General features: G+C 40.0%; 9 protein-coding genes across 18 annotated transcripts; 5 read left to right on the forward strand and 4 right to left on the reverse strand.

Moving 5' to 3' along the window:
- The first annotated feature begins 1,599 nt into the window (after nt 1-1,599).
- LOC120556258 (EGF-like repeat and discoidin I-like domain-containing protein 3) lies at nt 1,600-15,193 on the forward strand. Of its 2 annotated transcripts, none has more exons than XM_039795726.1 (10): nt 1,600-1,852; nt 4,905-5,030; nt 5,116-5,247; nt 10,456-10,569; nt 10,993-11,174; nt 11,261-11,416; nt 11,543-11,687; nt 12,470-12,654; nt 12,747-12,902; nt 14,158-15,193. In XM_039795726.1, the coding sequence occupies exons 1-10, from the start codon at nt 1,777-1,779 to the stop codon at nt 14,299-14,301; spliced, it is 1,416 nt and encodes a 471-aa protein (XP_039651660.1). In that variant the 5' UTR covers nt 1,600-1,776; the 3' UTR covers nt 14,302-15,193. The 2 variants fall into 2 exon arrangements, with proteins under 2 accessions (XP_039651660.1, XP_039651659.1); XM_039795725.1 differs by having other exon boundaries at nt 1,602-1,852; nt 12,452-12,654; nt 14,158-15,192.
- A 1,569-nt stretch (nt 15,194-16,762) lies between these two features.
- On the forward strand, nt 16,763-22,974 carry LOC120556259 (hyaluronan and proteoglycan link protein 3-like). Of its 2 annotated transcripts, none has more exons than XM_039795728.1 (7): nt 16,763-17,038; nt 17,651-17,847; nt 17,953-18,178; nt 18,286-18,431; nt 18,701-19,003; nt 20,496-20,770; nt 22,751-22,974. In XM_039795728.1, the coding sequence occupies exons 2-7, from the start codon at nt 17,736-17,738 to the stop codon at nt 22,772-22,774; spliced, it is 1,086 nt and encodes a 361-aa protein (XP_039651662.1). In that variant the 5' UTR covers nt 16,763-17,038; nt 17,651-17,735; the 3' UTR covers nt 22,775-22,974. The 2 variants fall into 2 exon arrangements, with proteins under 2 accessions (XP_039651662.1, XP_039651661.1); XM_039795727.1 differs by lacking the exon at nt 22,751-22,974 and adding an exon at nt 21,067-21,538.
- Nucleotides 22,975-30,503: 7,529 nt separating this feature from the next.
- Nucleotides 30,504-32,980, forward strand: mibp2 (muscle-specific beta 1 integrin binding protein 2). 2 transcript variants are annotated; one of them, XM_039795729.1, is made up of 8 exons: nt 30,504-30,763; nt 31,388-31,478; nt 31,663-31,711; nt 31,909-32,098; nt 32,198-32,269; nt 32,368-32,474; nt 32,553-32,647; nt 32,727-32,980. In XM_039795729.1, exons 1-7 carry the CDS (start codon nt 30,738-30,740, stop codon nt 32,636-32,638), a joined length of 621 nt encoding a protein of 206 aa, XP_039651663.1. In that variant the 5' UTR covers nt 30,504-30,737; the 3' UTR covers nt 32,639-32,647; nt 32,727-32,980. The 2 variants fall into 2 exon arrangements, with proteins under 2 accessions (XP_039651663.1, XP_039651664.1); XM_039795730.1 differs by lacking the exons at nt 30,504-30,763; nt 31,663-31,711.
- Nucleotides 32,981-42,210: 9,230 nt separating this feature from the next.
- bloc1s6 (biogenesis of lysosomal organelles complex-1, subunit 6, pallidin) lies at nt 42,211-46,093 on the reverse strand. 2 transcript variants are annotated; one of them, XM_039795737.1, is made up of 7 exons: nt 45,977-46,093; nt 45,671-45,771; nt 44,369-44,528; nt 43,946-44,033; nt 43,761-43,847; nt 43,492-43,620; nt 42,211-43,341 (listed from the first exon to the last, which is right to left on the reverse strand). In XM_039795737.1, exons 2-6 carry the CDS (start codon nt 45,732-45,734, stop codon nt 43,501-43,503), a joined length of 519 nt encoding a protein of 172 aa, XP_039651671.1. In that variant the 5' UTR covers nt 45,735-45,771; nt 45,977-46,093; the 3' UTR covers nt 42,211-43,341; nt 43,492-43,500. The 2 variants fall into 2 exon arrangements, with proteins under 2 accessions (XP_039651671.1, XP_039651670.1); XM_039795736.1 differs by having other exon boundaries at nt 42,211-43,620.
- slc30a4 (solute carrier family 30 member 4) lies at nt 46,088-61,934 on the forward strand. Of its 4 annotated transcripts, XM_039795731.1 has the most exons (8): nt 46,098-46,282; nt 47,438-47,951; nt 53,006-53,152; nt 54,688-54,841; nt 55,950-56,184; nt 57,212-57,317; nt 57,415-57,549; nt 60,702-61,934. In XM_039795731.1, exons 2-8 carry the CDS (start codon nt 47,552-47,554, stop codon nt 60,854-60,856), a joined length of 1,332 nt encoding a protein of 443 aa, XP_039651665.1. In that variant the 5' UTR covers nt 46,098-46,282; nt 47,438-47,551; the 3' UTR covers nt 60,857-61,934. The 4 variants fall into 4 exon arrangements, with proteins under 4 accessions (XP_039651668.1, XP_039651667.1, XP_039651669.1 ...); XM_039795733.1 differs by lacking the exons at nt 57,212-57,317; nt 57,415-57,549; nt 60,702-61,934 and adding an exon at nt 55,199-55,256 and having other exon boundaries at nt 46,089-46,282; nt 55,950-56,083; XM_039795734.1 differs by lacking the exons at nt 54,688-54,841; nt 55,950-56,184; nt 57,212-57,317; nt 57,415-57,549; nt 60,702-61,934 and adding an exon at nt 53,633-54,421 and having other exon boundaries at nt 46,088-46,282.
- A 4,588-nt stretch (nt 61,935-66,522) lies between these two features.
- c3h15orf48 (chromosome 3 C15orf48 homolog) lies at nt 66,523-68,163 on the reverse strand. The gene is made up of 5 exons (XM_039795740.1): nt 68,028-68,163; nt 67,865-67,923; nt 67,634-67,722; nt 67,373-67,433; nt 66,523-67,066 (listed from the first exon to the last, which is right to left on the reverse strand). The coding sequence occupies exons 2-5, from the start codon at nt 67,901-67,903 to the stop codon at nt 66,998-67,000; spliced, it is 258 nt and encodes an 85-aa protein (XP_039651674.1). The 5' UTR covers nt 67,904-67,923; nt 68,028-68,163; the 3' UTR covers nt 66,523-66,997.
- A 721-nt stretch (nt 68,164-68,884) lies between these two features.
- spata5l1 (spermatogenesis associated 5-like 1) lies at nt 68,885-75,155 on the reverse strand. 2 transcript variants are annotated; one of them, XM_039795739.1, is made up of 12 exons: nt 75,020-75,155; nt 74,438-74,841; nt 74,226-74,350; nt 73,944-74,129; nt 73,229-73,513; nt 72,940-73,125; nt 70,401-70,559; nt 70,078-70,287; nt 69,745-69,972; nt 69,511-69,645; nt 69,227-69,352; nt 68,885-69,109 (listed from the first exon to the last, which is right to left on the reverse strand). In XM_039795739.1, exons 2-12 carry the CDS (start codon nt 74,814-74,816, stop codon nt 68,972-68,974), a joined length of 2,157 nt encoding a protein of 718 aa, XP_039651673.1. In that variant the 5' UTR covers nt 74,817-74,841; nt 75,020-75,155; the 3' UTR covers nt 68,885-68,971. The 2 variants fall into 2 exon arrangements, with proteins under 2 accessions (XP_039651673.1, XP_039651672.1); XM_039795738.1 differs by having other exon boundaries at nt 74,226-74,841.
- A 1,078-nt stretch (nt 75,156-76,233) lies between these two features.
- LOC120555872 (NAD(P) transhydrogenase, mitochondrial-like) lies at nt 76,234-91,305 on the forward strand. Of its 2 annotated transcripts, XM_039795021.1 has the most exons (22): nt 76,234-76,422; nt 77,303-77,452; nt 78,233-78,462; nt 78,566-78,765; nt 78,847-78,934; nt 79,055-79,143; nt 79,242-79,429; nt 80,076-80,209; nt 80,340-80,531; nt 81,067-81,217; nt 82,084-82,245; nt 82,355-82,465; nt 82,578-82,723; nt 83,608-83,803; nt 84,661-84,894; nt 85,487-85,647; nt 86,261-86,440; nt 86,537-86,696; nt 88,787-88,868; nt 90,197-90,315; nt 90,678-90,793; nt 90,900-91,046. In XM_039795021.1, the coding sequence occupies exons 2-22, from the start codon at nt 77,323-77,325 to the stop codon at nt 91,044-91,046; spliced, it is 3,216 nt and encodes a 1,071-aa protein (XP_039650955.1). In that variant the 5' UTR covers nt 76,234-76,422; nt 77,303-77,322. The 2 variants fall into 2 exon arrangements, with proteins under 2 accessions (XP_039650955.1, XP_039650957.1); XM_039795023.1 differs by lacking the exon at nt 76,234-76,422 and having other exon boundaries at nt 77,086-77,452; nt 90,900-91,305.
- Nucleotides 91,306-91,615: 310 nt separating this feature from the next.
- On the reverse strand, nt 91,616-95,412 carry dtwd1 (DTW domain containing 1). The gene is made up of 5 exons (XM_039795024.1): nt 95,170-95,412; nt 93,923-94,239; nt 93,584-93,721; nt 92,230-92,518; nt 91,616-92,077 (listed from the first exon to the last, which is right to left on the reverse strand). Exons 2-5 carry the CDS (start codon nt 94,178-94,180, stop codon nt 91,848-91,850), a joined length of 915 nt encoding a protein of 304 aa, XP_039650958.1. The 5' UTR covers nt 94,181-94,239; nt 95,170-95,412; the 3' UTR covers nt 91,616-91,847.
- Nucleotides 95,413-111,455: the final 16,043 nt, after the last annotated feature.

Consider the following 111,455-nt stretch of genomic DNA (forward strand, 5'->3'; position numbering starts at 1 on the left):
GTGCTTTACAATGGCAGAAAATAGACAGAATAAACAAAAAAACATACGCTGTTTCTTTCTTAACTAAATGAATAGCTTTTTTTTATAATTGTACAATAGCACAAACAGTCAAGGTACAATGTGTTTTTACATTTGTCAAAAAAGTATTGACAGCTTTGAGGTAGAGAGAATATGTAGGCCTACAACAAAACATAACAAATAAAGTAAAATAAAGATACTGGGGGTCTCACTAGTCAAGTAAGTCCAACAAATAAAAGAGTCTCTAGGCGTTTTCCTTTGTCATGCATTGAAGAGATTTAGCAAACAACTTAAGCTTATTTTTTCCAACCGTTGATTTGGGGTTTGACCTTTAAATACTTACACCTATGAATAAAATGTTTACAATGTTCAATCAAGTTATCAAGAACTCTAATTTTTTTCCCTTTACAAATGTTCCAGCTTTAATTGACAACCAGAGGAAATAGTGGCCTAAAGACTGGAGTTGGCTGGGTGCTGTACCTGCTGTGTTGCTAAATAGTTGGTCAAATACAGTATTCCCACGGGGATTAATTCAAAGTAGGCTACCAATTGTATATTGGGAGTGGAACCTCACAAATAAAGCCTGTAAGTGAAACATGACAATTATTTAATGAATGGGTGTTTAAATGTCATTCCCGAGCAGCAAATATTTTCATATTCACCTTGCTTGGATGGGTGAGAAAAAAGATCCTCAAAATCCGTGTGGCTAATTCAAATCCCGCCTTCCCTGTCATGGGGGTAATGGTGCCTTCAAATGCTCAGAATAAAACAGGTTATTTATTATAAAGGGTTGTTTGTCGTGCATTAAAGGTCCCATGGCATGAACATTTCACTTTATGAGGTTTATGAAAGCTCAGATGGGCCAATCTGGAATCTTGCTCCTTATGAGCTCATAAGGAGCAAGGTTACCTCCCCTTTCTCTGCTTTGCCCCCCCAGAGAATTTGGCCCACCCATGAAAAAGAGAGAGACATCATGGCTTTCGAAATGGCACATCCTAAGGAAAGCTCATTGTGGGACTATCTCTAGTGGCTGTAATTCTGCACCAAGACTGGATTTCAGGGAAGAGACTTCAGATACAGTATTAGGGGACGACTAATGCCTATATAAAAGCATCCAAAAACCAGCATGTCATGGGACCTTTAAGATCAGGAATGACAACTAGCCATGGACTGTAAAAAAAGAATATTAACAGTCTATGCAACTAGCCTATCAGACTGTGTCATGGATTGCAATGGCTTCATCTAGATCTTTAGGTAGGCTACCAGAGCTTATTTATGTTAAAGAGATAATAATTAAGTCCATGAAGCCTGTAGCTGTTAATATAGCCTAATAGTCTTCACAGGCTATTGTTTAACCTTTGTGCACTTCTTTATTTTTGCTCTTTGATTAATTTAGAGTTGTCTAGCTTGTTTGGTCATACAACTTGAAACAAAAGCTGCAAATTTAATTTCTTTTTTTTAAAGGCTGTTTCTTTTTTTTTAGCCTACTTAGCCTTTAGCCTATATTTAGGCTACCGTGAATTACTATGTTAGAAAACGTCACTGTCTGTGTTTACTGACGGCTCCGAGCTCTCCGCCCATACAACGTCACACGCCTTTAACTCGGGTATTATCGAAAAATCCCATGTCCCTCATTCATCACTTCGTCCTTCCTTAATAGTCGGAATTCCGTTTTTTTTCCCGACAGCACTTTAAGGCATCATTAGACGTCTAGCGGCACGAACAAACAATCCTGCGGAACAAACAAAGTAAACAAATATGAAAGGTCCCGGAAATGTTATAACAGCGACTTTAGCAACGTTTACTCTTCTACTTTGCCTGTGTTCAGTCAGAGGTAAGTCCTTTTTTGTAACCACCGACATCAATCTGTATAATCGCTTTCATACAGAACTCCTGTTGCCTGTTTATGTTGTTGACTTGTCTCATAGGTTTCTACTTCTAACACCAGACTTCATTTATTTTTTTTCCATATAATCCACAAGAGGACTTTGGCACAGATTTTAGCCACCTAGTCTTATTTTCCATGCCATGTTTCCTGTTTCCCATTACTATAGTTCACCCTTCAGTTCAGAGAACCTTTTACTTTTAGGCTAGGCTACTGACTCATGAAGATCCAGTCTGGTTTTCTCTAGTGTGTGTCAAGGTCTCTTGGTGATGGGGAAACTGGGGCCTATAATGAATGATAAAAAGGGAGATGTGCAACCGGTTGGTCCTGTCTCTTAAACTACTGGAGTTGCTATGTATGCCAAATGTATTTTATTTTTAGTTTAAACAAAATATTTACAATAGTTTCTTATTTAGCCTATGATCATTTCCCATCACCAAACTACACATGACTTGAGGTTAGTCATTAATATGCAGTTTTTCCTAAAAGCACTCAATACGTTGCCTAACTTAAGTTCCATCCCAACATGCCATCTTATTATTTTCATGGAGTAGGCTAAAATAAATGTGAGACTACTCTGTTATTACATGTGAGGCTTATTTCACACACTGATTCTATTTTAAGAGGCAGGTTTATAAAATAGATGTTACTTGCAGTAGTGAAATGTAATGATGTACATCACCAGGGGGGCTTCCAGCAACCAAGGTAATTAACACCATACAAATTCTCCTATATGTGCTCCATCTCTATATGTGGAGCCAATGTGAACCAGCTGTCCTCTCGCCTAACTTTAGTTTAACCTGGAAATTCAGTGGCAACCAGGATCACCTAAAGTTGTTTTTTACTGTCTTTACTGTATGTGGCTGTCGTTCTTCTGCTGCCATGATGTTTGTGTACATTCAGGGCCTATTTTGCTTTGCTCATTACCCACCTGTCAGTCAGGTGTGCTGGGTGTCCTGAGCCACGTGTGAGCGGCTGCACTGTAACGTTGTGTAACTGCTCATTCCGGAAAGAGCTGCATGCATCTTTGCAACCTGGCTAATCCTGCAAGGTCTTAATACCGCACGTGCTGTAGACACATTCTGTCGGCAGCATAAAAACGTTTTATTTGTTGACACCTTTTAGATTTTTCCATTGAAATCAATAGGTTGCCAAATATTATTTTCAGTATCTACTGTATGCAATGGGAAACACTAACTGTTCTCACGGTTTGTTGTCATGCTCATAAAGACAACATTCCTCAAATATATGGCTGAAAAAGACATTCCAATATTTATTCATAGGGCACTTTTTTTAAGATTTTGTTTACACATTAAACTCCATTGTAACCATTTTTATTTACCACATAAAACTTATTTATAACTCTTTTTTGCTGGATAAATTGTTCCCTCTGGTATATATATAAATAGTCAGATTTGTTCTCAGGAAATTGAAAACACGTCAATTGTGTAGTAAACAGTTCTGTTTATTTTAACCATATCATCCATATGATATTTCTATGCCACATTGTTGAGGCTGCAGTCTGCAGCATTTACACATGTCCTACAAGTTTTTTTTAACTCACAGACGCCAAAGAAAATTACAACCAAGTCCAGTAGTTCCACCTGGTGTTGCTCAGAGCTTGAATGTTGACTCTGACGTGGCATCTAGTGACTCAAAAAATAAAAGGTTTTGTAATTTTGACAGCTCCAGTCCAGTGTGACTCATAAATCTGTGTGCTGCCGCTCCCACTAGAGGTCAATACCATAATTTTCCTAATCCAGCCAGGATCTGTGACTCAGCACTTTGGGCATCACAGCCAAAGCTGCAGCTCCACTGTTGTTACAGACGCTCAGGCCAGACAATAAAAAGGAAACACAGAAGTTCCCTCTTTCTCCCCTCCCAGTACAGGGACAACTGCATCCCAAAGTCGTCATGTTATTTTACCATTATCACTTTGATATTGAAGGTTTAGTAGGTACCTTAATAAAAAAACAACAACCTGAAACTGTCACTAAATCCTGACAGTAGCACATAAAACAGATAATCTGTAAAAAAAAAAAAAAAAAGAGCCCCCAATGGGATCTGCACGTTTCCAGTGTCAATGACTGCTCGGCAACTGCGGTCAAACTGTAAAACTAGGCAGTGCTGATCAGGCTCAATATTCTGTTACTACATTGCCTATTTCTTTCCTCAAATGTTTTCAGATCATATTTTAATGTACTGTTTAGCTGTAAAATGAAAAATGTTTGTGACAAAGTCAAGCCAAAACCAAGCACCGCTCAGCTCTGATTGGCTGTTTTCCTTATGGCAGGAGCACCAGGAGGAGGCAGAGGAATGTGATTTTTTTTTTTTTTTTTTTTTTCACAGATTATCTGATTTATATAGTACTGTCAGAATATAGTGACAGTTTGTGCAAATATGACAAGTTATGTTTTTATAAAAGTTACCAACTGTAGCTTAAAAGGGGCACTCAACCAATTTTACACATCATTGTACCAGATGTTGCAAACATTTTGGTTTCATATAATTCCAAGCCCGCTATAGCCTCGGAAAGACAGTTATTTCGGCCTAAAAGATTTGGGGCTTTTGAGAAAACATTTGGAACCCCTTTGTTTCACCTCAATCTTCTTAAAATAACATACTGAATTAATTCATTTTACCAGAATGACTTTTGACAACCTCCAGAGAATGAGTGGCAGCTTGTTCAGTTCAGCTATGGCTTAAACCTGTGGTTTGAAAGAACAACAGCGATAGCATAACAAGGTCAGGAGGTGTTGTAGCAGCTCTTCACTGTTTAGTTTATTGTAGCTACTGGCAGTGGAGAAGTAGGTGTCTTTAGTATCCATAGTAACATGTTAAATATACCACCATTGTACACACAAAACCTATTGTATGGGTCAAATGTGAATAGCATTGGTAGTAGGTGTGTTAAAGTCTTGTCGGATGGATTTTTAATAGTGGTGGATGTGATTTTATAACTTCAACTCCCTGTTTTTTTTTTTTTTTGCCATTTACTCAGGTGACTACTGTGAGGTGAATGTTTGCCGTAATGGAGGAACGTGTGTGACAGGGATAGGAGACGATCCATTCATCTGCATTTGTGCGGATGGCTTTGGTGGAGACACCTGCAACCTGACAGAGATAGGTACGGAAAAGTGGAACCTTTTTGCAGGAAAAGCATGGTTAATCACACACTTTAAACTAATCTCTTTACTTCTTCCTTCTCTCAGGACCCTGCAGTCCTAACCCCTGTCAGAACGATGGGGCGTGTGAGATCATCACTCCAACCAGAAGAGGAGACGTTTTCAACGAGTACATCTGCAAGTGCCAGCCAGGCTTCGAGGGAGTGCATTGCCAGATCAGTAAGCTACTTCCGGATGTGATTCACGAGTCTGAGCTGCTTCTCTTGCCCTGTGCACACATCTACCTAACATTAATATGTTGTAGTGGAAGTTTCTTTTGCAGCAGGAGTAAAGTTTTACAAGTTTAGTAAAGTGAAACAAATAAGACAGTCGAAGACTGAACCAAGTTAGGTTTTTGTATTTTATTAAAAATATATTTGCAAATATAGGAAGAACATAAATTTCACAAAAGACAGCAGCCCAATGTGGAAAAGTTTCTTCAATGAGTGAACAGGAACACTGAGCTTAAATACATCTTCAGAGTGACCGCACACACGCACTTGGCTTATCATGACTCTGCATTTCTCACAGGCAATCTGATATACATGAAGACAATCTAAAAACACAGGAGACATCTCGGAGCCATTTCGCCTCCTCCTTCCTGTATGACTTTCACCCCCCCAGTTACATCTCAACTGGCATGGGACAAATAGAGATAGTTTTAGGGTGACCTTAAGAGCCCCTATCTGTTCAGACAAACAGTGCTCACATTATGTTCCAGACTTTGTGATTCTCACTTAGTTAGAATCAGAATCTACATGTGGAAATGAGATAAACTCCCTTTCAGCATTGTGTGAGAAACTTAAAGAGAAATAAGACAAAAATATAGAGAATCATGCTTAAATGTAAATTTGCCATTACACTCCACTATTTTGATTACAATCTAATCACAATGAACAAATTACTTTTATAAGAATATATTGCAAATAGCGTCTTCCATGTTCTATTGTCAGAGGTTCTTCCACTAGCACTTAACAAATCGTAGGAGACAAGTCTTTACCACTGTCTCGTGTGTGTGTTTGTGTGTGTGTGTGTGTGTGTGTGTGTGTGTGTGTGTGTGTGTGTGTGTGTGTGTGTGTGTGTGTGTGTGTGTGTGTGTGTGTGTGTGTGTGTGTGTGAAGTCCCTTTCTCGGCTGTTCCGAGCCTCTGTAAGAAAGGAGCATTTAAACACACTGCTTTTCTAAGTCTGATCTATGTCACCATTGATTCAAAAATATTGCTACATTAGGGTTAGTCAATTAAACAAGGTTCATACAGATAGTTATAGTGGACAAAGTAAGTACTGATTCCAAACTGTAAACATTTTCTGTTACCAGCAATATTCCATTAAAATATTACCTAAGTAAGAAAAGTATCATAAAAATATGTACTTAAGGTACAAAAAAGCAACAATATAGATTTTTGAAAACTGGAAACGATCAAAGCTGTTTTCTGTCAATCAACTAATTGATTTAAGCAACTAATCATTTCAGCTGGACTTGTAGGCCTATATATTTGTCGGGCAGTTTGATGACAATAAAACATTATATTTCATAAACATATGTTTTGTGTACAAAAATCCTAATTCTTCTTAACCCAAATATGTCAGATTACAATAGTATCTGTAAGCATTTGACAAAGCTTTGCTACTAAGTCTTTTGTCTTTGAAATCCAAATTAGTTATTCCTAAAAATGACATAATTTGTCTTTGAAATCAAAAATCAACTGTTGTCCAACAGGCAGTGTAATAGAAATGGCACAGTAGTCTCCACTTTCAGCAGATTTCTCTGTAAGTGTGAACACATGAGGTTTTTCCATCTTGTCACAGCATCAGCGAAGATATGTGCAGTCAGCTCAGCAGTTCCATGAAAGGGCCTCATTCAGCAGGTACTGCGGTCATTCTCTTTGGCTAATTAGTAAAAAGACCACTCCAGGTCTCTTAGCATGCAGACGCCTTCCCTTCAGGTTCAACACTGCATCTGTGTGTGCTTAAGCTTGACCAAATCAGATCAGAAGAATTTGAGACTATTGAATTCCATCATATCCTCTTAATATAATGACTTGGTATTATTGCTGAAGTTTGGGTTTATCAGTGGAAGAATGACTTGAAGGAATGAGAAAAGGAAGGATTATTTTCTTCAAGCGTGAATGTGATTATCAAAATCCTCTGGAGTAAAAGAAGTGTTTGAAACAACTATAGGCTTTGTGTGAATGACTGCTGTAAGCACAACTCACAGGAATGAAAAAGATGAATAGAGATAGAGAAGAGAATTATAGTCTGAATTAAAGTAACTCTCAGGACTTCAATTCATGCTATTACTGAAGAGGCATGTTTCTCTCCCTCCCAAAGCCCACAGCCTGACCACCAATTGTAGTCTTTCTGCAGTCTGGTCGTCTACTCCCAAACATTTTCTAAATTGGTTCAGTCAAACGGCTGGACTCGTGTTGGAATGGGGTGGAATCTGTCCCATATATTATGTACAGTAAATGCACAGACATACATTTATAGTTTAAACTAGTAGTACAATAGTATTTCAGAGGTTAACAAGTCAAAGTTACTTTGTCAGATGGCAATAGTTGCATTTCATTGGCAAGTAACACTAGAAACAATGGACAAATGACATGCAGGGCATGAATGTCATGCCAACAGTATTGCCAAAACATGTGAAGAATAATCCCAGATCAAATCCGTGAGGCTATTTCACGACCCTTCTCTCGGTAGGATCACCTGTTTTCAGTGTTATTAGCTGTGTTGTGCCAGTGTTGTCACAGCCATACAGGCATGTGTTGTGACCAATCCTCTTAGTGTTAACGGGAACAAGAATTAAACTGACCCATGTGGCATCACGTCAACCTGTCATCTGCTTTAGGCCTATAGTCTGGTAGAGTTTATAAGGGTTAGTAGGAGACTTGAAATAAGGCTGGACAAAAGTTACATTTAATTTATCATTTTATAGTGGAATCTTATTTTGTAGTGTGTAGCGAGTGTTAAAGAATTAGATCTTGATTCCTAATCATCAGATAAATACCCCGTTTACACGTACGTGGTTATTTTGAAAAATTGAGACCTTTCCCTTCGTTTGTGCCCTTCGTTTACACGCAAATGGAGAATTAGCCTCTGAAAACGATTCTTTGTAAAAACTCCGGCCAGAGTGGAGATTTTGGAAAACTTTGTTTGCACGTAAACTGAGAAAAACGGAGGTTTCATCTTTGTTCAAAAGAGAAAGAGGAAGTGATTCGTTGCTGTTGTTGCTATTTTCGGGATTCTGATTGGCTAACGTGGGCTTGAGCTTCTCGTTACACTGCCACCTACAGTTTTGGCGTGCTCTTGACGGCATATATACACATGTAAACGAACACTTTTCTGGACAGGTGTGCACTTTGTTATTTTTGAAAACGGAGAGGCTGAAATGTCCGTTTATGAAAATAGCCGGGCACGTGTAAACGTAGCCTCGGACGTTTTCTTCTGTATCAAAAGTAATCCAGGTGATTGTTGTCTGTACAATATGAAAAGGAACTGCTAGAAGCCAAAGCAGCGGGACTTTTCATGGTACAGATAAGCCAGAATGTAAACAAAAAGGCTAAAAACACAGAGGGCTTAAGTTAAATACTCAGACATTCAGCGGAGGATAAATTCAGTGCATTGGTGACATTCAGTACAGCATAAAGCTAACTGATGTTCCACAGGTAGAATATTTACCTCATGATCAGATATTGAAGCAAGGCTCTGGAAAATGAGGGGCTGAAGTTAGGTTAGGGGCGATCTCGAAGGTGCATGCTTATGTTTTACTGTGTTTAGCCGTGGGTTTGAAGTGAATCCACTTGGAGCAAGCAACAGGGTGTGGAGCTGCACTCAGACCTGTTCTGACTGTCTCACTGCATATGTTAGGGAAACATCGTACAAAATACATTAAGATGCAAGAGCAACTGTTTTTGACCAGACCATAATGTATGTATACAAAGACCATCATTACCAAGGGATCTTAATACAAGTCTTCCAGTAACACAACACTGCTGGTTTTCTCTCTCGTCATCAGCTGGTTATCTGCAGTCACCTGTCGTCCCCCAGAGACTTAGCTGCATACAGAAAAAAGTATTATATTGTTTGGCCGAACGTCTGAATAGTGTTTGAATTATCATTTCTCTCAACATTTGGTTTAGATAGGGGTCCTAATACTGTAGCTTCCCTAATGATGTGCAAAGGACTTTATTTCTGTTACATTGATGGTTAGGAAAAGAAAGGAAAAATTGTGTATATGATGTGATTATATATATTTTGTACATTTTTCAATAAAACATTGATCACAAAAAACATTTGGTTTAGCATCCCCTTGTGAAAATGTTTGGGTCCTTTTGTTAAGATGAATGTAAAGAGTAAAATGTGCTGTGTGTACTGCTCTAGATAAACCTTGTAGACATGCTGTGCAAGCATTCCACCCTGTGGCGATTGGTGAGCATTACATGTGCAGCGTTCAAAGGGGGATACTAGGAAGTAGTCTGGCTCAACAGATGTACATTACTGGGATAAAGCCTGATGCGCCAGATGTCCCTCCCCTTCCGCTATCTCCGCTATCTATTTTTGCAAGGGCACCATTGCTGCATCCGGGACTTAGTGCCGCCCAGGACGGTTGTGATTGGTTTAAAGAAATCCAAACAAGCCAGAGTGTTTATTTCCTCTATCCCAGAATAGATACACTGTGTAGCCAGACCATACCTGTAGTCCAGCGCTGACACAGCGCTGTGAAGAAGAAGAAGAAGGCAGTGCGAGCATGTACAAGAAGTGACCACAGACTTGCTTTGTTGCCCTGGCTACTGTGGCGGAAAGCAAGGCTTTTATCTGTTAAACAGAATCTAAAGTAAATAGAGAAAAGACTGGGAAACCTCACATATGACATTTATTGACTAATTTCACTATCAGCTGAAATACGAACTGTATTCCAAAAAGCCCAGTTTATACTTTCTCCATTTGTGGATATTGGAGCTGTTATTATTATTCCATACACAGTTAGTTTGTGGGCTAACTGATGGTGACACGACATGTAAATTCCCTACTAAAATCTCCTGTGTCTGGTCACATTCATTGTGCTATGACACAAAATAGAATTATCAACCGTGACCTTTAACCCCTAACCTGCTGTGCCCGTTAAACTGGTTGCCACGACTGTCTTCTCAGTGTTGCCCTCGGGGGCATTTCTTTCATCGTGTTCGATTTAAGAGAACGTAATTGTATCATCTGTATGTTGGAGACACAGTGAGGCTATTGTAGCCCTCCACCTGCCTCAACCTCCCTCTGCTTTTTGTGGGCAGGTGTGCACCACGTCTCGAACAATCATCTTTTTTGTGATTCCTGACTAAAGTTAGTTTAAGGAGTTAAAAAAAAAATGCAACAAGTTGTTGTCTTTTTTTCAGACGTGAACGACTGTGCCAACCAGCCCTGTAAGAATGGAGGGATATGTCGAGATCTTGATGGAGACTACACCTGCCAGTGCCCTTCACCGAATGTTGGAAAGCAGTGCCAGCTGCGTACGTTCACCAACTACCATGTCATTTAATTTCACACACTTTTCTCAGATATGTGTAGCCTAATGTCACTTGATTTTCCTAAAAAAAACTTTTTTCAAAAAATGTAAAAGGAAATCAAGGACTGTGTTTATGGAATTGGCCAAATGAATGTGTGTATTAAATGTAATAATTACCATTGTAAAGAGTGGCATACTATCCTGAACAAGTAATTTAGTTTACACAAGCATGAGTAAAAGTAAAAAATATCTTCTTTCTTTTTGTGTTCTTTTAAGTGGAAAGCTTGGAAAATACACCATATTTTTTAAGCACCACAGTTACACTTTCAATGGACAATCGGCAAAAAAGTTGCACTGTAATTAATGTGATTTAAACTGTGTAGTAAATGTAATTACTCTCTTCCACCCTTGATAATATATGTCCCAGGTTGCATTTCTCTGCTGGGTATGGAGGGAGGAGCAATTGTGGAGTCCCAGATTTCAGCTTCCTCTGTGCACTATGGCATTCTGGGTCTTCAGCGCTGGGGCCCGGACTTGGCTCGACTCAACAACCAAGGCATCGTCAATGCCTGGACGTCAGCCGCTCATGACAAGAACCCCTGGATCGAGGTGAGAGAAGTGAACACTTTAAAATCATGAGGCTGATGAATGAGAGCTGTGAAGCTGACTAACACTTGTTAACTTGTTGACAACAGATTAATATGCAGAAGAAGATGCGTCTGACGGGCATCATCACTCAGGGTGCAAGTCGCATGGGCACGTCTGAGTACGTCAAGGCCTTCAAGGTGGCGAGCAGCTTTGATGGAAACGCTTATACCACTTACAGAGTGGATGGCCAACGGAGGGACAAGGTAAGAGCACTTTCCTTGTTATAAATACATGTTACTTACCATGTTTTCCAGCAGAAAGCTTCTCTTTCTTCAGCTTACTTACGATACTTGCCTTATGGCCTGTGTCTGTGTGTCTGTGTGCTGCAGGTTTTCGTGGGCAACACAGATAACGACAGCACAAAGACCAACCTTTTTGACCCTCCTATCGTGGCCCAGTACATCCGCATCATCCCTGTGGTTTGCCGCAGGGCCTGCACACTGCGCATGGAACTGGTGGGCTGTGAACTTAATGGTAAACACACAGAAAACATCCGGTTACAATTATATTAATAACCTGCACAGCAAACTTGGCATGGTGGATAGAAAAACTAATTTGATGTCAATGAAAAAGGACAGATGGCCTACAGTAAGTTCAAGTTAAGGCAACTTATAGTAGCCTCTGAGAACGTTCCATTTTGAACAAAGGATTTAGAAAAAGACATGTATAGTTCCCTGTCTCTTTCCTTCTGTCTCTTGTTTTACTGTGTTGATTTCTTCTTGCTGTGGTTACACTGACAAGTATAATGACAGTCAAAGAGTTTATTTCAACTACATAACAGGGCCTCCATGCATTAGTGGTTAGATAGAAAATGTATAGTATAAACAGTATTCTGTGGGTGGACCTCACTGTGCAACAATAAAAAAGCAGCAATTCCAAGCACACACAGAGATAGAAACCATCTACATCATTTTGTCCTTTGTCTTATTTAAACAAAACGGCTAAGACATTTACAGAGAAACATGGTGAATGTTTACACACTGCATACGTAGCTTTATACACTTTATTGCATGCATTCTTCTGTGCGCCTCTTTGTTTTCCTTCCTCTTGGTCATTTGTGGGTGTAAAAATGATTTTAATCGATCCCATTCATCCGAAAATTTCAAATTTTCTTCAAATGGAAGGAAAGATGAAGTTAATTTCTTTGGGTGTGTTCTTTCTTTTTTCCTTTCCTCTTTTTTCTTTCTGTCGCTTTGGTTACCTCTCCCTCCGTCTCTCCGTCTGCTTTTGATTCACAGTTTATTCAAACACGGCAGGTTGCTCAGAGCCTCTGGGAATGAAGTCTCGCCTCGTCTCAGATGGGCAGCTTTCAGCCTCCAGCTCGTTCCGCACATGGGGTATTGATACCTTCACGTGGCACCCTCAGTTTGCCCGACTGGATAAGCAGGGAAAAACAAACGCCTGGTCCCCTGCACACAATAACCGCTCAGAGTGGATCCAGGTGAGGGGGAAACCTACGCGGTAAAATGTCATTAAAAAAAAAAAGCCAGCAGATGTTGCAGAGTATGACTGTTCTCTTTGTTCTTTCACCAGGTCGACCTAGAGAAGACAAAGCGCCTCACAGGCATCATCACTCAGGGGGCCAAGGACTTTGGGGTGGTGCAGTTTGTGTCACTGTTTAAAGTTGCTTACAGTAACGATGGAGAGTCATGGAGTATGGTGAAGGAGGATAACACCAGCAATGATAAGGTCAGATATACTGTATTTAGATCCCTAAAATGTATTTCCCTAATACAGTTTAATACTGTATATGTATGTCTTTGTAAATTAGTCTCATTTCAATGCAGAACTTTTTAAAAAGGCTTTTAGTGTTAAATAATTTAAAACCTCTTTTCTAAAGTGTTTTTTAATAAACCAGAGTCCTTAAAGGTCCAGTGTGTAACGTGTTTAGTTGTTCATTAACAAAATCTGTGTTGCCCGTTCACAAACTTGTCCTTTTTCATGAATATTTACCACCAACATCAATTCCAAGTATTCCTTTTGGCTTGAAATTTTACATTTGCATTCGCATGAACTGGGGTAGACGCTACATATTAATGCGCCATCTTGAAATACGTTAGCCAGTAAGGGACATACAGGACATACTGCTCCGCCTTTCGCGTTTTTTGCTGTCACATGATAAACTCACAGGTGCTGCTAATGCTGCTAAGGGGTATCGTAGCTTCCCGGCCCCGGCAAGTTTGAAGAAGGAAAAATGGAGGACCACACGTATTCAAAATCCAAATTTCAGGAACAGGAGTCTTCTTCTTCGCCCAGAAAAAGAAAAAGGATATTGAAAAGAGCAAGCTTTTTGAAGCGTGAAGGCTACCATAGCTGTAATACGAACTTTGAACTGCATGGCGCGAGAGATTTGATTGCGATATATGGTCTCGATGCTAGATATTCCTACACATTGGACCTTTAAAAAGCAATACAGTTTGTAAAAAGAAGTCTAAAATATCAGCTTCCCTTTCTGTTCTCTCTTTCCCTTCATGATGAGATTAATTTGATGTCTCTTGCTGGAGGAATGGAACACTAGCCCTCTTTCTCTGAGAGAACTAGGACAGTTTTAGCCACAATGGCTGGACCCAGATGATCCAATAAAACTGTAAAACAAGCTTTGATGTTTTTACTGAACACAGAGCTCTAGTAGGCTCATGACATAATGATGCTGCCCCAGGGGCTTTGTCTGAAAGCTCTGAACGTCTGGGTGGGACTGTTAGGCTCTGGGTCAGAAGGCTGTCAGAGGGCAGCACAGCTCAGTTTGATTAACAACCCCCGATGACAACTGGTCAATAAGACATTTGGTGGATGTTTTTACCACGTGTACATCTCCTCCCTCCTTATCGCCTGTTTCTTCTTACAACAGAATTGTTGCTCTCAGGAAAATTGAACATGCTCTATATACAATAACTTCTTCTCAATTAATAATTATTTTTACTTTAACCGTAACATTTATTTGCAGCTTTTCCAAGGCAACATTGACAACAACACCCACAGGAAGAATCTATTCGAGCCTCCGTTCTACGCCCGATACATCCGAGTCGTCCCCTGGGAGTGGCACGAGCGCATCACTCTACGCATGGAGCTGCTGGGCTGCGATGATTAGAAACTCATCAGTCACTAATCTAACAGTGCTCCATCTTAATCCGGTCGCTCCATTTCCTTAAACCCCGGCAGAGAAATGGATCTGGGACAGAGTCATCGGTTCTGTACCCCTATTTGTTTCTCTGGATAAAGATTCTGTTGGTTGCTGGGACTGTAACACTCGTAGCACTTTCTGACGAATGACCTTTTTATGTTTTTGTTAATAACATTGTTTGACATTGCTCACGGAGAATCTTCTATGAAGTATCAATTATTTTAATGTTAGTACCTTTGGATATAAACTAAATTTGCATAGATTTGCTCTTAGTCCTTATTATTAGCTCCCTCTAAGAATCAACATTTTTTTCAGGTTCCCTTGATAATAGTGTCCTTCACCTATTCCAGTTGAACTCCAAGCTAAGTTTTCAACTTTTCTGTCCTTCCTTTGCAGTCCCACACCAGTTAACAACCCATATCTTTTAGTTTTAGCAGTGTGCAGAGGACAGATGACCAACATCCTCCCCAGCATACTCGCCGTATCTCACCATAGCAAGCTGCTTAGTTTAGTTACTCGAGCACAAACTATAACGACGCAGGGCCTGTGCAATATGGAGTATATTTTGGCATTTCCAACTATCCTGGGAGAGATAACATTTTCCGAGAGTAGAACATTTACAACCTTCCAGTTTGAACTGCAGCACACTGATCTGTCAATCAAATGACGGACTGACAAACTGTAGGGCTTTTTCATGTGAAGTCATTCATGTTTTTTTACACATTTTATCCGCTTATTCCGCTTTCTTACAAATAATATCATTCTAATTTAATCCTTTTTACAACACATGAAATATGTAGAAATATGTGTAGAAAATATTGTTTTACATTCTTTTTTTATTATTATTAATTGTTGGTCTTGAACTGAAATTGTTTATTAAATGTTAAAATAAATCTTTGTGTGTGTTTCTTTTCAATCAAGCGACTCAAAACATGCTGTAGTATGAGCTGATTAAACAAATGGCACCAGTTATATAACAGTTTATTTCCCACTGCTGGCTATAAGAGTCCCATTTGTTTAGACAATGTCCATGCCAGAGTGGGTGTTGGTGGCTGATTTCTGCATGAACAGACAGGTCAGTGAGGACACATAGAGGGGACACAAAGGGAGCAGCATGAAGGAGAAGATACTAGCCATTTTAGGAGGCATCTCTGCATTGTTCAGATGTTGATATCATCCAAAAAGTACTCCTCCTTTTGTAACATATCACTGCCCAAAGCTAACATGTAAGGACGATACAGTAGCACTTTGTATTTGACTTGCTGCTCTCAGATAAAATAGAATTAAACTCAGAAGAACCTGCTGTCAGTTGCATTCTGCTTTCTTGCGTAAAGCACAAACTCTCCCTGTCACACTAAGATGTTGGGAGTTGTCTCCATGCTGGACTACCAGGCTTTGGCCTGCTGTTTACAAGAGTAATTACACCCTGTTAGATAGTCATCTCCCTGCTAAGCTCACAGTCCTGGTATGTTTGGCCCCTGGCAACAGCTTTCATCTCTATGAAATGATTGCGGTGGAGGACGGAGCATCTCTAACACATCTGTCCTCACTGTGTACCTCTATGCTTACTGTATGTGTGTGTGTGTGTGTGTGTGTGTGTGTGTGTGTGTGTGTGTGTGTGTGTGTGTGTGTGTGTGTGTGTTTTATTACACATAAACATAGCAGGGTTTCCTATAAAAGATCACAGTGCTTCCAGGGGGAAATAACACAGCTACCAGCTGGAGTGATGTGGGAAACCTCTGCAACAAATAACTGCTTTCAGAGAGTTTAGGAGGGATGTAAAGTTTTCTCCCAAGATATTCCTCCACAAACAGCTGTACAACATGAGCCTATTTCTTATAGTTGGTCCTACTGCAATTAATAAACTAGTGACTCTGTAACTTGTGTTTGTGGGAGCAGGACCACAACAACTCATCTGTTCTTTAAGGCAGTAATTGACCCAGTGCACTTAAACTGTATTGCAGTATAAAATGTTTTTAAATTACCTTTGATCAAATCATATTTATACTTGTACTATAAAGCGGTCAAAACTGTCTCCTTAAAAACACAAAGGTTTGGTAGCATAAATAATATTGTGTTGAGTTTGAGATTTAAATGGATAGAGGTTTTTTGCAGTAAATTAATTTGAATATTTGGGAGTTTTGCAGACAAGGATGAGAAACTGCAAACAAGAACATAGAAAGAAAATCTAATATTACAAATCTATACTAGACTGTTAAATATTTTTTTAAAAAAAGCATTTTTTCCTCTCATTCCTAACATAGTTCTACTTTAACTACTTGAATGTACAATACTGATTAATTAAATTGGGGACCTCGCCATAACTGACAGACAGACAGACAGACAGGCGCGCACGCGCACGCACACACACACACACACACACACGCGCACGCACACACACACACACACACACACACAGGTAAGTTCCCAGTGCATCAGCTGATAGCGGCAGAGCAGCACCACAGCCGTGCTACTCTTTTAGTGAAAAGTTAGGATACACTACTGAGTTGTACCTGTTTTATCATCGACAAAAAGTGGAGGAGACTAAACCTATTATTGATGGTTTTTGTTCTTTGACCAGAAACCCTCCTTTTGGAGAAAGTGATTTATTCGCAGCAGACTTCTGACTTCTGCTCCTCGGCGTCACAGCTTTTCTCTCCTCGAGGATTTATACCACGCAGGCACAGTATCAAGGTGTTTCACGGTAAGTGAAGAAAATAAATATCAACAAAATGACGTCAAATATGACGTGGAGCTCTTTACAACAAAAATCACTCACTAGTCAAATGAGCTTCTGACTTTTTAAAAAAAAATGTGTTAGTCCTTTAGTTTTTGCACTTTGACTTTTATTTTTATTTTTATTATCACCTGGCGTCTGTTGCTGTTCCTAAATTGTCAAAATTGCCATAGGTGTTGTTCTTATCAAATGTCGAGTATACCAGAGATAGCCAACACATTATGCTCTTAATCGACATTGTTGTAGCCTACCTGCAATGTAGGAAAAACTGAAACTACAATGCAAGTCATCAACATTTACATCTTTTGAATCGGTAATTTTAAGCTGCAGTTTTGTGGTGTCAAAATGCAGAAGCATTATTTTCATTAACTTATAAAGTGCAGAAAAGTTATCGAAGTGGCAAAATTACATTTTCATATAAAATAGACAGATCTCACTAACATGGTATCATGCTGCCCTCTACTGGCACTGTCCTGTCACAACATCCGATGGTAAAAATACAGCAGGGTGTATGTTAATTGAAAATTCTTGCAAAAATAACGTAGTCATACAAAAATAATTATTCCACTGTGCTTTTAGGGACTACTCCAATCACATTTCTCTCTGCGGGCTTTGGGGATTGCACAGAGGGCATTAAGGATCCGGATTTGTCCTCACAGCCAGGATGATGATCTGTTGCCTCCAAACTCTGCTGTTGTTGGGGGCTCAGCTGGTTTTGTCAATCCCAAACAGCTTCTTCTACCATGACTTCCTCAATGGAAATGGCAACAAAGAAAGTATGCACACGATCAATAAAATATATGTTTATGTAAATAGCTGCAATATGTGTTCTTCTAGTCCATATTTTCAAGCTCCAGATGTAAAGTCAATATTTCCTGCAGTTCATTTCAGTGGCGTAAAGCTCCATGTGGACTCTGCTCAGCCATCAGTGTTTGCAGTCACAGGGGGTAATGCCACCATGCCATGCAGTTTTTGGTATGAGCCTGAGTTGAGCTCGCCAAGGGACATACGGGTCAAGTGGTCCTGGCTCCCGACTGCTGCTGGGGGACAGGAGACAGACGTGCTGGTGGCTATCGGCTCCCGCAGTCGAACTTTTGGGGACTTCAGGTTGTTGAAATGATACATAATTATAATAATCAGGATTACTCTTTTCTGTTTTTTCATGGCTGTATGAGCTTGTGTGTCCTTTAACTCCCAGTATGTCTGTTGGCCAGGGGTCGTGTGCAGCTCAGACGGGATTTCCCAGGAGATGCTGCACTTGTGATGACTAAACTCCTGTTGAATGATGCAGGCCGTTACCACTGCGAGGTGGTGGACGGACTGGAGGACAAGAGCACTTCAGTTTATCTGGAGTTACAAGGTACAATACACTGAAACCATGAGCTCCATTATCAGAGGCAAGCGGAGTCAAAACATTTCACATAGCCTTCTTGTTGATTTTAGTTGTAAGTTGTAAGTATTAGTTGTACTGAATGTGTTGATAGTAAAAGGCCTTTTTCACAGCAGACATTTTGACTTGTCATAGACAAAAGCACATACTGTAGGCTCTGTTCTATTCAAGTGTCCATTGAATAACCTTTTAAGCCCATATACTTTGTGCAATAGCGTCTAACTTATTCCTCCACCCAGGTGTGGTGTTCCCCTACCAGCACCCTCGTGGTCATTACCATCTCAGCTTCCTGGGAGCCCAGCAGGCCTGTGAGGAGCAGGGCTCGATCCTGGCCACCTTCACACAGCTCTTCCAGTCCTGGAAGGAGGGCCTGAACTGGTGCAATGCAGGCTGGCTGGCTGACGGGACAGTCCAGTACCCCATCACCCAGCCCAGAGTGCCCTGCGGGGGGCATGGCCTCGCCCCGGGTGTCCGGAGCTACGGCAGACGACACCTTCACCTTCATCGCTACGATGTCTTCTGCTTCTCCTCTTCACTCCGAGGTGAGGTGGTGTGAGACCAACAATGGCAGGTTCACAATCTGTAGAAAAGGCCTTCTTCACTGCAGAGTTTGACTTGTCATCAAAGGAAACACACAGGTGTGACAAATACCATTAACAATGGCTCTGTTCACGTGTCCCAGTAAGCCATGACAGTGTGACAGTGAGCCTGCATGCACATACATGCGCATAGTTGTATAATCCAAAGCAAAATTCCTCATATGTGTCCTCATACCTGGCAAATAAAGCTGATTCTGAATACCAGGACCCTGAAACTGAAGCAGCTGAATGGAATTTAGCAGCCATTAATGCCATTATTTACACCTGTGCTTGTCCTACTGTGGCATGTCAAAATGTCCTCTGTGAAAATGAGCCATGCCACGCCATGCTCAAGTACCACACTGGAAACTATATTTGCCCAGAAGCACTTCTTTATGCTCTCTGACGCCTCTCATTAGAAGGCGCTGTCACTGTTAAAGGTCCCATGACATGGTGCTCTTTGGATGCTTTTCTATAGACCTTAGTGGTCCCCTAATACTGTATCTGAAGTCTCTTTCACAAAATTCAGCCTTGGCGCAGAATTACAGCCACTAGAGCCAGTTCCACAATGAGCTGTACTTAGTATGTGCCGTTTCTGGGGGTGTGGCCTTGACCAACTACCACTTTGCTTGTTTGAAAGCCATGATGTCTATCTCTTTCTCATGGGTGGGCCAAATTCTCTGGGCAGGCAAAGCAGAGAAAGGGGAGGTAACCTTGCTCCTTATGACCTCATAAGGAGCAAGATTCCAGATCGGCCCATCTGAGCTTTCATTTTCTCAAAGGCAGAGCAGGATACCCAGGGCTCGGTTTACACCTATCACCATTTCTAGCTACTGGGGGACCATAGGCAGGCTGGGGGAACGCATATTAATGTTAAAAAACCTCATAAAGTGACATTTTCATGCCATGGGACCTTTAATAGTGTGCAGCAGCCAACATGAAGTCTGCATTGATCTTAGCTCAACAGCTCAACAATGAATTATGAGCTTACATAGGCCTTAAGACATCTAACACAAAGAAATGTAATTAGTAATTCATAGTCTAATCACTGGAAACTTTCTTAAATGCTATAAACATCACAAGGGCATTGAGTTAACTGTTAGACACATCGACTACAATTCAAGATTTGAACCTTCAAAGCTCATCTCTAAAAGATTACTTTTGCTGTATGTCACTAGTTTGCCCCAGCTTTCATCCTTATTGTTTTCAAGCAAAGGTTTCCCACCTTACAAGCTAAATAAGCCAGCATCCCATATTTCTGACTTGAATATTTTCTTTATGTGCATGAGTTAAAAGTAAATTAACATAATAAGAGTTTACACAAGTCTCTGGGACAAACTCTAGTCAAATGGGTGTCTGTTGTCAAATGTTGGAGGTCTGAAACACAGAAATGTTTAAAGAACCTTATCCAGCCTGCAGAAGTTAAATGTAACACTGAATGTGTTTTCTTCAAAAGGGAAAGTCTACTATCTTAAGCCCTCTCACAAGATGAACCTGACTGAGGCTCAGCAGGCGTGTCGGGAGGACGGAGCAGAGGTCGCCAAGGTGGGACAGCTCTACGCCGCCTGGAAACTCACAGGGCTGGACAGCTGTGACGCTGGCTGGCTGGCTGATGGAAGTGTTCGGTATCCCATCACAAGGCCACGAAGAAACTGTGGCCCCTCGGAGCCCGGGGTGCGCAGCTTTGGCTTCCCACCTCCCCAGCACAAGCATGGAGTCTACTGCTACAAGGCAGGTGATGAATGAATGAATGTAGATCCCCCTCTTCTCTGGGGTCAGAAATGTAAAGTTGGCACGGGTTTCTTGAAAATATGTTTCTTTATGAGCAAGCTGCTTCATTAGTACTGTGTGAACCAATAGAGATCTGAGGGGTCCTGAGATGATTAACAGAAGAGGAAAGCAGCCAAAAAAGTGTTTACACTGACAAAATGATATTTACTTTTTCAGGCATTCCTCTATTTTTTTCTTGTGATGTACTGGATCATTTTATATACTCATGCCTCTACTTTTGCCTCTAAACTTTTCAGGTAACATGGAGAAAAAACTCTTTTTCACTCAGTCTTTGTTTAAACGGGTTAGAGTGTGTTGATGGGTCACGGGTAGATATGGCTTACAAGTAACAAGTGAAAAAGGTTGGGAACCACTGGTGTAAAACCTTAGTTTAGTTTTATCTACATCCCACTGTAATTTTTCTGTGATTTTCTATTTTTGTACATGTGAGCAAAGCCTTTACTTTACTATGATGTCTCAGTTAATGCTATCAAGCATTAATAATATTAAAGCTATTCAAATTATTCTATTCGCCGATGAAGGCCAAGACATGTGATTCAGAAAAAGTTGGACATTGAGTTAAGATTTGCTTCTCAGTTCTACTGTATAACCATGTAACTCAGCTGATTTTCACATCACTTAATTTTTACATCATTGGAATTAAATTATTTTAATAACAAATTTTTGTATAACAAATGCTTTTCCTAACCATTAAAATTGTACAGAAGATTCCTGTCTGTCTCTCCACACAGTAATTGAACGTCCACATACACACAACTTGTAGGAGCTTTATTTGCATATATAACCATTAATAATATATTTCAGGCTTGACAAAACATCAGCTGTTTGTTTTTTTTACATTTGAAAAACACTAGCCCAAGTATTAGTACTGTCCAGCTGTGAGACTCCCGCTGCATCTGTCTTGAGATAGGCTGAGCTGTCTTCACTGCATAAATAATAGATTTTTCATTATTAACCATACAGTGCAACTCTCTATCTTAGTGTCAGAAGTATAGGTCTTAACGCAGTGTGTCACCTATTTGAAGGTTTAAAGAAATACAAACAAGCCCAAGCATTCTTTCCCCAATCCCAAAATAGATAGGCTATGTAGCCAGACCATACTGGCAAGACCGCATAGAGATAGGTCTGGCTAGAGCTAGGTCTGGCAATGGAAGACCATAACTACTATAAAACATGATGGCCGGTTTCATACAGATTAGTGCTCCATGAAAGGAAATACAGCATACACTGTGATTGTAGGTACTGGTATACTGAGTCAAGGAAAAGCAGCTGTTAAAGAAATAATATTCAAAATATCCTGAGTTGTCTATCCTTTTTATTCTCTTCTTTCTTGTTGAAACTTCTGACATCCTGACATATAATTTAAACAAACCAGAGGACTGCTTCACAAAGGCGATTTGCGAGCACTGTTTACAAGCTAATCTCAAATGGTAGCAGCATCATGTTTTACAAATGATTGTTGCTAGCAAATAGCAGGTGCATTTGAGTGCTATTCGTTTTTTGCGTGCTAATGTATGGGTCACAAGTATGACATTTGTTTTGATTATTAAAAAACTCCAAAATGAATGTGAGAGGAAATGTATATCATGTGGCAAATTGCTGCTTTCATGTTGTAAATTTAGTGAAACAGGATGGATCATCTCAGAGTATTAACAACACTTCACCAGACCTTGTAACAATCAAGTTTTTCACCTCCACCGAAGATGCAGTGAGCTAACACAAAGATACTATCGATTATTCCTAATCAAACAGCTTCAAAGAGAAATCTCTTGATTTTCATCCTGACCTCTGCCTTTTTCTGAGGGGACAACTTTTTAAACATTTTCGCAAGGCTCATGAAGTAGTACTCATCACATTCTTGTGGTTTTTCACTGTTTGTCTGTACAGTTGGATGATATTTATTCTTCGTCATCCACACAGTGTCACATTCAACGATGGGAGTGACTAGCTGGCTGCTGCTGCTCACTCCTTGGCTGTTTTGGTCGTCTGAATCTGTGATGACGGACGGTTACGTCTTTGCGTTCCTGTGGGGACAACACAAACAATTTGTGAGATAAGACAGCGTCCAAAGCTTGCTTAAACTGAAACTTTTCTGGAGTTTTGTCCGTCCACATTTAAATTTGCAATAAAAATGGCTCTTTGTAGATGTTTGCAAAGCAGTTATTTATTCATGTACCAAGTATTGTACAATAAGAGGGAGTTTTTCTCCAGATATCTTTGAAATGGTGCCTGATGATTCACATACAGGATATTGTTCTATTGATTACACCCAATCACATGCAACTTATGATTCCGAAAAAGAAGTTACATCCTCCAAAGATGCTGCAGCCTGCAGCCTGCAGACATCGTCACAAGATCACAATCACAAAATGTGACATTCTTGTGCACAAGTTACAGCCGGTTGTAGAGTCAGCAGGCGTAACAAGCAACCGTTTAACAGGCGCAAGGAGCACTATGAAGAAAAAAAGGAGGAGCAAGTCCCTGAAGGTGCAGCTACTTTTTCTTTGTATGACACAATATTACATGCAACATGATAAACTTAAATGTTAAGACACATGTTTAGGAGACAATGCACATGTGACATGACAAAAAGCAATACAATATAGCATGCTTACCATATCATCATATAACTACTTAATAGTTAGCTCAATTAAAAAAACAAAGCGTGTTGCCTGCACTTGTTATGAGGGAAATGCAGCTCATTTAAAATGTGAGTTAATTACTGGTGTAGGGAATTTTGGGAATAAATGGAAGGCCCAGAGGCCAGAAAAATCTGACTCCAATAATCTCTCTAAATTCTAATTCCCCCGCATATTCGTTGATGACCTATATAACCAGAATACCATAAATGAAGTGTGGAGACGACAGAATAAAGTCAAGTACTTTTACTGAACAGTATTTTAAGCATTACAAAACGCATGCGGGTTCACAATGAGACTAAATTTCCCTAGCATCCAGACAAAAAGTACGGAGCTCAGTCCATGAAGCCTCCCAGTTTGTGAGCCCCCTCTAACACCGTCCCTATCTATTTATCTCCTCTTGGGGTGCTGACTGCTGACTCTCCATTGCCAGGCAAAAGTGTGTGTGTGTGTGTGTGTGTCTTGCAAACATCAGCTGGTTCCACTTCCTCTTCTTGCTCTTCATGACCTTTTCACCACACACATACATCAACCTAACGGCTATTTCCTATTATCTCGGTCTGGTACAAAAAACAGTCTCTGACACACATTCATCTCTCTTATCAATAATAAACTATAATTTAAGTTTTAAGCTAAACCATCCTGTGCAACTGAGTCATTCTTCCATGTACAAAGGAAGCAAGTGTGCTCCCTCTGGAAATTGTAACCATCTTTCTCATAGTATGCACACAACTCCACAATGAGCACAAATGATCTCTTTAGCAATAAAAGAGCACTTCTATAAAATTAAAATATCTCTACTCTGGAAACAGGAATGTGATGTGAATGTGTGCATAAGGACAAGAGGATCTAGCTACTACTTAAACTATGATCATTTAACACAGCTAATGTAAAGACAGATGAACACAGTAATGCACGGATGGGTTTTATATTTGCATCTTCAGTCTTCATTGAGTTTGAATCTGATTTTAATAGGATTTTGGCCCTTTAGATTCTGCCGAATAGCTTCTTAACGGCTATTAGTCAACATGCCTGCTTCTCTGTTGAAATGTTTCTAACGTGAAAATGCTTAACTAAAGTTAAAGGTATTTCTTTGGATCTCCCTAATGACGGTTCAGTGCTTTTAGAGTAAAGTCAACTCTAAAAAATACACATTAATATGATTAGCGTAAATGTTTGCCAGCTGGCTAACGTTACCTGCAAGATAACAGGAACATCAGAGGAAGACATTGTACTACTATATTTACCTGACAGAGAACGCTGCAGATTCAGAATGTAATCACAAAATATCACAATGAAAATGTGGAGTAATCAGACAGTCGCCTCATGACTCATGGCAGTGTGCTACCCACCCGGCCCGTTAGGAGAGCTATCAGCACGTGTGTGTGTGTGTGTGTGTGTGTGTGTGTGTGTGTGTGCATGCACGCAGAGAGAGAGAGAGAGAGAGAGAGAGAGAGAGAGAGAGAGAGAGAGAGACGTTTCATATGATCGTTAACGAATTTAACACTTCAGCAGAGGTGTTCATTTCCATACAGGTTCAGTGGCTTGACGGTTAACGGTGAAGTATGGATTTGATTCGCGGTGGTATTTTGGCGACGGTAATGTTATTAGTGTTGTAAAGTTAGCAGTAGACTTAATTAACCCGGGGTGAGTCTGATGAAAACTGATGTGTCTGCCCGGTTCAGCTCTGAGGACACTGGACATTTTTGTTGGTCTGAGGTGTATGTCACATTTTAGCTGCCAAATCTCCGCTGCTCTCTGTCTCTGGTCCTCAGTGTGAGAGGGGGAGTGGCCAGTGGCTAGAGCAGCAAAAGCCAATGTGTGCTTCTTTTACCTCTATATAATTAACGATATCTTTTGCATTTCTAATCCAAACAATGTCAAACTTGGCACTACACTTTCTCGTGCATGTAGCAAGACACCTGTCACGTTTGAAATCCATCGGACTAACGGTTCGAGAGATATGCGCATAACACACAGACAGACAGATGTTCCTGCAATTTTAGATAGATAAAGAGTTCATCATTGTCGTTTGTTACTGTATTTGCTTACCTTTAGCTGTGGATCACTGTTCATCTTGCCACAGAAAAGAACTTCTACCAAGTGTTTTTTTCATAGACAGTAAAAACAAATTCAGTTTTCTCTTTTTCTTCTTCTATCTCCTCCTCCTCCTCCTATTCTTTTTCTGATTCATTGGCGGTTGGCAAGCCAGTGTACAGGTGCATTACTGTCGCCTACTGGACATGACAGGAATTCATACGTTTGAAGCACTGAGGGACTTGTTAAATTATTGTTTAGATTTTTAACCTAGGTTACATAAACTTAATTGTCTTTGCTAAATAATTATAGGTAATGATGTGGCTTTTCTGCTGCCTGAAGGCCAAAATGTCTTTTTATCTGACTGTAAAGAAAAATGGAAATACATTCCTAAGCTACTTCAGACTCTATAAATTCATGATTGTCTAAATACACTATGCAGGTTTGGTTTTACTCTACAGCGGCAGTTTTACAATAATTTTACAGTTTTAGCAAGAAGAACAAACAAAGACCCCATTCATGCCTGTTATTATCATGTAATCTGTATCCGCTTAAAAGGATGTTAAAGCAAAGATGTTAAAGCATATTGAGTAGAATGTATAAATTAAAGGATCTCTGTCTATTGAGAACAAAATACAGGCAGAGCAGGTTGAAACATTTCCAGTTTCCAGTTTCAGAGCCAAGAGTGCAGCAAGCACTTTCACTGAGTACAAAGTAGATCCACAGAAACAATGCAAACTCCAACCTCACAATCTTTTTCACAACAGAAACAGGAAGCAGCCACAGTTTTAACTTGTTTAAAACTTGTCTATTATTTTCTGTCTAATATTATTTATTTAACCATTGATCATAACATTTTCTTTTCAAAGAAACTACAGTTTTACTTCAGAAAATAGAAAAAGGAGTTACACTTGCAAATGCAGTACCTTCAATATTTCTTATTTGTGTGGTTATTTTGTTTTTTTAACTTAAAAAGTTCTCGAAAACAGAGAACCACCTACTTGGCTTCAGGGTAATCAAATCCCTTCCTCGGATGACTAAACTTTGAGCTGTTTCCAAGTATTTTCTTTACTGTCATTCCACTCACATGCTGTCCTTTGTTAATGCATGTGACAAAAAAAAAACGTTATCAATGCATCTATCCCTACTGGAGTGACTCAAAGAGGGGGAAAGCTTCAGATATAGTGTAATGTTTTAATTCCTATACTTTTGCTATTAGCAAACCTAAAGTCATCTTTACTTTCCATCTTCAAATCTTAACCAATCTCTTTTAGATTATCCATGCACACTATACTGTTCATACTGTATATATCTAGTGTCATCTGCCCCAGTCAGAAATCACCACCAGTACAGTACATGGGAATGAAAACAGCACCCTAAAATTACAGGTTGAAATTACATTTGAAATTTTTATACTCATTATTCTCTTAATTTTTTATTATTCCTGTTCAGAAATTTTACATATCATTGTAATCAAGTATCCATCGTTTTTGCGCTAAAATCCAATAAAAAGGTATTACTGTAAATTGAAAAATATTGCAACATCCGATAACAATAGAGCACCAGCCACCCCACTCATGTTCTGTTCTCGCTCCTTCCATCTTAAAAAATAAAATAAATAAAAAACGTTATCGGAGCATCAAATCACACACCACTTGCCTCAGTAACCATTTCTTTCCTCAGGCAGTCCGTTTGCTGAACAGCTGACGCACATATGCATGTCACTTGTTGTGTTATTGTGTACCCTATGTATATTAATCATTGTTCAAATACAGGTCTGTAGTGTGTGTCCCTCGTGTTAGGACAGAGAGAGGCAAAGCACAAGAATTCCATTGTATTTCTAATACACATGACCATAAAGTTGAACTTTAACTTAAATGGGGATTTCCTTAAAAAAATGTTTCATTATGTTTCGATGAGAATTCAAGCTCAAGACAGAAAGAAGCATACAAAAAAACAGTGTAAGTGCACGTGCACATGTACGTGTGTCTACCTGACCATTGATCTAAGACACCTGACAGAGAGAATGTACCAAAACTGAGCAGAACAAAATGTGCAGTAACTATTAAACTTTATCAACTCTCTCAGTTATATCACAAATACACAACCTTTAGAAAAACTTCAGGTTGTATATCCTAATCAGCACTTATTCATTCACTGAACAAATCTTCTGTCATGGAGAAAATCCGACATCAATGGAAATACAATCAGATTAAATGTAAAAAAAATAAAATAAAAAAATGCAGAATGACACAAATGTGACTGCTGAAAACCTGAGGTGACATGATGACCAAACAGTGAGGGAGGGGAGCAGAGGAGAACAAAGTGTACAGTCACAGAAGTATGTTGGCAGACCCTGCAGGATCTCTCAGGTGGATGATACAGTCTCATGTGGGACAGTGAAATATTTGCTGTGCAGCTGATTCAGCATCTCAAGTGTCATGTGAACTATTAACGCAACATTTTGTTATTATGTAAGAATGCACATGAACAAGACTGTACAAAGGAGCCACGACAACTGAAATTGGTCGAAAGGAAGCAGATTCATGCTCTGACCTCCACATCCATGGCTAAGAGTGGATGACACATGTGTGAGTGGACACAATAAAGACACTTATTATTAAAACTCACTTACCACAGGAAAAAGATGTTACATGGAAAAAGAAAAGAGCACACTGCGTCATTTTACAGCTACATACAGTAGACGTGTTTAAATGCCATCAAATCCAATAAAACTGGAACAAAATAAAAGCCTGCCATAAAATGTCAGCAAATATCAACCAAAATCCACAAAATAAATGACAAGTTTTGGTAAGTTTTAGAACATATAAAGCACTTTTAGCTCCATCTTGCATAATGTTGTTCAGTGTCTTATTATTATTTCAAAAAACAAAAGCATTGTGTTGATTTCTTTTCACTCTGAGTATAATTATTAGTTTTGTTCTTGCATGTTAGGGCCAGTGGTAGAATAAATGTATTTCCATGTTACACTACCATTTACTTGCTCACACTGTACTGTCTAGTAATATCTGCCCCAGTTAAAAATTACCACCACTACAGTACAATAAAAGGCAACGTGATGAAGTACATGGGAATGAAAGCCACACCCTGACTATGATGCCCAGAGGAGCAACATAGAACATTAACCAAATAAACTTAAGAATATGAAAATAACTATGCAAGGTGCAGTCACAAAACTTTCCAGGTGTGTAGGTTAGATCAAAATGAAGGCCTAGTTCGAAGATGGGTGTAGTCCAAGCAAGGGCGTCGGAATAGGGGGTAGGAAATAGGGAAGCCCCCCACACACACACACACACATACACACTTCACTCCCATGGCAAGAGTGGATTGTATCTCTCGCCAATTATAGCCTACAGCTGCTGAATAACACAACATTAAAACTTTCATTTGATATTCTAGATATTCATTTAGCTATCATCACCTTCAGACACATTTAATACATTTATACAAATGTGCTAAACTAAAACTGCTTTGTTCAAACTTAAAAGACGCATGATAGTCTGATGCACGCAGGTTAACTAGTAACTGAAATATTGTATGAGGTGATATGGGGTATTAGAGTTGCAAGTGTAAAGCAGACAATACATGTGTGTAAAATAAATCATGAGTCACAGGAATTAAAAATAAGAATTGATAAAACGGTCTAAAAATGTGATGGGTTTCAGTTGATTGAGTTCAGTTGAGTGATAAGCATTCAGTTCCAAGAATCTCTGAGGCACATTTTGAAAGGGGATAGTATTGTCATTGTATCACAAAGTATCTAAATGAGAAGGCAACAGTTTGGTGGACAATGTTAATCTGTCTTGTAAACCTGACTGACAGCATCCTATTAGTATCAGTAGAATGTATTTCTCTCCACTTGACCCCCTTGAAACAATATACCATTCTAATCCATTAAAACCAAAAAGCTTTATATTTTACGTTTTACGTTTATATTGCTGTAAACATCAAGAAATTTAAGAAAATCTCCTCCAAATTGGCAGACTGAAGCTGAGTCACACTATGAATAGAAATCCTACAAATTCCACTTCACTTGGCGACTTCCTCCTCATAGCTGAGGTTCTCGAGGGTGTAACCCCCAACATAAGTAATATTTTGGGACAACCTCAGGAAACTGTGTCATGGATTTGGTTTGGAAGTTTCTAAACACAGAGAGAGGTCAGCTGCAGGCTGGTGAAATAAACACCACAGCAATGTGAGTGTGTCAAGACGTGTTATCCTTTGCTTTTGTTTGTGTCCCTGATTCAATATGAGCTCTTTTCTATGGCAGTACTGGCAGCCTTATCTTGTAGATTATGTGTGTATTGGTGTGTGTTATGGTTAAGCGAGTAGCTGATAATACTGCTGAATGCAACTAAACTAACATCGGAAATAATAAGGGGGGAAACCCTGACAGGTCATCTACATCATACCCACAATTCAAAGTTGCCCCATAATTAGTCTCTGTTAAGGTCCTAGTGGTCAAAAGAGGCCTTTTCTTTCTATTACTTAGGGTAAATGTTACCAACAATGAACTGCAAATATCTATTCTCTTTGATGTTTTTGCAATGTTAACCTGATCTATATTTTGCTACAGAATGTATTTGTATGAAAATTAAGAGTGGCTTTGAAGAGTGGTCCCTTTCACAGGCTTATTATGTGTTAATGTAAGCAGTGTTTTGTAATAGCCTACTGTAGGTCCATGTGGAGCTGTAGTCTAACTACTTTAAACTCAAATGCTTGGCGATTTGCAATGCAGCAATACATAATTTCTTATAAACTTATAGTAGGCCATGTTTCGCATTTTAAACCTATTATATTCCACCACTGCTTGTACCTTTTTTTTCTTGAATTACAAATTAAGATTACGTCATAGAAGGTGTAGAGTGGGCGGAGTGAGGAAGGGCGATGGAGCTGCGGTAACATTCGTTCCTGATTGGCTGTTGTGGGTTTACTGTGTAGCCCGATGTGTTTAAATAGCCAATCACGTCGCTTATCCTCAGTATGTGTAGAAGCTGCAGTGAGCAAACGGCCCTCTCTCGGTGATACACCGCGTCCGAGTGACACCTCCTTCTCTGCTCTCACCGTACCCACTTAACTCAAGTGCCATGGAGGAATTAAGTAGTTGACGTTTCCTGTTGCAACCTTCTCTTTTTAAGCTTTCTTCCCGTTCGGTTTACTGACGTTTTGAACTATCGGCGACTTTCTACGACCTGTAACCATCCTAAACCATGAAGTACATCATCGGCATCGGCGGGTGAGTTCCGACAGATATGACCGGTAGCTAAACCAAGCTAACTGGCTAACCTAAACTGCTAGGCCTCAAAAGCCCGGCACACGTGGAGAGAGGGCGGTTGTAACAACCGCGAAATTGTTGCTTCCTTTTTGTTGTACTACTGTTTTGTTTGAAAATTGTCGGGGTTTCTTTTAGCACTATCGTTAAGTTCCTCTGGTAATTTCCGTCAATAAACCGAGCTAAAGCTAACGTTTACAAGCATGTAGCTAGCTAGTAGAGATAAAAGTAAACCCACCACATGTCCAGTTGACACACCCTTTTTTATTTTTACATGTTTGTATATAAATGCTTTTAAGTCCACTAAATGTGTGTACTTGTGTTAACGTGCAACAAACTGCTCTGAAGATCTATGGTCAAAAACCTGTGTTAAAATCCGTGAAGATTAAACGGATGTAACGATAATGGATAATTATATTTAACATTACCTGACGGACATTTTTTATTTTATTTATGTATAACTGCTCTATCAAATGTTTCAGGTACAATATCTTAAGTGATGGTCTGATCGTTTATCTGTTTACCACTCTTTATGTGGGTTGCATCATCCACCATTCATTTCCGTTTTTTATTTCTTTGTCCCTTCAGTGTAACAAATGGAGGGAAAACCACCCTCACCAACAGACTGATCAAGAACCTGCCCAACTGTTGTGTGGTACATCAGGATGACTTCTTCAAGGTGAGCCACATGCACACACATGTCTTTTGAATTTTGGATATAGCCAACCAAAGGTATTGCTCTGAGTAACAAGTTTGTTACTACATACTGTTTGACTTTAGTTAAACACTATCAGAGCCTTCCATATAGCAGAGTGTAGCTCTAGTGGAATGTACCTGGGTACATCTTATCATGTATGTTTCAGCCCCAAGATCAGATTGAAGTTGGTGAAGATGGCTTTAAGCAGTATGATGGTAAGCCTGGGTTTTTATGAAAGTGTTTGAGTGTGTGTATGTGCATTTTGTGTGTTGTGTGTTTGATCCTGTTGTAACATTGTTTAATTTTTAAACTGCATGCAGTAAAGACAAACTTGAACATGTGTTTCTTACATGCATTTTGCAATTTTCTATTCGCTTCTCCTCCATCCTTTCTCTCCCACTTTTCTCTTCAGTCCTTACTGCTCTGGACATGGACGCCATGATGAGTACTATCTATGCATGGTTGGACAACCCAGTGAAGTTTGAGAAGTCTCATGGCGTCAATAACACCCTGGATACTGAGATCGTCCCAAAGTCTGACCAAAAGGAAGAGGAGGAGACTCACATCCTTATTGTGGAGGGCTTTCTGCTTTACACCTACGGGTAAGAATTTATGCTAATTACATTTCTGTTCATAGGTGGTTCTGTCACTAAAAAGAAATGGGACCAATAGGCCTTGACATTATGTCTCTTACCTTGCAGACCATTGATCGACGTGCTGAACCAACGTTACTTTATTTCCATCCCATATGAAGAATGCAAAAAGAGGAGGTGGTAAGTTCTTCAGTGTTGAGACGCTGTTCTTAACTCGTGTTTATACTCCAGTCTGCTTATTTTTTTTACTTTAATTATTAATTGGTGTCACTCTGCAGCTCTAGGAACTACGCGGTGCCAGACCCCCCCGGCCTATTTGACGGCCACGTCTGGCCCATGTATTTGAAACACAAGAACATCATGGAGTCAACAGATGTTGATGTCTGTAAGTGTGGGCATTGTGTCACTTATGTTTTAATGATTTAAAAGTTTCTCCTTTTGACTTAAATGTTTGCTTTTACAGTGCAGCTAGATGGAACCAAGTCAAAGGAACAACTGTTCAACTTTGTCTACGGCGACATCCTGAATAATATCCAGAAATCTCTTTAACAAACAAAGGTAAACAAATCCTTTGACTGTCCAGTTATCAAATCTTTGTATCCAAATGTGAGTTTCTGATTGTTTTTCTGTATTGCAGGTCATACGATCGGCTAAAAGGAGCATATACTCAGCATGCAAGCAGACCACCGCCTTGCCTTAAGTTTCTACCTGGCAGCTCATTTAGCGGACTGCTATGATTTTTTTGTAACTGTTTCAACTGATGGCATCAATGCTGGCGTGTTTTTATATCTACCATATTTATTGCTTTGTTACAGCCTACACTCCAAAAAGTGTTGATGGATATGTTCAGAGGATGGTTGCACTTATGTCAATAAATGTTCATCCTGCCAACTTTTGTGCTTTACTGATTTTTATTTGTAAGAGTGACCAGCTCTTACACTGAAGGTATTACAAACCCTTCAAAATGTATTCTGAGTAGTCTTTGCATGTGTGACGCATACATCTTAAAATATAGTTGTTTTTTTTTTTTTGGGTAGCTAGTTGAGCACAGTGAGCAGGCGACTTTCACTATCTCGTTCCCAGGCAGCAGTTGGTGTAAGTGATAAGTGGAATCACATGGTTCAACCTCGTGGCCTCAGTTCTAGAGCACAACCCTTATCTAAATTCAGACACACTTGGGCTTTTCCCTGGAAGTGTTACCTTCAGAATAAACTACAAAGGTCCCTTGTTTAACACCATAGTATTATAATGCAGATCAGGTCACTTAATGGAAGAAAATGCATTTATATAAAGTCCTATGCAGGAAAATAATCAGTGGTCCAAGAGAAATATAGTATTCCACAAACTGGTACCTTGTGTACCGGGTTGATGTAAATAAGCCAAACTGAGCAGCATTTCTGGACAGGAAAGTAGCATCGCTAGATGTAAGTGGGGGAAAATATAGCGGACATACCAATTTCAATCCAACACCAACCTTTTTGAGAGTGGTTTTTAGAGCAGTGGTTTAATCCCATAAGCAAAGACATTAATTCTAAGAGATGCTTTCCTCCAGTTGCAATAAATAACTTTAACCATGTTGGCAGATTCTCCATAAAGCTGTGGCAATCTTAGATGCAAACACTGCTTAATGTGTTTGTTTTTTTATTGCAGACACACTATTAAATCTGTATATTCCTATGGTTGTATGTGTATATACACAATCTGTAATAAATGTAATACAATATGTTAATGTAATTAAAAGCAAAAGACAAATTTTCATCTTTGCTTTCATAAGTAGAACAAGTTTCTAACAAGTTAGTGTAATTATGCAATGCCATAATTTATTATTGTGCATGTGTGTAGTATGGCATTTGTTTTCCTGTAATGGAAAAATACAGCTCATAAAAAATTAAATATCCACAGTAGTCAAGGGTGTGTCACTCCCCTCTGAGGGAACTAACTGGCCTTTCTTCACACTACTGTAAAAAGCACACGTTATGTAATGTTACTATAGACATGTATGGAAGTAGGTCAGAGCTGTACATTTGGAAGATAGAAGAAGTCATTTTTCCCCCTTTGTAGTTCTGCAAGAGGGTTCTTGCTGATGTGTGTTAAATATTTTACAGCTTAAAAGATCAGTTTCATTATGTTATGTATTCATTTTAGTATATATAAAATTTTATTGTGTTTTTTTTCAACTAGTCATTGAACAAACCCCATGATATTTTTAGCTATTGCCTCTTTTCATTTAACAGTCACCGTTTCCCCACTGCAGTCATTCTGGAATAAAAATAATCCTCAAATGTTGATATTAGGCTACACTGCATGCAGGACAAACGGAGTTCTGACAAAGAGAGCACGTGTTGTATTACTCACAGAGCACAAAGTAGCTCTTAGTTTCCTCTAGTTCCAGACTGACAGCATGATTAGTGACACCAGTGTCTCTGTAGCAACTGCTCGGACATACACACAGGCAGACGGCAGACATCTGTCCTAAAAAGCATGTTTTTTCAATGCACTTTTCAGTTTTGAGTTATTTAGTTCATACTTGAGGTTTTAGCTTTTTTCCTAGAGCTATTTCCCTTTTGAATAGCTGATCAGGTCCCCCCTCCCCCCCAACTTTACTATTTTATCTTTGGACTATTTTATTATTGATTGTTTTTAAGCATGTCCATGCAGCTATGTGCATATACTGTTTGTCAAGCTCTGTGTTACTGATTGCCATGTCAAATTCCTGTGTGTCTGCTGATGCATTTGGCGAATAAAGTGATTCTTATTCTGATTCTGATAGTGTCATATTTATGCATTTCTTGCCTTAAATGACTTGTCAGTATCTAGTCCACCCATGTCCTCTCTGGTACCTTTACATTACAACATACCTGCTGGGTAGGGTGACCAGATGAGAATGGGTCAAATTCGGGATGAGACCGGGGGGTGGGGGCGCTGCCTGCACTTAACATTAATTTCAAAGCGCCGCACCAAAATTATTTATTATTTTTATCTGTCTTGTCTTGTAAACCCGAAAATACAAATAAAAAATCATTAAAATCATGAACTCAAGTAGTGACGGGAGCTGCAGCTGCAGGACGACTCAATTAAAAACCACCATGGACAGTTTTTAATGTTCAATCGGACTATAACTATACTCCAGAGTCTGCTCTTGAGACTTTGCTCTAATTTTCGGGACAGTTAGGCCAGGATTCGGGATTCGGGACAACTGCTTGGATTTCGGGACTGTCCCGAATTTAAATTTGCTATGAACTTCCAGCTCCTCCGGTGTAGCCTGTATTTATTTTTTTTACCAGAGGTTTCAATATATATATATATTCATGCATCAGCTCTAAAACACAAGCTAAAAAAAAACAATATATGCCATTTAAACTCCAGAATATTCTTTGCTTGCTACCATTCAAGCTCAGGATGTAAATTCAGGTCATGGTATGTTGTATGGAGGATTGATTTTAAGTAGTTCAGGCCACACCAGTATGTCCAAATGTATCAAGGGAGAGAGATAGTGAGTGGGAGATCCTATTACAATCATGTTAGGAATTTCCTGCAGCCTACTTTAGTTTTGAGCTCAACAAACACTAAAATGCTTTATCCCATTTGCTAACAATGCAATTAATTAGCTTGGATCAAATATTTTAAGGTGGAAAGTTTAACTTTGTGCTACTTTTTGCAAAGTCACAAACAGATATATCAATTTTTCAGTGTTCAAAAGCAGGTATTCTGTGTGACGACATCCTCATGTGGCTCAACATTTTACTAGCAACTCACAATATTTGAACCTGTACATCAGAAATCTTTTGGCGATGGTGTTATTTTCCTCAAAGGGTTGCTAACTCATTTTAAAAAGGGCGTTTCTTTACAACGTGTGAAAGCTGGTCAGTCTGGACTTGAATGGGAGAGATAAGCAGTTATATAAGCTTGACTGCTGTTGGTATGACCTCCCTTGAAAAAAAAGATCATGGCTGCATATGTTTTACTGACCTCTCCTTATTTAATATTTTACCTTTCTGTGTCTTGTCTTTACACAGCAGTGTAATGGACAGGGACAACTCAAAATGTTTAGAAAGATTTAAAAACAGTAAGTTGTTTTTTTTTAACCTAAAATTGTATTCTTTCAGTACAGTGGGTCTTAGCTTGCATGAACTAGGTTACTGTGAACTCATTGTCCTCAAATTACAATATTTCATGGATGAATAGCACCGTGGCGATATGACATCGTCTTCTGACACCCGTACTGCCTCCAGACTACAACAAACCTGTTTTCTAAACCGCACCAACCACCACACTGTTATGAGAATTGCAGTACTGGCTCTTACTGGATCTTGTTTGTGTATGTGAGCACGTGTGTGTGTGTGTGTGTGTGTTTGTCTGTCTGTCTGGGTGTACGTGTGTCTGTGCTGTGCCCGTCTCTTGCTCCGTCTCCCCCTATGCACCTCTCCGCAGTGCATCCAAAAAGCAGAGGAAGCAACAGTCTGCTGTGGTTGACTCAAATAGACCATATAAACAACACTATAAATCCTCCCTTCAGACCTCTAACTCCATACAGTTAAGGTTTGGATTATCACATCTCCACCTCACACATGGCAGACAGGACACGGCCGTGCAACCACTAACCATCCTGGCGGCAGAGGTGACTGAGACTCTGTGGCCGCTTGTCTGAAAACAATTTCTTTGTCTTGCTCACAGCTTTGCAATGCGTCCTTTAAGATGTTTCCTCCAGTGTGTTTTTTTCCTTCTGTTAACCGACCAAAGAAAACAACAAGTACAGGGCACATTCATTTGGGCCTAATCGACTCATCCTTTTCCCTACACCACAACCCTCTGCTCTTCAAAGCCTTTTCAGCCTACGGGTTGTTTCTATATTTACTGCTTTTACTACAGTTTAAGAGGAGCCCACGAAACCAGCCACTGGTGCCATAAAATCTTTTGTGACGATTAGAGATGCTGCGAGGACTTGTTTATGAAAACAAAACCCTCTGAAGACGACATGGCAGTGAGCTGAGCAGGGTTAACACCGCACCTGTGGGGCTGATGGGAGGACAGCTTTGGTTCAACCACTCTGTCTGTGTTTACACTGGGTGGAACTGGCCTGACCACAGTGCAGACACAACAAGACACTGTAACCCATACATGGCATTAGACACTTAAATTGTACACAATTCACGGCTGTGGCTGTGGCTGCAGCACAGAGGTGGTGGAAGAAGTATTTAGCCCCTTTACTTAAAAAAGAAAAGAAAAAAGAAATCAGTTACAAGTTAGAGTGCATTCGAGGTTTTTGACTGAAATAAAGTTAAATAAGTTTGTTTTCCTTTTAATGCTAGAGCATTATAAGGTCAACACACTAAGGTGTTAAAAGTGGCACATTTTGTATTTACATAGGTTATTTTCTATTTTTGGATTATTGCTACTAAACTATTAACATATAAAAAGCAATTTAGAACTCCAAGCGTTATTGCTTTGTACTGATTTAATTGAAAGTGTGTTTGAAAATGCATCACTAAAGCACAATATTTAAAGCATGACAGCACTGACGTGATAAGAGCTTAAAGGTAGGTCCTACTTTAATACATACTTTTTACAATTTAATCTATTTTGGTATTGTACAAATAAATACACAAAGACACAATAAACAAACTTGACGCCCTCCTTGGAGAGGGGCCCTTTGTCAAAATCACATTTCAAGACCTTTATTATTTCATTTGTTTTGTGCTTTTATCAGTGGTGGAAAGCAAGTACATTTACCCAAGTAGGCTACTGTTCTTAGGTAGGCCTACTTTACCTGTGTATTTCCATGTTCTGTCATAAACTTGAGAATAAAATATTGTACTTTTCACTCGACTACATTTATTTGACAGCTGCAGTTAATAATTGTTTTCCAGATTAAGATTTGACATTAAAAAAGGTACATTGAGTAGGATTTTTTTGAAGTTACAAGTTAGAAGTGTGTGGCGGTGTCTGTATCTGCAGAGACCCTGCATCTTCCTGTATTTATTTTTTATTTTGCTGTGATCTGGACATTTCTGGGCATCAACCTCTATAACAAAGTAGGAACAAGGTGCCAGATTGTCATAGACAGTATATAAACTGGACCAACAGATCCCATTGCTCTGGACGGAGACCAGTGAAGGATATTAGAAGCACTTTTCCGGTGAGCGCTGAGCGTTACTGAGCAGCCTCCAGCTGAGAGACGACGGAAATGTGACGTGAGCAACCTGTCTGAAAGTTGTCTGAAAGTTGTCTGCAAGTCCTCTGGTAGTAAGGTCATTAGAAATTAATCTCCAAATCTGGCAGGGGGGGTATAGTGTAAGGATATAAGAGGGCTAATTTGTAATCACTAACATGCTAGTTATTAGTAAATTAAAACTTAAACCAGCAAATGAAATTGTCACGTGCTTCTCAAACTCCTGCCTGCAGTAATTAGTGGTAATGTCCGACATAATCGTTGCCTTTTATTTTACAAAAAATGTCTGCTAAAGCAGAGCATACAACGTTGGAGCTACGGTTATATTGGTGCGTTTCTTTAACATACAGTTTTATGTTTCTTTAGAGATAAATAATAAAGTCTTAATGTTGTCAAAGGAGCTCAAAATGAATGGCAGTCAATGGAACGCTAACGGCGAGTGAGCGTTTGGTAGCATCAAAATGGCGCCATAGGAAGTTGAAGTTCTGAAGAGAGGCTTACCCCCTTGCAGATTGTAAGCACGCATTCCAAGAGGAAGCTATGAAAATGGTGGACACAGCGCGGAAAAAAAACGCAAATATAGTGAGGTGAAATGCCAAGCGGACAAAGCTTGTTGGCTTTCCCCGTTGGCGAGCACCGTAACCCTTGTTGAGCAACTTTGAATGTTTGTTCTACTTATTCCACCTTTAAGGTGGGACCAGTGGTTCTATAGTTTGCAGTTTCCAGGGTTCATATGCATTTTAACCAATACTTTTCCATGACTTTTTGGCAAATTTCCATGACTATGTGTTCCTGAAAATGTCAGTTGGCATTATACAATAAGAATAAAAATCTGTGTTAAAGTTTACCCTCAGTAACTATAAAATGAATGACAATTTATGTGGTTCATAGTGGGATTCATAATATCGCTCCCCGAATAGAACGTTGAGGTTAAGACGACGTGAAAATACATTTATTAATGACATATTAATATGCTGTGTTAAAAAACAATCCATGACTTTTCCAAAACTTTCTGGGTCTTTTTATGTTTCCAAAACCTTTCCAGGCCTGGAATTTGCATTTTTCAAATTCCATAACTTTTCCAGGTTATTTCAAAACGTATGAACCCTGAGTTTCACCAAAGAGATATTTCCCTTTTAAACGTCTCAGATGGTTTTATGTAAATACCGGTAACTCTTTGAAGTTCAAAGAGGTACAATTGTCATATAACTATATTTCACAAAAATGCAAAGATTAGGAAAAAGTAAAAAAAAAAAAAGAGAAGAAAATGAATGATGAAGCTATTTTAACTACTTTATATATTGTCAAGTTGTTTAATTCTATATGCCTATGTGTATGAAATCTTTATCTGCAAAGGAATGAACTGTCAGATAAATGTTGTGTACTGTAGTCAGATGTAGAATCTCCCTCTAAAATTTAGTGGAGTGGAAGTACCATAGAATACAAACACTGAAGCAAAACACACTTTAAACTGTCAAAACTGTGCTTGGGTTAATATGTTTAGTTACTTCCATCAACGTATTCGATCTAAACAAATGTTTTGTTTGGGAAAGATGTGGTGGTTACATAGTAAACTCGTATGCTTAAATATCTACTCTGTACCATCTGTTGAGTCAGAGAAACCTAATTACTAATGTCTCCATGCCCACTTATCCAGACTTGCGTATGTAGAGTTATATAAGAACTGGTTGAGAAGGGAAAGTAACCTCATTCACTGTCACTTTGGTCAGAAACGCCACACAGAGATATGTTTTCCAGAACTTTCAACCCAGATCTTCACATGGTACACAGCGTGCATGGATACTGCTACACGCCAACAAAATGGTAAAAACCGAGGGAAATAATAACATGATGCAACCATCCTCAGCGTGGGCCCGAGGACCATATCCTGTTATGGTTGGTCTGGGTGAGGCCTGGTGCTACCAGTCTGAAGCAGACCACAGCCTCCCACTCCTCAACCGTCTGATTTACTGTTTACTTAGACAGGAAGGCCGTCAACTATACAACATCATCATCGGCTGCTCCGTGTCTATGGCTCGCTTGTGGTTTTGGCGAAGGGGGGGGGGGTGGAGGGGGGTCTGTGTTTTCCCCGATGGCCAAGTTTCTAAAAGCAGAGACAAGTTAAAACCAAATGCTTGGAGAAGTAGAGCCTAGCCTCGGAAACCACTGCTTCTCTGAGCTGTTTACCTTTGAAGCCTCATACTGTACGCCCCCACCTCCTGGAAAAAAACAGAGCCCTATTCAATCACAGTATTAACTGATTAAGAGCAGATCATGATTCAGTAAAACGTCACTGGGTAAAAATTCAGAAAACAGAGTCAAAACAAAGTCATTTTAAAGTGAATGAATACAATGAAGATTTATAATGTGGCTGGAAGTTCAGGAAAACATTTTTTAAGTAAAGTTTGTTTTTTGTCAGATTTTTGTATTTTTCCCCATAGTTGGAGACCCAAGGGCCTTCAGAGCCTTTTTGGGGGCCCTATAAGCAGAACTTTATTTGCTCCCACACTTCATTCACAAATTTGAATGACCTAAAATCGCTAAAATACAGCAATGAAAGGGGATCTGCTCATTTCACGCTGGTTTCGAGAAATAGAATACATTAAAAGTGCCGTATTTTACTTAAAAAAAGACAGATTTTCTTTTCTGATTGAATAATAATACATCTGCAAGATTTCTCTTTTTGTTTGCCCCTGCCTCGCCAGACCCGAGCAAAATATTGTTTTGGCCTTCACGTTACAGTGACCCAGTTTTAGAAAAACAGCAATCAGTGTTGCAAAATGCATTCATATATGGAGCCACTGTATTTAGGCACACGCAGATTTAAAAAAAAAAAAAACTAAACCCAAAGTCAAGGTACTGAAAACTATATTCAAAGTGTGGTTTCCACTGCACCGCCTGACATTCATCAGCAGAGAATCAGGTTGCCCCCTCCCTGAGTCTGGACCCCTCCATGGCCACACTGTGGTGCAGTTTCCGCTCCAAGAAGGACTGGGCGGGGGTGGACCAGGCCATGTTGGTTTTGACTGAGTTTCCTGCTGTAGTAGTAAGTATAAATTTAGAGTTTTATGTGAATAGGAGTGGGTGAGACAGACACATGGTGGTGTTGGGATAGAGAGGAATGTAACCTACTTTTCTGTCAACAAATGCCTCTTTGGATGGATGAAAACATCTAGTGTTTACCAATTCAGTGACAATTAAAGGTTTGTGGGGGAAAGTTTAAGCTGAATCAGGAACCAACTAGGGCAAGAGTCAGTAAACCAAGCTCGGTCCTTGTGCTCCGTCTACCAGCTTGTTAATTACAGTCAACTACATTGACAACTACATCACACAAAGTGATCAGGTAATCTGGCCATGATTAGATAGGCCTACTACATGTAAGAAAAAAATAGCAGAGAAGGTTTGTGAAGTAACCTTACTAGTTTACACCCTAAATGTGTGTGCGTGTGTGATGCATGGAAAACAGACTTTTCATAAAAAAAGATTAATGACAGGATGAACTAACATCAGATCGTCCTCTCTGATTGAAGGTGTGCTAATCAGTAACGTCCGCTGGTGCAGAAATGTTGAAGCAAATTTCTTTATTTTTTTTTTTAAAACTGGCAGAAACTCTGTGGAGCACATTTGCCCATAAAAGCTCAAGCTCTGTCGAAATTCGTTCTGATCTCTGCTGACACCTGGTGGACTGACATCCTTAATACAGTCTATACAGACAATCATTGTGAATGTGGGACTGAAAAGAGGAAGTTTACACCATGTTGCGCACACACACACACACACACACACACACACACACACACACACACACACACACACACACACACACACACACACACACACACACACACACACACACACACACACACACACACACACACACACACACACACACACACACACACACACAGTACTAATGCCAGTAGATTAAAAATGTAAGTCACTTTACAACAAACCAGTTTGAGTTGCTTTTATTACTAACTGTACAAACAGTGGAGTTTCAGGTCTAACTAGTGCATAGAAGCCTCTTGAAAGGTCTGTTAAACAAATTTACAGATGTTGTGTTTGGCGGGGGCAAAGTTTGGTACATATTAACATCCATTATCATATCATCTGAACCCCAGAAATACTGTCAGTTAAGTTTAGTGCAGACCTATTGAAACAACATACCTTTTTTATAACATTCAACACTAACAGGGCATGAGGCCCAGGAACAACATATATTAACACTTTATCTTTAGCAAAAGACAGCATACACATTGATTCTCCTGGTGGGAAGTACCAGCATTTGATGATTTAGTCCATGTCTTTGGTTTGTGGTGAACTTGGCAATGTCCGACCTAAAGGATCATACCACACCTTTTGTACGTTTTAGCCCATTTACTAACAATCACATATACTGTCTATTATAAATGAACCATTTCCCAAAGCAGAGTACAGTCTCGTAGTTTTTGAATGAAGTTCTCCCTATCCATTTCTTTCAATAAAGACGGTTTCACACTTTCAAATTAAACAATTCTCATTTCCTACTGCAGTGTAGGTATAAAGATGGGTGTGTGTCATCATACAAGTGAGGGGACAACGGGAGTCAAGTTACCAGATAACAATTCATGTCTCTGAAGTCAAACATCACATTACAGTCTTTTCTATAATATTGTCGGAAACAAAGACAATCCAAATGTTTAAAGCCAATCTCAGTCCTAGTTTAACAACTTCATACAATTTCTAAGCATAAATTGTCCCCCAGAATAAAAACAAAAGTATTTTAGTAGGTGGTAAACAGATGGGACTGAAGTTGATTTCTAACACCACAATTCCAATTAAAATGGTCTGTACTTTAAAAAACCCACTGAGACAAGAAACCTGCTTGAGATAGGCAATAAAGCACTGTAAAAATCATGTCTACTACATAATATTCAGCGTGATAAATTACGTGTATTAGGCACGTTTTAAGTAGATTGTAATACAATACCAAAATGAATGGCTGCCTGGATCTGGTTGGAAATCTTAGCTGTATCTCATCTCTCCTTCCTTTGCCCTCACTTTGATTCTCTCCTGTATTTAAAAATAAATAAATAATAAAGGCCTAAAAAAGGCCAAGAAATAATCTTTATTAAAAAAAATCTAAAATATTTGCACTTTGGAAAATGGTCAGCAGTAATTTTAACGAATAGTTGATATGTAATAAATAGGCTAAAGCACCTGCATGGTCCATTAATATAGCAGACAGACATACTTGGGGATCCTACGTTCTTTTCGCAGGTTTGGCAATAAGCTGCCTCTCTCTCTCAAGCTCCTTCTCACGTTGCTGCTCCTTCTCCAGCGCTTCCTTCTGCTTCTGTTGCTGCAGCTTCAAAGCTCTTTTCTGAGAGAAAAACAGCAGTCAACATGTATTCAGTGTATGAATTGTGTTACTTGCATCCATCCACCAAATGTAGCTACTTATCTTTGACTATACTATGTCAGCAAAACACTCATGTCAAATCTGACTGAGACGAGAGATACCTTCAGTTTAGTTGTTTTTTCGTGAAGCATAATCATCTCTTTCCTAATGTTCACCAGTTTATTGTGGTAAACCTTGGCCTCTGTAAACTAAAGACAACAAACTGGATTAGAAATCATTCCTGCTGGCTGGTGTAGAGAGTAACAAACAAGAGAACAAATGAGATTATAATTCAGTCCAAACATACCAGTGAATTGAGGTCCAGTAAGGCATTGCATTCCCTGAACTTGGTGACTTCTTGGTCCATTGTGTCTAACAATATCAGCTGATTTTGTCTGTTTGAGACAAAATTTAAGAGGAAGAAATCAAGCACACTTTTCCCTAAATCAATAGGTATAAAAATGTAAATATTCTAATCACTGAGACAATGACAGGATGTTTAGAAGTGTCCCACAGAATTGAACATGTGTGTGAAAGACAGTTCAGGTTGTTTTACATGACTTAACTCATGATCGAACGCCAGCATGTTGATAGTGATACTTTACCAGAGTGGATGAGTGCTTATTAACAATTTGTGGTGAAATAATACTGGTAAAAAAAAAAGTATTATAAAATATTGCAGCACCTCAAGTGTTGTGCGTCATGAAACACTAAGCAAGGAAATACTCACGTGAGCTCTTGGAGGGCCCGTTTAGAGTTCTGTAGATCTGGTAGGTAGTGTGAGAGTAATCCCTCTGTGAGTTTATCCACAGCTTTCTTATCCACAAACACGTTCTCTGCAGGGGCTAAGCTCTCCAGATGCAGTGATTCCTGCTGTTCCAACTGGAGATCTGTCAAATATTTAAGAAAAGATTTAAATATTTAGTATTGTGTCACCCAAGTCTCTTCAATCTTCAAGATTTTCTCGACTTGGGCTTTATTTTTAACTAAAAGCCTGAGTTACAAAATAGGGATATGAAGTTTGAAACATGAGGGTCTAATGATGCTTTCATGTCATATAGGAGAGATGAGAAGATGAGAAAGCTTGGCATGTTTATGACTTGTGAGTGTTCATGTTGATTTTTGTATTTTAGGGTGCCTGTTAAGACCTTGCTAGGGACAACAGATGGAAACTAGAGCTTGTAGCTAACTCTGGCTTGTTTACAGCAAGTAATTTGTCTGTTGATCAATGAGCATTGTCCCTATCAAATAAATAAATAAAATAAAAATGTGATTAGACAACTCAAGATATGACTGCAGAGTTGGTTGAATTAGGGTTAAAAAAAAAAACGATATACAAATACTATATTAAATGTAGGTTTCATTACCTTGAAAAACACTTCGGCTAATGCGAGGGATCCATGCACTTCTTTATTACTAAGTGCCAAGTCGAATATATCAGAGCTTTCAGAGTATTTCATTCACACAGGAGTTTACAAAAATAGCAAAAATAGGCTTTACCAAAAGCTTATTTCATATAGACTATTTATTGAATTAAGAGAAACCATGTTATATATCGTGATAAGATATGATCGTTATCAACATATGCAATGACCTACATCGGGATAGAAGATTATTTTGGCCTTGAACCTCTGCTGCTGCTTTGATTTTGAAAATCTGTCACTTAGATTTGAATGCCCAGCCAAAAACAATTATTTAGCTCATTACGTTTTGCAAGTAAACTTATTTTCTCTTGTGTTCTTTATGAAAAAATAAAGTTTAAATAGGAAAAAGTATTATGGCAAATTTCACAGTTGTATGTGTTTTTTTTTTTTACGGTTGATTTATCTAACTTTTTCCACAGTTTTTTTTAAGTTCAATAATAGCAACATGTTTCCAGAAGTCAACGAGTAATCGTGTTAAATTATCGTGATTTCAATACTGACCGAAATAATCGTGATTATATTTTGTTCCATAATCGAGCAGCATAAAATAAACTGCATGCACACGCACACGCACACACACACACACACACACACAAACACACACACACCTTCACTGTGTGGAGGTTCACTCTGGGTCGAAGGTCCTTCATCTTCCATCTCCTCTACCTCCATATGCAACGACTCTGTTGGCCCAGACTGCTTTTATAACCTGAAAAACGGCGATACGAAATCAGACTGATTTTTTTCAGATGGAAATTATGAGTCTAACGTTAGCTTAGCACTGCATCGAGCATCTAACCGTTGAGGAAGTATTTTAACTAGCTAGCTTACTGAGCTGCTTCATAACGTTACACATTGACACATTAGCAACCAGACAATCTGTAAATATCTCACTTCAGTCAACACCGTCTTACCTATTTCACTGTCAATTTAACAGAAACTGTAGGCGTGATAGGTTGAGTTATTTCAACCAAAAGCAGGAGAGACAACGTCAAAGATTTTTTTTTTTTTGGATTGTTGTTGGAAAAAAAAAAAGGTCATGTGTCTCCTACGTCATCACGTGACTGCGGGAGAAACCAAACTTGCTAGTGTTGCTTCTTGATGCGGAGGTAGCAGTAGCTAGTGTTCCGACCGACTCTGATGTTTACACCACTATTACCATGACAGCCTTTAATTCAACGGTGAACTAAGTTACCACATTCGTAAAGTACATCTGTTAGGTAAGTCCCGGTCATATTTCTTTCCAAGTACCACACTGTAAGGGTTGTTTATGTCGCAAATTGACACGAAAAGGTAGCTTACATTTACTAGCTAGCTTGTTACTGTTTAGCCAAAGCTGTTTTTAAGAGCACTATATCAGTTTATTATCAGCTCATGTGGGGAATATGAGAGACTCAAGGACGTATCTTTGTAGTCACCAACTTGCCATGATGAATATGTCTGTTGGGATCTTGAGTTGTTGAAATTGCTGAACTGTAACGTTAACGTAGAGGGCCGTGTCCACACCAACATCGATAGCCTAGATAGTTTTAAAAATCGTTGTAAGTGATAGTGGAGTCGATTTGATGAACAATATAAACACTGACAGCCAATCACAATACATCTGAATTGACACCATGGCACAGCAGATGACACTGCGGAGAGACGTGTAACCTTATTTGTTACACACAGGTACCATATATTTTTTCTTAAAATGTACCCGATTTTCAGATATACAGATATTCCTGTAATCTTACATTGCAACGTCTGCTGCCTTAGTGTATTATTATCAGCTGTGTGTGTGTGTGTGTGTGTGTGTGTGTGTGTGTGTGTGTGTGTGTGTGTGTGTCACTCACTGTTGACATCACTGTTTACAGAACGTTGGGTAACACTTTACTTGAAGGTATGTACATAAGAGTTACATGACCAGGGGCGTAGTACAAAATTCTGGGCCCTGTAGAAAGGCATTTTCTATGGGCCCCTCCACGCATCCACAGCTATTCATTATAGCATCTTTTTGGGCCTTCCTCACATGAGGGTCCTGGGTACTCAGTCCCCTTTTCCCCCCCAGTCCATTGCCCCTGGATATGACACTGTCATGAACACATGAACCCTAACTGTAACTCTAACCCTATAGCCCTAACTTGTCATGACAAAAACCGAATGACACTTAATGACAGAGGTGTTATTTCATAAACGTTTATGACTTGTTTATAATGTTTATGACACGTTCATGACAGTGTCATGTCACTCTTATGTAGATACCTTCAAGTAAAGTGTAACCGAACTTTGTTGTTCAACTGTGTGGATGCTCACATAATTTTAGTTATCGTTCTTGGTGTGGACTGCCCTTTACAGTCTCTCTGGTGTCCCTTTCATTTCGTTGTCTTCTCCAGGTGCTTGCATGCAGTAGAAATGCAAGATTTCAACCTACAAAGATGTGAATGATTACCTAGGAGGACAGTTACTTACAGTCACAGAGCCCACCCGGATATACCTAGTCGTTAAAGATGTCAGGTGGGAACCTGTTGAGCAAGGTGCGGTCAGCCTTTAGGAGAGAGCGGAGCGACTGGGACCTGAGCGACACGGCGCCCTTTGACTTCTCCGACGAGCTGGTGGACGATGACACGCCCAAATTCAACAAGCTGAAGGTTGTGGTCTCCGGAGAGATGTCTGACTACTCTGCTGGAGCTCCGTCCAACGGGGTGGCGGTGAACACGCTGGTGATGGCAGATGATGATGACTCCCTGCTGGACTCTTCTTCCAGCCTGGGCAGCCCGGCTGGGTTAAACATGGACCCCTGTGACAGCTGCACCAAGAAGAGGGAGAGGATCAAACACAAGAGAGTGATGAAAAGGCTCATCATTGCAGCTTTGCTATATTTCCTTTTCATGACAGGTGAAATCATAGGTAAGCACGTGCAGAATGAACCTACATCATTATTTATTAGTCCTTGACTTGTCACCACAGGAAACGTGTCCAACTTGTCACAGATAGGTGGAGGACAAACTGGTTAACCCCTGTAAGGCTTTGAAGATGTGTTTGCCTGAACAAGGCTGGGAACAGGAAATTCTCTATATTTAATAATTATCTATTGTTTATCGTCTAATGTATTGTTACTTTTTCAAGGCATTGAGCACCACAAATCACATTCTTTTCACCTCCATTGTATTGTGGTGGAGCGAGAAATCTTAAGAGACAGATATAGCTAAACCTGGGCGTACCAACCAAAAAAAAAACATTTGCATGCCTTAATATCTCGAGAGAAAAGCGATAATATTTTTTATTGTAATTTGGCGTAATTGAGCCCAGGATGTTAACATAAAATCCAATAATCACACACTATTGCCTCAGAAGTGATCATAGTTGAATGATCACCTTTATGACGCAAAACAACAACATTTAAAAAGTAAGCTTTGTAGTATTTGTTTCAGGGTTGTTGTATATGATTGAATTAGGGACTTCATATGTGTTCATAATATCAAAGTAGGGATCGACCGATATGGATCTTTTAGTGCCGATACCGATACCGGAGGGGGCATTGCATGGTCTGCATGTGAACTGCAGCGTCTCCAGCAACACAGAGACGCCTGTCTGTAAATAATGCCGGGAAAAAACTATTGGCGAATGCAGTAGCCGCGTATCGGCCGATGCCGATAAACATAAAAATATCGGCCCGATATCTCGGCCAGCCAATAAAATCGGTCTATCACTATATCAAAGCCATTGCCTGTATCTACCAGCTCAACATCAAGATTATAGTTGCTGCAGTTTCTGTCAGCCTGGGTGGAAAGCAGCCAGAGGCCCCTTTTTTTTTTTTTATTTTTTTTTTTTTTTATTGAATTTTGAGTTTAACAAGTACAACAACAACAAAAAAGGTATATATACACTTTACACATATATATACACACAAAAACATACAACAAAAAAATCCCACCCAAAGCGAACAACAGATGCTGCATTGTCTTATAACTGAGATCAAAGAAGTATGAAAGAGAAGAGAAGAAATAAAAAATAAAATAAAAAACAACCAGTACTGTACAAGAGGTAAATAACTGAGTAAATACAGATTAAACCAGACACAGTGAGGTCAGAGTCTCTCCAGGAAGGAATGCAATGGTCTCCAAAGTCTCCAAAATCTGTCAGGGTTATGATTGAGGTCATAAGTTAGTTTTTCTAAAGGGAGAAGAGAACGATATCTGTGACAACCACATACCGACCGTTGGAACTTGTGGGGCGGCCGCCCACCTCAGTAAGATACATTTTTTAGCTAGAAATGAAAATAATTATCAACAGATATTTGGTGTCCGTGTCAAGGTTTTTGTCCAAAGTATGGTTTAACAGATAAAATGATGGGGATAATGTAAACTGTTTACCCATGACCTCCCTGAACCACAGAATGAACCTCTTTCCAAAATGTCTGAGATAAAGCCCCATGCCCAGAACAGATGAATAAATGTACCCTTATGTGTCCTGCACTTATAACAAAGATCTGAACTGTGGGGAAACATTTTCTGGAGGTGAACAGGTGTAAAATAAGTCCTATGAAAAAACTTAAAATTCTGTTCATGTATAGAAGTCGAAATACATTTTGGGAAGATTCCATTGCAAATCTTGGTCCAATCCGCAGAGCTAAATGTGACCTCCAGATCACGCTCCCACAGGGGCTTCAGTGAGTCATAGGCTGAAGAGACAGAATACAGCAATAGAGAATGAATCTTTGAAATCAGTCCCTTAAAAGATTTGGCCGAAAGCATAGCACTTTCCAACTCTGATAGCTCCAAGCGTATCTCATTCTTCCTAACCAGAGATTCCACAAAGTGGCGAAATTTGGAGATTTTGAAAAAGTCCTTACATGGAATGTCAAAATCCTTTCTAATTTGCTCAAAAGGTTTTACAGAGTTGGAAGTCAGTAGGCCTGAGACTTCAGGTAGGCCCTTGGATGCCCACTCCAGCAAACCAATACTCCTGATCTGCACCGGGAGGTCCGGGTTCAATGCTAGGGGGGAGCGAGCAGAAATAGCTGAGGGAATATTTAAGTATTTTCTCACATCCCTCCAGACCTGTAGTGTGTTATAGATAATGATATTTTTTTTGAGAGAGTTCAACTGGTCTATATCATTAATAAAGGGGAGGGATTCAAGCCTTCTAGGGTGACATGCCAGGGACTCAAGACTAATCCACAAAGAGTCCCTCTTCTTTATAAACCAGTTCGTCATCATTTTGAGTTGGGCCGACCAATAATAAAGTTGTAGGTTGGGGAGGGATAAACCTCCCAATTCCTTTGGTTTGGTAAGTTTCGAAAATCGAACCCTCTGATGTTTATTATTCCAAATGTATTGAGAAATATAGGAGTTTAGTGAATTAAAAAGCGCTGGGGTCAAGTAGCATGGGAGATTTTGAAATAAGTAGTTTAACCGTGGAAGGATGTTCATTTTTATAGTGTTTATTCTCCCAAAGAAGGAGGTCGGAAGGGAGGTCCATTTTTTCAAATCATTTCTGAGTTTTTGAATCAGAGGTGAATAATTAGTCTCAAATAGATTGTTCAAGTCAGGAGTGAGAAAAATACCTAGATATTTTAAGCCAATCTTCGATACCCGAAATGGAGATTGTATGGTCGTATTCTGGGGAATATTGAAGGCCAGCGCGACAGATTTTCCTAGGTTAATTTTATAACCTGAAAGGGCACTGAACAAGGTTATAGAGTCCAGAACTGCTGGAACTGATTTCTCAGGATCACTTAAATACAGGAGGACATCATCAGCAAATAATGAAATAACATGGTTCTTTTCACCCGCAGTAATACCGGTTATGTCCAGGTTAGTCCTGATGACCTCAGCCAAGGGCTCAATAAAGAGTGTGAACAGTAAAGGTGACAGGGGGCACCCCTGTCTACAACCTCTACGCACTGCGAAACCCTCCGACATCAGTCCATTTGTATTAACACTTGCTATTGGATCAGAGTAGAGAGTCTTAATCACATTGATAAAACTGGAACCTAAATCAAATTTTTCTAAGACTGAAAACAAAAAAGGCCACTCCACGCGGTCGAATGCCTTTTCGGCATCCAATGAAATTATAAACCCTGGGTTTTTATGGGTATTAAGGTAATGAATAACATTAAGTGCTCGACGTACATTGTCTGTGCCATGTCTAGATTTCACAAATCCTGCCTGATCAGAGTTAATAATATTAGGAAGAACCTTTTCAAGTCTGCGGGCCAGAACTTTTGCTACTATTTTATAGTCTACATTAAGTAGACTGATAGGTCTGTATGATGAACAGTCCAAGGGGTTTTTGTCTTTTTTTAAAAGTAGGCTAACTGAGGCGTATCTCCAAGAGGGAGGAATATCACCCTTCAGAATGTTATTAATAGCAGGCATAAGAATTGGGTGGATTTCTGGCCAAAATTTCTTATAACATTCTAGTGGAAACCCATCCGGCCCCGGACATTTCCCATTTGGCATGGCCTGGATTGCGGACCAGACTTCCTCAGGTGTAAATGCTGCATTTAAGGTCGAGCGTTCCTCCTCCGCAACAGTAGGCAATGAAATATTGTTTAAATACGAGGTAATATCGGAGTTGGTCGTCTCTGAACTGTAAAGGGATTTATAAAAATCTCTAAATGTACTATTGATAGTGAATGGGTCACAGGAATCATCACCGCAGGGAGTTCTAATCCACGATGGAGTTTGACGGTCATTGTTCTGATTCTTCAGTTGGTGGGCAAGTAAACGGCTGCACTTATTACCAAATTCATAATACTTCTGCTTTGTGAAAAGCAATAGCTTCTGAACGTGGCGAGTGTGGTCGATATTGAGTGTGGTCTTTGCAGACACAAGCGCTTTTAGATTCACAACCGTGGGTGATCGTTTGTGTATTTGTTCTAACCTAGTAACTTCCTTCTCAAGATTCTTCCGATTACTCTCTAGGACCTTCTTTTGATGGGAAGTGTAGGAGATAACATGCCCGCGTAAAGTGGCTTTAGCCGCGTCCCAGATCATAGCAGGGGACACCTGGGGATTTTTATTATCAATCCAAAATTGCGATAGACTGTTCCGGACGAAAGTACAGAAAGGGTCACTGTTCAGAAGCGACGTATTGAATCTCCAGATTGGAGTTCTTGGAATGGTAAGTGCTGGGTCAATATGCAAAAGCACTGGGGCGTGGTCCGAAAGGACGATAGAATCTATACGGCAAGCCTGGACTGCATGTAAAAATTGTTTGGGAATAAAAAAGTAGTCAAGTCTGGAGTATGACTTGTGTGGATGTGAATAGAACGTATAATCTCCAGAGGCCCCTTTTTAATTGATCTGTATCCAACCATCATTTCATCCTCTGGTGTAGGAACTTGTGCTGGAGCTCGTGCTGAATAATCTCCTAGATTAATATAAAATTTATCTTAATTGGTGTTGTTATTTTGATAATCTTTGGATCATACATTTTCTGGTTGATCATTATTATACCAAAAAGAAAACCATGGCACAAAATGACAATGTTGTGACCAAGTTGCATACTGACCATTTTAAAAACTATTAGGTTGACATGTGCTTGACATTTTCATTTCTGTTTTTTTTTCTTTGTGTCAGTGTTTCTAATAAAAAAAAAAAAGTGGTTTCAGGAACATGGCCTTTTTATTATGTTTTTTCTGATAGTTTGTGACCACCTTTTGTTTATTAGATTTCATTCTCTCTGGGGCAGATCATATACCATTTTATGCCACTGTTTTCAAAATTAAATTATCTATCAAGTAAAAAATCCAAACAAATGTACCTGTGGCTCCAAAGAGCATTTGTCACAGCATACCTAGAAATCTAACCATGTACTTTGCTGTCGATGTATATCTGCATGGAGCCAACAGCTGTCTAAACTTGTGTGTTGCATCTCAAAATCTGTGCATGCACAAATAGCTTAGATATATCTCAGCAGATGCCATTTTAATTGTCTTTCCCTTTTACTTTCAGGTGGTTACTTGTCAAACAGCTTAGCCATTATGACTGATGCTGTGCACATGCTAACCGATGTGGTGGGCATTTTGTTTTCTCTGCTGGCTCTCTGGCTCTCCACCAAACCTCCCACAAGAAGATTCACCTTCGGACTGCACCGCCTTGGTAAGTCTCTGATCTCAGAAGCCTTACCACTTCCTCTTACCATTTCCCCTTTTTAAATTCAGTTAGAAGTGTAAATATAACCTGAACAGACACAGTCATTAATACAACAGAATAACAGACAATAAACAAGATATGGGTTCAATTAAAGCAGTTACTGCCAGGTACTGTAGAGGACATTTATTGAATAGTCTTGAAGATACAGGGAGCTATAAGTTTTTTCATTTTTAGATGACATTGCAGATTATTCCACGAGGCTGCTGCACTAACAGTAAAAGCAGTCTTTGCTAGATCACGCTGTTCCTGAAGCTTCGACCAGTGACTGTAGTAGGGTTAAGAATGTGCCACAGTAGCAAATATAAGGTTAACGATGGCAACTGTCCAACAAGGGCTTTCAAAATAACTAAATACCTCCGGCCAACTAACTTTGTCATATAAAATGAGTGAGTGAGTTTGCTAATTATCACCTTTCATGATCTTAAGGACAGCGTGGTGAATGGAATCTAGGGGCCTCAGAGTGGAGGCAACATCTCAAACACAGGAAGTGAAAGAGAAACGGCTTCACAATCCTCTTTCTCCACGTCAGAGGGAAGCTGGCTCTGTTGTAGTTGTAGTTTCCCGTTAGGGTTTTCTGTGTGATACTGTATTTAAACGTAATGATGCCAGATGCTAAGATATTTGTATTCCAGTACCCAGTTTCAATATTAAACCCAGTCAGAGTTAAGATGTGCTTTGTAAATTACTGTAATCTATATTTCTGGATCTGGTGAATATCATGAATTGTGTTTCATTTTCATAATGGACTAACGTGGGATTAAAAGGGGAATCTTTCAGTGTTAAAGCTGAGAGTTGAGTTTGACAGTCACATGAAAGGATACAATATGATTTAAATAAATAGAGAACAGGATCCCTGTAGGCACCATTAATACCAAATATATTTGATCAGAAACTGCATGTAGCATAGAGACTGAGATGCATTGCTATATTGCTTAAAGCTAAACATGGATCGTGATAAATATTACATTTTAACAGATTGGGTAATTAAAATTGTTAAATCTGCCACACCAACATATTGGGCATTTTGGTATTGTTTCTTACACCAGTAGATATTTGTAAGCAGTTTTGGCCCCATACTGTTAAGCTACCCAGTATTGTTCATCCCTAGTTATTTAGGCACGGCTGTTGTAGGGCTGGGCAATATATCGATATGAGGCTAGATGTCTTCCTGGTTTTAAAGGCTGCATTACAGTAGAGTGATGTCATTTTCTGAACACACCAGACTGTTCTAGCTGTTCCATTACTAACCCTAACCCACATAGTTATTATATCAACATAACTGATGATTATTTATCAAAAATCTCATTGTGTGCATATTTTGTGAAAGCACCAATTGTCAAGCCTACAATATCGATATAGAGGTATTTGGTCAAAAATATCGGGATATTTGATTTTCTCCATATCGCCCAGCTCTAGGCTGTTGTTGTTTATCGTTAGGAATATGCTTTGAATATACAACTGATTGTGATTTCCTGACCTAGAGGTGGTATCGGCAGTCCTCAGTGTGGTGCTCATCTACATTCTGACGGCCATACTGCTCTATGAGGCGGTTCAGAGGACAGTACACCAAGAATTCGACATAGATGGAGATGTCATGCTCATTACTGCAGCTGTGGGGGTGGCTGTCAACCTCATGTAAGTAAATATGTATGTAATGTATGTCATATGTAAATGTCTGTTTAGAGAAAACTGTGAGGCTTTTACAAAACAAAAACTCAAGTGCAGCTGCGTAACACCGCTGAATAGAGTTTAGATTGTCTGTCTGCCCGAACCAGACCCGACCCGACCCGGGCTGATTTTTTTTACGCCACTATGATCAGGCCGGGCCCTTGATCAAGCATTTGTGTTTTTTTTTAATCATTACTTTATTAGCCTTATTCGGTGGGGAGTAATCTATGCTTCTCCAGCTTCTCCCGTAGCTGTGGGTGTATGTCCTGCACTGACTTGAGTGTGAGGTAAACTGTGCTGATATTGTGTCTCCCCCCTCTGCAGCACTGTTGTCGGCCAGTGTGTCAGCATGCAGACCCTGGCGAAGGATTGTATTAATTAGGTAATCAAGACAAGAAAGTCTCCTATATGGTTCCAGGACTTTGATTATGTCGCTGCCTTGATCTGTTACCCACACTATTCGGCTGAGAGCGAGGGTCGAGGTTTTATTATTATTTTTTTTTACGTTTCTTCATTCACATCTATTTGCGATCCATTCCATTCTGAATAAACAAACAGCGCAGTTTACTTGCTTCGTCCTTGTTGCATTACCGGTATTTATTAAGATAATTCTAAACAGATTTCTGTAGTTGAAACAACTCTGAATCGTAGTTGAGAACGTCAGTTATAACGGACCATGTATTTAAAAAAAAAAAGTCGGGTTTAAATCGGGCTCGGGCTCATAATTCCGGTTAATGTGTCGGGCCGGGCCGGGCTCGGACACAACGTGCACGGGCTCAGGTAGGGTCGGGCTTGATTTTATTTTGGGCCCGATCTAAGCTCCTACCGCTGAATGCATCCCTGTGACTGTGAGTGTCAGCAAAAACAGTTCAGTCCAAAGTGCTGTCTAAAAATGCACTTCATAGCTTCAAGTTGCCGGTCCTCAGTGTGTAATGTTTGACCATAGTCAGTAGGTAAATAAATAAAGACTCGCTGACTGCAGTTTCTAAGTCAGTCAAGCCATGATTGGGTAAAATATATGTAACGTCAATGCCTAAAATAAATCCCTCTTTCTTTGTTTTCTTGTGTCTTACAGAATGGGTTTCTTGTTAAACCAAGATGGTCACCTCCACTCTCACGGCCATGGTCACTCTCACGGCCATGGTCACTCTCACGGCTCTGCAGCTGCCTCAAGTTTACAGTCAGCTGGGTCAGGTCAGCAGCAGAGGCAGCACGGCAGCCTGGCTGTAAGAGCTGCCTTCATCCACGCTTTGGGAGACCTCGTCCAGAGTGTCGGGGTGCTCATAGCCGCCTACATTGTCCGCTTCAAGGTACCCTGCCTTATTAAAGAATGGTTTGCCATGAACGTTAACAATTACCACAGTTTACCAATTTGTCTTGGGCACTTAACCCATGCCGGAGCCATAGTAAAAACAAATAAACACAAACAGCATGTACAAACAACAGATAATGTACAACAGGCCATACTACGGTCCTGATGGTGTATAGAAAACCCAATATGGTGTCATGCAACTTGTAATGTTACTTCACACAACCGTTGTTCAGAAGCCTTTAAAATCTCTTTCATCTGATATAGCTTAACATTTTCTTCGGTAGCTAGATTTTCTTTCTATGAATATAGAGGATTATTTGCAGCTGAATTGTGCATAACATAGTAATGTTGTTGTGTGTACAAAAATTATTACTTACTAAAACTGTAAGCAACAAGAAGGTTCCGGGTTCGAATCCAGGTCGTTCCGGGCCTTTCTGTGTGGCGTTTGTATGTTCTCCCCATGTTTGCGTGGGTTTCCTTCGGGTGCTCCGGTTTCCCCCAAACATGTACTAGGTTCTCCAGGCTCAGATCTGGAGTTGGTCCCCGGGCGCTGTAAATGGCTGCCCACTGCTCCCTTGAGGGATTGGTTAAATGCAGAGACAGGCTACATGTGTATTTGACAATAAAGTACCATACTGGTAATTTAGAGAGTGGTTGAAAATGTTGTTGTACGAGATCATGCCAGAGCACAGTGTGAACCATTTAGTTGTATAATCATGCTCAGTAACAAGGTAAATGCCAGTGTTAGTTGAGCTGACTGATCCATGTCTAAAGGCCGATTCCAATTTTCTTTGAGTTAGGCCAGCCGATACCGATTTTAGTACCAACAATACCTTATTGAACTCATGGAATTGTACCATGCAGACATTCATTTTCCAGTGATGTATTTCTGTGTAATTGTTGACTTCTAATTGGTGGTCCCTAGTTTTAAATAAAGGGATGGCTGAGCATGCAATAAGCGTCACAACAAATCCATGCATTCATTTGAAACTTTGACTTTAATTGATCAACCTCTGACTTCACAGCCAGAGTTTAAGTTGGCAGACCCCATCTGTACCTACATCTTCTCTGTTCTGGTTCTCTTCACCACATTCCGCATCATACGAGACACAATAGTCATCGTGCTGGAGGGTAAGTCTTTGGCCTTAATCCCAGAGTCCTGTCAGATTATGTTGAGTATTCAGAGTGGTGTGGGTTCATTATGGTGTTTTTTATCCTGCTGTGTCAGGTGTTCCCAGGCATCTGGACACCCGTAGAATCAAAGAGGACCTTCTGAAGCTGGAGGACGTCCAATCAGTGGATGAGCTGAATGTCTGGGCGCTGACAGCTGACAAGACTGCAGCACTGGTGCACCTGCAGCTCAGTGAGTAGCTACATAACATCAGTACACCCAATACGGGAAAGCGGGATTTAAAGGAATATGTTTCTAAATACAGTACTATTATGTGAATTATAGTCAACTATGGAATTTATTATTCAGACACGATAGTAATAGTTGCCCATATTTACATTTACTTTAAAAACGGATGTTCAATAATTACTGATTTATTAGGATTTGTTTATTAACCGTCTACATGATAAATATCTTATTGTAGGTTTTTAAGTTACATTAAGGTAGATGTGTATATAAAGGGGCATCAGAACATATTCAGTGTGGCCGGGTTGGATCAGTGGGTAGAGCAGGCACACATAAACATAGAGGTTTATGCCTCGACGCAGTGGTCCAGGGTTCGAATCCGACCTGTGCCGATTTCCTGCATGTCTTCCCCCTCTCTCTCCCCTTTCTCCCCTAGCTGTCCTATCAATTAAAGGTGGAAAAGCTCCAAAAAATAATCTAAAAAGCACTTGTGATGTTTTATACAGATTTTTCTGGTGTTTCAGCCCTAATTTGGAAATAATAAAATTTTAGTTTTCTTGTTCTATTTTTTGTCCTATCCTAAGATTAATAAATCAATTTATTGTTTGGTCTATAAAATGTCAGAAAATTCACATCACAAGTCACTAAAGCCCAAAGTGACGTCATCATCAAGCTTGTTTTGTTGAACACAAGATATTTAGTTTGCTGTCCCATCAGACAAAGAAAAGCAGCAAATCCTCAAGCAGTTTGAACTAGTGAAGATTTGGCATTTATACTTGACTGAAAAATTAATGAAATGATTCATCAAAATAGTAATCAATGAATTGTTTCAGCTTAAATAAAATGAATCGCATAGTTACTGAAAAGTGAACGAAGAAATATAATTTAGATAAATATTCAACAACCAGCCATGTCAACACGTGTTATAAATACCATTGGCAGTAATTGCAGCTTGACGTATTGTTGGATATGATTGTTAGCTTAGTGTGTCCTGATTTTGGCACGTCATTTGTTTAAGATTTTCTCAAACTCAGTCATGTAAGATAAAGAGTGTCCAGGCACATCTACCTTCAAGTCTTGCCACAGATTATCAGTGTTGTCAGTGTTCTGGCTTAGCTGCTTTTGGCTTGACCACTTTGATTTAGAGGTTTTCAGTGTTGTTTTGGCAGTGTGTTAAATGTCTTTATCCCTCTATAGCAAGGTCTGCTCTGGAATTTGCTTTGTTTTGGTGATGCTGCCACCATTAGGCTTCACGGTAGTGATGATGTTTGATGAATGATGTGCTGAGACTTGTTTTTGCCAAATGTAGCACGTTGCAGTATCGCTCAAGACTTCAGTTTTCATTTCATGAGGCGCCAGTTCTTCCCTTTGATATCCCCCTTTATTCTTGCACTGCTCATGTTTTAAAAAAAAAAAAAAAAAAAAGATCACTATGTGTAGATTAGGGACAAAATTTCAATCATTTTTGATCCAGTTTGAATTCAAGCTGTTGTATCACAAAATGTAAAACAAAAGGGGTGTAAACCTTTACTGAAGACATTTAAAATAATGTTGGTCTTTGGTATTTGCTTCTGAGTCTCTTTACCTGTATTGATTATTTGGTTTACTCATATTTCTGTTTGGCAGGCTCCAGATTCTTCACAAGAGGGAGCTGTTTGGTCATTTTACAGTAATAGCAGCTCAGACCTGCAGATGTAGACATGTCAATCTGACCTGCTGCCGTGACTTCTCTGCAGCTCTGTCTGATTGATGCTATAGATTTGAAGTCCGAGTCACAGAAAGTACAAATCTAATTGTGACTTTACATGTGGGATTAGAGTTGTGAAACAAAGTGCTCCGACCTTTGATCTCCTGTCTTAAAGGGGTGATAGAATGCAAAACTGATTTTACCCTGTCATAGTTGAATAACGACAGTTCAGTGGGTAAATAGGACATACATAGAAGCTCAAAATCCTATTGACACCCCTTTACTATGAAAATCTCATATTAAACTGCCGCTGAAAATGGGCGAATCTCAACAAAGCTGGAAGTTGACGTCAACCTCCCAAGACCTGTAACTTTGTCACGCCCATTGGTGTATTAAGAGAACGGTCACGCCCCAACATTTACATAGGCTACACAACTGACCTGAGATCAGGTAGTCTTCTGAATCTAGGTTGCGCACATCTCTGCTATTCCATTACAAAATTCACTTCTGAAATTTTTTTATGCGAGAAATCAACTATGTAAAGCTCAAATATGGGCCGCTTTACGAAAATGGATGGCTAATTGCAAATTTTGTCCAACTGTGTGTCGGAGTTCAGCGGCCGGTGCTGCCTGGGTTGTTGCCTCGCCGCCCGGCCTGCCTTCCTTCACAGACCCCGGCCTGCTATGAGGTACTTGGAGCTCCGTCACAGCTGGCAGCCCACAGCACTCCATACCCGCGCAAAGTCACCGTCTGTTGGGCTAATGGACAACCAAACGCTGCTGCTCTGACAGAGCTCCAGGGCCTGCAACTCCTCTCTTCCTGCTAGCTAAATGCCCGGTGTATGTGAGTGAGAGCGCGGTCAGCGAGCTTGTTACGCCAGCAATCTCTTACCACAGTTCCAGTTAATCTTTTAATGTGTGTAATTATAATGTGTTGAGTTATTTAAACAAACTATTGGGGAAATAAACGCTGCTTGTCCATCTCATCGATAGAGCCTGTGGCTGGATGTAGCTCTATCAATGAGAGCTAGCCAGCCTCCTCTTAGAATTCCTCTGAAAATCACAAATATTCATTAAATTGAAATTGGACACCGTTGTTAGCTTTATAAGACATTTAGCTAGATGTTGTATATGTGGCGTGACGAAATTCAAACTGTAAATATACTCGAATTACGCCGAAAATGAAGCTAACTATCCGTGATTTGTAGCTACACAGGTAGTTAGGATTGAAGAGACAGTTGCAGCTAACGAAAGCCGTAATCTTCACAAATATTCATTAATTTGAAATCGGACACCGTTGTTAGCTTTATAAGACATTTAGCTAGATGTTGTATATGAATGCAGCTGGTATTCATTTGATTCATTATACCTGGGATTTTTCCTGCTATTACATGTGAAAAAAAGATCTGTTGGGACACACGTTGTCAAGACCTGTCAATACATTATATTCAAGTGCATTTTTGTGTTCACAGCGCCCTCTAGCGCCAGCAACTGGGAGGACGTGCAGGCGAAGGCTCGCCACCTGCTGCTTCACACCTACGGTCTCACCAGGTGCACAGTGCAGGTCCAGACACACAGGCTGAGGCCGGTACGCAGTTGTACACACTGCCAGCAGCCCAGCGCCTAAAGAGAGAGACTCGTGTCTACATTGACTTCCACAGTGCATTTCGTGGAGCCAGACGGCAGAGAGTACAGTACAGAGGGCCTAGATGTCGCACCACTGTCACCAGCGCCATAGCAGGTGCCAATAAACGGTATGTAAATGCAAAAAAAAAAGACTGGTGCCAAAGGACACGAAAAACAGAAGATGCACATTTCCAATTAAAAGATCACTACAGCCTCCAGGGACCTTATGCTCGCAAAGCTTAGAGTCTCAGCCGAAAAGAATGAAAAAAAAGAAATATGCTCTTAATTCACCATTAAAGCCTATTTTAACAAGTAACTTTTTTTGTATTTGACTGTTTGATTTATCACAACTTATGTTTTGTCATCAAATGTAAATTTTTTTACTAGGTGTAAGGACGGTATACTAGGATTTGATTATTTTACTGAGGAAGGCAGCACATGAAAAAAACCTTGTTATTTGATAAAAACAGTTTTCACAGTGCAAATACTGTAAGCTGTCCTCACCACAGGCAAAAGTGAGGCACTTAATCATTGTGTCCTTTAGTAGACATGACATCTCATTAAACACACTTAATCATTATTTTCTTCAGCCAAAGTCTGTTGTAAGGCAGATTTTTAAAAAGACAACAACCTTAGATCTTAAAGCTGTCTGCACCGACCAACACTTAAAATACCAACACTTTTATCGCTGACATTTTATTTCTAGCATGTCTCTTAATTAATTGTGGGGAGCACGCAACTGACAATCAAAGTGTGACTGACTTTTTTACAGTGGTTGGACCGACTTCACTATGGTTTTAGCTTCACATTCTATACTCCTCTTTTGTTTGTATCATTAACGGACCGTATGAAAATGCAGTCGGGTTTGTGGAATCTTCAGTATTTCAGAGTTGCTGTGTTTTCAGGGAGGGAGGTATGAGTTGAAATTAGCCGGTAATGGTGTTTAAAGTATTTCTCTGTCAAGTGTTGAGAGGCTGTGGGGGTTTATGGTCAACTTTTCCACATCTCTAACATTAATCAAGGGAAATAGGGAACTGGATCACTGTTTGTTTGTAATAAAGTATTTCATCTTTAGTGTGGCTCTTTGTATCTTGTTTTTTTTGGACAACTTCATGTTAGGAAATTGAAACTTTTATTCTACACAATTTATCCACAGATGTTTTTTTACAATCGAACTGAAAGTTTCTACTCAAATCTGGATAGCTATTTCCCACTGAATCAGTAACTGTTGCAGACGGTTGACCGATCTTTGGCCACATATGTGTTATTTAAAATTCCAATCAAAGGAGTACTTATTAATATCGATTTGAGACGGTTAGTAGCTGACTGCATACTGTATAAAGTGTTGGATATGTTCCTGTCACTTTTCAACACTAGGTGGTGTACTTTTACAATAGCGGAGAATTTTGTTTTCATGACATGGTCCTTTTGATAAGATAACATGCATAAATATAGTTTGCATTACATTCTATTTAACCCCTTAAATGATGCACACATGGGCTGAACTGTAGCGTAAAACACAAACTTCTGTTCTTGTTCTATTCATGAAGAAACTGCTTTAAAAACTAGTTTTTGCATTACTGGTTGCACAGGTTCATTTTTTGTACAAAAAATGTATGTGGAAGAACCAGTTCATAAATATACGGCTGAAAATTGGTGAATTGGTCCTTTTTAAAAATGTCAAAGCTGAGGAATGTTTGAATATATTATCCAGTTATTTATTTAAATTGGTGAAAACAACTAACTACTATTGTATGTATTCACAACATTTGAAACAAAGAAACAACTAATTTGAGGCTTTTTACACAAAGGTTACAAGGTTAATAATTAAAATGTAGACATATCAAGGTTTAATTATTGACAACATGAGTAAAGTGGGAGCGTCTCTGTTTCCAGGCAATTCCTTTGTTTGTATTGCAGTAGAGCCAGTATAACAGCATCCACCTGACTGTCCTGCCTTACATGAAAACACCATAAACTGCCTAATAAGCCCTTCATTGGTCACTGGTGAACTGTGGAGGTCGGTCTGTCAATGCGAGACTACTAGTGAACAAACCATTTAAAGAAACGATGTGCAGGTCAAAAGAGTTCACTTTCTAAAAGTGTTTTCATAGTTAAAGTATTGAATCCAATCCAATCCGATCCATTTTATTCATATAGCACATTTAAAAAACAAAGGTTTACAAAGTGCTGGACAAGAAATAAAATATAAAAAAACACATATAAACACAGAACACGTAAAACAACATAAGACCACGCAGTTCTCATGAAGTAAACTACTAGATTGTTATCTAGGATGGGGAATTCCATCTCTCACTTCTCATGCAGCTTACCAGTTAGCACTACCTGCTTTACATACTGGTCACGTGTTCTGTGGTGTCATGATGTCTGTGACCGAGTCACGTACGCAAGTTCCAGCACCGCTGTATCCTTCCTCTTCTGTCATTGTTTCCCTAAATAACCTTTCAGTTGCACAGGCTCGATAGGTTAAAATAAGTTCTCTCTCGCTCTCTCTCTCTCTCTCTCTCTCTCTCTCTCTCTCTCTCTCTCTCTCTCTCTCTCTCTCTCTCTCTCTCTCTCTCTCTCTCTCTCTCTCTCTCTCCCTCCCCTTCCAGTATATTTGACTAAATGATACTGATAGATAGCGTGATAGATATATTAAAAAAGTAAAAGTGCAAGAATGATTACTAATACTAAATATAAATTGAAGATAAATATATGAACACATAACCTACAGTCCAACAAAAGGGGATTAAAAAGTAATTAGTGCAAGAATGATTACTGTGGAAAATATAACAAATAGAGGGTAAATATATAAACAAATACAAATGGTGCTGACTGACAGTCCAGCCGCCTAATGAAAGAATGCAGGGGAGCAACAAATGCCACAGTCCCAACTGTTTACATTCTCTAAAGCTATGAAATGTGACTGGGAATTGTTTTAAAGCAGATTTAACACATGTCACAGTCACAATAAAGAGAAAGTAAATGTTTAAAAAATGTGTAACACCCTTTCTGACATAGTCATGTATAGCCCAACGTGCACGTACAGTAACACCAAATAGGATAAGAGTTTCCTGATAAAAAAAGCAACTCCCAACAGACCAGGAAACAATACCTAAGCCTCTTTTCTCTCTCTCTCTCTCTCTCTATCTATCTCTCTCTCTCTTTCTCTCAATTCATACCCTTTGCTTAATAATTCATTAAAGAGTTTCAGAGTCAACAGTCCAATGGGCTGTGTATTCCAGATCTTGCCATAGTCAGACACTGTAGGAGGGAGGGTTTTCTGATGTTTTTGATCTCTTCTGAGATATGAGAGGGACGTTAAGAGGATCGTCTGGTATTATGAAACACAATGAATGCCCATCCAGCCATAAACTAAGCAGATGAGTGCATATTGCCCATTGCTTTCATGGCAGTAATTACTTTACGGCTGCCCTAGCTGGCAACAATTGACCATTTTCTTGTCTGCAAACAACATTCAAACAAATACTGACTGCATCTTTTAGATAAAATGTGGAGATTGAAGAATGAAAAAGTGAAGTTTTACTTGGTGGAGTTTGAAAGGTCATTATTGACCTTATTAACTCACCTTGTAGGAGGAATATAATGCTTTTAGGCTTTATTGTGTCTTACTCCTCGATTGTTGTTGTATATGATCTTCAGGATTGTAACTAACTTGGGAAACTCGATCTGCTGTTGAAGATCATGTGGGACTTTGAGGTGAGATTGTTCTGTAAAATTAAATATTGGAATTTTAACCTACTCATATAAAGCATCCGACCCTTTTCCAAGACAGACATTTTGACTTGTCATAGCAGGAAAATAACATTAAGAATGCCCTTTCCAATGAACTGGTTTTGTGCATGTTGGCTTCCTGGCAAGTTTCACTGGGACACCTAAATGGAGAGGAGCCATCCTTACAATTATTAGTTACAACCATGGGTGTCACACTGGGGGTGAAAAGGGGACTGAGTACCCAGGGCCCTCATGTGAGGAGGGCTCAAAAAGATGCTAGAATGAATTGCTGTGGATGTGGGGAGGGGCCCGTAGTGAATGCCTTTCTACAGGGCCTAGAATTTTGTGCTACGCCCCTGGTTACAACTGTGCTCTTTGTGCTGAGTCAAACTGTCTGCTGTGAAAAACATCTATTTAATGTTTTTACTGAACATAATCACAACTTGAAAGCATAGGCTGGCATTAATCTTTCTTAATGTCAACAAATCCTAGGACAAGACTAAAATCAACAATACATTAGTCAATTTTTGAATACATTCTGACTTCCCCAGCCTGTCTGAGACACTCAGCCACAATGCCCATTTGTTCCTACTTAACACATACATCTTTAAAGGAATAGTTCGACATTTCGGGGAATACGCTTGTTGGCTTTCTTGCTGAGAATCAAATGATAAGATCGTTTGTCATGTTTGCACGCTAAATAGCTATGAAGTTAAAGCCAGCAGACTGTTAGCTTAGCTTAGCATAAACTGAAAGACTGAAAAAGCCCTTTTCTGTCCAAAGGTAACATAATCCAACTACCAGCAGCTCTAAAGCTCACTAATTAACGTTGTATCTTGTTTGTTTAATCAATACAAAGAGTAAAAACAACAAATTGTGGGTTGTAAAACTTCCTTTTACACCTTAGCCTTTACATAATTTTTGTACGGATTAAACAAACAAGATATAACATGTTGATCAGAGAGCTTTAAAAGGTGCTAGCAGGCAGATTTTTTGAAACTTTTTGATGGAACCAGGCAAGCTGTTTAAGCTAACGCTAAGCTAACTGGTTGCAGGTGCTCGTGTCAATTGTCAACCGACTTTCAGCACGAAAGTGATCAAATCTGTCAAACTATATATTTAAACTTGAAAAAAGGCTTAAACAGCTGGGCACTGTAGTTTTTTAATAAATCTTACTCAAACAGTTATAAATAGTGCATTTTTCACAGACTATTTTTAATGGTGGCTCTATACTCTACATTTTAATGTTCTAGTGAGTATGCACAACACCTGTACAGTGCATGTGGGATCAATTTAAAATAAACTACAGTGCAAATGTTCACAGGAACTTGTGACAAAGTGCCATTATGTGGCTCATTTATATGTTTTTAACAGTTTTGGGACAACAATAGGTCTATTGTCACAGAGGTGTCAATAATAAAATGAATGGTGGCTGAATTGTAGCTGCTTTGGTTTCAAGGTCCTGATATTGTGAATGCTGGTTCACTGTCACACGTTAATACAATGGACCTGTCGTTAATGCTTTCAGTAAGCCCTGTGGTTTTCCTACTATAATAAATCAAAATGTCTGCCGTTAAGAAGGCTGATGGAGCTCTATGGCACAGAGCAGTATAAGCTAAATCAGACTTTGGCAACACAGACAATACTTGTTAGTGAGATCAATTCATTGTTAGTTTTGGTCTGTTGGGATTTGGTGACAAAAGAGAAAAATATAGTTTTTTATTATGTTTTGTGATATATTTACATTAAAAGAGTTCGATGCAACACCTCTTCTAGCCAAACTCAACTTGTTAGCACTGCATTTATAGGTCAGACACACTTTTTTGTGAGACAAATGATGCTAAAAGGAGCTCTTACTATTAACTCTGTAACACAATCCAGACTAAGAATATCAGTCTAAAGACAAGAATACACATATTTCCACATAAATAAAGTTTATACTTTTTTGAACAAAAGACACTCTGATGTTCACAATAATTTATTGACACTGTACAGTACATTACTTATTAGGACATTATTATATTACGACTGTGTTTACATTTTGTGTCTGTCACATTTAGAAACTATCGTACATTCACATCTACTGTAAGAGCAATTAGACACCACAGCTTATTCAATGTAAATGTAGCTCTCTAGCTGTAATGACAGAAACCTGGAGTAAGATAGTATTTTTTCAGTTTATGGCAGTATGAGTATCAGTTACCCTAGTTTTCTACTGCTGTGGATGGATGTCCTCGGTCTGGGCCACTACAAAGCCAAGTGAAACCCCAACAGTGGAGCAGAAGCATCTCCGCACACTGAGTGTCAAAGCATCCTAGTTTGTGCAGAAAGGATTCTGTTAGACTGATGGGGGGGCAGGCAGGTGGTCAGACTGTGGATCTTTCTAGCAGATGCCCGCCTTCTTTTATTTGGTGAGGCTCTTTACATACTCCAGCTCCTCCACTGGTTTCCACTGCTGATTGATGGTGATGAGCTGCAGCAAAATGTCAGAAATAAAATTGAGGCTTTGCCGGACCTATTTACAAGTATTACATCAACTTAAAGTGACTTGTAACATGAGTAGCATGGACCAACATGTGTGGCTACATAAACAGCATTAATCTGATGTTGCAATAGCAGGCTGGTACTAATTTGATAACATTTCTTCCTCAGTGACTCAGCAGATTGTAGCTGCATGTTGGAAGATTCTGCTTGTATTTCAGCCAATAAGAATAAAATGGCTTGCCATACAATTATAACAATCCAAATTTTATAAAATGTGAGGAATATTAGAGATTACCTTTTGGGGTTTTGCTGGGTTAAGTCTCTCCCATGGTTCTGGGTTTCTGGTCTTATTCAAGCTAAAAACAGGGAATGAAAATGTTGCATCATCATTAAGCATTTTTTTTTTTTTTACATGCCAGAGGCTGATAGAAGTCCGAATAAAGCATTAAAATGGGGAAACTAATTAAGTGCAATTTAAACCACTTTATATTTAAAAAATAAATACAGTGAAATATAGTTTTATCAAAATAAGAAAAAAAAGTACAATAACACTCACATAACATCAGGTTTGGTTAATAGAAAGTAAATAGCAGCCGAGGTGGCTCCTGTTGCAGCAAAAGCCATGAACCCTATCAGAGGGATCAACTGAAATACACAAGTAAAAAAAAAAAAAAGGTTTTCAAATGTGTATCATAATATTAAAATGCATGTAATCTTCTAAATGGGCTACAAATCCAATATCCACAAAAAAACAAAACTTAACATAGTAAAAATTTAGTTAGCTCACCTCCTTTTTCTTTCTCAACATTTGGAAAAATCCCACCATTTTTGAAATTTCTCAAATACCTAAAAGAGAAATTGATCATATTTCCACTTAACAATGATGCTGATAGTCAGTTCACTGAAATAAAGTCAATAAGTCATAGAGGCAGCTGAGTGGAAGGTCTCACCTGTTGTTGCCGAGAAGTCCTTAATGTCTCTTAGCGCAGCATCCTGTGAGCCTGGCTGATGTAGGCTGAATGACGGGAGGTAGGACGAGGTGAAAGGCACGTAGACAGACACAGCTTCCTGCACCGAAATGCTACAGTGGAGTCCAATCCATTACATATCTAGTTTGCTGATGATCAATACATTTTCTGGATGTGCAGCACCCTCTTGTGGTCAAATCTGAAAACTGAAAGTCAATGGCTAAGTAGGTGGTTTGGAGTGCAGATCACAAACATTAAAGGTCCCATGACATGGTGCTCTTTGGATGCTTTTATATAGGCCTTAGTGATCCCCTAATACTGTATCTGAAGTTGCTTTCCCAAAATTCAGCCTTGGTGCAGAATTACAGCCACTAGAGCCAGTCCCACAATGAGCTTTCCTTAGTATGTGCAATTTCTGTGTCTGTAGCTGTTGAGGAGGAGAGAGGGGGGGGCAAGGTGGAGGGTGGGGGTGTGGCCTTGACCAGCTGCCACTTTGCTCATTTGAAAGCCATGATGTCTCTCTCTCATGGGTGGGCCAAATTCTCTGGGTGGGCAAAGCAGAGAAAGGGGAGGTAACCTTGCTCCTTATGACCTCATAAGGAGCAAGGTTCCAGATCGGCCCATCTGAGCTTTCATTTTCTCAAAGGCAGAGCAGGATACCCAGGGCTCGGTTTACACCTATCACCATTTCTAGCCACTGGGGGACCATAGGCAGGCTGGGGGAACTCATATTAATGTTAAAAAACCTCATAAAGTGAAATGTTCATGCCATGGGACCTTTAAGACATTTTAAATGCTTGTCAGTGACGAAAACAAAAGAAAATACCATACACCAAAAGTCAAGTTTTACTTATTTTATTTTTAAACCATTTTTTTCTGTAATAATACATTGTAACAATGCAGAGAACGTGGTCATATGTGGTATGTCATCTGGGAGGTTTTTGATATGTTTGGATCTGCTGAACAGTGAGAGAGGGGCTCATTTTGCTGAGGGCCCGAAGGAAGTATGTGTGTTTGATTATCGAAGCCTCCATGTTCTCCTCTTGTAGCGCCAACAGAGCAGCCTGGAAAAACAAAAAAAAAAGTTTTCAGGCATGCTTACATACTATCCGTTTGTCTATGTCAACACTTGGTACGAGGATTATATTTTGTATTTCAGAAAAATAAGGTATTCACATTACCTCTTTACACAGATTTTCCAAGTCAGCTCCAGAGTAAAACTCAGTCTTTGCCGCCAGCTCCTCCAGACACACGTCAGCACCCACGGGCATCGACTCTGTACACACCTTCAGGATGCAAAGACGAGCCTAGATAAACGGATATACAAGGTTAGTTGAAGGTTAGTTAATTAAAGATACACTGATACAAAAAGGCATGGTTATCATCTTTTTAATCCCTTCTGAAAATGTTCTTACAAGACTGCTCTAGTACATAACTTGTTATTCCCTTGAGATAAATGACTTACCTGCTGGTCAGGGGGTGGGACATAGATCATGTGGTCCAGCCGGCCAGGTCTGAGGAGGGCATTGTCTAAGCAGTCAGGCCTGTTTGTGGCGGCTACAACCATCACATCTTTGTTGCATACTTCCAGGAAGTCCAACTGTCAAAGAGCAAAAACAGTTTGTCGCATAAAGTGTTGACTAAATCACCTCATACTAATCAGCTGTTGTGTTAAGTAATAGAGGGAGGAGTGACACACCTTTTCCTGCTTGCGATTCTCCTCCACTCCCTCTGCCTGGAGGATCTTCTCCGTTCCTCTCCTCTCCAGCGTCTTCAGGCCAATTCCATCCATCTCGTTAAGCAGCACAGACAGGAGGCGTGTCTGTACGCTGTTCGGTGTCTGACTGTGTGACCGCGAGCCAATCAGAGAGTCAATCTCATCGAGGAACAGGATACAGGGAGCACAGGCCCGGGCCTGGCGAAACAGCTGCATGTGGACAGACAGGTGCAGGTGTTTATGGATGAAAACAGGAGGACACAAACACAGCAGCCCTTCTCAGGTGTTATTATAGACCGTGAAAAAAGAAAGTACCTGCGCTAAAGCCTTCTCCGAGTCTCCGACATAGGGAGAGTAGAGGTCAGCACCGCCGACAGACAGGAAGGCGCAGTGAGATGAGCTGGCTGCAGCCTTGACAAGCGTCGTCTTTGCACATCCTGGAGGTCCGTAGAGCAGCACGCCACGGGGCCGACGCAGACCCAGACGAACAAACGCCTCGGGGTATAACATCGGCCACTCAATACTCTGAATGGTTAGACACAAAAAAGGACAGATGGGGGAACTGTCAGGAAAAACATGCTCACATGACAACTCTATGTATTTTATGTAGTATAATTCAAGCCCTGCCGCTCATTTACCTGTCTTAGTTTGAGTTTGACCTCCTCCAGGCCTCCTATCTGTTCCCATGAAATCGAAGCGAGCTCCGTCCTGCCCAGGCTGCTCCGCAGGCAGGACGGACGCACCGCCTTCAGGGCCTCCTGGAAGTGCTTCATCCCTAACGCCTGCTCTCCTAAACTCTGCAGACAACAATAACAACAACACAAGAAAAAAACATTCATAATTCTTCAATCTTCAATACTGGATGGAATCAGTTTTTACACTCAATTTCAGCTCTATTCAATTTACTTTATTTGAATCAGGATAATCCACTTAGTATTAATACAAATTTCCAAGGAGTCCTGGGTACATACCCTGACTGTGCAAACCACATTTTAGGTTTATTAGTTACACATGTCCATATGTGCAATGTAGCATGAACGCAAGTGCGTCTTTGTTTTTTCAAAGGAATGCCTGGTCAACCTTAACATATACAGCACAACACAGCCCAAACAGTTGTTTTGACTGTGCCACAACTCAGACACTACTTTAAATATGCATACACACATGTTGGGTTGCTGAATAACCACCATAATACTCTGTTATAGCTGTACAGCTGATAACTAATGTTAAAGGTGCCCTGCCACATGTATTTCATTACTTTGTGGTAATGTCTGAAGTTCTACCATGGACTCTGTAAAAACAATTTGTGGAAAAAATGCCTTGGTTACCTTGTTTCAAGCCATTCCAGTGTGGTATAGAAAGCCTGCAGGAAGACTCAGCTCGATTTGTGCCAGTTCTCATTAATATTCAACGAGCTAAGCTGCTTGACTCTGATTGGCTAACAGCTAGCCAATGAGAGCCTGGCTATCAGCATCCTTTACCCAGCGCAACTGGGCGAGCTCATGAATAGTAATGAGCTCAGACAACATGACGTCAAACTGACCAGCTTTTGTAATTGGCCTGATTTCTCCGCTTATTTCTTTTCGGTGGCTAGAGCTGACAGAGGAGGTAGGAGTTCATTTTCACGTTCACGACATAACACAAACACATATGGGCCTAACATATTTCAAAAAATGCAAGTAAAAACGGTTTTGTGTGGCAGGGCACCTTTAAGGCGTGTGACTGGTTATTGTTGATTTTGTTTAGATATGCCAAATTGTTATTATATATAATTAATAAATAATACATATAATTATATAAGTCAGTCCCTCCAGAAAAACACAATTATGCGATCGCATAATTCAATGCATAATCAGCCAAAGTCCGCATATTCATGCGGGGGTCTCATTTTTTCAAATATGCCGCACTTTCGCCGCATAAATTGCCGATTTCCGCGCAAAATATGCAGTGCTTGCATGATTTCATAATCCACGCATTTTCGTTGCAAAAAAGTCACATATATCTTAGCAGAAAGTTGAAAAAATGTTGCGTTTACTTTACACAAGAGCAGCCATTTTCCCCTGTTGCCATGGGAACGTTGTGAAGTGACGTAATTACGCAACGTGAACATCATCGTAAAGCAGGTGTTGGAGGTTGAATTTGACATGTACTTTGAGTCTCTTAAGTTGATATCCAATAAGAAAGCTATCTTAATATCTGATATTATCTGAAATTTTTTTGTTAAGTGCTCCTGCTGTCTATATTATTAACGATTTTTGAAAGTCTGTCTCTTTTGTATCTTTTATTTCCCTCTGTTTAGACTATTACTTTTATTTTTACTTTAATATTATATTATTTGTATATATTGTTGTATCTTATTTGTTTATTTATTGCAATGACAGAATATCTGTAAACTACTTTTGGAAATTAAGTTTAAAAAAAGCAGGGTGTTGGGGGAATCACTTTTTCTTCTCTTTTTCATCAAACCGCAGTTTTTGCAAGTTCCCGCAATTTCATCGCATAAAATTCCATAAATATCCCGCATATTCCATCGCATTTTTGCGTGCCGCATAATCAAGGATTTTTTGCCCGCAACAATCACAAAAAAACTCTAACCCCGTTTTTCTGGAAGGACTGATAAGTGATTATTGGTCGGACTATATCTTTTAGTTATTATTTAATTGTTAGTTGTTGGCACTTGACCCTATACACGTTCATAGCAACAAAACTGACAAGGGGGGAAACAGTTAAACTGTTTTATGATAATAAGATGGCGTGATTTACTTCATATGCTGTGTATTTGCGTTATTACAATATCTGGGTCACATGACAGTGATACATAACCAAAAGATGTATCCTGGGATTCGTTTATAAATTTAATTTATTTAAAAAAATAATATATAATTTAAAATTGTACCATAAGAGACAATTATTTTGTTAATCGCAATTATTTCTGAGACAATTAATTTTACAGCACAATTTGGAATTGTAACAGCTGTAGTGAAGCCGCATAATATGATCACAATCATTGGAGACACATTTGAGACACAATGTGTAAATTGCAATCTAATCTGGATATATCTTGACAGAAGGTACTACATGTAGCTCTGAAGGGAGCTGCAATGTTTCCCTAGAAGTGATAAAATATTAGTATCTTATTTCTATGGGATACGTTTTTTGATTGCTGTGATTGCTTACCTTTGAGTTTTCCCGTATAGCTTGCATGGCAGCCTCTCTGCACAGGGCGCTGAGATCTGCTCCTACATAGCCTGTGGTTCTCTGTGCAAGCTCTGCCATGTCCACACTGGGACACACAGGCATCCTCGCACACAGAACAGACAAGATGGCTTTCCTCTGCTGCAAGGTGGGAGCTCCAATAAAAACCTGAAGGAAAGATGTAAACATTCAGAGCCTCATAGATGCATTTACATTTTGTATTATGTATTGCGTTATGTTTTTCATAATACATGTCTATTTTCATCCGCACCTCTCGGTCAAATCTTCCAGGCCTGCGCAGTGCCGGGTCTAAGCTGTCCGGCCGGTTGGTGGCTCCAACAATGAGGAAGCGATCTGACCGATTCATCCCGTCCATCAGCGTGAGGAGCTGAGCGACCAGGCGGTTCTCTGGCGCCGACGAGCCGGTTCTCTTCGGACACAGAGAGTCTAATTCATCTAAGAACAGCACACAGGGACCCTCTTCAGCTGCAGATCGAGCCCGCTCAAACACAGCACGCAACTTCTCCTCACTCTCACCTGGCCGTGATCCCACCACCTGAAATAATCAATCACAACATAATAATAATAAAAATAATAATAATAATAATAATAATAATAAGTAATAATAAAGTAATTTATTTTAAGCAATCTCAATCTATCTGGCACAACTCCTTGAAGCCTATAATGCAAATAAATATAAGGCACATTATTATTAAAAGAGCACTACTTTTTAGTAGTTTTAGAAGACTTGAAAATGTGAAGGAGAACTGACTTTCTGACAGCCATCAATGGTCAAATCCTCTTATAAAACCAAGGTTTTAGCCTTTAATATCTGTGGTTTTACCAGTGGGCAATTGTGGCCAATGTTGCAAAAAGGGGACGGTTTTATATCAATATTGGATTCAGAAAATTCATCATAATACACATTGGCATTAAGGAATACAATTGCACATTCAAATATAATAGTTATTATTATTATTTTTTACCTCTGGCCCTCTAACCACCACCAGGCTGGCTCCCACCTCCCGCACCACTCTGCGGACCAGCAGGGTCTTGCCCACACCTGGCGGCCCCACCAGGAGCACACCTCTGGGACATGACACACCCAGAGAGCTCAGGGTGCCTGGATAGAGCAGGGGCAGCTGCAGTATTTCTCTCAGGGAGGCGCTCACCTACCATACAGTAAAAATCAAAATGAGGCGTCACATAGTGGAAATACACACTCTGGATGAATACCAATAATGTCATTACAGTGAACATATGCTGACCTCCTCCAGTCCCCCGAGTGGGACCGTGTGCTGGTCCTGCAGCTGACTCATGTAATGTTGGACTGTCTGGATGCCAGCTATCTCCACACCAGTTTTTGAGGTGATGAATCCAGCACTGGCAGAATCTAGATTGACGCTTTCAATAAGAACATATTTAATCTCTGTATCAAAATCCTCCAGGTTTATCACATTCTTCTCGTGGACATACACACCTTTAAGCATGTCCTTCACTAGCTCATGAACAAGTCTAAGAGGTGTGTGTTTCTTAAAATCAACACTCTGGACCACCACAGTTATCTTTACAGCTTTCAGTTTGGGACAGGGCACAGGTGTCAGCTGGCCAGGGTCCAAGTTGAGATGTGTGGGTGGGTGAGATATCAGGCTGGGAGAGGAACATTTCAGGTCCATTTGCAGGAAACCCTCTGCCAGGTCAGGTCGAGGCCAGGCGGTGCACAGGCAGCTTCCCCCGGGAACAGACACCAACAGAGGGGAGCCCAGACTCAGACCAAGCGCAGACATCAAGCCTGGACCCAGCCTGCATCTCTGAGAGCCGCGGTCTGACGGATCCACTGACAGCAGCCTCAGAGACATTATGGTCCATCAGCTAACAGTGACACTGACAGAAAAATAAAGGCAGAAATTAACGATACAGGAGGAGTGAAGCTAACGTTAGCTACCTACTCTAGCTGCAGTGTAAACTTTAGCAAGGCTTACGTTACATGCTACTAGCTGTTAACTGCTAACAATTCTTAGCTACGATAACACAACACAAACTGTGAGACAGTTATAAATACCAGACAGCGGGTGAAACTAGTGAATGAATGGTGGCCAAAACGTGGTTTTGGCTGGCCGAGTACTTGTTTACAAAAATCCATGCGGCGTTAAAGAAACATGGCCAACTAAAACGTTTTCCTGTGCTAGGTTGTTTACAGTCTATGGACGAGACGTGTTGAACTGTTAAAGCTGGTTTCCGCTTCGCAAATGTATTATGATTTTACATCGGAATAACTCATATCTGGTATTATCTTGAAAGTCAAAGGATATGCTCTGATCCGTAACACAATTATTATACGTTTGTTACGGTTGTAATTGGTTTAAAGATTACTTTTTTTTCTTTTTTTACATTATATTAATATTCTATATTATTTATGTAATAATGTACAACTTAATTCTCAAGTCCAGAATGTGGAATTATTTCTAAATACATATCATTTACCACATTATACTGTACAGCCTAATAAGCAACAACATATGGTACATTTAAAAAATTAAATAACCCACAATTTTAATAAATAGCCTACAGTAACTAAGTTAAACTTTTTACATAAGGTGAGAATTTGGAAAACTTTAATTCTTTCGTAGCTTTAATAAAGGTTTTATTTTGTCTGTTTGGTTTTATAATTTCCTCTGCTACTTAAATAAATATAAATATTTACTAAATAATACAATTCATTATTAATTAAATAATAAATAAATGCATGCCAAAAGATGAATCATCACCGCTAGTAGCCTACAATAATAATAATAATACCAATAATACGTGTTATGATTATTACAAAATATTATTGTTATTATTATACATATTTAATAGGCCTAATATAAGTAAATAATATAAAATATATTCCAATAGTTTGGAACACGAACAAGGAAATAGTCATGGTCGTCCAACAATTAAGTTGCATTTACACATTTCTTGTCTCTGGCGCTCTGGCGTCACCCTGCGTCCAGAAAAGAAAATGCTGTGATTTTAACGAATGTAAACAAACATATGTCTAGTAGATATTCCCCAATTATGTGTGTGTGTGTGTGTGCGTGTGTGTAACTTGAATGTCTTTGTTTTGTTTTAGAGCTGCATAGGAAGAGAGAGGGAGGGACTATCGCGAGACCGCGTGTGTGTATACCTTTTGAAAATAAATGTACCTGGGACCATTTGTGATAAACATGTTAATCCAGCCTTTAATTCGCAGGGCGTCTGGCGGCGGGGAGTTTATCTGCTTCAGGGGTGGTTCATGAGTGAAGCCACATGACTTTCTATTTATACATAAATAGTGTGGCAGCGATATCGAAACTGCGGAAGGTCGTTTGTCTGTCGGTCTGTTCCTGCACGCAGACGAGGAAAGGATAGGACGTCTCACAGGTGACCCTGCTGCTGAGAGAAAGTTGAAACATAAACCTGCTCTTTCTGGAAATCTGAAAGGCAAGTCTGACAATAATAACGCAATCAACTTATCCTTCATTGTATTAATGAATTAGTAAAAGTGGAGACTGAAGACATAATTGACTGTGTGATTCAGTGAGTGAATGAATGGAAAAAATAGCAAATATATTTGTCTTAACAAGTTAGGTTCAGTTGGAAAAGTATTCACAGATTTGAACTTGGATCAATAACCATAGACTGTATAATATGGTTAAAATGGTTAAAACACAAACCACACTTCCTTCCTACTACCATAGTAGCCTAAGGTAGACAAGGAGCTACAACCTCATTTCCATCAAAGAGAAAAGAGTTGAAATCAAAACACCAAGCAGAGTACTACAAGTTGCCACACTTGTATTTGTTTTTTTGGTGATGAAATTGTGTTCTTTAAGAGACCGGTTTTTAACACCTTTTACACAGCTTGATTGTGTAAGAAGATGTGTGTCTGAGTCCTGAGCTGTCCCCCTTTAGCCCAACAACATTTGATCGGATTTCTCTGCCCTGCTCACAACCACAGACTGTATCAAACAGCTCCCAGCAACCAGGCCAGACTTGGCACAGCCCCCCCCCACCACCCTGTGCACTGCCGTCATAATTCCAGATCTCGCGAACAAGCCCGGAGTGTGTAATCAAGCTTGGGCCCTGTGTATGTGTGCGTGTGTGTGTGTGTGTGTGTGTGTGTGTGTGTCGCCTCGTCCAGCAGAGCTGAAATGTCACTTTGCTGTCTGTAGGCCTTGCAGCACAGGCACCCTGAGTGTGTGACTAGGGGGGCTCAGGACCTACTTGTGAAGGGGGGATTATAATGTGCTTTGTTATTTGACAGAAGTAGTGTTAACTTACCACCTACCTCTGCTTGTTTGTGTTCATATTCACGAGCCAGAGAGAGGACACTCAGTGGCCATGTCGACCCTCCTGCGCTGCATCTCCAGCTCTTCTGTCGTTTTGTTCCAGCGAGGGGCCCACCAGAGGATACCTGGAAGAAGGCATTTCAGGACTTTCCCTGTGTTATGGGACCAAAAGGCCTCTAGAGGTAGGAAATGCACAGTTCTATTAAAATCTCTCTGCTTAACCTTACAATGTCTTTCATAGAGGACAGCCTTTGCCTGCACGCTTTCTTTTGGTTTGGATTGAGAGTTTATTCAAGGACACTTTCCCCCCTCTGGCCAGAAGAATGGAAAACTCCACAGATCATCAACTGTTTGCAGCAGGTTTGCTAGAGATGTTCCCAAAATAGGGAGAGCTGTAGTGAAGCACGCTGTGGCTATGCTCACTGTAGGAGCTGCTGCTAACATGTGAGAACACATGAGAGGTCAGTTAAAGGTGACATGTTCGGTAAAGTTTAACAGCAGTCTGGCAGATTATGTTCCGACATTTGTTTATGGAGTCTGTTTGTGGGGCACATGTCAGCAAGTGTTTGTGAGAGTTTTGCGAGTTACTGAGTCCTTTTTAAGTTTGAATTTTAAGTGTCTGTGTGGGAGTGTAGGCCTCTCTGTGTGTGCTGGCTCCGAGCCAATCACCTGCTAATAATGTCTCCATGGAGGCAAGGTCACCATGCCAAGTATGGAGAGAAATGTGTAAACTGACACTCTTTCCAGCTACACAATCTCGGCTGTACACGCAAACTCTCCTGTGTAGTTGCACAAAAAGATAAAGAAACAAAAGTCCCCCTATATTTTATTATAATGCGATGTTGCTTTTCGTATGAACATTTCTAACAGTTATTTTAGTTTTTTTAGGAAATAACTGTTGATGCATTGCATAGCTTTTAAATGTTCTGCAGACTCAACTATCAGCTGGTTTGTGTGCTCAGGTGTGCTCTACAAGGACCTGGTGGTTGGGGTTCCCAAGGAGACGCTACAGAGTGAGCGCCGTGTGGCGTTGTCTCCTGCGGGGGTAGAGGCGCTGGTCAAACAGGGCTTTAATGTGCAGGTGGAGAGTGGAGCTGGAGAGGCATCCAAGTTCTCTGATCAGCAATACAAAGATGCCGGAGCCACCATCACTGATGTCAATGGAGCGCTTGGCTCAGACTTGGTCCTTAAGGTCCGTACACATCTGCTATTTAGTTCTACAGTTCTGTGTATAGTTTGTTTGAGTCTAGATAATACTGAATTTCTATTCCTCTAACATCCCTTTTCCGCTGTAGGTTCGAGCCCCCAGTTTGAGCGAGGCAGACCTCCTGAAGCCTAACTCCACCTTGGTGAGCTTCATCTATCCAGCCCAGAACCCAGAGCTGATGGAGAAGCTGTCAGAGAGGCGGAGCAATGTGCTGGCCATGGACCAGGTGCCCAGAGTCACCATCGCACAGGGCTACGATGCACTCAGCTCCATGGCTAACATCGCTGGGTAAAGAAAAATATACATTTACGTGCAGATTCCTAGGAATGTCTTGTTACAGTAAATGTAACTTGAATGTTTGTTTTGTAGGTACAAGGCTGTGGTTTTGGCTTCTAACCACTTTGGCAGGTTCTTTACTGGTCAGATCACAGCGGCAGGAAAAGTACCCCCAGCTAAGGTAACTGTATACATGTTATGCAAGTCAACATGAGTGTCTTCCCACAGTCTTTCCTTTTTTTCCTTTTCAGTCGACCTCAAAGGTCCCCACTTTGTACAATAATGCTTCTGTTGCACTAAGGTCCTGGTTATTGGAGGTGGAGTGGCTGGCTTGGCAGCAGCAGGTACAGCCAAGTCGATGGGAGCCATAGTCAGAGGGTTTGACACAAGGTATAAGATGGAACATTATGTCTCAGCCTGCAGACTGAGTGATGATGGTTGTTATGATCATGACGTTGACAATAACCTGACTTTTTCTTGGCTATCAGGCCAGCAGCACTGGAGCAGTTCAAATCATTTGGGGCAGAGCCTTTAGAGGTAGACATCAAGGAGTCTGGCGATGGAGTCGGAGGTTATGCCAAAGAGATGTCTAAGGAGTTCATTGACGCTGAGATGGCCCTTTTCGCCAAGCAGTGTAAAGAGGTGGACATTCTCATCAGCACTGCCCTGATTCCAGGTCAGTCCCACTGGTACCTTCTCCCCCTCGTCTTTTATCTTTTGGTGTTTAAAGCCGCATTAATCAATAGTTGTTACATAGTAACATTGAACCAGTCGGGTGAACCCACTGAGAACTACTACCGAACTCTACAAGGCCTTTTGTTTTAGCAGCCTGGAAATATACTTTATAGTAGAGACTCAGCTGTTCTCATCAATCCTTGTTGGCAGCTGTTTCCAGCTAATAAAAACCTGTAGGCTACCTGCCCACAGCTGACAAAGTTTCAGATTGGCAGGGGGTGAACATAAAACATTGATCATCTAGCAGGTAAAGACCCAGACATTTTTCTTAGAAGTTGGTGGAGATTAAAACAAAGCTGAAAGAAGGCTAAATAAATATTTGAACTAACAATGTCAGGTGGCCAGACACACGACTTCAAATAGATACAAATGTTGCTTTGTGTCTGGTGATTGTGTAAGTAGGCAATCAACTGCTAACACATTCGCCATAGCAACTCAATAAGCTTGTTCAGATGTTTTTTGGCCCCCTAGTGGCCAAGAATTAAAATGTGGATCCACTATCCTCTGACTTTCCTGTTTCTTAGGTTGCATGATATAATGAACATTAGATGCACCTCATCTGTCCTGTGTTTCCTGTTCCCATGCAGGGAAGCGGGCTCCCATTCTGATCAAGAAGGAGTTTGTGGAGTCGATGAAGGACGGCTCTGTGGTGGTGGATCTGGCTGCAGAGGCAGGGGGCAACATCGAGACCACCAAGCCTGGAGAGCTGTACGTTCACAAGGTGAGGTTTCTGCCTCCAGCCAGCAGACTTTGATAAAGAACAAAAGAAATCTGAAAAGAAACCTGTTTTTATGTTTTGTTCACCCCTGTGTAAAATTTACTAATGATGTACTTTCTTTTTTATTAACCAGGGAGTAACACACATTGGCTACACAGACCTGCCCAGCCGCATGGCCACCCAGGCCAGCACTCTGTATTCGAACAACGTACTGAAGCTGCTGAAGGCCATAAGCCCAGACAAGGAATACTTCCACTATGAGCCCAAAGATGAATTTGACTATGGGACAATTGACCATGTCATCCGTGGGACTCTTGTTATGAAGGTGGGTTTCTATTTGTTGTAACTGTCCACTGGCAGCCTCCGTCTTCGCTGGCATCCCTCCCTCCCTCTTGGCACATCAGATCCTGTCATGCTAAAATACTGTGCCAAATGAGTCCTAAAAAACAAATCCCAGCTGGGAATAGCTCAAGTTGGATCCCAGTAAGAATGTTATGAACGTTTCAAAATATACTTATCCAGGAATTTTGGCTGCGACACATTGTTTATGGCAGAGAAGGCATGCAACCTCAACAGGACATATCAGGTTACCCCTTGTTAAACTAAGCATTATTCAGGCCCCTTAAAAAGGGAATTTATCTTTTAAAAACCACTAGTAACTGGTTCGTGATTGCTGTTTGTTCAGTATAATCTCCTATGTGGTCCATGAGTTTGTGTTTTGAGTGCTTCCACCATGGAGCCGAGATCTCCCACAATGCAAGACTCCAAAGTCTTGATGTCTGTTTCTCACGCAAAAATCTGTGGATGTCCTCTGTGTTCTCACACTAGGCCTCTTTGTGTGTGTTTTCTAATGTGTCCAGGAGGGCAAGAACATTTTCCCGTCCCCTCTTCCAAAAACAGCCCCCCCAGCCCCAGTGAAACAGAAAACAGTGGCAGATTTGGAGGCTGAGAAAAAGGCGGTGATCTCTCCCTTCAAACGCACCCTGACCTCTGCTAGCGTCTACACTGCAGGTGATATGAATACACAGATGCATACAGAAAAAACTACTAGACATTTGGCACAATTTCATGTTCATGAAGTTATTTAACAAGGAATTGGAAAGAGGTTGTTTTTTCCAATTCTTATGTAGCTTGTTTGGCCTAAATTGCTCAGCAATTGCTTGTTAAAAAATTGTTAAAAAGCATTTACCATCATTTCTTATGTTGTAAAATGTTGGTTGTACAATATGTAGCAGTTCAAAACAGAGCTAAAACAATAAGGTGATTGAAAAAGTTAATCACCAGCTAGCTTGACAATCTGTAAAAGTACATTTTGATGATTTAAGCCTCTCAAATGTGAGAAAAATGTGCTGCTTTTCCTTGTCTTACATCATAGTAAACAGCATCTTTGGTTGGACACAAAAAAAGCAATGTGAAGACATCCCCATGGGTGTGAAAATATCACCTTGGGGGAATTATTTTGACTATTGTTTTATTGACCCAAAAAAATGAATTGATTAATGAAGAAAAACATCCCCACATTAACTGATAATAAAAATAATTGTTCATTGCAGTCCTAGTTCCAAACAATATCTGGACATAGAGCACACCACCTTAATGGAACTTTTGAACGTAGACACTCCGTTATAATGAAGCACAGTGGGGAATACAGTTTTGGTAAAGTATGACGTACGAGTTCAGGAGAAACTATGAATCATCACACATGCATAACCTGTTATGAAAAAAGAAGTGTTTGTGTTTTTGCCTGTTCAATTATTCCATGGCTTTAATGGTAAAAAACAAACAAAAAAACAAGACTGGAAAACATAACTGCATATGTTTTTCCACTACATCAATATGGAAAGAACTGTACACAGGCAACACTGCTCTCTCTATAGGTGTGTCCACCTGTCTGGCTCTGGGAATCATCTCCCCCAACGCAGCCTTCACTCAGATGGTCACCACCTTTGGCTTGTCTGGGATTGTGGGATACCACACTGTGTGGGGCGTGACCCCCGCTCTGCACTCACCTCTCATGTCTGTCACCAACGCCATCTCAGGTTAGAAGTCAATATAAGATGGTGGTGGCCAAATTTAGAAACATATATGGTATAGGTGTTTTTTTTTCTCGATTTTTACATTTTTTTTATCTCCCCCCCTCTCCGACAGGTCTGACAGCAGTTGGAGGTCTGGTGCTGATGGGTGGAGGTCTCACACCCTCCACTCTTCCTGAGAGTCTCGCTCTTGCTGCTGCCTTTGTTTCCTCCATCAACATTGCTGGTTTGATGTTCAACACCCACACACAAAAATGAACAAGATTTTCTCCGTCCAATCAAATGAAAAATGGGGTTTCTTCTGGAAATGTGTTTTCTTTCTTTTTCTGTGAATGCAGGTGGTTTCCTGATCACCCAGAGGATGTTGGACATGTTCAAGCGTCCCACTGACCCTCCTGAGTACAACTACTTGTACATGCTGCCCGGGGCTGCCTTTGTTGGGGGATATGGAGCCTCCGTGGCTGCTGGGTACAACATCGAGCAGGTCACAGGATAAATATATCTTCATTCCACTCACATTTGTTCTCATTAAAATATACACAAGTAGCTTGTTTTTATGTAACCAGTATTAAGTAGCTTGTCAGTGAATGTGGTATGTGCTCCCCAAGATGACTGTGGTTGTGTTTAAAGTTATGGAGTTCAATAAGTGAGGAGACAAGAGACGGAGATGCGTTGAGTCAGCTTTACTCTCCACTTCAATAAGTAGCTATATGTATATAACACTGTACAGCGAGTGAGAACAACAGCGGCTACACCACGTTAAACCAGAACACGCATATAAAAAAAACCCTCTCCCTTAAAGGTACAGTACCTTGGTGAATGTCTCTTACTTTCTATATAAGTATAGTCCCTTATGTCTTACTTGTGGGTCACCACAAAGTGATTTTTTTTTTTTTGTCTGATAATTGAATTGATGAGTATTAGGGTAGCAGATGTCCTTAAAACCTATGAAATGTCAGAATACTTAAAATTGTCCGTCACGGGCGCCTGGGTAGCTCACCTGGTAGAGCAGGCGCCCATATATAGAGGATTACTCCTCGACACAGCGGCCGCAGGTTCGACTCCGCCCTGCGGCCCTTTGCTATAGGTCATTTCCCCTCTCTCTCCCCTTTCAGGTCTTCAGCTGTCCTAAAAAAAAATAATCTTAGAAAACAAAAAATGTCCATCACAATTTCCCAGAGTCCAGAGTGATGCCTTTAACTTGTTTTGTGAGACCAATAGTCCAAAACCTGAAGATATTCAATCCACTTACATTAACAGTATTTTAATTAAGCTTTTATTCATACTTTTAACTTGACTGTGTCTGTAACCGTGTTTAAGCGCTACACAAATAAGTCTGACTAGTGTTTTTTTTTTTTTTTACCTCAGATGATGTACTTGGGGTCAGGTTTGTGTTGTGTCGGGGCGCTGGCAGGCCTCTCTGCCCAGGGAACCAGTCGCTTGGGAAACACGCTGGGCATGATGGGAGTGGCAGGGGGCATCGCTGCCACGCTCGGTGCCCTCAAACCCTCACCAGAGCTGCTGTCTCAGATGTCTCTGGCCATGGCCACTGGGGGAACCCTGGGTAGGTAGCTTCCGGCTTTTAGAAGATCTACAATTGAGATACACGTGATGATCGACTGGCTGCAAAATGCCCACTCTGGCACTGATTATCATCACTGCCTGATGAAGTTTCAGAACAGATCTTGTTGTTACTATCTAAAGGCCCTAGAAGGCATTCTGTTCTCTATCATGGCAAGGAGACTCCCAACCAACCAGGGAGGGTTTCAGTCTCCATTTAATAAGAAACAAAAATAATAAAGCTTGGGCATGTCTCTCCTTTTGAAGTCCAACCGTTTGTTTAGAAAACTACAAGACCATCATGAATGAGTTACGTGTTATTAACTTTGTATGCAACTCCTCCGGTCTTTGAAGAGTGTGAATTTTTTGCTAATTCATAACAGAACATCAATCACCCTGTCCAGATACAGAGATGAGTGGATTTCGTCCTCATTGTTGTGCATGTTAATAGTAATCTAAGAAAGCAGGATGATGAATTACATTTTAATCAACACACACACACACACACACACACACACACACACACACACACACACACACACACAGGCAGCAGAACATGAGGGTTTGCTCAGTGATAATTTAGTGACCCTATGTTTATGAGGAAACGCACTTAAATACTTAACTTAGGACTCATTAGATTGTCTTTGAAGACCAGGCCCTGCTTGTTAAGAGTAAAGGTACTGAAAGCAGGTGTTTGCCTTTTAACCATTTGCTTTTTAAAAACTTAATATTTTCACTCTTTTGTATTCAAACATAGCCAATGTGCATGAGAAGTGTGGTGCCTGGTGCTTGACTTAGCCAGACAAACTAGGAACTCCCAGAGATTTACTCAAAGCTGTTTGTCGGATCTTCATATCTCAGGTCTGACCCTTGCCAAGCGTATTGAAATCTCAGACTTGCCGCAGCTTGTGGCCGCCTTCCACAGCCTTGTGGGACTGGCAGCTGTTTTCACCTGCGTTGCCGAGTTCATGATTGAGTACCCCCACCTGGACACTCACCCAGCCGCCAGCGTACTCAAGACTGTGGCGTATCTGGGCACCTACATCGGAGGCGTCACTTTCAGTGGCTCACTGGTGGCCTACGGCAAGCTTCAAGGTAATGGATGTAACTCATAAAATATTTGTAACATGAACTATATATATATATATATATATATATATATTGCGTGTGACATGTTTTAAATTCTGTAGAATGTTTCCTTTACAAGTCTAATCATTGTTCTCCACTTGACACAGACACACTAATATCTATATAAACACACTGAGCTTTGCGTCCTCTGGTGCTGATTGTCTCTTTCATCTAGTTAAAGCCAAAGATCCTCTGGTAAATCCAGGCCTGGACTGGGGAGGGATTGTTTGCATGTGTCAGCAGTTACTAATTTACATTGCAGTGTGACTGATCAAGAAGAACACATGAGAAGCTTTCTGGTAATTTGTAATGGGGACCGGCTACATGGCTTTGGTTGGTGAAGGGCGGCTGTCTGATTTGTGGATGGGACAGACTCTTAGACGGCTGATTAGAGGCCTCCACAGAGAAGTCTCAGAGTTCAAAGACACATGACACTGCTTAAGAGAAAAGTGTGTTTACATGTTTTATCTTGTAAAAGTATTCCCCTTCAGCCATACAAAATGAGTGACAATCGTTTCTGGCTTCTCTGAATATTTGTTGGAAATGAATTTGGTTATAGGCATCCTGGACTCCGCCCCCCTGCATTTGCCAGGACGACACATGCTGAATGCCGGTCTGATGGCAGCGTCAATGGGAGGCATGGTGCCCTTTATGCTCAGTTCCAGCTACGGTACTGGCATGGGGTGTCTAGTGGGAGTGTCTGGGCTTTCCACTATTATGGTGAGTTCCATCGATTCACTAAGCTGAGGAAAAAGTGAAGCAAAAAACATATTACAAATAACTGGATGATGCTGAAGATGTGCAACTTTTTGTTGGTAAAAATGTATTTCATCAACTTAATATTAAAAATGGATTTGGATTGTGCTAGAATGTTAATCACTCTTTTTAACCTTGTGTTGTCCTTCGGGTCCCAGTGACCCGAAGGACAACACAAGGGGTTATGTACTTCCGTTTACTTTGTTGAGAATTGCTCTCTAAACCCTGTCTCTTGTAAAGTAAGTAAGTAAAGTTTATTTCTAGAGCACATTTAAACACAGTTTAAGCTGACCAAAATGCTGTACAAAAAAGCACTGAGGTGCTGTATTATCATATATGGATTACATTTTTACTTGGAGCAAAAGTTGGTGCCGTGTCACGTCAGTGACTTGTACTCTTGTGTACCCAGTGAGTAAAATGTGATGTAATATTTGTAAAACACTTTAGAAACTTCATTATAAGCGATGATACACATTTTAAACTACTGGTTGTTGCTACAGATTAGGCAGAAGCTGGGTTTTAGTTGGCTTAAGTGGCTTATATGTTTAATTTAATTTCTTCTTCAACCTCCCCATAGGGTGTAACCCTGACGGCAGCCATCGGGGGCGCTGACATGCCTGTGGTTATCACCGTGTTGAACAGCTACTCTGGATGGGCGCTCTGTGCCGAAGGCTTCTTACTAGATAACAATCTGATGACGATTGTCGGAGCTCTGATTGGCTCCTCTGGTGCCATCCTCTCCTACATCATGTGTGTGGTGAGTGGACACATACATGTATATCCAGCCACATGTGTGATCTTGTACAGCGTACTCGGCACAATGACCTGAGCTTGCGTCCTCTTCTCTTCCAAGGCTATGAACCGCTCCCTGCCCAATGTGATCCTGGGTGGGTACGGCACCACCTCCACAGCTGGCGGTAAACCCATGGAGATTGTTGGCACTCACACTGAGGTCAATCTAGACCAGACCATTGACATAATCAAAGAAGCCAACAGCATCATCATCACACCAGGTACACACTACGTGAAACACAAGACTTTCGTGATTCCACTGGGTATTTTTCCCCTGGGTATTTTTAACTTAGTGGCCAAAATTAACTGATCGGTCGGTTAAAAAAAGTAAATCAAAAACTGATTTAAATTTTTTTTTTATTGTTACATTTTTCTAGATGCATGATGTTGCTGAGCACATTTTTATTATTTGCTGTATGGAATCAGGTTAAAAATCTGTAAACAAAGTGACAGAGGTTTAATTTAATATACATTTTTTGTTTTGTTAAAAAACTGTCAAAACATGGGAATGTTAAAAGAGCTGCAGATTTAGCATTTCACGCTTATAACATTGTTGTTGAGTCCCTTGAATGTAAAGATTCGGGTGTTTTATGCTAGTAGCGGCTAAGGTAGCCTCGAGCTGCTAGCCTTAAGCAGAGATGAGTAGCAAGCTACAGAGATCTGATAAACTCCTATGCTGCCTCAAGTGACATCACTTAAGGCAAGTTTATAGGATTTCACGCAGCTCCCTCTGGAGCCACAACATGCATTTGTACTCTTAAAGTCCAACAGACAGCTTAATCAAGAGAATGTTTAAAAGAGCTTTATTTTGAATAGCTCATGGTCAAAAAGACTGCACAGTAGTGAACATGTATATGGCTTGAGAATAGACAAGTTAGGCTAGTTTGGATTTTGATTAAAACCAAACCATTTAAATGTTATACTTTTTGTCATTTTAGTCAGCTAAAGTCATTTTACACCATGCATACATATAGTACAGTAGCAAAAGCGTTTTCCCCCAGCAGAAAGTGGAGACACTGCTTTAGACATAGCCTTTGGGGAACATAGGTGTAGAATGAGGTTTGGGCTGACATCGGAGACTTTAATATCAGATTCTCTCATCACTGGACAGCGTGGATCCTCCACTGCACTCCAGCTGCAGCTTTTCAGACTGTCTGGATCAATTGCATCTGCGATCTTTCTCTCGTCTGATTAACTTCACCTGACCAAAAGGCAGAGCCTGACCGCTCTGCCAAAATGGGGATTCACAGCAGCTCTGGAAAAGCTAAAAGCTTTTACAAAGCGTGATTAACTCCGAATATTAAAGCAGGGTAACCAGAAGAGAGAGCCGTTTGTCCACAAATGATCCCCCAGACACCTGGACTCCTAAAGTAAATAAACTGAGTAAAGAGTAAAGGATGATGGATTTCATTTTTGAGTGTGAAGCGGTCACCACATCCTGATTTATTGAAAAGAAAAAGCCAGATTTGTCTGACAACTGAGTAGTTGTCGAGTGGCCTGAGCAAGAGGAACCACTCTGAATAACTTGGATAGCTGTTGTTTTCAAGTGGCTCCAAACCAACCTAAGGACAGCTGTGTGGTCCCACATGCTGGTTAGATTAGAGAAACAGTGAAAAGTCATAAGAGCAATTGAGTCCAGACCCAAGATTTCTCCATGTGCTGTCAACAACAAAGCACGGCAGTGAGGAAACAGAAGGCTTAGTTGTCTGGGGAATTAAAAGTATACGGGTTAACGGCGACTGGCTTTAAAAAACAACTCGATTAGGGGTAATGCTGAACTTCAGCAATGCTGAAGTTAATGCTGAACTTCAGCATTACCCCTGATCGAGCCGCCTGAACTCTACGAAGTACCTGACCACCCGGGTTAAATAAGGGTTAGGCAGACACAGAGAAAGGAGTTCTTTGCACGCAGGGGACCCAAATGCACACCACACATGTGAAAGGTTTCTGAAGAAAAAAAGTTTCTCAGACCAATGAACCATTATGATTTAATACAGAGAGGAGACTTGTGGTTGATGAGGACAAAGAAAGAATGAAGTGTAGAGGAATCACTGGTTTTATTGTTGTCGAAACCCCTGCTGGATTGCTGTGCTTTCATTTTAAAAATGAACAATAACCGTGACAAATGCTCATTTATCCCAACAGGGCCATTAACAAAACACAAAACCAGAATAGGAAATGCTATTGGATAATAGACTCTAGCCATTATAGATTAGATATAGATACTAGTGAAACAAAGATTATTAAAGATTAAAATGCACTTTTTTTTTAGGCTATTGCATGTTTATTCTCTGTATGTTTTTGTGCATAGGTTGGGGTCTGTGTGCAGCAAAAGCCCAGTACCCGATTGCAGACATGGTGAAGATGCTGAAGGAACAGGGCAAGAATGTCAGGTGAATGTTAATCTCGCTTTGCCAGACCCTCCTCCAAAGCGCGCTGGAGGAGGGTCTGGCTACTCCACATAGCATTCGGGGATGGGAGGATGTGCTCTGGTTTATTGGCATTTCCTTAAACCAATCACAATCGTATTGGGTGGTGCTAAGCATCAAGTGAAAAGCCGCGGTGCCGCTGCAAAATAGGCTCGGAAGGAACTTGTTTTGGTGGAACGTGTACGTTTTAAAAGTTGTTTTAGTCATGCAACAGAAAACTCAGATTGGACAGATAGTCTAGTTAGCTGTCTGGATTTACCCTGCACAGATCTGAGAAAAGGTTAACCATAGTCCTCAGAAATCCACCGGAGTTTAAAATGCCAACATAAAGGTAGCCCATGGCAACGGATATCCGGCCTAAATGAGTGAAAGCCGGCGGCAACGGAGCGATCCCGTGGAACGTCAAGGATGTAGACTAGGTGAATATCTGCCCTCATGCTGTTCATCTCCTTTATAAACAAGATTATTGCTGCTTATTTCCTCACTGGGTTTGCCCTGAGGACGTTTTTTAAAATATTATTTTAAATGAGTTGATTGACTTAAAGAAGAGAAAGACAGAATTACATTTTTAGTACTGTACATTTATCAGAGTATTCTAATTTGAATGCTACTTTATACTTTTACTCTACTACATTTCCAAGGGAAACGGTTTACTTTTTACTCCATTTTATGTTAACAAGTTACTATAGTTACTTTTCAGATTTAGACTTTACATAATAATAAACATGTCAACATGTTATACAGTACATCAAACTACCCAACATATAAATAAGTTAATAGTAGCTTCATCTCCACCAGCTACAATATAAAAATGGTACTTCCATGTTAATACATCAGTATTAATCATTAAATAATAATATATATCTATATATAGATATATATGAGTCATTCCGCTGCATAATAAGTACTTTTACTTTCAATACTTTAAGTACATATTGCTGATAATACTTTGACTTAAGTATGATTTTAAATGCAGGATTTTTACTTCTAGCAAGGTATTATGACCATCGAAATAAAATTTTCTATTTCTATGCTTATGACAGGTATGTTGCTACTTTTACTAAAAGTACTAGCAGTACTTTAAGTAAAAGATGTCAGTACTACACCACTGAATATTCCACCACTTCTTTTTTTTTGCGTTTGTGTGCTTTACAACAAATCTGAACTTGTTTAGAAAGTGACGTGTGCATTTTTAGGAGCAGGGCACCATTTATCAAGGAGCTGTGAGTTTTCATTGTAAATCAGTAAATGTTGATGAGCAGTAATAATTTGCGTCCATCCCCTCCAACAAGGTTTGGTATCCACCCAGTGGCCGGTCGTATGCCCGGCCAGCTGAACGTCCTTTTGGCTGAGGCTGGTGTTCCCTACGATGTGGTCCTGGAGATGGATGAGATCAACGAGGACTTCCCAGGTAAACTCTTTAAAAAAATAATAAATCTAGAGAGAGCTGATAGAATATTTGCTACATGGTTGTCACTTTTGCAGGAAGGTGTCGGATAATAATACAAGATCAATTATGTGTAATAATCTCATCCGCACTCGGAGCAGCCTTGTGTTGTGTCTTGATATTTAGACGTGTCATGTTTGCAGAGCGACGGTCTTGTTTTCGTAGCAACCAGGCATGCAGTCTTGAGACACATGGTTCTGTTTATGACAGAGGGAGATAAGTGCGGTGCTGGGGAACCCAATGACATTAGTTAGGACAATTGCAGAGCATTTTGCCAGCGGTTTGTCTGTCTTGTGTATAAATGTGTAAACTTCTGTGGCCCACAGAGACAGACTTGACACTGGTGATCGGAGCCAACGACACAGTGAATTCTGCAGCACAAGAAGATCCTAACTCCATAATTGCTGGCATGCCTGTCCTGGAAGTGTGGAAGTCCAAACAGGTAGGTCGTTTAATTACCTCTGATTGCCGCACTGACAATATCACTCTATTTTTTTTAGCTGCGATACAAAAAGTGACCATATACACTTATTTCAACTTTACTCCAGGTGATAGTGATGAAGCGTACCTTGGGCGTGGGCTACGCTGCAGTAGACAACCCCATTTTCTACAAGCCCAACACATCAATGCTGCTGGGAGATGCCAAAAAGACGTGTGACGGCCTGCAAGCGAAGATCAGAGAGACCTTCTACTAGCGACTCCTCATTAGCTCACCATCATCGACAGTAGTTTAAGTAGAGGCACACTGACCGATACTGCATTTCCACCATTGGCTTTCAGGATATATATTTTTGGAGAGCAGATTTATGGGGTCTGAAACAAATGTTCAATTACAAAGATGCCCAAGATTCATAAGATGATTTATTTTGTTTATTTTTTTTTTGAAGATAAGGGACATGAATAGCTCAAACAGAAATGTGTACCGATTTGTAAATAAAAATATTTAAAAACGTATCTGAAGTCTTTTTCCTTGCACATTACATTTTAAGATTTAAATAGGAAAATCATACTCACTGTTACTTAGATGGATCAAAGTGGAAAGAGTATTGATTTTTAAGTCTCGCACACAAATGTCAAACATGCATTTCGTTTTTGATTTTAAATATGAATAATTTCACATTTTATTAAGAGAAAGGACAGACTATTTCCCATCTGATTTTAAAATGCCATAATTAACTGTTTTTGTGTTTGTCATTTTGCAGACAGAGTTGTTGATTTTTTTTAAATTGCTATTATCCAGTTTGTTGCAACTGTATGATTTTTATTTCAGAGCTATGTCTTGTATTTACTCATGTATCAAAACACACCTTATTAATGTTTGGCAACTGGAAACCCTTTTTTATTATTGCATATTCTTATACAAATAGTATTCCTTACAAAATCAAATGACACTCAGCTAAAAAAAATCTTACAAGGGCTAGCATGTGAATCTACTCTTCAGCTAAAGCTCACAACAGTCTCTTGTAGCTGATTTCAGTTTTTCCTCACAGCATTTCTCAGCATTTTCCAGCAGCAGTCTTGGCTTTGTTGACAACTGAGTGCAGGTAGGAGTAGAAGAAGAGAAGGTTATCATATTCTCCTTTGTACTCCTGAGAAAGGCAATGCACGTGGAAGTCATTGAGGAAATAATAAATAGCCTCGATAGTAGCTAGGTAGGTGTCTGGTTTGCCCTTCTGATGGCGCCAGAAACACGTTTTCCTCATCTTCAGCTCTACCCGGAGCAAATCTGGAGGAGAACACACGTCAGTCAGAAGAGAAACACACGAACACAGTGGGATCACGTTAAACAGCGTTGTGGGTGAAGTAAATTTGCCCCAAATAATTACCAGCAGTCAGAGCTCTTTGAAAAGCTGAACAAATACAATCGTTCATGATTACCTTGCAGTCTCTCATCTGTGCTGATCTTGTTGGTCTGGTTCCATGTGCTGTCAATGAAGACCACCCTCTGTAGGGGATACACACTTGACTCCAAGCCCTTTGCTTCATCTGGGTTCCCTGACTCCGGGTTCTCTGCGCTGTGTGTGGCGCCTTGCACTTCCTCACTTTTCCGCCTCTTTATGCAGGGTTCATGAGAGGAGCCATGTGACCTGCTTTCGGTCCTGTCACGCAACCACTGCATCATGTCTTGAACTGAGACAGCCCCTGGACCAGGGAACACCAACACCACCTGGAGAGAGCAGAGGAACAACCCAGATTCAGAGAGGAACAGCATCATACAAACCAAGACTAGAGTACTAAAAAATATGTGTTTCTACAATGTGGTGATTTGCTACATTTAGGAAGCACTGAAAGAGAGAAATACACTTCGGCAGCAGCAAAATAAAGTTGAAAACATGAAATCATTCAATTGAGTAAAATAGATGAAAGCACAAAAGGAAAAAAAAAAAAAAATCAAAGTGGGAAACTGTCAAATACAATAAAACAGACAAGGCTTGTACACTAAAGCCACTGTAATTCTGTATGTCAAGTCAAATTACAGTATAGGATTTTGCCAAATATAACTAGTGCTATGAAATTTAAAACTTGTCAAGCATGAAATGTGAAAATGCAGCAACTGACAGGATCCTTTAAATGTATTACAAATTCCACACTTTTTCATTATAGTTTTATCCAGTATGGATCAACATCTAAAATGAGTTATACTACAACAAATACAGGAGTAAATCATGCACATAAACAGACATTTAATTTCTAGAAACAGTGTCAATGTAGTGGTTAGTAACAGTATAGTTTCAATCAAGTATTACAAAATTAATATTATATAGAATATAGAAGAAAATTAAGCAGCAGAAATATGAAGATAATAAAGAGCACTAGAGCTGAAACAATTAGTTGATTAATTGATTGGCTGATGGATAAAAATAAATAGCATCTTAATTATGAGGATTTGCTGCTTTTCTTTGTGTTGTGTGATGGTAAATATATATATCTTTGGGTTTTGGACTGTTGAGCGGACATAAGACATTTGAAGACGTAACGTCTTTTTTTTTTTATCTTGGGCTTTTGAAAAAAATGTAATAGGCAGTTGAGTCGTCTCTTTCGATTCTATAGACCAAACAATTAATCTGGGAAAAATAATGGGCAGATTAATTGAGAAAAAAAACAACCAGTCGCAGCCATAAAAGGTACACCTTCACAGTGACACTCAAAGGTGTTTAAAAAAATAAAAAAATAAAAAATAAAAAGGGAGTGGTAAATACACTCCATTCCTTGATGACGAAAAACAACTAACCTGGTCCTTTTCATAGTCCGGTATGCAGGGGTAAGTGTATATGGTGACGTCACTGGGTGCGAGGATCTTGGCGTGGATTGCAGTGCTCTTGCCATCCGTCTCATTGGGATGCTTGATGATGTCTATCTTCACAGGAAGCTGAGCATGACACACAATATGTAGAGTCACGTCCAGAAGACAGTTCCACTTCAATCACACCATGTGCAAAGTTTTATAGATCTTACATTAAAAAAAGAACTTGACATTTCCATAACATTATGATACTATTACAGCAATTCCATACTCTAGCTGAAGGCGTCTCTTAAAAGAACATCAAGAGGGTCATGACTTCTTACTGACCGTGATTAAGGGGATTTCTTGCGGGCTGACACCCAGTAATGAGCAGCATGTGTAGCAGAAGAACATCCTTGATCCTCCACATTTAGAGCATTTCAACCTGCCCCTCTCCTGTGCCTTCTCCAGCACTGCATGCGATGCCAATTTTAGACCTTGGAGAGGCTGCTTGGCGAGCTCAGAAGTGTCTGATGAATCACTAGAGACTGTTGTTTTGTCACGGCAACTAGGATGGAGACGCTGGTTCTGATCCAGGCTGCTCATTCTTGCTCTTTAAAATGTTGACGAATCAGTGCTGAAGTATGTGAGCCCTACATTCATAGCTGAACAATAATGACAAAACAAATGATGACAAATATTAGCAGACAGAAATAATCCAACAACTACACAACTTTCAAACTGAGGGGTGCACTAATGTGGAAAAGCCATTAAACAAGCTAGGGGTTGTTACTAAAAAGCTCATACAGTGGTCGTTTTTCAGACAAATTAGTTGAATTTGGTTGGGAGATATTGTGCATATGAATATAACAGACTGGATGTCTAGGATTTTAGTTGCAATAAAAGTATGTAGCCTAGCTTGAATGCTGTCTTTATAGTCTCATATCACAAGCTTTCGGTTTGTGTACCTCAACTCTGAAATGAACTGCCTGATGATGACTTTATTCATGACCTCATTTGACTGTTCTTCAGAGTGAAATGATCAATAATGCTCTTTCGGCTTATATCCACAATAATGATATTTTCACATTATCCCATCTTAGTTTACACATGAAAGCAAAAACAATCACTCTCGATATGGTGTCACATTATGAGCAGAGTTAAAACATCCTGGTATTTGATTTAGTCACTATCGACCAGTTTAACAGACAGAGTTCTGAGAAACGAGAAAAAAAAGTGAGGGAGGGACATGCTGTTGCATTATAGCATTAAACGAGATGTAGCTAGTTCAGTCCATTAGCCACTTGACAAAAGTAAGTAGAAAGACTGTTGCTACCTAGCTAGGTGCATAGGGAGCATTAGCTAATGTCAGTTAGCTAGAGAATGAATGTAAAGTGAGCTAAACACAGGCTACATAACGTTACAGCTTAGTGATTGCATTTAAGTTAAAGAGCACAGCATGTAGTTAACACTGAATCCTGAGGTAACGTTATCTTTCTCTCCTCTTAAGCTCAGTGAAATCTGACAGTAGACTATACACTGTAACTACATCTGCCCCAGCTTACCTACATACGTTGCAGTACAGTCAACATTACCTGATCGTGCTAGTGAAGCTAGCTTCTCTTAGCTAGCAAGCTTGAGATGCGCACATCTGTAGCTTCCAGCTTCGGCTACGAGCAGACAGAAATCATAGTGGCTAGGTAGGTTAGCTAATAGCAAAGACCAAAAGACAACAGAAGTTGGTGTAGTTCAGTTGATTTGCAAGCAATACGTTGTCCACTTGTTTTTCAATCGCGTTAAAAACGTGTGTACCGGTATACGACAGCGTGAATGTCTTCCTCTACGCCGGAAATACTGTTCCGTATAAAGGAAAGAGTACTTTGTTACTAAGCACCGAATTCCGAAGGTGTGCGACGTTACCTGCAGGTGGTGGACAAATGACGCACTGCACGATAGGTAGCTAGCTAACGTTCCTAACACAAACGAGAAGAACCTCGTAGTTAGATAATGTTAATTTAATAAAAGTCATTAGTTACTGTAAACGGAGGACTCTGTGTTAACTAGTTAAATAAACAAATACGTGTTGAGTTACAGTTATTAGTTAGCTAGTGGTAGAGTTCAAATTGGCTAGCTAAGCGTCAGGGAACCTTAATTTTACTCCGTCAATCACGTTGTCATGTGTTATGTTAATGGTGTCGCCGTTAAGTAGCTAGCTAGGTTAACGTTACTCTTATAAACATTTTCCATAAACAAATTTAGTGTAGGCTATGTTTCGTTATTAATTTAAAAAAAAAAAAAAAAACATTCACAGCTTGTTTTTGGGGGGAGTTTCGTGATACAGGTTATCTTCATATCGAAATAAATCAACAGTAAATGTTAACAGTAAGTATGATTTGTATACATTATTTATTATTTCCAAATACATTTAAATAAAAAGTTGTAAATTCAGCTAACAAAGTTTACAAGGCTTAAAGGTGCAATATGTAATATACTATTTAATGTATATTATCAAAAAATGACCACAATGTGTCATCAGATATTAAGGAAACATGCTAAGTTGAAATACTAGCTTTGCTTTCTGACAACAATGCTAAAGCCAGTATTTTATATATATATATATATATATATATATATATATATATATATATATATATATATATATATAGCATATCTTTTTGAAATGTCTGTTCCATGACGCAATGTCTGTTTGTGTTTTGGCCTGTGTGTTGGTATCAATTCAATTCAATTTTATTTATAGTATCAAATCATAACAAGAGTTATCTCAAGATACTTTACAGATAGAGTAGGTCTAGACCACACTCTATAATTTACAAATTTACAAAGACCCAACAATTCCAGTAATTCCCCCAAGAGCAAGCATTTAGTGCGACAGTGGCGAGGAAAAACTCCCTTTTAGGAAGAAACTTCGGACAGACCCAGGCTCTTGGTAGGCGGTGTCTGACGGTGCCGGTTGGGGGCGTGATGAACAGTGGCAATAATAGTCACAATAAAGATAATGAAACAGTGATGTTACAGGATGTAGCAGGGCACAGCAGAGCATAGCTGTAGGGCACTGCAGGGCGTTACAGGATGTAGCAGGGCACTGCAGGGCGTTACAGGATGTGGCAGGGCACAGCAACTGCCTATTTTGACAGCCGGGCCGGGTTGCCAGATATACCTGTAAACACAAACCCAGCGCGCTACAGCTGTAGCTAGTACAGCCGTGGAAGCAGCAAACAAACGAACGGGATCAACGGAGATAGATTCATTCTACCCGCCCTAAAAAAAACTCGCCATCTTTCTAAACGGTTGCATTACCAGAGACGAGGTAAAACACGGGTAAATATTGGAGATGCATTTTAAAGAAGGAGACAGCTTAGAGCCAAAAAGGACACAGAGTTGACAGTTTCCTCCTTAACAGGTCTGAAAGTAGTAGTACCGACATCTCTCCCCTGCCGAAATTGTTCCCCCGCTTCTGTTCAGCGGGTGTAGCCGACAGACAGTCCCTGTGCCCTGGGTACAGGCGACCGTGAGGTCTATTAAGTGGCTGTTGCAGTGACGTTAAGCCAAGTAAAGGTGGCTGTCAGTCGGGTACAAAGCTCCGCAAGGTCGCAGTCTTTTTAGCGGTCGTTGTTACGGTTAGTCAATAAAAGATGACTGTCAGCCGGGTACAGAGCTCTGTCAGAGCACAGGCTTTTATAACCGTCAACATAGCAGCATCTAGCAACTCCGCTGTGCTGTGGAGTAATGTCTGCCAATGCGAGACTAGCATCAAGCTAACATTGACATTGTGTGATGTTGGGTTTAGCGTTCTCAACCTGGCAACTCCCGTGAACTTCGACGCTGGGGAGGAGGGGCTGGGGGACATGACTCTTTTCAGTATTTTGAATTTGGACTGCAGCAACCATTTAAACGCTAGCTGTCAGTATTACATATTGGACCTTTAAACCTACATTGTGTAATTTTGTTTGAGTTGATTCTTAGCAAAAACCCCTTTCTTCTTTCACAAATACGTGCTCATTCATGTGTAATTACTTCCACCAATTAATCAAAGTATTCTCGTAAGCGTAGACGCTTACGCTTAGATTTTTTATGTGGCAGATTCTAATCTGCCAGTTAGAATCATTCAGAATATATACGAGCGAGTCGCTCAAATGACGGCCGGCATGTTGCGCCTCCATCTTTAAAATACATTAGCCAAAGAGGGACATACCTCCGCCCTTCGCCCTTTTACACTCAGTGGCACCGTGACGAATGCCAGTGGGAGATTACTCGCCAGGGAAGCGAAAAAGAGAATTGAAAAATGACGTGACAGGCAAAGCAACAAGACCAAAGTTAATATTGGAGTGACTAGAACACCTGCGTGTAAACGATGGAGATACTAAGAGCTAATTTCGGGTTCGGCCACCGTAGGACTTAAAACGCGATCGGTATGGGAGGGACTAGAAAGTAATATTCAGTTGGTTGTCATATACAATTTCACCGCTAGATGGGAGAAATTCTTACACAATGTAGCTTTAAGTGTTTTATGTCTAATATCTTAACATATCAACAAAAACAAAAAAAAACTTGAAACGTGTCCTATTTTGTGGACTATCCCAGGACTGTATGAATGGGACTATCCAAAGAGCTTTCATCCTGGACCTTTCTTCCATTTTCTAGCCCATTCAGTATTTTCGCTGATTTTCTTTCTAAAACATACTCCCCTCCACACAGAGTATATGTGCCTGTGAACAATTAATGATATTGTTTAATCTTTATGTTTATGATGTTTATGTTTCTTGATGTAAAGGTAATAAAAAAAGTACATAAAATAGAATAAATAGAATAACAGACTTCCTGGGCATCCCAATTTTTCATATTAGTGTATGTACAATGATAATATGAATAGAAATGAATATTGAAGTCAAATAAAATCTTAATTCAGTCTAATTATTATGATTTTTTTCCACTCTACTACAATGGAAGGTTATGGGGTGCTCTGCAACCCGTCATTCTAATCTGTAGTCCAAGTGCTTCAACATTTTTTAGGCCAAGGACCCCTTAACTGAAAGAGAAACAGAGCACCTACTACCCCCTACAACATATATTGTTTAAAATTTTGCATAAAAGTTGCATATTAAACTGGGCCTACAATTACATGTGGGCGGCCTAAAGCCTTTATACATACCTTTTTAATGCATAGAATACTAAGCTATTAAATAATTGTTGGCATAATTTTATAAATCATGTTTTTTTTATTTAAAAAAAATACATGTGGCACAGTGAATCCTTAGGATTAACTTGGGCCAGTAAGCCTATCATCAATGTTTTTTTTCACAAAAAGGCTGATTTATATTTGTTAATAATATGTTAGATTAATGTTAAAGTGGCACTATGCAGTTTTGGCTATTTCTTCACTGTTTTCTCGCTTTTTGCTCGCAGGTTTCTCTATAGAGCTCCCCCTACAGCTTCGGAATAGATATTTGGCAGCTCCTATGTTTACTCGTGTCTGACTCCCCGATCGGTCAGTCTGCCGTTTCCTCTTTCTCTGTTCCTCCGACAATGCTTTCCTAGCTTTCTGCTTCTTTTTTGCCGGCTCAGCCATAACGATAGGGTGAAAAACTCCATCGCTACCTTGTTAAGCGGTTCCTGAATGGGCGTATGTGTGCAGTGCCGTGAAGCAATTCGTTCCCCTTTAAGACACTTTAATTTTTGAAAAAACTTTAAAAATTAAAAAAAAGTTGGTGGCACCCCAGCAGTAACTCTAAGGACCCTATAGGGGCCCCAGACCACCTGTTGAAGATCTCTGCTCTAGTCCAGTCAAAGCTGGTACTATTTAAAGTCATGTTGCATTAGCAACATTCAAGTTTCACAGATATTTCTGCAATGTGGCTGATCAAAACTTGAAAGGTTAGTTCAGGAGAAACTTGAATATGCATTTGTCTCATCCAAAGCCAGATGTGCTTCAGATGATGTGAAACAGATTGCTTTATTTTTCACACCATGCTTACCTGTCTTTCCTGCAGGCTGTGATGTTCAGGATCTAGGAGTCACTTGGTGGTTGTTCCTCCACCGGTTCAAGGTGATTATGCTCTCTAAAACTTTGAAAAATGTTTTAAATGTTCTGCTTTAGTTTCCATAGACAGGATTTTCTGATTATGCCTTGCACTTTTTTTGGTCTTTATGCTCTGTGTTGCCTTTGGCATTAAATTGTCAAATAGCTAGACACAACAATATCATGGTTGAGATCCATCCGCCTGCATCAAATATCAATGGATTGATTCCTGACATGTCATCATTAAAATTCATGTCTTTTTTTGTTTAGTCTAACACAGAAGAATGAAAAAACAAACTGTCAGGCAGCTGCATTTTCAGGAATGTTTGTTTTACTATAGACAGCAGTCCATATAAAATCAAAAATAAAACGTCAGTCAGAAATTTAAATATAAAATCAAAAATTTGAAATATGGTCTTCTTTATGGAGGGGGGGCGGGCTAAGCTTTTGTCCTTAATGGCATTTTTTCCCCCTTACATTACTTTTACTTTTATACTTTGAAACCAGTACTTTTACACTTTTACTTGAGTAAAAAGCTTGAGTTGATACTTCACCTTCTACAGAAGTCTTTTCAAACCCTAGTATCTATACTTCTACTTGAGTAATGAATGTGAATACTTTTGACACCTCTGACTACATTGGATCCAGTGGAATCTTGGCCATTAAACAGTATTATTTGCTCTTGTAGTGTGGGTATTTGTTTTATTTGTTTGTAGTCCACAATCATTTCCCAATGTACAGTACCTCCGTTCAGGAGTGCTAAATGTATCCTACCTTATATATGTACCTTAAGCCAGTAGTGCCAGTTGTCTTTTTTTAGGAAAATTTCCTGGCAGACTTAATGGTGGTGACTGAATACGTTTGTTCTCTTTCAAGTCTTAAATATTGTAGGTGATTATCTTGCTTAATTATAATCTCTCTGTGTGCATTTAATACACTGTCTGGTAAGTGCAATATTGCGGTGGAGGTCCCTCTTTCACAATGATCTGGTGTTCTGGGGGGTTCCGTACGAAGGGCTGCAAACAGAATTCCCCATGTTGCATAACCACATATTTCCTCTGGGGAAATGAAGGTTTACGGCCCTGAAATGTACCAAGTTCATCTGCGTGTTCCCCCGCCCCCTCATGGCCTCCCTTTCTCCCGCTGCCCCAAGACCACCTCTCCACATCGCACGAGACTCCCCAGCCTCTCTCCCTGTTTATCTTCATTTGCCTTACTTTCTCATTCGCCCCCTCTCTGTTTGTCTCACTCCATCCTTTCCTGCGGTGCTGTTCACAGCCAGTGTCAGGCTTCCTTCAACCTCACCGTAGATGTTGCCCTCATCTGCACATGCTGTTTGTAATATGGGACACATGTGGTTTTCCGTTTTCATGCTTCCACAAAAATGCAAATATAAAATATATTAAAGCATTGCAATGAATAGTAAATCATTGTCATCAAATCATTATTCAACCCAGTAGGTCCATCAAACTGCACAGTAGCTCTCTAGCTACTTTATGAGTGAAGGAAATAAAGAAGTATAGACATGCAATCAATAACACTACTCTAAATTGATATTATAATTTCTAAAATTGATTGACTGTTCCTGACATGTCATCATTAAAATTCATGTCTTCTTCTCACAGAAGAATGAAAAAACAAACTGTCAGGCAGCTGCATTTTCAGGAATGTTTGTTTTACTGTAGACAGCAGTCCATATAAAATCAAAAATAAAACGTCAGTCAGAAATTTAAATATAAAATCAAAAATTTGAAATATGGTCTTTCAGGTGTATCCAGGCTGCGCGGCATAAGCCCAAGTCAACATAGCATTTCATTGAGCATTCCCTGGATCAAAAAGGCAACTGGATGACTGATGGCACATACCTGCAATGCTTCTCTTAGACTGACAGATTTTCCATATTTGACATAGTGTGAGTTTTTGAACAGTTGCACATGTGCTTTTCAGGTATGAAGCCCAAACAGGAACTGAAGTTGGCCTGTACAGCAGCTGGAGATGAATATAAAGAGAGAAACCCTGCCTATGGTAAGATATATACTTAGTGTGTTTTTGCACGTGGTTTTGTTCTCACTAGTGCACACGTGTTAATGACATGTGCCACGATGACCTCCCAAAACCCAGAGTGAAGTTTAAAACCTGCTATGCATCCATAATATATATGTGAAAGCAAACTTAAAATCCAGCATGTCTAAGTCAAAAGCTTTAATCATAAATCCAGTACAATACAGTGGCCTTGTGTTGCAAACCATCCTTTTTTTGGATACCTCCGTATTGGTACAAAAAAAGTAGTTTCTTTGTGCTGATCAAAACACCGAAAACACTCAATAACAACAATGTCCCTTTTTCTCTGGATAATCCACAGACCCTGCTATAAATAGTTGTCAGTGGGACTATTTATTTCCGTAGAATGTAGTTTCAAGTAACCATAATGTAGCAGCAAGGGTTAAAAAAAATGCAGATCAATGCCAGCACTCCTCTTTTAATACAATAGTTTCTGAGATTTTAAGTTTTCAAAACAAGCAGTGTATTTGCAAGGGATTATTCCCAGGCCTCCAAAATAACCACTGAATACTATGTACTTGGTTTACTTTCTCAGCATCTAAAAGACAAAGGGAGCCTCAAACGCTGAAAAACTTCAGTACTGTTATGAAGTTGGCAATACATTTATTGGACAAATAAGAAAGCTAAGTAGCCAACATTAGCCACACAAACCAATGTTGGTGCAATATATGAAACATAGCAAATATCAGCATTTGCCTGCATTTACAACCAATCTCATTTTGCACCCATTCTAAAAAAGTATAACCTCTTTATGTATCTTCTCAGCGTGGTGGACAATGTGTCATATGACTTCTTTACGAGCATGTACCAATTAAAATAACCATCACTGCAATTCACCTATGCTGACCTAGAGCTTGCAGATTAGTCTGCAGCAAAATTTGATCCAGAAGCTAGGTTGTCAGTTCACTGACTTCTCTCGCTGCTGGACCACATTACTGTGGTAAAGACACAACGACTCATTACCTGTGATTAGTGATTACTGAAACACTATGAAGCAATTGTTTGTAAAATGGTTTACTGTTTCGAAGCGTTTGATACAGTCAAAACGACAACATCTACTGGCCAAATTCTTGGTATTGCATTTCTACGAATGAAGTAAATCTGAGACTGTAATCAAACAGTCAGAATACTTGCTGCTTTTGTTATTGTTATTTTGTTCAATAAAGCTTGAATTATAAAAACACAAAATCACTTTTTAAGATACTTTACAGCTCTGTTTTTAAATACAGTAGCAGAGGCCTCTTTTGGGATGGACACGTGATTTTTAGCATTGTGACGCATCCAAAACATCTCGCCGCAATACATCTGCTTTGAAAGGTTGATACTGTGTCGATTAGACTGCTTCAAGCGCCATATCACAACATTTCCTGTCCTTTTCTTACTGGAACAAATACAGTTAGTAATCCCTCTACAGGGCTATAACCATGGAGGACTGATTTAAGTGGGATACATTTCAATACAAATTTCAAAAGTATGTTCACCCTCGATTTCTGCCTGACTCCTGGGGGCAGACACTTGGCTTGGCAATGCAGTAGGTGACGTCGAGCTAGTTAGTGTTGGTACCACAGTCGGGAGTTTTTGCAAACTATGTGTAATGCTGGAAAAACCGCCCGTATTAACATAATACGCCAACAAGAATCTATGTGGTTATGTGTAAAGCACAAAAAGGAACACTGAAAGCAGAACCTTGCAAGTTTGAAAAAGTTTTAAAATCATAAATACGTTAACAGGTCTATCTTTGTCTATCTAGCATTTTAAGGCTGTCCATGTGAATCTGTTTCTTTGTAAAACTTTTTGTCTTTGTTGAAAATAAACCAATTGTCCCATATGAGCACATTTTGAGTTTACCCCCACATTTAGTGAACTTTCATAAATGAGGTGTTGGCTGGAAAACAATCTCTAACGTCCTCATGGGCAAATACAAAGAAGTCGTTAATGTTACATTTGAAAACTTTGACGGAGACTATACCATTTCACTAGACAGGGTAAACCCAGCCCGATCTGCCAGCGATTTGATTTTGCCCTGCAGCTCAGGCTGGAAACCTGTACGTGTTTATCTATCCTGCTTCCGTTACAAAATTGCGGGAACCAATCACAAACTGGCTTATCCGCCTGGCACACTATTGGCGGGGACCAAGCAGCTTTTTGTTTACATTCAACAAGCTGGCCACCGAAGCAGCAACCCGTTGATGTCGCTGTCGCTGCTATGTCACCCTGATCGTTGGTCTGATTGGTTGAAGCATTATCCACTTGCGTACAGAGTCATTTGAATTATACCCGTTGATCACGCCTCTTGTGTAGAGAAAATACAGAGCAGACTCCCCAGACTAATGTTCAATCTTGGTCTGGTCATAGCCAGACTACCATTTCACTGGATTTGTATTGCTATAACTTGGGTCCAACCTGTCAGCTATTGACTTTTGCAACCTGCAACAGGTTAGACTATTTAGAACGTGCATGTTTAAAATTGTGGTCTACTACATTCAGAGGTGTCAAGTAACGAAGTACAAATACTTCGTTACCTTACTTAAGTAGAAATTTTGGGTATCTATACTTTACTGGAGTAATTATTTTACAGCAGACTTTTTACTTCTACTCCTTACATTTTCACACAATTATCTGTACTTTCTACTCCTTACATTTTAAAAAATAGCCTCGTTACTCCTATTTCAGTTCGGCTTGTTTTCATTCCGGCTTGTCATCGTTCAAAAAGACACACACACAAACATATACCATTCCGACACCCTATTGGTTTGTACGCGATCCATCGCCCCTGCACAGACCCGGTGCCTTAACGAACGTTATCTACCGGACCGAATCGCAACGCGGATTTCGGTGCCTTATTAGGGTGCCACTAACTGCGACTTGATGCTCTCTGATGCTCCGAAAACGGACGTTAGAGGGAACTGAAACATCGCCGCACAGGACGTTAGATAACACCACACTCGACAGCAGGTAACGTTAGCCTACCGCTAGCTAGCAGCTGGAGTAAACACGGTTAAAATGCTGACAGCTAAATGGTGTAAAAGTGTGTCTGTATTTCACTGGAGAGGATTGTAACACCAGACTGTAGCTGCCGTTGTCTGAAAAACACAGAGGAGATGTGTCACCTTTTTCAGCCCTTCTGAGTTTGCAGGTATGATTTTAATATAACATTATAGTCATTATGGCCTTACTTTTACACTTTTACTTGAGTAAAAAGCTTGAGTTGATACTTCAACTTCTACAGAAGTCTTTTCAAACCCTAGTATATATACTTCTACTTGAGTAATGAATGTGAATACTTTTGACACCTCTGACTACATTGGATCCAGTGGAATCTTGGCCATTAAACAGTATTATTTGCTCTTGTAGTGTGGGTATTTGTTTTATTTGTTTGTAGTCCACAATCATTTCCCAATGTACAGTACCTCCGTTCAGGAGTGCTAAATGTAGCCTACCTTATATGTACCTTAAAGTGATGGTTCGGAGTAATTTACCCTAGGGTCCTTTGCACCATGACCTCGAGCCAAACACCCCCCCAGAAGCTTTTTTCACCTGGGTCTAACATTGAGTTAGGGAGTTAGCGTGACGTTAGCGCTGAATAAGCGAAGCGGGGCATGGTACCCAATTTGTATCTCTTAAATGACCCCACTAATAATGCCCAAAATGATACCAAAGGTCTACACTAGTATATATAGGTTATGCACTCATAAAACGATGGATTTGAAAGTTTGTAAGTACACCAGAAGTTTATGTAAATAACACTTGCCTGCTGGCTTCTGCTCTCTTCTGTTGGTTGCTGCGGTGCGCGCGTGCTTAGGGGCGTCTAGAAATTACAACACCGAAAAAGATGCAACAAAAATATTTTTTTTATTAATTTAACTTTTTTTAAAGTAAGTGCTGTAATATAACTAGCAGGAGACAAGTAATAATTGAGGTAAGTTTGGAGACATTACCTTATTTAATCATTAAATTAATACATATTTTTGTTGTATCTCTTTTGGGTGTAGTAATTTGTAGACAGCCCTAAGCACTTCGTCGTAACTAGCAGGTAGCAGCAGCAGCAACAACAGGGAAGAGAGAACGAACGTGTTCATAAACTTTTGGTGTACTTACAAACTTTCCAATCCATCGTTTTTGAGCATTATTAGTGGGGTCATTTACAGATACAAACATGGGTCCATTAGCCCCTGCGCTTCAGCTATTCCCGCTAACCCACCTAACGCTAACTTCCTGCCCAATGTTCGACCCAGGTGAAAAAAGCTTCTGGGGGGGTGTTTGGCTCGAGGTCATGGTGCAAAGGACCCTAGGGTGAATTACTCCGAACCATCACTTTAAGCCAGTAGTGCCAGTTGTCTTTTTTTAGGAAAAGTGGTGGTGACTGAATACGTTTGTTGTCTTTCAAGTCTTAAATATTGTAGGTGATTATCTTGTTTAATTATAATCTCTCTGTGTGCATTTAATACACTGTCTGGTAAGTGCAATATTGCGGTGGAGGTCCCTCTTTCACAATGATCTGGTGTTCTGGGGGGTTCCGTACGAAGGGCTGCAAACAGAATTCCCCATGTTGCATAACCACATATTTCCTCTGGGGAAATGAAGGTTTACGGCCCTGAAATGTACCAAGTTCAGCTGCGTGTTCCCCCTCCCCCTCGTGGCCTCCCTTTCTCCCGCTGCCCCAAGACCACCTCTCACCACCATGCGAGACTCCCGCCGCCTCTCCCTGTTTATCTTCATTTGCCTTACTTTCTCATCCGCCCCCTCTCTGTTTGTCTCACTCCATCCTTTCCTGCGGTGCTGTTTACAGCCAGTGTCAGGCTTCCTTCAACCTCCCCGTAGATGTTGCCCTCATCTGCACATGCTGTTTGTAATATGGGACACATGTGGTTTTCCGTTTTCATGCTTCCACACAAATGCAAATATAAAATATATTAAAGCATTGCAATGAATAGTAAATCATTGTCATCAAATCATTATTCAACCCAGTAGGTCCATCAAACTGCACAGTAGCTCTTTAGCTGCTTTATGAGCGAAGGAAATAAAGAAGTATAGACATGCAATCAATAACACTACTCTAAATTGATATTATAATTTCTAAAATTGTGCTTTTGCTGTTCTTTAAAACCACAGCAGAACACTGTAACTGTTGATGCGATATCAGCTAATATAGATTATAGTTAGCCTATACATTTTACCCTAAGTTATGACTGCATCTGGTAAGCAATTACCAATATGTAATTATTAATAATACAAAATAGAAACTATTTAGACATGCTGTTTAAACAACCTATTGGCATACATTCAGTGGTGACATTATAAACAATGTCTTTTACTAGACAGAAACTCTGTCATTGCTTGAAAGAGTACAGCCAGATTTCATAATTTTGCTATTTGATAACTTTAATGCACAGCAGATGAAGAAAAGTGCACGGGAATCCCACATTTTGTAAAAGAAAAAAAAATATTAAAAGGATTTATGATTTCAGGAGCAATTTTTAAACAAAATCTTTAGGTCTTGAAACACCTTTTAAGTATAATTTATGCGTCTGGTGTGCCTGTGTTGCGTCTTTTCTCTCGGAAGTCTGTTGCTTCACATCTATGACAGTTCTCTCTCATTCTCCTTGGCTTCAGCCTCTCCTTGTCCTGCTGGGAATACACAGCCTTGAGTCTGAAATGTGTTTATATTTTGAGCATGTTACAAATTATCTGCTAAGACTAACTTTGCGTGACTTGGCAGAAGCCTTCACCTTGCTCAGATGTTGTTTGGGTCAAATGTATTTCAGGGGTTTGCTCTCTCAATTTGACTGTCTTTATCTGAAAGGGGTTCTCCAAACCAGATGTGAACTCAGGAAAAAGGTAAAGCTCGTGCTCGCTCTCTTTCTCTCTCTCTGTCTCTCTGTCTCTCTGTGTGTGTGTGTGTGTGTGTGTGTGTGTGTGTGTGTGTGTGTGTGTGTGTGTGTGTGTGTGTGTGTGTGTGTGTGTGTGTGTGTGTGTGTGTGTGTGTGTGTGTGTGTGTGCGCGCGCGCGCGTGCCTGCCATGTGTTTATACGTATGTATGAACGTATGGTGTAGGCAGCCTGCCAATATGTCTGTGTTATATTTCTGCACTGACAAGACTCCACTACTCTACTCATATACTCACTTATACAATATGAACCCACAGGGAATTAACGTGACATTTGAACATTTTTATCTTCCATCATAAATTAATAGATTTATCCCCGAGTTGTATTACCACATCTTAACCTCCCTTATCAGATTGAGAGATCTTATTCATGCATATTATAGGTCGAGGATTATCCAAGGACAGTAAAGTTTTCCCAAACTGATCTTTCAAATGTCTATTCAATCTTCATAAAGAACAGTTCAACAGATTTGATTATCTTGTCATTTAATCGGCTAAATTGGGAAATTGATTGCTTAATATCTCCAGAGGACTGCACTCATATCAGAGTTTGAAAAACTGTAGTTGCTTAATGTGTAATAGGTTTTCTCTACATGCCTGTGCAAATTATAGATTTAAATGCTGAATAACCCAGCTTTTATCAAATTATATTTAAATATTAGGTTAGAAATAATCCTTTTCTAATAAGATCAAAATCACCACAAATAACAGATCATACATTTTGTACTTATTTATCATAACAGTTTTATCATGTAGCAAAAATGAGGCCATATCACTTGAGATTACAGATATTTAAAAAGTTGTGACTAGATATAATAAGGTCAACTTTCTTATTAATGGTCAACTTACAAATAGTAAAAAAAAACTTGTTTATTTCTCAAATCTGATTTATTGAGTTATTAAGGGTGTGTTTAATTTTTTTATCACAGTGTGTCAGCAGAATACAATTCTCTCTTCATCTCACTGCAGAGCTCGCTGCTCAGCTTCAAAGTTTCATTATGTGGCAGAATAAAGGCATGGTTCATATCCAGATTTTCTTCCTGAAGTTGCATGAAGCAATACTTTTTTTACATCAAGGGCCCTATTTTAATGATCTGAAACACAAGTATCAAATGCCAAACGCAAGTTTGTGGGCGGATCCCAAATCTAAAATGGGTTGGTCTGAAGTAGCTGCATTACTCATAGGTGTGGTTTGGGCGTAATGTGCAATAAACCAGTCAGAGCGTTATCTCACATGCAGTTCAACATCACATCTCCTTAAGTCCTCCTACTAATATTTCCTCATTTATGTCATCGACACATCCATGATTCATGGAAATTTTGTGTAAAACAAGGTCATATTTTTCCTTGTATTTATGTATGGTTTGCAAAAATGGGAACTGCTGGGTCCGTGAGATGAGAGAAGCAAAGTGTATGCGCGGTGTGCACACTCTACATTACGGCCAAGCATGCGCCCTTAAAATAGCATCTGAATAACACGCCACTGACTTTAGACCAGGTTTTTCCTGGTCTGTGGCGGAATTGTTTTCTGAAAATGCAAAATAGCACTGGGGAACATTTGCGCCGGAACACGGCTCCTCTTTTTGCTGAACCCCCCACTGGGAGCGCAAGTTCATTCCCTAATTTACCGACGTGAGTCTGTGGAGGGAAAAGTCCGCTGTGCATCGGGTGCAAAATAGGAATGATACATGCGTCGCTGTACAAAGTCAATTGCGCTAGATAGGGCCCCAAATGACAATGAATCAAATTACTTCCTATAATGTGAAATTGTTGCTTGTACTGCCAAATCCACATTCAATAGCAAGGACCACGTCACAACAATATGTCATTTAGAAGTTTAATGAAAATATGGGATGTATAGACGTTAGAAGATGGATGAATGGAGGAAGAGGGATGATGGAAGAAGGATGTTTTGGAAAGACGAACAGAAGACCGGGTGGAGAAGACTCAGTGTGGGGGTTCCGTCTCTGAAGAGTTTTCACCCAAGCGTATTACGGACCCCCTAGATTGTACCTAGATGAGACATGAGAGAAGTGTGCACCGGATTGAATAGGAAGGGAAGAGGCTAGGGGGGATGAGGAGATGAAGGGATGAGGGTAGGAGGGATGAAGGGATGAGTGTAGGAAGGACGAGGGGATGAAGGGATGAGGGAGGAGATGATGATTCGATTAGTGTAGGGATGAATAGGTGGAGGGATGAGGGGGGAAAGTGAATGGATGAATGAATGAAGGGAGGGATGAGGGTGGGACAAGCAATCTGAGACAAACAGGGCAGTGGTGTGGTTGAGGCGTGGCCCCGCTCCCGAACCTAAGTCAAAGCTATAGTGCGTAGTTTCTGTCGCCCCCATGAGGAATTCTAAATAATGACAACAAAACTGTTGGCGCGTCCACACGATACAAGCCTTTCGTGACCGAGCACAAACAGTAATCTACAGCTAGTAGCCAAGGTGGACACGGAGGATTAAAAAACGTGATAGACTCTTCAGAAAAGGTAATTAAATTCACTCGAGGTTCTGCACGGGAAAGTCACCGGATGCCACAATCCTCAGTACATAGCCATTAATTAGCTTTGTAGCAACTCATTTTGCAATGGGTTGAATATAACGGACATTCATTAAAGGTGCCTTACCACATGTATTTCATTACTTTGTGGTAATGTCTGAAGTTCTACCATTGACTCTGTAACATTTTTTGTGGAAAAAATGCCTTGGTTACCTTGTTTCAAGCCATTCCAGCGTGGTATAGAAAGCCTGCAGGAAGACTCAGCACGATTTTTTCCAGTTTATAATACTCAACGAGCTAAGCTGCTTGACTCTGATTGGCTAACAACTAGCTAATGAGAGCCTGGCTATCAACATCCTTTACCCAGGATGAATAGTAATGAGCTCAGGCAACATGACGTCAGACTGACCAGCTTTTGTAATTGGCCTGATTTCTCCGCTTATTTCTTTTCGGTGGCTAGAGCTGACAGAGGAGGTAGCAGTTCATTTTCACGTTCACGACATAACACAAACACATATGGACCTAACATAAATTAATTTCAAATAATATAAGTAAGAATGGTTTCTTGTGACAGTGAACCTTTTAATATCAAGAAGTTACGCACTAAAGCTTTAACCAGTTCACTTCGTAATAATCAACAGTGCTCGCAGATGTGGGTTGTACATTAGCAGGTGTCTGATGTGAAATAATGACTTGCTGAAGAAATGTAGAAAATTTTGCAAGTTAAGGAGCGGCAGATATTTTTTCTAAAAAACTGTCAGACCAAAGCAGGAAAAAGTGCTTGTGAATATGAGAAAAAAAAGACATAAAAAAGATGTCCGTGTATCTCTCTTTCTACTCAATGTGTAAAGGCCCTGACATACCAAGCAGACGGCCGAGAACTAGTGGCGACGAAGGCTGACTGTGCCTTACGTCGCCCCACTTTGTCTTGGCAAATGTTCTGCGCCTGCGTGAGAAAATAACTCCCCCCATGTTAGCAGGCCGGCGGTAATCTATTCTTTATTCAAAAAGGAAAACTAGATACAAACGTTGCTATGACGCCTACAACAAAACAGCCTTTGCCCTAATCAGCAGCGGCAGCACAGAGTCCCTCTGCCTCACTCCCTTCTGGAAAAACAGTGGACACCGGGAGATGGCTAACCAGACTGTCCATCTCCCGGGCTGTCATGCTTTCTCTCGGCAAAGAAGTCTCTCGGCAGTGGGAGCGGAGCGGAGGGACCAAACGGCCTGCTGCTGGCTCGTTAGCTAACGCTAGCTTGCTAATTTTACCCAACATGCCTTCATGCTACACTGGTTACAGAAAATGAGCAGAACAAAGTTGTCACTCATCTGGCGATAGCAATCTCCTTTTTAACAATCTGACAAGAGCGTGTGAATGAAACATTAACATTAACG

This window comes from Perca fluviatilis, chromosome 3 (genome assembly GCF_010015445.1).
Source record: "Perca fluviatilis chromosome 3, GENO_Pfluv_1.0, whole genome shotgun sequence".
Lineage (NCBI taxonomy): Eukaryota > Metazoa > Chordata > Actinopteri > Perciformes > Percidae > Perca > Perca fluviatilis.

Coding starts and splice junctions, on each gene's coding strand:
- LOC120556258 (XM_039795725.1), top strand. CDS start 1,777: ATGAAAGGTCCCGGAAATGTTATAACAGCGACTTTAGCAACGTTTACT. Junction 10,570..10,992: donor TGGAAAGCAGTGCCAGCTGC/GTACGTTCACCA, acceptor TATATGTCCCAG/GTTGCATTTCTCTGCTGGGT. Junction 11,688..12,451: donor GGTGGGCTGTGAACTTAATG/GTAAACACACAG, acceptor TTTGATTCACAG/TTTATTCAAACACGGCAGGT.
- LOC120556259 (XM_039795727.1), top strand. CDS start 17,736: ATGATGATCTGTTGCCTCCAAACTCTGCTGTTGTTGGGGGCTCAGCTG. Junction 17,848..17,952: donor TGGAAATGGCAACAAAGAAA/GTATGCACACGA, acceptor TATTTCCTGCAG/TTCATTTCAGTGGCGTAAAG. Junction 20,771..21,066: donor ATGGAGTCTACTGCTACAAG/GCAGGTGATGAA, acceptor TAAACTTTTCAG/GTAACATGGAGAAAAAACTC.
- mibp2 (XM_039795729.1), top strand. CDS start 30,738: ATGAAGTACATCATCGGCATCGGCGG. Junction 31,712..31,908: donor TGGCTTTAAGCAGTATGATG/GTAAGCCTGGGT, acceptor TTTTCTCTTCAG/TCCTTACTGCTCTGGACATG. Junction 32,475..32,552: donor GTCAACAGATGTTGATGTCT/GTAAGTGTGGGC, acceptor TTGCTTTTACAG/TGCAGCTAGATGGAACCAAG.
- bloc1s6 (XM_039795737.1), bottom strand. CDS start 45,734: ATGGAGGTAGAGGAGATGGAAGATGAAGGACCTTCGACCCAGAGTGAA. Junction 44,529..45,670: donor TGAACCTCCACACAGTGAAG/GTGTGTGTGTGT, acceptor AATATTTGACAG/ATCTCCAGTTGGAACAGCAG. Junction 44,034..44,368: donor CGGGCCCTCCAAGAGCTCAC/GTGAGTATTTCC, acceptor TGTCTCAAACAG/ACAAAATCAGCTGATATTGT.
- slc30a4 (XM_039795731.1), top strand. CDS start 47,552: ATGTCAGGTGGGAACCTGTTGAGCAAGGTGCGGTCAGCCTTTAGGAGA. Junction 54,842..55,949: donor GGGGTGGCTGTCAACCTCAT/GTAAGTAAATAT, acceptor TGTGTCTTACAG/AATGGGTTTCTTGTTAAACC. Junction 56,185..57,211: donor CCTACATTGTCCGCTTCAAG/GTACCCTGCCTT, acceptor CTGACTTCACAG/CCAGAGTTTAAGTTGGCAGA.
- c3h15orf48 (XM_039795740.1), bottom strand. CDS start 67,903: ATGGTGGGATTTTTCCAAATGTTGAGAAAGAAAAAGGAG. Junction 67,723..67,864: donor TGTTGAGAAAGAAAAAGGAG/GTGAGCTAACTA, acceptor TGTGTATTTCAG/TTGATCCCTCTGATAGGGTT. Junction 67,434..67,633: donor TTAACCAAACCTGATGTTAT/GTGAGTGTTATT, acceptor CCCTGTTTTTAG/CTTGAATAAGACCAGAAACC.
- spata5l1 (XM_039795738.1), bottom strand. CDS start 74,816: ATGTCTCTGAGGCTGCTGTCAGTGGATCCGTCAGACCGCGGCTCTCAG. Junction 70,560..72,939: donor CTATACGGGAAAACTCAAAG/GTAAGCAATCAC, acceptor TGTTGTCTGCAG/AGTTTAGGAGAGCAGGCGTT. Junction 69,973..70,077: donor CGGAGAAGGCTTTAGCGCAG/GTACTTTCTTTT, acceptor GTCCACATGCAG/CTGTTTCGCCAGGCCCGGGC.
- LOC120555872 (XM_039795021.1), top strand. CDS start 77,323: ATGTCGACCCTCCTGCGCTGCATCTCCAGCTCTTCTGTCGTTTTGTTC. Junction 78,766..78,846: donor TCCATGGCTAACATCGCTGG/GTAAAGAAAAAT, acceptor TTTGTTTTGTAG/GTACAAGGCTGTGGTTTTGG. Junction 85,648..86,260: donor CTGGGCTTTCCACTATTATG/GTGAGTTCCATC, acceptor ACCTCCCCATAG/GGTGTAACCCTGACGGCAGC.
- dtwd1 (XM_039795024.1), bottom strand. CDS start 94,180: ATGAGCAGCCTGGATCAGAACCAGCGTCTCCATCCTAGTTGCCGTGAC. Junction 92,519..93,583: donor CGGACTATGAAAAGGACCAG/GTTAGTTGTTTT, acceptor TGCTCTCTCCAG/GTGGTGTTGGTGTTCCCTGG. Junction 92,078..92,229: donor CACAGATGAGAGACTGCAAG/GTAATCATGAAC, acceptor GTTCTCCTCCAG/ATTTGCTCCGGGTAGAGCTG.